Source organism: Muscardinus avellanarius (assembly GCF_963383645.1).
Source record: "Muscardinus avellanarius genome assembly, chromosome: 9".
NCBI lineage: Eukaryota > Metazoa > Chordata > Mammalia > Rodentia > Gliridae > Muscardinus > Muscardinus avellanarius.
Genome location: NC_137795.1, coordinates 1,421,546 through 1,565,724, shown reverse-complemented (window position 1 = coordinate 1,565,724; position 144,179 = coordinate 1,421,546). Strand labels below are relative to the sequence as shown.

The following is a 144,179-nucleotide window of genomic DNA, read 5'->3' as shown; positions in this document are numbered from 1 at the left end:
TTTTGTTTCTTTTTCTAGTAAAAATTGACCTGCTTTGTCTCTTTTGATAACTTAAGCTTGAAGTCTAATTTGTCTAATATCGTAGTTGCTACTCCTGCTTGTCTTTGAGTTCCATAGGCACAAATTAGCCTTCTCCAGCCCTTCACCTTTAGTTTGTTGAGTAACTTTACTTGTAAAGTGTGTTTCTTGCAGGTAGCATGTAGATGGATTATGTTTTCTAATCAATTTTGCCATCTTAGGTCTTTTTATTGGGGAGTTGAGGCCATTTATGCTCAGGGTGGTCATCAAGAAATGGTTTTTAATTTCTAACACTTTGAGTTTTAACTTCTGTTTATTTATTTCAGGCTTCCTCTAAATTCTTTTCAGAAATCCTGTATCATTTCTACTATTAAACTTCTGATTTTTCCTTTTGATGATCTCTGCAATTCTGTGTTACTAAGTTCTGTTATTGTGAGGCTGTGGGAGCTCATTGTTTCCTTGTTATTCCTCCTTGTCATGACTTCAGGTTTCTTAAGCTTGTATCTTAGTTGCTCTTAATAGCTTTCTTTCACTCTGTAGGTGTCAGCGGTACATACAAGGGCAAATTGTGTTGTATTCAATAGTGAAGGTTGAGTGGGGAGGATAGTGGTGAAGTAGGAAATGCAAGAATAGGGCAAAGTAGCAGATCGGATCAAATGGATGAGAGTTTGAGTTTGGTAAGGTAATGTACAGTAGATATTAGAGATAGTGGATATGTACGAGGAGTCTAGTAACCAATTTAGAGTATTTATAATAGTTATATGAAGTGGATTTAATATAAGTCAGTGAAAAGAAAAAAAGGGATGGATTAAAGAGAGTTAGATATGAAAGAGGGAAGAAGCTTGTAAAAGGGGTGGGGAAGAGAGCAAACACGTGCACATACAAAAAACAAAATTGCAACAATAAAAAATGTGCCGATATTGGGAAATGGCTGTGGTACTAATTTCTAAATGTATTGGAAATAGCTTTGGTATTAATTTCCAGAGCTTGGAAGTGGTGCAGCTGTTACCCTGCAGAATTCCCAGCACCAAAAGTGATTAGCAAGAACACAAAAGAGTTGTAGCCCAGGGCCTTCATATTTTAGAGACAAGTTTACATAGTAAATAACTTCTAACAGGCTAGAACTCGCCCAAAACATGGAGGATAGTACAGGCCTTCAAGAGGGCATACCATGAGGCCCCTGACTTTGATAACCAGGTAACACATTTTGCCCAGGTAACACCAGGGCAGGAACACATTTGCAGGAAGAAAGCTTTTGGCTAAGCAGGATGTAAGATAGTATAGTGAATCCTCATAATCACACCAAAAGGCTTGCCTTGCAGAATGGACGGATCTCAGGAAGACTAATGGTTAAAGAAAAGACGGGAGATAATCTTTATAAAAACTGGTTCGGTATTTAAAAACTTCAGTGTCTTATTTTCAAGTCACTCCACTATGTCACTCTCTGATATATATTGCTTTTTCATTTCTGTCCCTTCTTTCTGCCTTTGTAGTAATAAAAATTGCTTAAGTTTACAGCAAACAGTTCTGGCTATTCTTTTCTAAAAATAGCCAAGAACAAGAAGCTGCAGGTCCATCTTATACCATTACATAAAACAACACTAGAAACATATGAATACTGAGCAGACTTAGCCTCTGCAGTCCTTCGAGGTTTGCGTGGATTCCTTCACCAACTTAAGGTACACATTCTATAAGAGGTTCTTGATAGGTCGGGTCTCTCTCTTCCCCCATGGGACCATGCAGTGGGGAGAGGAGCCTGAACCCCAGAAACCAGAGTGGAGATGCCTCAAGTCTCCCAACATCATGGGGCAGACTCCAGAGGGCAGGGGCTGTAGCTCAGAGGTCAAATGTCCCTGGGTTCCATTCCCAGACCACACACACAAAAAAAGAATAAAAAATAGGGCTGAGGGTGTAGCTCAAAGGGAGAATGCCTCTGTGTTTGAAACCAGTACTGCAAAAAGAAAAAAAAAATTATATATATATATATATATATATATATATATATATATATATATATATTCTCCTTATCTGAGCATGGTGGCAAATGCCTGTAATTCCAGTACTTGGGAGACTGAGACAGGAGCATCTCAGGTTGCAGGCCAGGCTAAATGACTTAGTGAAACTCTCAACAACTTAGTGAGACCCTGTTTCGAAATAAAAAATTAAAAAAGTACTGTGTGGCTGTGTGGCTACGAGATAGAATGCCCATGGGTTCAACCCCTAGTAAAAAAATAAAAATAAAAAAGAATCCCTTTGGCTGGGTAAAGACTGCCCCTCCTGGGCTAGATAATTCTTTAAGAAAAAGCAAAGGGCCTAGCCAGGTGCATGACTTTGACATGCAGGCTAGCCAATCTAGGGCCAGTCACTTCATCTGTCCTCATCACCCCGGGACCAGGTGCCAAGCAACCATTAACCACCCTTATAATAAAGACTTTCAAAATTACTCAAACTAGCCAGGCCTGAACTCATCCCCTCCCTGCCTCGCCTTTCTCATGGAGGATGCCAGAAGAGCTTTGGCTTCAGCTTTCCCTGGACTCTGTCTACTGCTTCCTGACCACCCGATGTCTTTCCCATGTAACCCTGCATGGCATCCTGGCATCTCTAGGACCTGCGAGTGTTATAAGCTTTATTTTCCTGAGCTTCCCTTGTGCCCCCTCTTGTGTTCATACCTGACTGACTACATTGCCACCCAGGTCATCCTTAAAGGCAGTGATGTCAGAGCCCTCCGACACCCCCTCCAGGCTGGCAGCAATGTATTCATCAGTGCCAGTAGAGTTCAGCCTCACCACCAGTCACCAAGCCTCTGAACTGCAGGGTGGCAGCACCGCCTTGCTGCTGGGGTGCTCAGGAGTCTGCTTCTCTTTCCTGGCTCACACCCAGGAAAAAATGCAAAGAGCCAAGGACAGCAAGATCTCTTGGGATCCTGCGGATGAAAGGGGGGCATCTCACCAGGCCCAGGGAGCCCATGAGCCAGCAGCCAGCCAACTTCTGCTTGTGTCCCCTGCCAACCATGACTGTCAAATCAAAGGCCAAGAGATAGGAGACCTGAGTTGCCAGCAGGCTCTGTTCCCCCACTCTGTGAGCCCCATTCCCATCATAAAAGCAATTTCCAAACTGTTTCCCTGCAGAGCATTGGAGTAGCAGGCTGAGCCCTGGCAGTGCCATCCTGATTCTTCATCCGAAGCACATGCTCATTATAGACTTTCAAATAAATCATGTTGCCGTTTCCAGTGGAGAACATTTCTCTGGGCTCAAATGACAACCCAAGAGATGATAGCAGCACTGCCAGGGACGCTGCCAGGCATGTTGGCCTGCACCCGGGATCCCAGTACTTGGGGAGGCTGAAACAGGAGGATCAAATATTCAAACCCAGCCTCAGCAACTTAGGAAGAACCTGCTTCAAAAGAAAACAATGTAAAAGGACTGAAGGTATAGGTCAGAGGCAGAATGCCCCTGGCCTAGACCCAGGCAGGCTATATAAAGCAGTTGTCCCAGGCAGAGATGACACAGACCTACAATTCCAACATGCCTCTTACAGGTAAGTGTAGCATTCCAACCCAAGGCTACCTAAATTTATGTTGGCCAAAGTCTTCCTTTCTATAATTATCTATGTTGGGCAACGAAAACAGAATGGTCGTGGATTGATCAGAGGTCAGTGACATGGATCCTCGCCACATTTCCTCAACAGGCAGGGTTGCTGCATCCAGAGGTCAGCCCCAGGCACTCATTCATACATGCACTCTCTGCTCCCAGTGGTAAGCACAGCTGGGCTGAGACTCCTCACAGGGCAGGCTAGCCAGGGCTGCTTCTCCCACCTCCACTCTGCCTGTAACAGTGGACAGTTTTCTGGAAGGAGGAGCGAAGACTCTCGGATCTCCTATTTCTGCATTGGGTGTTAGTTACTGTATCTAACAGTCAGCGACAGAACACATTGATTTCCACTTAGCTCATGGATAAACCCCTTACCTGGTACCCACACTGGGAGGCAGGATTATTGAGCCTAGAGACTTTAATGGCTCCTACATCCCAGAAAATAATACCAACATGGTTATATAGCAGGCCTTGATCAGTTACTATAAATGAAGAGGAACAGAATCAGCTGCGTATCTTGAGCAATCCACATTTAATTCTGTTAAGGTCATATCATGGCATCCCAGTATTTATTAACATGACTTGAAAATCAGTCTCAATAAAAAAGTAAATTAATTGGATTTAGGATTGGATTGCAATTTAGGATTGGGCTGCAGCCAACACTTGCATGACTAGCACAGGCAATCTGTGAAAGGCAAAATAATAGCCCACAAAGAAGGCCACAGCCTAATCCTTAGGATCAATGAACATGTTAGGCTACATTGGAAAAGCAAATCTAGGTTGAAGATGAAATTTTCAGGTGACCTGAAAATAGAGAAATTACCCTACCATCTAAGTAGATTCAATGTAATCCTTGTAAATGAAAGAGAGTAGAAGGGCCAGAGGGCAGCTCTAGAAGGACTTATCTTGACTCAGCTGTGTATTTTTCGTGTGTGTGTGTGTGTGTGTGTGTGTGTGTGTGTTGCAGTTGCATTCTACCTCCAAGCTACACTCCCAGACTGATTTTTTATTATTTATTTGGAAACAGGGTCTCACTAAGCTGCTGATGGCCTAAGTTGCAGGGGTTGCTTTGAATCTATGATCCTCCTCTCTCGGCCTCTCAAATACTGAGATTACAGGTGTGCAACATCATGCCTGGCTTCAGTTGTCTTTGAAGATAAGGAGGGAAGCCACAAATTAAAAAACATTAGTGGCCTCTAAAAACTAGAGAGGGCTGGGGTATGGACTCTTCCCTCCAGCCTCTAGAATGAGCACAACCCTTCTGATACCATGAGGCCCAGTGAGTTCTAGAGCTCTGAGCTCTAGAACTGTGTGATAGAAAATGTGTGTTGACTTAAGCAGCTGTGTTCATGGAAGTGTGTGTGTGTGTGTGTGTGTGTGTGTGTGTGTGTGTGCGTGTGTGTGGTGGTACTGGGGTTCCTGGAAGCCCTTCTACCTCCAGCTACATTCCCAAACCCATTTTATACATTTTATTTGGAAACAGGGTCTCTTAAGCCAGCATGGCTGGCTTCGAACCTGCGCGATCCTCCTGTGTCTCCCTCCCAAGCGTGGGGATTACAAGCCTGCGCCACCACGCCCGGCTTGTTCATGGAAATTTGTTACAGCAGTAACAGAAAACTAATCCATTCTCTCAACCCAAGCCTCTCAAATTCAGCAATACTTACATCCTGGAAATGCTCTTCTGTGGCGCTGTCCCGTGCATTGTATGGTCTTTAGTAGAACCCCTCACCTCTGCCCACTAGAGGCCGGCAGGATTTTCTAATTCAAGTTGTGACAACAGAGGCATTGCCTGGGTGAGGAGAGGGAGGAAGGATGGAGGAAGCCCACCTTGTTCTCAGCCACTGCTCTAAATGTCCCGTGGTTGCCCAGTGACCTCACTCTGGTCACTGTCTTTTCTTTATTCAAATTTCATAAGATCTTTATTATAAAAGAAGTTAGTTTTAATTTAAAATACTTTTATTGCTGCATTATAATTGTGCATCGTAACAAGGTTTAGAGTTATAGAAACATACATGCACACAGCACTTGGTGTGTTTCCCTCCAGGCCCCACCCTGCTCCCCCGAAATCCCCATACATGCTATGGAGATTGGTATTGATAACTTCATAGATGTACTTTTATATATGACTGAAGCCTTTGATGCTGACTAAAAATCAAGTACCTACAGAGGTAATCCACACAGTTCTCATCAATCCTTGACATCTCAGAGTGAGCTTTCATCATTTCAACCGAACTGGTTTGAAGGGAGAAGATGAGATTAAGTTAAAAGCACAGAGGTGTGAGACCCGGGAGGATGTGAGGCACACTTTCACCATTCCATGCGGTACTCTTCAGACCATTGCCTTGTGTGCTAGTGCCAAGTGGGCTCTGGGCTGCAGTTTGCAAATGGGTAAAATACAATTTTAGTGCTGAAGGACCTCAGTGTCTCAAAGGGAGATTTGTGTATAATTCAAGGGAAAAATTTATAGGCTGAAAGGTGTATAAATAAACCGTGGTCATATATTCTAAATCAAGAATCCATAAGCAGACCACAGCTATGAGGAAGTATATAAATGGGGCCAAATACTTGAAATATAGACTGCTTCAGAAAACGCAGCCATGTTGCCTTAAAGAGGCATGTGAAAATTATTCCCAGAAGCTTCCCAAAGCAGGGACATGTGACCCAGGATGTGCTCAGGTGAGAAGGAGGGAACCATGATTCAGTAACTCATGCAAGAGAAACCTGGGCACAAGACACAAGACAGAAAGCTCCCTGCAACACAGTGTCATGAATTAATCACCGATTCCACATCAATGGGAACATTGAAGATCATTCCAAATATGCACACATAAATTTTTAAAAATATAAAACCAAAATGGCAATTATATTTATTTGAAAACTATAGTTATTGGTCAAGAGATGGTTCAAGAGTAGGTGTTTCCAAAGACTTAATCTAGAATTCGCTGTCCCTAACACCCACAACATGTAACCTTGTGCAAAGTACTTCTCTGTATCTGTTTCCACATCTGTAAAGTGGAATGATAATGTCTACCCTCAAACCCATGGAAGAAGTTGTGCATACATGTAAAGCCCTTGGCAGTTTGCCTAGAACATTGTAAGTGGTTTATAATTGTTGTTGTTGCTACTTTTGAAAGTATTATGAACAGTGCATAAATAATGGATGGACTGAAGCTAACTTGCAGTATCATTGCAGGGTAGATTATTGGATTTAATCCCACCAACACACCATTGCACACTGCTTGGAGAGAGACTCAAGAGGAGGGAGAGTCGTCATGGCCTGGGAGCATCCTGGGGGCAGGCATCTGGTGGGGCACCATGGAGGAAATTCAAGCCTCCTTGGCAAACAGGAAAGGATTACTGTGTGTTTACAGCCTCACCTGTGTATTTGGGGGTCTCCATCTGCGATGTCCCTGCACTCAACACACAGTGGTCCTTCTACAGCGTTGAAGAATTTCTCAATCTGTACCTGGGATGGACACTAGGAAGTGGTAAGGCTTGTGGTCAACTGGGGGTGCAAATGTCTTTGAAAAGAGTCATCTCTCATTCCGGCCACTTGCTGGCATGACAGAACATTAGCAGATGTTCTCATTTTTCAAGAGAGGATGAGGCTGGTCATGGTGGCACACACTTGTAATCTGAGCATTTGGGAGGCTGAGACAGGAGGATACAGGTTCATGGCCAGCCTCAGCTACTTGGTGAGGCCCTTTGCAACTCAGTGAAACCCTGTTTCAAAATAAAGAATAAAAAACATGGCTGGGGGAATAGCTCGAAGGTAGAATACCCCCTGGGTTCCATCCCCAGTACTGCAAAGAGAGAGAGGAGAGAGAGAAAGAGGGAGAGAGCGAGAATGGAAAGCAGAAATTTATGGGGAATTTCCAACTTTGAAAATGCAACATAAAGTATCTGGTTAGTCTACAAGCCAGATTCATTCTGCAGGTCCCAGCTGTGTGACCCCAGGTTGGAGACTTGCAAGATAATCCTCTTATTAGGCTCTCAGAGGGGAGAGCACCACTGGCAAGAAGCCCAGATACTTTTCTCATAAAACTTTTAGAGGGCCAGAAGAAGAAATAATGTCTGACTTCTACTCAGAAAAATCTACATATTGGTTGAAGAAATGTTAGCACCTTAACACACTCTCTGACACTCTTACTAAGTTAGTAGCTCACCAGTTCTCTCGGGGCCAGAAGCTTGGGAATCACTAGTGTTTACTCCTCTTGATCCTCACAGCCAATCTGCAACCAAACCCTAGAGATTGGATCACTTCAGAATCTCAGAGTTCTGTGGCTCCCCTGACCTTTAGGGCTACGGCATTCTCTCGCTAAAGCCCTGTTCATGCTTTCTAACTGGTCTTCACGTGTCTACCTGACCTCCCTCCAGCATATTCCACTCTGAAATCACCATCCAAGCATATGCTAGGGAATACAGTGTCACTGCCTTGCTGAAACCACTCAAAGATTCCCAATGATAGATCAAACTGAGTGCTTTGTGTGTCTATCTGGGAGAGTTAAGTGATTTGCTGTGCCCAGGCTACTGAAAGCATCAGAGGCTAGGAACATCAGACAGGATCATTGTTATCAAGAACCTTGATAAGGACTTGGGGCCATATTGTGTAGGCAATGGGGAGGTATGGAAGGTTTGGAACAGAGAAGAACCTTGTCTGGCCCAAACTTTGTAAATTTTAACCTTCTTCTTTCCTTCATAGCAGCTATGATGGTTTATAATTATTATTATTATTTTTTTTTTTGCGAGTATGGGGTTGGAACTCAGAGGCATTCAACCTCCAACCTACAAAGCCTGCTCTATTTTTTATTCTTTATTTTGAAACAGGGTTCAACTAAGTTGCAGATGGCCTCACTAAGTAGCTGAGACTGTCCGAGTACCGCCTCCCAAATGCTGGGATTACAAGCATGCGCCACCACGGCCGGCTATAATTATTTCATTGACTCTTTTCCCCCTATCTTCCATTGAAGTCCAAGCTACCAGAGGAAAGAAACATGTTTGTTCTATTTACATGTATTTCTCTACTACACTTGACGCGTCTGGAACATAGTAGAATTCATTAAAAAGACTGAGGAAGAAATGAATGATGAATTCAGAAATGAGTGACTAGAATCACCACACAATTAACCCTGGGTGCCCTCCACCCATGTCTCATCATTTCTCTTTGTATTGACGATCTTTCTGAAATATGTCATGATGGGATGCAAATTGCAGTGAAACTGAAGCAGCAGATCCAGCGGTAGTGACTGGACGTCAATCACGTGCGTTTCATTGAGCAAAGCACAACACAGGGCAGTAAGTAATTAGGGGAATAAGACCTTCAAAGTGCACACATGCCATAATTAATTGAAAAATGTGTTCCATGCTACTGGGAGCATAAATGCCCAGGTTTGATCATCAGCTTGGTCTCTCAGCATGAAAGATAACGAGAGTCTTTATTCAGGCCTAATTTTTTTAAGTCAAATCCATCAAGTTGTTTAGCAATTTGGGAAAACACTGAAACGTTATTGTGGTCTTCTTTGGGTACTGGGATTTTCTCAGTTATTCAAAGTTGTAATAAGTGTGCATTACTTTAAAAATTAGAAAACTTAGTAAAACTTAAAGAAATGATTCTTAAGAAGACAATCAATTTAATCTCCATCTAGGGCCCTATAATTAATATTTTAATATTTTTAAATCCTTTTAATACCACTTTAGTCCTTATAACCCTGAATTTTTTTTCTTAGAACCATGAGTTTTCAAAGTTGGTACATATCTCACAAGATCACCTGTTAGAAATCTCGTTTCATGGGTAAATCTTTGACCCCCCCCCCAGAACTCCTCTCCCACAACATGTGATTCTGTAGCACTACTAAACACGGAGATCATACAGCTAGGTGGGGTATGTGAGGACACAGAGAGGCTGAAGAACAAGGTCAAAACAAAACACTCACAGTAACTTAAATAATCTATTCTTCTGGTAATAGCAATTAATCCAGACGTGTTCACATAACTAATAGGAATAGTCGGATCCCTTCTGTTGGTGAGAGGATTGTTCTTTCTCTTCAACTTAGAGTTGTTAGAAGATGTGTATTTGGAACTGTCTTCCAAACCTTGAAGGTTGGATGTACCTGGCCCAAATCCTTAGACTTCTCCGGAGAGCATTACACCAGTAAATTACCCTTTTTGCTACCTATAATTAATGCCACCTGTTCACTTTCCTAAGGTCTTCAAACATGAGGACTACACAATATCCTAGAATCTAGCATTTCAAGGAATTTTGGTTTTTTAAATACATACAGTAAAATATATTTATCATGTTAAACTTTCTGCTATAATTTTAAGTTAAGGATTTCTGTTTCCACCTGAGAGAGAGAAACAGGAATTACTTACACATTCCTACTGAAATAGGCAAGAAAGACAGACACTAAATATTAGGCAACAAAGGGTAGTGAGAGGTAGTTAACTAATGAGGGGACCATATTACTGCCCCAGATGATCACCTTCAGAGAGGCTACAGGCTATGAGAGAGAGAGAGAGAGAGAGAGAGAGAGAGAGAGAGAGAGAGAGCCTGGAGAGAGCCCAATAAGCTCTCTGAAGTGAGGAAATGTGGCTAAGAGTCTGAGGAGATGAAAACAGACAGAGCTTGAAAGACAGAGAACTGCACAGGGTAATCTGCAGTTCCCTGTCAAGTGTTCAACAGAGCACTGATTGGTATATGTGCTTAGGGGACTTCCTGAGGTTGGGGAAAACATCCAGAAGGCTTAGAGAGCAGTGCCCAGTGCATACAGAGGTCTGACTAGTGCCCACTCCTACCCCTCAGACCAGCAAAGCTCATAATCCATGGCACATCGGCAGAGTACTATACTCAGGAAAGCCGTGCCTCAGTAGGAGAGAATAACTATCCCTACATTGAGCACTGCTCTGAACCCACCTAAATATCATAAAAGTAAGACCCAAAAGGATTAAACTGTTTCAAAGTAACTTAACTATATACCAGAATCAAGTTCAAGGATATTTATAGGAATATAAAAATATAAATGACACAAAATGGGGTGAAATTCACAGTGTCTGTCATCTAATCAAAGATTATCAAATGTACAAGACTGCAGGAAAATATGATCCATAATTAGAACAATAAATCAACAGAAACTGACACAGATGGTAAAAAGCACAGAAGGAAGTGGTACTTACTATGACTGTGCTCCAATATGTTTACAAAGGTAGGTAGAGACATAGAAAATGCAAAAAGACCCCAAGGGCCTCCAGAGGAGCAAAAGTATGCCTTTGAGAAGAAAAATACACTAGATGGCATCCATAGTGGAGTATACACTTCAGTGGGGAAGATCAGTAAACTTAAAGACATAGGAGTAGAAATATTCAAAACAAAACACAAAAGTAAAAGAATCCTCCCTTCCTCTCCCAAATGAATGAGGCATCAGGGAACTTCAGGGTAATTATAAGCAGCTAATATCTATGTGGTTGGAGTAACAAGACAATAAAGAGAGAGACATTGGCAGAAAATATACTTGAAGAAATAATGGCTGAAAATTTTCTAAATTTGATGAAAACTATGAATCCACTGATCAAAAAAACCTCAATGAAACTCAAGCACAGAAAACATGCAAAATACTTTACCAAAACACATCACAACTAAATAGCTTAAACCCAATTTTAAAAATATGGGGGGGGGGGAGGCAGGAGGCAATATTGTATCTGGAGGAACGAAGATGAGAATTACATCAGATTTATCTATGGACACAAGGAAAGCATGGAGACAGTGAAACATTTTTAAAATGCTAAAAAATAAAACTGTAAGATTAGGGTTCTTTACCCACTGAAAACATATGCCAAAACAAGAACAAAATAAGGCATTTTCAGTCATACGTAAGCTAAAATAATTTATCACCAGAAACATACAATACAATAAATGTTGGAAGTCCTTTAGTCAGAATGAAAATGATACCAGCATTTTGCCCAAGGTCACACAAAATGTTAAATGTCAGAGCAGAGACTAACACTAAATTTTCTGGAATAAATCCTGTGTTTTTCCTTAGCATTCACTGAAAAACCTTGGAATTCTTCTTAAGAATTTCCTAACCCTACATGCTAGTCAGTGTTTCTTTACCATAACATACCTGAGTTAAACCAACTCAAAAAGTGGAAAGGTTTATTTTGGTATATTCTTCAGCTTAGAGGAGGAAGATTTTTTGCATCATGGTTTCAGAGGTTCAGTCCATGGCTGGCCAGCTCCAAGGCAGAAGCATCATGGCAATAGGACAAGGTGGACGAGAGCTGTTCCTGTCACAACTTCCAGGAAGCAGAGAGAAAGTAGAAGGGGTGGAGACCAGGTCTCCAGAGCCTTATCTTTTCTGGACACACCCCCACCTGCTTACAGTTACCACCCATAAATCCATTCAAGCCATCAATCCATCAAATGGATTCATTCAGTGATGAGGTTAGAGCCCCAATTTAATTATTTACCCCTTTTTATTTACACGTGGCTGGCAGTTTCAGAGGCTCCAGTCCTTGGTCAATTAACCCTGTTGTTTGGGCCTGTGTCAAGGCAGCATATCATGGTGGAAGCATGTTGTGGATCAAAACTTCTGACATGACGGCAGCTGGGAAGCAAAGATGCGGTGAGAAGGGTCACAACCCCCTTCCCACAAGGTCCCACCCGTTAAAGATTTCTTCTACCTTTCAGTGGTGCGAAGCTGAGGACCAAGCCTTAACATGGGCTTTTGGGGGACATTTCAGATTCAGACTATAGTCCTTTTCAAATAAATGTCACAGGCCCACAAATTTGCTTTTTGCTCTGAAGTTTGGGCATTTTTCCCCCAACACAAACTCAACAACTCTGTGAATGAGCACCCGTGTGGGCATTTGGACAGCAATCCAATCTTCGGGTCCTAAGTTCCTGCAGGGAGAGCAAGCTCATTGTGGAAATACCATCTGAAAAGACAATGTCGAGCCTCCTGGAGGTGGCAATCCCACTTGCGATTGGCAGCCGTTTCCCTGTCATCACTTAGTCATTTCGCTGCTGGGCTCAGGAGGCGGCCCTGGCTCCTGGAGAATGACAGACGCTGTGCTGAAGCAGAGCCCCCAGCCCACCTCCCCCGCCAGGCCCACTTTCAGCAAAGGCTGAGTGAAAGGGGCAGATGTGGAGCCCAGACTATTTTGACAAATTTCATTTACTCTCCCTCTCTCTCCCCCACCCCAAGATTTCCATGTGTTTGGGTGAATTATTTCTATTCTCACTGAAAAGCGAAGAGGAACAACAGCAAGAAATGATTCTGGGTGGGTTGGCAAGGCACCTGGGAGGAAATGAACGAAAAGAAAACCTCGGAGGTTTTCAGTATTAAAAATGGTTGGTAATCAGACCTGCCCAGCCCGTTTGCTCATCCGTGCTAGGCGTTGCGATTAAGGAAGGAAGGGTAGGAAGATGTTATGTTTTAAAGCTGCCTGCTATTTAAGCTTGATGGTCAGAGAATTCATCTTAGAGAGTCCTGGATCCTCTGAATGGGGAAAAAACTAAATGAAACAAAACAAAAAACTAAAGGACACATTTGGTTAGGAACATGAAGTGCCCTGAACAGATAACCCAGATGAGGTTAGACAGAGAGGGAATAAAATGTTCTGCCTGAAGAAAGGGAATTTAGATTTTGACCAGAAGTAGCTCCCAGGTGGATGGAAACTGTCATACTATTGACAGGAGAAATGAGTTTGAGGGAGGGAGGAGGACAGAAGAGCAAAGACCAAGGAAGGACCTTGGTCGGTCAGAAATGTGCACAGTAGAGAAGACAGTGGCGGCACTGTGGCCCAGCCCCTTCTCCCACCACAAGCCTCGATGCAACCTGGGGCCTGCTGGGTCTCCACTCGGCAGTGCAGGAAGGCTTAAAGGCCAAGAGGCTGCCTCCTCGGTTCATGGGAGGAGGTAAGAACTGTCACAAGAGAGAAGATGGCAGGAAAGTCAAAAGCCAGCTGATGGCTCGGCAGCACACAGGTCCAGATCGCCGAGCTGCTTTCGGTTTTCTATTAAATGAAAGACTAAGCACTGAGAGCTGGAAGAACTTGACAAAAATATCTTATTAAACCTGACACCGAGGCCCGGGTGTGGTGGCGCACGCTTGTAATCCTTGTGAGGCTTGTGAGGCTGAGACAGGAGGATCATGCAGGTTCGAAGCCAGCCACGTTGGCTTAAGAGACCCTGTTTCCAAATAAAAATATAAAAAAATAAGTCTGGGAGTGGAGCCCGGAGGTAGAAAAGCCCCTGGGTTCCACCCCCAGTACCACACACAAAAAACAATTCTTTGCCGGGTGTGGTGGCGCACACTTGTAATCCCTGCGCTTGGGAGGCAGAGACAGGAGGATCGCGCAGGTTCAAAGCCAGCCACGTTGGCTTAAGAGACCCTGTTTCCAAATAAAAATATAAAAAAAATAAGTCTGGGAGTGGAGCCCGGAGGTAGAAGGACTTCCAGGAACCCCAGTACCACCAAAAAAAAAAAAACAAAAAAAAACCAGACCTGACACTGAGGTGCCACCGAATCATTATTCCTATGTTACAGACACTGTTTAGAAAGGTGATTGTATCACCAAAGACTTTTGCCAGAGTATGGCCAACCCGGCTTCATATGTTACCTGTAGAAAGTTGCTTTTGTGTGTATACCAGGACGGTGCTCCTTGGGTTGATGGTCACACAAGCAGAAGCTAATGCTAAGGGTGCCACTTCTTCTGTAGCCTGACATATGAAAGCCCTTTCAGTGGCAACTGGGGTGCCACCTCAAGTAGCACTTTCTTGGCAAAACGCAGTGTGGGGCAAAGGTGGTGTCTGTTCAGTTGTCACCACTCGACTTCTCCATGAACGTTTCTCGATTCAGCCTCCTATGCAGTCTCCAGGTATTTTCTTCGATCTCTCAGAAACCTATCCAACTGCCCTCTCACAGCTGGGCTGTGGACGTGCTACCCCTCTATCCCTGAACCTAATTCTGGGACTCCTTCCTCATAGAAAGTGTGGCTTATTTATTCTATATTTTTTGCCCAATGCCTGATATGCAGCTGGTATTTGATGTGGCTACATCAAGTTGGAACAAAGAAATGAGTAAAATTTTACAAGTCCTGTTTTTAAGGTAGTTCAAGAGCAAATTAATTTGCCAGGGATCACTTGTAAGAATGTGGCACGCTGTGAAATGACCCCTGACCGCCCCCCCCCCCCATGAGCCTACTATTCGACAGATTGAGCTAATCATCCAGGCAGCCAAGTCAACAGGTGGGCACAGCCCAGGCATCCCGAGTGCTAGGGAAGCACAGAGCAGGACACACAACTGAGTGTTTGGTGGACAGTAGAGGAAAGGACTAGTTTTGGGGAAGGTAACACCTGACAATTGACAGATGAGTGAGAGATGGCTAAGACCCAAGTCCAGTTAGAGCCAAGGCTAAAGCAGGGAAGCACTGGAGGTAGCAATGACTTCTTTCTCCAGATAATGCAGGTCAAGTCTTTGCTATTACAGGAGAGACAGAGAATAGAAGTCCTTCTCAAGTGATCCCATACCTCCCTGTCTGAGCCTGAGTCTGGGGAAATATCCACCCACACTCTACGTATCATACGCAATTCAAGAGACCCAAGCTCTTGCCAGTCCTGAGAAGCCAAACTCTGAGGGCTGCCTTGTTCAATGTGGTAGACACTACTCACATGTGAGTGTTTAAATTTGAATTGGTAATAAACAGAACTTAGCTGGGCATGGTGGTGCACGCTTGTAATCCCAGTACATGAGAGACTGAGACAGGCAGATCGCAGGTTTGCAGCCAGCCTCAGCTACTTAGTGAGGCCCTCCATAACTTAGTGAGACCCTGTTTCAAAATAAAATAGGGCTGGGGGTGTAGGTAAGAGATAGAATGCTCCTGGGTTCAATCCCCAGTATCTTAAAAGAAAAACAAAGAAGAAATAGAACTTACAATACACTTCCTCAACCACATTATTAGCCCCATTTCAAGTGCTTGATAACCACTGTGGCTAGTGGCTGCCTTCATGGACAGCACAGGAACAGAATGTTTTCATCACTGCACAGAGATCATCTGGTCTATGCTGCTCTAGGTCCAGGGCTCCTCTGCCTTCCCAGGATGCCCTGAACTCTGGCTGGGAAGCTCTTTGGCCAGTTCCATTCTGCTGTAGTTTTCAGACTCTTCTTGTTCCCAGTCTGGAGAGTTTGCAGTCCAGCTCAGAACTTTCTTTAGTGCTTTGATTACTTCTCAGCACTCACATCTGTGGGTGACTTCCAGCTCCCTGTTCCCACATGTCCCTGCACATAGCGGCTCAGCTTCTTCCCAGGCCAGGCAGTCTGCACAGCGGTGCTTCAACTGTGCTCACTTGCCCCAAGAGATGGAGGGCCCTCCAGAGGGTTTAAGATTTTCAGGAACTCTGAGCAAGTCTCTTAACCCCTCAGCCAGGAACAAAAGTACACAGGAGGAAATGCCAAAAGTCCCATAATGCTACAAGTGGGCTTTAGTCTATGTTCTTTGACTATTAGATGACAATCAAAAATCCTCCTAGCTTCCCCATTTTGTTTCTGTCCTCCAGGCTGGTCTCACCAACATGCCAGCGGCCGTGAAGGCATGCCATGTCCTTCTGAGGACCCTGCCTGCCGAATCTTTCCTTCTCTCCCTCTGCTTCACTTTTCATCTCCAGATGCCTCATGTCTGAGTCTCACCTCATGTACACTGCCTTAGCTTTTCTTTACTGTAACAAATACCTGGGACAACAACTTGTAAAGAGAAAAGGTTCAAAGGTTCGTTTTGGCTCACAGCTTTGGTGGTTTCAGTCCATGATTGGTTGGTTGCTTTTGGGCCTGTGACAAACATGTGTGACAGAGGAAAAACTGTTCCCCTCCTGGCCAGGAAGCGAGAAGAGAGAGAGAGAGAGAGAGAGAGAGAGAGAGAGAGAGAGAGAGAGAGAGAGAGAGAGAAGGAAACAGACAGAGGCTGGAGTCCAGCAATTTCCTTCAAAGCCACACATCCCAGTGGCCTAAAGACTTCCACTAGATTCCACCTCTTAAAGCTTCTACTACTACCAATATAGCCAAGCTGGGGACTAAGCCCTTAATAATGCATGGGGTTTGAGAGACATTCCATATACAAACTATAGCATATGCCCGTGGCTCTTCTGGGGACCCTCGTTCACCTGGTCTGACCTTACCTGGGAGTCATCTCTAGTGGGACCATGCTGCTGGCATGTGGGGGACCAGTGACACTTCTTGGCCAGAAAAGAGGCTGCCCATTGCCCCCTGCTTTCAGTTGTCTGTCTTCCTGGGCTCCATGATGCCTTTTTGGTACTTGAGAACACAGTATGCACACAACCCTTGGCATCACTCCCTAATGGCATATTTAGACCTGCATCAAAATAGATGTCTATTAAAAAGAATGCTGTGTGTCGGGTGTGGTGGCGCATGCCTGTTATCCCAGTACTTAGGAAGTTGATATAGGGAAGATAGCAGGTGTTTGAGGCCAAACTCAGTAACTTAGCAAGATCCTGCTTCAAATAAAATAAAATAAAATAAAATAAAATAAAAGGGTTGGGGATGTAGCTCAGAGATAGAATGTCCTGATGTTCATCCTCCAGTACCAAAAAAAAAAAAGACTTCTCACACTGATGCCAATAGCAATGGTGTTTATTCATGGAATTCCTGCAAGTTCTGGGCATTATATGGGGTGCCTTGGTGGGACTATCTCCTATACCAACTCTGCAAGGCATGTGGTATTGATTCCATATGTTCTGGTGAGGAAACTGGGGCTCCAGCCGGGAACCAGGCTTATGACTGACCTGTTGCCAGTGACTCAGAGAGGCGTACTCTTACACCTTTAGAGGAATTTACTTTTTTTCAGAAAGTTCTAGAGATGAGTCTTAACTCAGAGACTGTCTTTCTAATGGTGGTTTTGCTCTGCCCACAGTCTTGAGTGATGAAGACTCCTGTTTTTGAGAAATTGGTTCTGAAGAGAAATCTTTGTTTGGCTCAATTGTTTTGGTTCTCACCGAGATCTTTCGGTGATGAACAAAAGCTCTGTGTGTCGGGAGTAAACAGAATCACCATCCTTATTTGCACATATGCAAAGTGAATGTCTACTCGCTGATGATGACTGACGCGTCCTGGGGGTTAGGACCTAGGAATCAACTTTCTAAGTTCAGCCCCACTACTGATTACCAGTGTGAGCCGGGGTAAATCACTTCTCCCTAGACTTCAGTTTCTTTATCACGTCCATTGAGGCGTTTCCCTAACTGAGGGAGTTGGGAGGAAGGAAAAGGGAAACACCTCAATGGACATGATGTATACACACAAGCTTATCAAAGTCAACCGCTGTGCTGAGCATGGGAATAGGGGAGGAGGACATAAGCTGGGAACTGGAGGAGGCTCAGTGAGCGCTGTGTGCACGCACGCCCCTAACACCCCAAACTTCATCAAGATGGAGGATTACCATGCACCAATAAAATAAAATAAAAATATTGTCTGCAAATACTTTCTTCTAAGTCCGTGGTTTTATTACCCCAAGTGGCCACTGTTGGCCTCATAAATAAGATGACTGTTTCCTTCATTTTGTGTTTTCCTTCACACTGAATTGACAGTGCACCAAAGTGCCCAAAGAAATATTGTTTACAAGTTATTAGTGTTGGAGAAATTGAGGATTTCCTCTTAAATTCCTACCACACCTGTTGTGGATCCTTCTTTTCATCTATATTAGCATCTGAGAATGCCTACATTTTTAATAACAAATAGATGCTGAAGATTATTTATAAAAATGAGTAAGAAGCCAAGCATACAGTGCATGACTGTAATCCCAGGACTTTGGAGGCAGACAGAAAGATAGCAGGTTCAAGGTCAGCCTCAGAAACTTAGATCCTGTTTCAAAATAAAAAAAAAATAAAGAGGGGTGGGGGTATGGCTCAGAGATAGAACACCCCTGGACTTAACATATACATACATACATATTCATATATTCATGGCAAGGTAAAAATAAGTATAAGCAATCCTCAATTCACAATGGTTCACTTAGGAGTTTCCAACTTTACAATGGTGTTAAATGATTACACATCAGTAGAAATCGTACCGTGTCACTCTTCTCCTAGGTTGGTAGTTTGGGGTCCAACATGCCCTCGTGATGCTGGACAGAGCAGCAAGCTGCAGCTTCCAGTCAGCTATGTGACCACAAAGGAATCATCACTCATGAGGGAAACGGACTAACGTCACAGTCTCATGGATTCTCCTGCAAATTCTAAGTGTATATGTATTTCTTTACTTAACAGTATTTCCCTGAGTCAACCATGTTGTTGCCTATCACTGTTTTTGTTCATGAGAACTCCAGATGCATGTTCAACTGATTTCCTGGTTTTTTGTTTTTATGAATCATGTTTGAAGAGAATGGATTAATATTTTTACATCTTATTTTAAGTTTATCCCTGGGTTCTTGTTTGCATTTTTTTTTTTTTTTTTTTTTTTTTTTGGTGGTACTAGGGTTCCTGGAAACCCTACCTCTGGTTACACTCCCAGACCTATTTTTATATATCTTTTATTTGGAAACAGGATCTCTTAAGCCAGCGCGATCCTCCTGTCTCCGCCTCCCAAGCACAGGGATTACAAGCGTGCGCCACCACGCCTGGCATTGTTTGCATCTTTATCCATGAATGTATTAGGCCTATGATTTTCCTTTACTGCACTGACTCTACTGTTCTTGATATTAATGTGGCAGATACTTAAAACAACAAAAAAAATGAGATCTTAGTTCCTATTCACTGGATGTCTGTGTAAAATGACAGTAATCGGTATTTTCAAGAAAATTCTATAAAACTGTCTGGATTATTTTTTTTTAAAAAGGATTTTTAACAAATTATTTATTAAGCTTTTTTGCTGGAGATGACTGCTATTAATAACTTCTATTTCTTTTAGGGTTATGTTATATATTTACTTACTTTTTGCAAAGCTTACAAATGAGCTACATACCCAGCCCTTTTGGTTTTTATTTGAGATAGAGTCTCACTAAATTGCCTGAGCTGGCCTTAACTCATAATCCTTCTGTCTCGGCCTTCTGAGTACTGGGCTTATAAGCATATGCCACTAAGCCTGGCCTAATAAATCAGGTTGTCTTTTTCTAGAAATGTAGCCATTCAATCTATATCCAAATTTATTAACAAAGCTGCTCGTAATATCCTCCTGTTACGTTTACTCTCTGTAGCTTCTACAATTTACTAGTCTTTATACTGTCTTACTTTTTTCCTGATGATGGTTTTAAACAACCAACAGTTACTTTCTTCTATTTAATCAGTTATTGTTCCTAATTTCCTTAACTTTGGGGGGGAATTTATTATTTATATTTCTGACATAGATAATTGAGAGCATTAATTTGGGGCTTAATGTAAGCACTTTAAAATAAAAAGGGACAAAAGCTTTATCTCTAGACTTGCTTTAACTATAATCCATAAGCTATTTGTGGTATATAGTTCTATGTCTGCTCAGATTTTCATCCTGTTCCTTAGCTCATGAATTATCTAAAACTGTGCTCCTTCATTTTGTATTGATCTTCAACTCACAGATTTTCAATCCTTAACTTTGTTTTTGAGAATTGCTATTTGGCTCCACGTAGGATCAATTCTTTCATCCAACAAATCTTGGGCATCCGTGTACACAAGTACTGCCCTAGGTGTGCTTGGGTTATACTGGAGAGCAAGCCAGAAAAGCTTATGCTTTCCCAGTGTTCATGTTCTACTGTCAACTCTTGGAATATCCTCAAATTGAATAGGATATTCTCTATTTGTTGTGTGAAGCTGTTCTGTATCTGAACACATTGCTTTTCTTTCTTACATAAGTCATGTATTTCCTTACTGATCTTTTGGACTGATGATACCAATTTCTACAGGAGGCGTGCTAAAATTTTGCTGTTGTCATGGATTTCTCTATGCCTATTTCTAATTACTACCCTAGAAAGCATATCCTTTTGAAATATAAGAAAACTGAGGTTCAAATTAAGAAGCCTTACTTCAGAGTTTGTAAAGAATGGGTCCAGAATTCCAGTTCAGTTGCTCTATGATGGGGATATTAATTGTACAACTACTGTCACGTTTGCCCAACATCATCATCTAGTAACAACATTCCCGTCTCTTCCCATCCTTTGGCGAATACCTACTCTTCAACCAAATTGCCAGAGTTCCCTGCTCTCTGGTCAGCAGCAAATGTTCTCACAGCTGGCCACCAGAGCATCCGTGATCACACAAGCAAAACTAAAGTCAGCGAAGGTCTGGTTCACTGACCTGAAGGCAAATATGCGTTCACAGTGCTCAGACAGGGTATACTATAGGGGTAATTTTTGTCAAGAATATTTTCAGCCAGGCGTGGTGGCGCACGCTTGTTATCCCAGTACTTAGGAGGCTGAGACAGGAGGATCCGGGTTGATGGCCAGCCTCAGGTACTTAGTGAGACCCTTCACAACTTGGTGAGACCTTGTTTCAAAATAAAGAATAAAGCCGGGTGTTGTGGCACACACTTGTAATCCCAGCATTTGGGAGGCTAAGACAGGAAGGTCACGGTTTTCTGACAGCCTCAGCTACTTAGGCCATTTGCAACTCAGTGAGACCCTGTTTCAAAATAAAGAATAAAAAATAAGGCTGAGGATGTAGCTTGGAGGTAGAATGCCCTGGGGTTCAATCTCCAGCACCGCACACAAAAAAGAATATTTTCCTTCTATCAGTGATATTTATTTCATCTGAAGGTGCCCTGTGCTTATTTCTTTTCCACAGCTAGAATACATCAACTTCTATCTCTTCTAAACTTAAAAATAATTTTTAGTGAAATCTGGAATTTATCACATTGGAGTATAAAGTGTGCTTTAAAAAAATCATTAAGCAGTATCACTTGCCAGGAACTGTGACAGGCAGCTTTGTGGATTCAGAATAGAACGGGCTAACCGGGCGTGGTGGTGTACACTTATAATCTCAGCATTTGGGAGGCTGAGACAGGAAGATTACGCAGGTTTGAAGCCAGCCTCAGCTACTTACTGAGGCCCTTTGCAACTCGATGAGACTCTGTTTCAAAATAAAGAATATAAATTGGGCTGGAGGTGTCACTTGGAGGTTGAATGCCCCTGGGTTCCATCGCCAGTACCGGGTGGGGGGGGGTGGAACATGATATATGTCCCATCTATAAGGGTACACTATAGTAGAGGGGGAAACATGTTAAGAATTGTGCATGTGTGTAATGAAGGGGGTGGGTCATGGATGATGGGAGGCACCTCGTCAGCCAAGGGGCAGGCAGTCATGGAAGGCTTCACAGAGGAGGTAAGCTGCATCTTGAAGTAGATACTGATCAAGAAAAATATATTCTAGGAAAAACAAAAAGCATCTAAAAAAAAAAGAAGAAACTTAATGAAAAACATTAAATTATCAAGGTGATTTTTGAAGTCTTTTTTCTCTTTGCGGATATATTTGGATTTCTCATTGATACTTTAATTAGGGCGTCGATATTGTCACTCTTCCTCTTCTTCCTGCCATGTGCGGAGAGCTTTAAGGAAGCACAGAATTCTTAGTCAACCTACTCGACATTAGATTCCATGATTAGTAGAAATAATGTGCAAATTAACAACTGTGCATGAACTTGGACATGGTGGGTTCTAGGATGTTAATGCTGAGGCATCAGAATCACCTGGGGATTAAAAAAAATCCAAATCTTTGACCACACCTCTCTGGGGGTGGAAAACAGGTTTTGGTGTTTTCTAATTCTCCCCAAGTAATTCAAATGTGCAATCCTGAGAATGACTGCCAAAGGGGGTTTGTTAGAAAAAGTCAGATTTGTTGTCAGTGAAAGGGCTGGACAAGAATCTGAATGGCACGTCGTGAAAAGGGGACTTTTTTGGACAAGAGGGAGGGTCAGACTCTGAGGTCTGGTCAATAAGCAGATGCCAAGAGAGAAGACTTGAGGAGGGAGTCTGGCCAAAGAGCAGGACATCAGCCCCTTGAGAGACGAAGCCAGACACCAACCGGGGCTAAGAAAGCGGGGCCCAGGAGCAACCTACAGGTATCTTTATTGTTTGAATCAGTTCCCATGGTATGAGGTTTATTTACTCAGAAAGGGCCATTTCTTATGTTCACCTCTATGTTTTAAATAAATGAATACAGATTGCAGCTGTCAAAGCAATCAACATAATAAATTAGTTTATAATTTGCTAAATTCAATTTTCCCCCAAGTATTAAATATGCATACAACAGCTGGGCATCGTGGCGCACACTTGTAAGCCAGCGCTTCGGAGGCTGAGACAGGAGGATCGCACAGGTTCGAAGCCAGCCTCAGCTACTTAGTGAGGCTCTCGGCAACTTAGTGAGACCCTATTTCCAAGAAGAGTATAACATAGGTCTGGAAGTATAGCTCAGAGGTCGAAACCCCCCTGGGCCCCACCTCCAGTACCACACACACACACACACACACACACACACACACACGCAGACAACAAAAGGAAAAGAGCACCCAGGTACCTAACAATCAATAAAATGCTGCATTTTAAAAAGCATGCATTAATAAAAGGAATACCAGGTACTGCTACCATTTGTTTGAGAGCCACTGTGACAATACTGTATAAAGTCATTTGAGTATCTGGTTAGAGGTAATTGAGCATACAAAACATTTGCTCTGAAAATAGCTATTCCAAAATGTCTTTATAAAAAAGAAAAATCTTATCTCCTAATTACACTACTGACTCAAAATCTTAAGAAAAACCTTGAACTCTTAACATTCATTTGGAATTCTAAAATCTCCTCTTACAGGAGGAGATGTAAAAAATGTATTTGTCATGAATCTGTGTTATGAAATAAAGACCAACCCAAGTGTCATGAAGATTAAAGTAGCTACTCTTCCTGCACTGAAAGCAATTTACTGATTTAAATTAGGAACTTCTCTTTGGGAGCTGGAGGAAGGGGCAGCAGGTGACATGTGACCTCCTGCTGATTCTTAGGTATCCTTTAATAGAGGAATAGAAGTGAAGAATTCTGGAGCCAAAACACAAGCAATAAAGTGGAAAATGAAGTTTTTTAAATCTTCACACATCACTAAATTTATCTGTTTTCTTCCAGATGATGTAACACTACAAAAGAAAGTTTTATCATAGAACTAAAAAGAAACGAGGTCTTACAGCTCTGAAATATGTAAATGATCTATAAACACAAGTGTCTGGTTAAAAATTGCCTTATCTGTTCTTTGTTCTTTGCTCCTTTCAAGTCCCATTGAAACAATGTCTCTTAAGAGCCAAAAGAACTATAAAAAATTAGCTCTGGCTACAGGGACAGTATATGCCATCAGGAACGGAGCGCCCCCTACAGGCCACCCTTCCAGTGAGCCTGTTCCCATCCATCAGAGGGGCAGTTCTCTGTGTGGTCCCAGGCAAACTCAACCAGTGACACCTGAGAAAAGGCACGAAATTAAAATTTCGGCATATACCTCAGGCCAACCAAATCAGAAACCTCTGCGGGACGGCCAGGAGTACCCAGACTTTCCAGGTGATTCTGATACCCACTAATTTGGGGGAATTATTTTATTGGGAAATATGCCCAAGATTTGAGAATCAAGGTGCCACCGTGTTAGGAAATTAGTTATACAGAAAAGTACAGAGACGACCTGCCTTTCCTCCGGGCAAAACAATAATGCGAAAACAAGCAGAAATATGGAGCTACAATTTAGAAAATGTTATGACACCAAATGGTCTGTGGTTTAATGTGTGAAAAAAAAAGTTTTTAGCCACCTGTAATTATCCCTAATACAGATGTCCCTTGCTAAAAAAAGGATAAATATATGACTCTTGCCAGAAATGTAAGTCTGGATCATCCCGGCACCTATCACCACCAATGGAGACCAGGCGGACTTAGGGATGCCACTGCTAAAATTCTTCCTCTTTTTTTCTGGACTGCAATATGATCAAACCCAGTTCATGGTTATCTTACTACAAAATAAGGCCACACATGTTCACAGTCAAGGTGGAAATGAAAGTAGCACGCAAGAAAAACACTTTCCACATTTTTCTTGATCTTTTTTATTTAACATCTGTAGTACATGTAAACAAGTGGCATAAAATTCATACAAATACCATACTCCCACGCGGTTCCACTTTGTCCCAACGCACCCTTTCATTTCCTCCTTAATGCCATCGCCCTACTTTAACAGCACACTTTTTCTGCCAAACATTTTTAAAGGCTTGTCTTTTTATGGAAACACTGCCCCAAGCTTTGTTTTTAAAAATATCATAGCAATAGCTATTTCGATCACCTTCTTGCCCATTCTTACCTTCCTCACACTAAAGCAAAAACATTTTCAAATGCTAAAAATATGTAAAACACTGAGTTCTAACACTGCAGAACCTCCTGTGACTCCCATTACCGCTGAAGCACGTGTGTCCTGCAAATGCAGAGGCTGGAGGTGCTCCAGGCTGAGTGCGCAGTGGCTCGGTGGCCTCCGTTCAAAACGCCTTGCCTAGAATAACAGCAGAGCTTGCTGGTGGAGTCACATGAGAGACACTGTTACAGAAGGATTCTTCTGGGGGAAAAGGCTCGTTTAGGTTACTTTTAGTGCTTTCCAGCATACAGAACAGTTATAATAGCATTATAACTTTTGGCTATATAGAATCTCCAATCATTACATATGAATTTACTAAGCAAGGCATTGTTGGAGGGTGAGAAGAATAGAGAAAAACTTTAAAAGTATGAACGAAAAAAGCCGTAGCTGCTGGATATGCAAAATTAGCCGCCCTTGGGTGAGAAGAGACGCAATAATGCAGAGCGCAACGCCCTCTTCCCACCCGCTTTGAGACTCTTCCTCTGCAGCCCCAAGGGTCTCTCCCCATTTCTCCAGATTGCTGCATCATTTATTGCTCAACTCTTACTCCTAATCCCCAAATGTTTTTCTGTTTTCTGAAACTGGCAAAGTCTAAGAAATAAAATGGTGGTCAAGAAGCAACTGAGATGGAGCACTGACTCCCCCGGCTGCCTCCAAGGAAGGGGATGTCTGGAGATGCCACTCACCAGGGCAGCCCCTCGGCTGCAAAACTGACCAGTGCAGCCAGCGAGTGCTTCCTCCAGGCTCTGCTACAAAGGCAGAAAGAGGACGACTCTTCTGGTGCCATGAGTGGGCACCAGAAACCATCCCTGAGGACTCAGTTCTCAAGGACAACCCACCGTGAGGTTAATCTGCTTGTGGTTAATAAAGAGAATACTGTATAATTAAATGTGTAATTAGCCATAGTCACCTAAAACCTGCTTAGAACCTAAAACCTGAAAACCATTCCTCAAGATGATTATTCATCATTTTGGACTATATCATTTCATACAAATTAACATCTAAGAAACAAAAATTTACACAAGGAATTTAAAGCAGGTTTGAAAATTTTTAAATAAAAATAGTTGAATAAAAATAAAGAGGAAGACTTCATTTCTCATACTGAAATGAAAAAACTAAAATTATAACATAAGGCTTAAGGCTTTGTCTTATTATAGACAGGCGATCTTGAAAGTAAAACAGAAATACTCCATCATTATTCATTTACTTTTTTGACAGAAAAATTAGTCATGTTTCACTGTATCTTAATAGTAAAAATTACCATATACTATAGTCTATTTTAATTATGTCAGCTCAAATATACATTAGTTTCTAGATGCATTATATTTGGGGTTGTTCAAAATAGTTTTTCTTAAAACCATAACTAAACAAGAAACGTTTTAAAAGTGATTTAAAGGTATTAAAATATAAACATTTGAATAATACTAAAAATGAGAAAAATACACAGTTACCACTATTTTTAAACCAACAATAAGTACCTGATAATCAACTTAACGAGTAAATAACACTTAACAAAAGAATGGGGGGGGGGGCACAATAATGCCACATGGTTGGAAGTTAAAGGGTTTTTGGTCCTAACCAATAGGTCCGAGAGTCTGGATTAAAAATGGGCAGGAAAGGCTTCATTCATAAGAACAAACAAAGAATAAAAAAAAAACAAACCACAAGGAAGTGAGATGAACAGGTAATTTCACAGCAAATACTCACGTCTGCCCCACCTCCCACAGCTCCTGTGACGAGGGGCTGACATGCCAAGAGCCCACAGGAGTCACTGCACTGTCAGAGACAGGAGCACGGGGCGAAGGAAGAGGTGAGGGCACTGTCCAGGGACCTCGAAGGAGCCCCAGGAAGTTCAGAACCCATTACGTTTTCATATCTTTGTTGTTATGACCCATTATATATTTTTACACAGGTAGCTTTTCTCACTTTAGCACAAATATTTACGTCAGATACAAGCATATACTCATTTGCATAGCAAATTTAAAGGGTGCACTGAAACAGTAACCAATTAATAAGAGTACATGTCATTTTTACAATCAGAATAACATTCAAATTGCCCAAATAAAATGTTTTCTATTTGAAAACAGTTACGTGTATAAAAACAAAACAAAGCCTTGGGGATCTGAATGACGATTAGTGACAAACCATTAGAACCATGACTGATGTCACTCTTTGAAGGCAGCAGGACGTGTGGCAGTCATTCCTTTATAACTTCTAGGACCTTGTAAACACTGTTGTGAAATACGGTGGTGAAGTGAGGCTTGGACTCCTTCACTAAGAGGTTACATAAGGGAGTTTTCCCAGCATTGGCAGGATCTTCCACGTCCCAAATTTCTGGCATACTGCAACCAGGCCTAAAGAAATGAATATGCACATTTTAATCAATGCACATTACATAATCGCAGAAAAAGCACAGCACACTTTTTCTATCCTGATTCACTCCATTTTTCCAATTCTATAAAATTCTTCTAAGTCCTTTGATAGTTATGCATCTTTTTGTAAGCCGTCATAACTCCTATTTAGGACAAGGTCAACGAAGCAAAGGCGACTGATTATAAAGAAAGAAACAGACCTGCAGGGGACATGCACTCGGGCTAGAGTAAGAGAGCACACACGTACATCCCTCAGCGGCGCGTCAGGAGCACAGCACTGGGCAATGCCTTTCACACTCTCTTAGTTTTCATTTTTGTAAAATGGAGGGGAAAAACATGGCACAGATTTGTTGTGAGAAGTAAGAGATCAGGTATCTATTTATTTTTATATTTTTAATTTTTTTGGTGGTACTGGGGTTCCTGGAAACCCTTTTACTTCCAGGCTACACTCCCAGACCTATTTTATTTTTAATATTTTTATTTGGAAACAGGGTCTCTTAAGCCAGCGCTGCTGGCTTTGAACCTGTGCCATCCTCCCGTCTCCGCCTCCCAAGTGCGGGGATTACAAGCGTGCACCACCACGGTCAGCTGAGGGATCAGGTATCTAACACCATACCCAGTACATAAAAAATACACTGAGTTTGAAATTATAATCGGCAAATATGCTTAGTTTATGAGGAAACTGCATTAAATATATTTTATAATGAATCAACTGAAGAAAATCTGGTATTATTAAGCTTAGCTAAATGTAAAACTAAATCTTAAAAAAAAAAAGCTTTTTAAATAAAAAATGCAATGGAAATTGGTACCAGGATATTTGCCTAACTAAACCCTTCAAAAAATAACTATAACATTTTGTGTGTGTGTGTGTGTGTGTGTGTGTGTGTGTGTGTGTGTGTGTGTAATTTTTTTTTATGGGTCTGGGAATGGAACCCAGGGGGATTTGACCTCTGAGCTACACTCCCAGTCCTATTTTTTATTCTTTATTATTTTGAAACAGGGTCTCACTGAGTTGCAAGGGGCCTAAGTAGCTGAGGCTGTCCGTGAACCACAATCTTCTGGTCTCAACCTACCAAATGGTGGGCTTACAAGCGTGTGCCACCACACTCGGCTGTTACACTTATTTTAAATCAAGAACAGTTTTATAGGCATAACTGCTCTGTTCAATAAAGTTCAGACTTTCTTATTTTGTTTTTGAGAAATATATGAAAATTATTCAGAACTGACCATCGCTTTGTCACCATAGCCTCACTTATCTTTGTAATAAAGCAAAACGTTTCCAGCAAGTCCCTTTCATGCTTAGCAGCGGTCCCACCCTGCTTCCCACGGTGCATCAGGGCAATGTGCTCTCCCTTTTATTTAAATAGCAGCTTTAATTTTAGTGATCAGTCACTATAAGAGTATCAAAATAAAGACCTACACAAAGTAAAATAGTGAAAGTCTCTGTCATCTTCAGTATCAGTTTTCAGAAGTAACGTCTATAAACATCCAGCATATATCCTGCTAGTCCTTTTTGTCATCTGTGCACGTGCGTGTGCATACACACACACACACACACACACACACACACACACACACACACACACACACGGTTGTTTTTTATAAAAATGGGTTTATTTGGGAACTCAAAACAATAAAATGTGGTCATTTTCCACATCTTAGTACACAAAGACCTACTTTTTTCTTCTTAAAGGTTGTTTAATAGCCAAGTGTGGTGACACAGGGTTGTAATCCCAGTTCTCAAGAGGCTTAAGGCAGGAGGATTGAAGGTTCGAGGCCAAGCTCAGCAACTTAGGGAGGCCCTTGGCAACTTAGTGAGACCCTATTTCAAAATGGAAAAAAAAAAAAAAAAAGCTAACGTAAGGCTGAGGGTGTAGCTCAAAGGCAGAATGCCCCTGGGTTCAATCCTCAGTACCAACCAACCAACTTGTTAAACTGTATTATTTAACCTCTCCTTTATGAGTAGATATTTTCATTGTTTTCCATTTTTAGCTATAAAAATGCTGTTATCAACATCTTTTGTGCGTATCTCCCTTCTACAAATCAAACATGTAGAAGCAACATTATCATTCTGTCAAAGGACAACACAATGTCTCACTCTGCTTCCCGCAGATGAACTCCCAGAGGTTTCACTAACGTGGTTCCCAGAAGAGAAATTCAGTGCAAACTGCTTTCCGTGTCTGCACTGACCCTGGGCCCCACTGACCTTACACACCTACAATAATGTGGCTGGGCCTGGGTTTCCATCTTTCAATTTTCTCTAGCATGTAAAACCAAACTCTTACAACACGGAGTGGTCAGAGGTGGCAGACAGTGAGATACACAGGAAGTACAACACTGCCCTGAGTTTTCCAGAAAAGGTAAACAGCCACCTTTGGGAGCTCTGTAAATAGAGAATGTATGCAAATGCTCTTGAGTCCTTATCAATACTGTACCCTCCAGTGCTCATCTGAGGTTGCTAAGGTCTCCACAGACTGGCCAGCCATACTTTTAATATCATTAGTGATGCTGGACAAAGTGGTGCACTCCTCTGTCCCAGCTATCCCCTGGAGGTTGAGGCAGGAGGCCTGCTTAAGCCTAGGCATTTGTGGCCAGCCAGGGCCACAAAAGCAATATGAAAATGACAAAAAGTATTAGTGAGAATCTGAATGACTATCTTCTGAACACCTGCATTGAAATTTCATGTCAACTGTATTACTGGAATTGAGGCAGTATCAAAGAGATACACTAGGTAGACAGCAGACAAAAAGGGAAGCGTGACTTTAATATAAAAGCCTTGTGTGGAAGTTCCTATATCTTCTCCTCATAACTCTAGAGTCAGGCCTATCATCCCCAAATTTCTGGGAAATGAACAAGTTTTCCCTCATTTACTTGCAGAAATTGCCTTGAGCACTATCAGTTATCTCTCCAACGAGTAGTTTCAGCAGGACAGATATCTACTGATCGGAAAACAGAGAGCACAGCAAGGATCCAGAGTGTGACCAGATCACCAGACTGGAAATCCACTCACTTGTGGTAATCATTACCCTAATGAACTGTTAACTATCTTATCAGTGAATAAGAGTTTAAGCAAAGGAGCTATCTGCTCATCGGAAAATGAAGATCATGTCAGAATCTAGAAGATGACCACACCACCATAAAATAATCTTGGGGCCTCCCTCTTAGGAGCCCTGCCATGCATCCCTTTATCAAGCATCTCTGGTAGGGGATGCTATGTTTCCCTCATGTGTAGAAATGGGGACCAGCCAGGCCTGGTTCAGTTCTTCTGAGCCCCCTATTCTGCTCAGACTGCAGGCAAGTGGGTCGGTTTCTATTCTGTAGAGTGGGGTGCAAGGGTGGTGGGAGGATTGGCCTTTGGCTTTTGCAGGAGAGCTTCCCTTCTCTCACTGAGCCACAAATAGCAAGAGCCCACGAATCTCTCTAGCAAGCACAGGAAGAGAGGAGAGATAAGGGGAAAGAAACAGAAAAGAACATGTGCATATATGAATATATCAGTATGAATCTCACTACCATGTACTATTACAATGCACCATTAAAAAACTATTATGAAGGAAATATAAACCCCCAAAGCATATCTCTTGCTCTGGAGGTGGCCCGTGTTCTCCCTTGAATGTGTACTCTGGCTTCCCAAACGCAGCTCCGCATCTCTGACTGGCATGTGCTGAAGCTGCTCTCCACAGCCAGAGAGCCCACTGGCCCTGACTTGAGTTCCCCTCCCTCTCACTGGGAGCTCACTTCGTGGATCATCTCTTCTCTCATGACAGAATTAATGGAAAAGGCAGAGAACTGAGAATGAAAGAGCAGCAAATTAAAAATCCATCTACTGTCTGCATTTGAGTATATCTTAGTACTTGTATCTGAATCCAGAGTGTGATGTATTTAAGGATGTACCAAGCCACTCAACTAGGCCACCAGCAAGTAGACACCGAGTGCTCACATACTAAGCACAAGAGAAACATTAGTCCCTCTTGCCTTTCCTCTCCTGAGCTCCCCATTTACTCCCCCTGTTCGGATATATTTTATGTTCCAGTTACTTATAGGTGTGTTGGGCTGGCAGAACTAATGGAGAGCAAAGGCCTTAACAATAAAGAAATTCTCAAATCTGGTAGAAAGCTGTCCTTCCTACTGTGTTACCAACTGAGAAAAATACCTATCCCTCTTCCTTTTCCTCTCCTCTCTGAGTGTCCCATTTGCTTCCTAGTCAGAACAGAAAGCATAGTTTCTGTAATGTTTCAGGTGGAAGCAGAGGGGACCTACCCAGGATTTTCTGAAAGCATGTAGAGTCCGGCTGAAATCTCGTAGTACTTGGACAGTGTTAGTGGGTGGGGAAGTAAGTGAGAAAGTCCTCTGGACGCCCACTGGAAGCCCTGCAACTAGACACTGCGATAGCAAGTCCAGGTTCAGAAAAGAACACCCAGCGTAATCCCCTCCCCAGACAGCATTCCCAGTGCTCATAAGTGGTCTCAAGTTAGTTCAATGGCTGTTGGTTTTGCTTACTGTACAACATTTACTTCCATAGCTCCTAAATTGTCCTTTATATCCCTTCTTGTGTACATAAAAGTGCTTTCCTATCAAAATATGAAATTGGAGGAAGATGGCGGTGACAGGGATGCAGCACATCTCAGTAGCTGTAACAAATGAAAATCTCAAAAATCAACTACAGAGAAGGCAGCTCCCTGACAAGAAAAAAAAGCAGCGAAGATATTTATGAATGAAAACACAAAAAAGGGAAACACAGCAGAAGAATATCCATTACTCAGATCGTGAGAGCCACAACAGAAAGCCCAAGCACGCGACTGACCTGGTGTGGCAGCTAGCACCATCTTGGGCCGCTGGTCCAAACTGTGAGTTCTGGCTCTGCTTCTCCAAGAAATTCTGGCAAGTAAGCCAAGAACTTGAAGTGCAAAAAGTGGCAGCAGAGCTCCAACATCTTAAGTGACCGGCACCAGGCTGCAGGAATGAAGATGCAAGAGCCTGTGCTCACCAGAGGCTGACACCGCAGTGGCGCACCGTGCCCTCCAGGGATCTGGGCCTGCATGACTAAGTTAACCGCATTCCGCAGCAGAAGACCGCGCAGAGCAGCTGCAGGGACCGTGGTGGGCTAAGATCACCTACAGACACAGGAGAGGCCCATAGGGCCCACGGCGCGGTACTGGCACAGGGCCACAGGGGTTGCTCTGAGATTACACTGGACACCCTCCGCCGGTGCAGGTAGGGAGGTGCAGGCCCAGGGATAGAAGGCACAGTGCCAAGGGCCTGAAAGCACAGAACCCAGAGCCAGAAGGCACAGAGCCGAGGACCTGAAAGCACAAGGCACATGCCCAGAAAGCTGAGAGCTGAAGCCGTGAAAGCATAGATCACAGGACCAGAGATCTCAGAGCACAGGGCGGAGAGCTTGGAGCCGAGGGCCAGACAGCGCAGAGCCCAGGGTTGGAGAGCATGGAACCCAGGGCCAGAGAGTGCAGAGCCCAGGGCTGGAAAGTGCAGAGCCTAGGGTCAGAAAATGCAGAACTCTAAGCCTACACAGAACTCATTTACAGAGACACCCACTGTCCTGACACCTGAACACAAGGCGGTCAGAGGCGAGAGAGAGCCACAAACACTTATAAAATGGGTCCAAAAGCTGACAATAGGTTACAGAGAAAATGAGAGATATTTGAACATACTTCAGAACCTACTACAGTGAACAGACATTATTTGGGCCCTGTATATGTAAATTAACAGTACTGACTTTTTTGTTTATTTTTTATCTTTAATTTATTCTTATAATTGTTAGTTTTTTTTTTGCTTGTATTGTTACTATATAATTTTTGTTCGTTCCATCCCCCATTCCTTTTACACGCTTTCTCCCTCTATTCTATCTACTCTCCTCTCAAAACCTTTCCCCCCCTTATTGTACTTCAACTACAAGACTCTTACTATGTCACCATCTCTACCTTCTTATACTTAAATTCTTACTCAACCTAAACATTTCTCTACCTTACTCCTGTAACCATCGCCCCAGCTCTTCCCTCCTCCCCTAAAACTCACCATTGAAAACACACGACTTACCCGTGCATGAACCTGCTGACATCTCCAAATCCCTACTGCTAAGATTGGATCAGACGGATTATACAGACACTCACATAAAAAGAAAGAATATGCTAATACAACAGAAACACAAATCCTAGAATTCTGAAAATATGAGAACAAGGAAAGTGAGGAAATAGGGAAATTATGAATTCTGTCCTACGAGCAATGAAAGAAGAATTCCTAATCCTGATCTTCAGTATGAAAAAAGGCCTCACAGTAAGTATAGAAAAAATGAAAGAGAAAATTGAGACATTAAAAAAGAATCAAAAAGAGGTCTGGAATGAAAAAGTCAATATATGAAGTGAAGACAGCAATAGAAAAAAAATACTAGATTAGATGAAATAGAAAACAGAATATCACTGTTAGAAGACAGTTCATTCAAAACCGAAAGGACTGTCAACAGTATAGAGAAGACATTATATCAGAAGAACCTAAACATCCAATACCTATGGTACAATATGAAATGTCCTAACTTACAGATAAAAGGCATTAAAGAAGGGACAGAGGCACAGACCAAGGATATCTGTCATCTCTTCAGAGAAATAATTTCAGAAAATTTTCCAAACATGCAAAGAGACTTGGACATACACATTCAAGAGACATAAAGAACATAATTAAGATCAAACAAGGACCTTCCCATGCCATGCAATATTCAAAATGACAAACACAGAGTAAGGAAAGAATCATAAAAGCAGTGAGAACTAAAGAATAAGTAACATTCAGGGAAAAAACGATAAAAGTCACTCCAGACTTTACAACCCAAGTCATGAATGCCAGGAGAGACTGGTATGCAATTCAGACCTTGGAAGAAAATAATTTCCAACCAAAACTGCATATCCAACAAAGTTATTCAAAACTGATGGAGAAATAAAGTGTTTCAAGATAAGCAGAATCTCAAAAAAATCATAAATACTAAGCCAGAGAAAATACTTAAAGAAATAAACCATAAAGAAGAAAAAAGAGCCGGGCGTGGTGGCGCACGCTTGTAATCCCTGTTCTTGTGAGGCAGAGACAGAAGGATTGTGCAGGTTCGAAGCCAGCCACGTTGGCTTAAGAGACCCTGTTTCCAAATAAAAAAATATAAAATAGGTCTGGGAGTGTAGCCTGGAGGTAGAAGGGCTTCCAGGAACCCCAGTACCACTAAAATAAAAAAAAAAAGAGGAAAAAAACAAATTTCAAAATCAGAGAAGAAGAGATGAATTTGATCAGTGGGGCAACTAAGCAAAGAAGAAATAACATTATATGAAACAGAACATACAAGACAAAATGACCAGAAACAAAAATCATATCTAAATAATAACAATGAACATCAAAGGATTTAACACACCAATTAAAACACAGACTGGGGCCGGGCGTGGTGGCGCACGCTTGTCATCCCCGCACTTGGGAGGCAGAGACAGGAGGATCGCGCAGGTTCGAAGCTAGCCCCGCGCGCTGGCTTAGGAGACCCTGTTTCCAAATAAAAATGCAAAAATAGGTCTGGGAGTGTAGCCCGGAGGTAGAAGGGCTTCCAGGAACCCCAGTACCACAAAAAAAAAAAAAAAAAAACACAGACTGGGGCCGGGCGTGGGGGCACACGTTTGTAATCCCCACGCTTGCGAGGCAGAGACTGGAGGATTGTGTAGGTTTGAAGCTAGCCTCACTGGTTTAAAAGACCCTGTTTCCAAATAAAAAAGAAAATTGGGAATGGATATGATCTGGCTATATCATCCTGGGTATCTTTCCAAAGGAGTTGAAATCAGAGAACTACAGTAACATATGCATGCCCATGTTCATAGCAGCACAATTTGCAATAGCCTAAATATGGAACCAACCTAGGTCTTCGCCAACAGATGAATGGACTGCAAAATTATGGGAAATACACACAATGGAATTTTACTCAGCAATAAAGAAGAACAAAATCATGTCATTCTCAAGAATGATGGAAAGACCTGGAGAACATAATGTTACGTGAGATTAGCCAAGCACAGAAAGAGAAGTGACATATATTTTCTCTAATATGCACAAGAACTCCATATAATGGAGGGGAACCTTATCAAAGCCAGAAAGGAGGGGTAGGGGAGGAAGAAGGCTCAGGTTAATCAATGAAAAAGATACATTCAAATACGTGTACACATGTGACTATAACATCGCTAACCTGGACACTCAGTATTGGGAGGGACGGATAAGGGGAAGCGGGGTGGGGGGCACTAAGTACTATGTGAAGATATGCCAATGTCAATATGATCTACATGATGTGAGACTATAGTGCACCAACAAAAAAAAAGAATATAACATCACTAAGTTATATAAATACAAGGAACTCTACCAATACTCTAGAATGCAAAGCTTCTGCAATCTGCATATATTCACACACAAGGCTAATGAAAGGGTCTAATGAAAACCTTAAATCGAGGTTCACTGCTAGCTTAAACAAAATAAGGATATGAAAATGACTTTTATGTTCTAGTAACCTACAGGTTCTCAGGAGAGTGAAGCCAAAGAAATGAAGAAGATTCTAATTCTGTACAAAGTTCTGTCAAGAAACTAAGTTCTTCCTATTGTAAATGTCAACCCACCACTGATTTATTATAATGTCCTCATAACCATGGTATGAGAAATCCTTATACCTTTTCTCCCCCTAAATTTATAGAACAAAGTTAATTAAATATGAGTATTTCAACTCCATATGTATTGATATCTTAAGTACTTAAAGCATTTTCTAAATTATAAGGACAATAACATTTTCTGTAAATCCTAATTAAATTCAAGTTACCTAGCACATATTCATAAAAAGCAGTTAGCAATTCTTTTACTTCCCCTTTCGCACAGCTACGCAGATAATATTTTACAGAAGTAACTGCACACCATTTTGTCTCAATGTCCTTGTGCATCACTGAAATATATGTTGGACAAGTATAATTAGCCACAGATAATATTGAGAATCTTTAAAATAATAGTGTTCCACTATATATTATCTATGTAGCTTTGCCAAAAGGGAAATAAAAGAAATTTCCAGTGAAGCTGCTCATGTACTGGACTCCTCAAGAGTAGAGACTTTGGTTCTTGGTAGCAGTGAATGTCCTCTGCTGTCTAGTCCTGAAGGTGCAGAATCTCTACATGATCACCTTCAGAATTCACATTTGCTTTTAGGACCTCACCGATGCTTACAGCTATACTCTGCTTAGAGAACTTCTTTGTGGAAATGAAAATTTTTTGAATCATAAACCCATGAGAATGTGGGTTACAGTTAATATGTCCCCACTAAATGTGATATGAAACGGCAGGAAAAGAAGGTACATTATTGGCCAGAGCCACTGTACAGAGCAGAGATACGGTGTAGGCTCAGAAGCCCTGGTTCTGCTGCTTGAACCACTTGAATACAATAAGATACATTTACTACAAAAACTACATGATTTGGTTTCAGACTCTGGAAGTCTTTTGGAGGAAAATACATCCACCTTTAAGCAAAAGTTTCTTTAAATGTCAAAAGTAAAATTAAACACTTGGGGAGATTATCAGTAAGTGTCAATATAATCATTTTAAGACATAGTATACACACACATTATTATAAAGACACAGATACTTTTTTATTTGTTTGCAGTACTAGGGATTAAACTCAGGGGCATTCTACCTCCAAGCTACACCTCCAGCTCTATTATTTTATGTATTTTTTTATTTTAAAAAGGGGTTCACTAAATTGCTGAAGGTCTCACTAAATATATGAGGCGGACCTTGATCCTGTGATCCTCCTATTTCAGCCTCCCAAGTACTGGTATTACAAGTGTGTGCCTACCATGCTCAGCTAGATACAGATATTTATAATGGCTAGGAAATAAAAAAAAGAAAACTTCAAATCATTATCTAAAAAGCTTTTCCACTTATACTTTGCAAAAAATTTTATATAATTATTTTATTTTACTCATACCATCAGCAAATTGCTTGCCACAAGCCTAAATTAAACTCCCATGTTTTAGGGTCACAAAGTACTAACTGTGCTGACTACTCACCTGGATCTTCTTACACACCATGACTCTTCTAGAATGTAGTAATTCACTTTTAACTTTATCAATTCTCGCTTCACTTCTTCAGCTGCTTTCCGACTATACATTGAGTATACTATTTTTGTTCTGGCTCTTTAAAGAAAAACAAAGGGGCAGAGATTATTCAGGATTAAAAGGTTAAAAACTGACATTATTTGGCAAGAAAGCATGGTCAGACTAGGAATTCCGACCAAGGCGCAATGGCGACGGCAAAAGCACAAGAGCCTCAGAGAAGAGGTACAGCTTCCGCTCGTGACAACGTTTCCAGACACACCAGCTCTTTCTGTTTGTCCACTTGTTTGTTCCTCACCACGTACGGTCTGTAAGAGTAAGGGACCCTGTGTGTGGATTAGGAATGACCAACAACAAACACAATCTCAGAACTGGGATTCTGAAGCGACCAAAGTCCCAAACTTTGATATCAACAATACTCTCAGCATTATTGGTCTTCCATTTGACTTCTAGATTTAAGAAAAAATAAACTTATTGACAAAATTGCTCTGAAAATGAGCTTATTGAAATTGATTTTTGATAAAATTATTTTTATTTGTAAAATATACATTCTGCTGTTATGCAAAATAATATACTAATAGGATTTACCTCATCGTTTAGGAAATAGTTTACCTACCCTAGAAATTGCATCAAAATTAAATCTACTAACTCTTCTAAAGGAACACAATGCTATAATTTATGAAAAAAACATAGGTTTCAAAAAACAAAGACGGACACTCAATTTCATTCTAGAAGGCTATATTGGTTAAAAGTCCTTTCAGTGGGAATGTATTTCAACTGACCCTTCAGAGTTCAAGAAAAAGAGTCTAGAAGAGAAAATCCTTAATAAACCTGGGAACTAACGAATCTTTGGGGAAACTGCAGGTGATGATGACTAATGACCGAACATTGTGAAGTCCTGTTATGCTGCGGATGGTTGGTCTGGCATCACTTAACCCCAGAGCCTAACGGTCTTGTTTCTGGCTCATCAGTCTCTTATTAGCACCCCACTCTGGAAATCCCAGTTCACCGTATCCTTGAAACACACTTCATCTTTCTGGTTTCCTTATTTACTATTTGTATAAAAAAACCCGTTTTTCGCAACAGGAGACTGCACACTGACCTCAGGCCTGCATCTTCGTAGTGTGGATGATTCACAACAGGCCGAAGCGCAGAGAGCTTCACACTAGCCATGGTGGGCATGGCACCCGCGAACACTGCGTCTGGGAATGAGCAGAGGGCCTTCGGATGAGTGTAAGAAGGGCCTCCTCCTAGTTCAAGTCATTTACTTCATAGGTGACAGAGCTGAGGCCCTTCACTCAGGGAGGTTTGTGACTTAAAGGTGAAATGGAGCTGGGCGTGGTGGCGCACACTTGTAATCCCCGCACTTGGGAGGCGGAGACAGGAGGACTGCGCAGGTTCGAAGCCAACTGCACTGGCTTAAGAGACCAAATTTTAAAAAGTATAAATTTTAAAAAGTATAAAAATAGGTCTGAGAGTGTAGCACGGAGGTAGAAGGGTTTCCAGGAACACCAGTGCCACCAAAAAAAAAAAAAAAGAAAGAAACAAACAAACAAAGGTAAAATGGTAGAAGCAAAATGATAGAGAAGGGGCTGGCAACCAGATTTGCCTTAGAAAATACAGGTTCAAGCCGGGCGTGGTGGCGCACGCTTGTAATCCCCGCGCTTGGGAGGCAGAGACAGGAGGATCGCGCAGGTTCGAAGCCAGTCGCGCACGCTGGCATAAGAGACCCTGTTTCCAAATAAAAATGTAAAAATAGGTCTGGGAGTGTAGCCCAGAGGTAGAAGGGCTTCCAGGAACCCCAGTACCATCAAAAAAAAAGAAAAAAAAGAAAAAAAAAAAAAAAAAAGAAAATACAGGTTCACCATCCCACCATTGAGGATTTCTGGTTCTAAGAAAGAAGCATGAAATTGACTAGGAAAGTTTTGTAACATCAAGGAATCCCCGAAGATGATTTAATATTTTAATATTCAATCATTTGATATATGGATGACAACAGTCTTTTTTTTTTTTTTTCCAGTACTGGGAATGGAACCCGAGGACATTCTACCTCTGAGCTACACTTCCAGCCCTTTTTTATTCTTTATTTTGAAACAGTCTTACTAAGTTGTGGAGTGCCTCACTAAGTAGCTGAGGCTGGCTGCAAACCTGGATCCTCCTATTTCATCCTCCCAAGTACTGGTATTACAAGTGTGTGCCACCATGCCCAGCTCGACAACAGTCTTTATTAAATAACTAACATTAAAAATAAATTATAAAAATCAGCATACTGAAATTGTTTTAAAATGTAGCATTTACAGCTTTGGATAAATTCTGAAACATTCAAATTCATGAAAAACAGCAAAATTTCTAAGAAAATGTGTATAACATTAACATTTTCCCTATAAACCTTTTTTTTTTTTTTGGTGGTACTGGGGGTAGAAACCAGGGGCTTTCCTACCTCTGGGCTATATTCCCAGACTTATTTTTTATTTTATTTGGAAACAGGGTCTCACTAATTTGCCGAGAGCCTCACTGAGTAGCTGGGGCTGGCTTCGAACCTGTGCGACCCACCTGTCTCAGCCCCCCAAGCGCTGGATTACAAGCGTGCGCCACCTCACCCGGCTCCTATAAACCATTTAAACAGGACTAATTACCTATCTATCTATCTATCTATCTATCTATCTATCTATCTATGTTTGTGTGAAAAGCCCCTACGTAATATGGTTTTTACCTGGTTTGGTACTGTATTTGATCCATTCTAGAAGTTCTTCTTGTGGCAAATTGCTGAACTCCCCTACGATATCCCACTGGGTTTGTAAATTTGCTGAACCTTGAATAGACATTGCTGCTAAAACAGCAAAAACAACAGCACCAGGATGTACTTTGCAAAAGAGCCACCCAAATAGCTGAAATCAAATTAAAAATGCATTGACAACTGTTAGTACAAAGTAACACGTATCCAATAAGGAAAAGAGCCTTCCAGAAGAAAAAACTTGGTCTCTGATAAGAGTTCCAAATAAGGATTGCTATCCTAAGAAAAGGTTTCAGAAGCAGTGATTCTCAGGATCAAAAGAATTCTACTATCAGCCTTCTATAAGTGGGCATGACTTAAGCTCTTCTGTCATCCTGCTCTCTGGACTCCAAATGCAGAAACTCCAGCACTACCTATACAACTTAAAAGGCCCAGAGAAAATGAAAATGTGAGGCTCTTGTTCAAAGCCATTCAACAGCAAGAAGCAGCATCAGCCTAAGGGCACGGGCCCCTGAGCCAGGGCCCAGTGCGGAGGTGAGGGCAGGGGCCACACGCAGCCCTGGGGGAGGCTCTCGGTCATCGGTCATGCTGCAAAATGGGACCAAAGATGAAAGTTCTCCAACCAGTCCCCTTTCCAGTCCTGAACACTCAGAACAGGAGAGCCTTGCCTCTCACACAGTTCAACATTCTACTGGCAAATCTTGAGGCTGTCAGTGTTTTCTGTATTCAAACGGTCCCCACCGCCGGGCGTGGTGGCGCACGCTTGTCATCCCCGCGCTTGGGAGGCAGAGACAGGAGGATCACACAGGGTCGAAGCCAGCCTCAGCTACTGAGTGAGGCTCTCAGCAACTTAGTGAGACCCTGTTTCCAAAAATAGGTCTGGGAGTATAGCCCAGAGGTAGAAAGCCTCTGGGTTCCACCCCTAGTACCACACACAAAAAAAAAAAAGTTAAAAAAAAATGGTCCCCACCATTCTCCACCTTAATATTATTTTTCTACATGTCTGGAGAACCGCATTTCAAGCTTCTTAACGGCATATATACACTTTGGCTTCTTGGTTTTCCCATCTGTCATTATATGATTCCATCCCTAAGTCCGTGTAGGTCTTTAGTATTTGCCACATTTAAGAAAGGTGCTGTGTCTGTGCCTTGGCTGTTGACCAATGAGAAGTAAAAATCTCTGAATGTGGAACAAGGAGACAGTAACCAAGACAACCAGGCAGTAAATATCCAAGGAGGGATTAAACCAAGTTTTAAGAAGTGAAAACTAGGGGTGAACATACAAACACAAATCAACAAATCAGAATACATGTCAAGCTTGGTACCAAGTACATGTCAAGCTTGGTACCCAGTAAGAACAGACAACTTGAAAGTACTTACAAGTTGAAATCAATTGTTAGAATTTTGTGATACGAATGCCAAAAAGTATATATTTTTACAATTTAGTCCTTCTTTCTACCAGCATCTGGGGTTATCCCTCATCAACTCGGTCTGCACTGATTAATGTTTGTTAAATAGCTCCATGGACTACTTTAGAAGTTACAAAGATAGAAAATGATCAGTGTTGGCCCTTATACTTTAGGAAAGGTATGTACAAATCCATAAAGAACCTTAACTATGATGACTGCAGGACCATGGGCAATTCAACAGTATTTTAGAGCCCCTTAATAATTAAGGCTGGAGTAAGGTTATCACAGCAATTAAAACCCCCCATAACCACCATGTTACCTGTCTAGAGCAGATCAAGGAAGCCATAACACACATGTGAGGTGTCAAAAAGAGTTTTAGTCTCATAATCAAAATGCCAAGAGCTGTATATGCCAACAACTGCAATGCATGATAAACCAGCTGAAAGAAAGAAAAAAGAGTACTTATTCCTACTATTTGTCAAGTTTGAGAATATACTGTTAAATTTTTTCTTAGTAACAAAAATTAGTACTACTTTCATTTCTGAGATGTCTACAGCAATCTCTCAAATTCACTTGCAAACGGCACCACTTTAGTGGAAGGCTACGTATCCAAAGTTTTTACGGCAAGTGTTTATGGAATTCCAGAGTCAAGTCTACAGTTCAGAAAGCTTACTTTTCTCCATGGACCTTGGTGCTACGTCAGACCAAGGCAGGAAAGAAGTAAAGGAAACAATTGCTGCCTCAGAGCCCAGAGCTGCCCCTTGGATGTGCGGGAAAGCCAGGCTGGCCCTGGAGGAGATGGAACAGCAGCCACGCACACTCGGAAGCTGCTGCACAAGGGAGGGAAGCATTCCCACGCAGCAGAGACAGTCCTCAGATGTGTCTCACTGAGCTCCAGAAACCAACGGCTGCTACTCTAAGTATTATCCAAGCAGGACAAACGAGTTTCCTATTTGTTTTAAGGGACAAGTGCCCATTAAATCTGTATGGTAGCACTCTCAAAAAACATACTCGGCTAGTCTGAAGATGATTCAATGACATTTGTCAATAAACCCAGCAAGTGAATTAAAGAGGAAAGCCCAAATATACAGGAACATTAAGATGAGTGTTAGTGATGCGAAGTCATGCGAAGTCTTTACCTCTCCATGGTCAAACTGCTCTTTTCTGAAATGAAAAAAAGTTCTATTCAATCACCACACACTTATTTCAATATTTGCATTTTTATCTTATGTGTTTCACAATTTCTATGGTATTTCCTAGGAGATTCATATATATATAAACAAAAAGATATATATGAAAGCTGGTGATATACCCATTTAAGAGAGTTTATTCTTTAAATGACAATGTTGCATTAACCCCTGAATATTTGGCCATTTGGGTATTTATTATGACTGCAATTGCAGGCTACAGCATACCAGGTTCCTCACTGATAATATCCTAGCAAAAGAGGGACTGAGAAAGAACTCAGAGGCTTCCTGGTCCATACTCCAGCTGTCAAGAAGGTGGCCATTAGCCACAAAGTGGCCCCTTACCTCCCCCATATCCTACAGTTGCAGTAGAGATGACTGAGGATTGGGAAAATCACATACTAGATTTTTCTTAGTACCAGCTTTGGAATACACAAATGGCCACAGCATTCCTTTAGCCTTGGCAATTAATGTGAACTCTCAGGTCTCACCTTGCTGCACATACCTGGTCTTCCTACGCCGGCCCAGTCTCGCCTTGACGCCTGCTACCTCCCGTGCCCCCTTTTGATGATGGTGCTCTTTTCACAGACTAATGTGACCCTTACAGCACTGTAGGGGCTTTGGGTTCACCTACAGCCTGGCTCCTACCTCTATCAACCGTACACTTCTGCCCTGCTTTATCTTCTCACAGAAAACAAAGTTCTCATTTGTAGTTTGCTTGATTCTCCCTTTCTCCCTACTAAAGAAAACCCTTCAGGAGTCCAGGGTACAAATCCCCCCATCTATATTCTCAATTCCATTGAGCTAGACTAAATGTCCCACAGACAGAGGAGTAACAAAACTGAAAAAATCATTTATCCTCACAGAGCTCCCATGTAAGTCAAAGGAAACAAATGAAAAGGAAACGTGTGTGTGTTGCACAGTGACAAATGCTCTGTAAATAAGGTGAACAACGCAGGGGCATGAGGTGCCTGGAAAGGCACGTGTTAATCAGCCTGGCCACGGGTCAGAGATGGCAGGGCAAGGCCTGAAGGAGCCGAGGCGAACCCTGAAGGCACTGCACTGAAGAGAAGAGAGTGCAAATGCTCCATGGCAGGGAGGGTCTAAGGGTTAATCACAAAGGAAGTATGGTCTAAGTGATGGGAGGGGGAGCAGAGTGGATGGGCCCTGGAGACTCTCAGAATGATTCTGGAAGCTGCTTGAAGACAGCAGCGACTCGACTGGACTTCTGTCTCCTGCCCTGTAGAAAAAGCCTGGGCATCAAAGGCAGAGGCAGGGAGTTGGCGAGGAGGTCGTGAGGCACTAACCCAGAGAAGCGGTGCTGACATGAACCGGGATGGAGGTAGTCAGTGTATGTGTATAATTCTGAAGGCGACAATGGCAGGATCTGCAGAAGGACTGGATGTGGAAGTGAGATAAGAGCAAGATCAAGAATCCAGCCAGGATTTTTGAGCCGACCCATGAGAAGAATGGAGGTGTCCTATGAGATGGGAAAGGTCTGCAAGCACGCTGGCTGGAAGAGTCAGAGGTCAATGTTGTACCCACATAACTTGAAATTCTCACTAGATACCCAAGGACACACGATAAGGAGATATAAATCTTGAGTTCAAGAAAGAACTCTGGGCCAGAGACAGAAAAGTATGACTTGACAACACACACCTTCTCTGTCTTAAATACTGATATGGTTCCAAGACCTAAACAATGACTGGAACACAGAGCTCAACTTTATTTTTTTCTTACTGAATGAACATATGTATCAGTCAACCCCTAACTTGAGGCTTGCATAATCTAGCACATAATCGGATTTGAGAATTTAACCTCAAAATTACTGATATATTAGCAAACTTGATAAATACACAGAGCAAGAAAATGAGGTGAAAGTCCCAAAAGTATGTGATGAAATTATTTCCATAAAGACGGCCCAACTTTATGACTGGATCATAATTAAGTCAACTCCTTACTAATATGTATTTTGTTGTTTTAATTTTTTCACATGACACACAATACCATCTCTAAGTTCACCCCATTCTCTTTCTTTTCTGTGAATATTTCTGGAGGACACCTTTGCACTGATGGAGCGACTAAGCTAAACAATAGGCTGACTGCACTGTGTGCTATGCATTGCCAAACTGCCTTCCTGACTATTCTATTCTTGAAGTTATTAGATATTGTCACTTTTTCATTTTATTCTTTACTTTCTAAAATTTACTCTTAACTTTTTTTATTGGTGCATTGTAGTCATACATCTTAATGGAGTACAAGACGATAGAGACTGACATGTTCACGTCACTCATTTAACCCTTCCCCAATTCCGACTCCATTCTCTCCCCTTCTCCTTCTCATGTTTGGCTTCGTGACTGACTTTGAGATGTTTGTGCATGTACATCATGTACATTAGAAATTCCCCTCTTTCCCCCCTCCAATCCCCTTCAGGTTACTTTTTTGCTCGTTTATGTTTTTTCCTTCTTTGTCTAAAGTTCCTCCTATAACTCATTTTCTCCCTAGCTTCAACATATCAGGGAGAACATCCAATTTTTCCTTTTTTTCCCCCTTTTTTTGATGGTACTGGGGGTGGAACCTAGAAGCTTTCTACCACTGGGCTATACTCCCAGACCTGTTTTATATTTTATTTGGAAACATAATAAATCTAAGTTGCTGAGAGCCTCACTAAGTAGTTGAGGCTGGCTTCGAACCTGTGCTATCCTCCTGTCTCAGCCTCCCAAGTGCGAGGATTACAAGCGTGTGTTACCATGCCTGACTCCATATTTTTTACTTTTTATGACTAATATCACTTAGCATAATGTTCTCCAGTCTCATCAATTTCCCAGCAAAAGACATAATGATGTACTTCTTTATGGCTGAGTAAAATTCCATTGTGTACATATCCCATAGTTTTGTAATCCATTCATCTGTTGATGAACATCTTGGCTGATTTCATATTTTGTCAACTGTAAACTGCGTGCATTAGTTTGGCAGTTTAGTTTCCATTCTTTTGGGTAGATAACCAGAAGTGATCCATGCTGGATCATAGTGTAGGTTCATTCCCATTCTTCTGGGGATCTTCCATATGTTTTCCAAAGTATTTGCACTAATTTGCAATTTCTCCAACAATGATATTGTTATATTTTATAAATCTAATAATGCCAGTAGTGACATACAGGGGACACAATTATTGGCACAGGGATCAACTTCCGCATAGCTTCAGAGACAAAAGCTTGCCATTGTTGAGGGATAGAAAGGATGTTCACAGGACATGGATGCAGTGAGAAAAAAAAACAGATTTATATTTCTCTGAATTATTTTTGTGTATGTGTCTTTCACTCATTTCCTAAGGTGTTTTTAGCATCTTCTTATTTTCAGAAGCTATGATTTTCACTGGTCCTATGTCATATATTACAAATATCTTCCTGAATTGGTCCTTTTTTTTATTGTTGTGTGTGTGTGTGTGTGTGTGTGTGTTACTAGGGATGGAACCCAGGGGCATTCTACCTCCAAGCTATACCCCCAGCCCCACTTTTTTTTTTTATTCTTTACTTTTAAACAGGGTCTCACTAAGTTGCAAAGGGCCTCACTAAGTGGCTGAGACTGGCCTCAAACTGTGATCCTCCTGTCTAGCCTCCCAGGTACTGGGATTACAAGCGTGAGCCACCACACCTGGCTGGTCCTTTTTCTTGAAACAATGCTCGTAGCATCTTTTTCCAAATCAATGGACTTATCTGGTAAAATGTCAGCCTTTCCTTCTAGCACAGAGGCTTTGTCATACTTAAGAAGGCCTATTTCTAATATTACAACATATTATCTTGGCTAAGTTCTGGGTTCCATTTTTATTACACTGTAATCTTTTTTCCATGTGGAATATATTTTGTATTTTAAATAGTGAGATATGGATCCAGTTTTGTATTTCCCTGTTCATTTCTCAAAAAAAGGCAGCCCACTGGTCCAAGAGAACAATTTATTTTCCCTTATGAATCGACAAAGCTGCATCCTTTAAGTATAGAGGATGTGTAGGGCTACTGTTAGACGGCTGGATGAGATGTACGGATGAGTAAGTGATATGCTCTGCTCCCATGAGTAGGAAATAAAAAAGCTGTGAAGGGGAACGGCAACGATGGACAACAGCGATGATCAAATGTTGACTGTACAACACCGACGTGTGAAATCAATGCATTGAAATCTACTCAATAAAGAGAGGAAGTAATGCAATCCTTAATGGCATATTTACCTTATATGTGTCTGTTGTTTAGTTAAGACATCCCACATACCACTGAAAATCTGTGAATAGATTTTTGAACACTTTAGAATAAATGCTTTTTGAGAAAAAAATTTCACTACAGTATCTTCTAAACTTCAAAACTCTTAATTAAAAATATGAGAAGTACAGTGATAAAGGAACATGTTAAAAATAACCTGCAACAACATAATCTTATATTTGTACCATATTTAGCCATACCTAATTCTCAACACTCCTGTTAAGTAGATTATCCTCATTTTGTACGTGAGCGACAGGCTCAGAAGAATAAAGTGACTTCCCTACAGAAGGACAACTACAAAGAAGCGTTGCTGGGCCTTGAAATCAGATCTCCTGGCTTCATATGCACACTCAGTGCTGCTTCCACTATGCCAAGGTGTTGGCAACCGCCTCTCTTTAATTATACAGTGCAGAACTGGAGAGCTGGCTCACAGACACTACCGCAGCAGGAGCAAGCGTGGTGCTTTGTATTTAGTGGTGACCGGAAAGCCGTCTCGTCTGAAACCCTCTCGCCACTGAATGTTCCACAGCCTTGCTAACTGGTGCGTCCAGACCATTTCAGGCCAAAAGTCCTACCCCTTATAGTTTGGTCATAGTTCTAAGTAGCCAGAATGAATGTGATCTTATTTTCAAATGATAAGCTTTTAAATATTTGGAAATATTTATCCTTTGTTTATTATTTTGAAATTTTTCTTCTTTAAACCAAACGGCCAACTTCCTTACTCCGATCTAATTGTTCCCAGCACCTCTTGCCCTCCGGGCTGCTGGCTTCGGAACACATTCCGGATGGTCAGTGCCCACTCGTTTTTGTGTACCAACCAGGGACAAACCCCATAAAGTACATAAAAGTGCTAGGCAGGCATCAAGCCTGGCACACAGTAGGAACTGGCCACTAACTAACTGGAGCTGAAAGGTGCATGTGAAGGTGTTCTGAGAGGGTATAAAGCACAGTTCAAATATATAATACGAACAGTAACTATATCACAGAATTCTCTACAAATATATGACTTGTTCAAAGTCACAAATCAGAGAAATGTTAGGGTTTATCATCTCTTTTTTGTCATAAATGAATCTCAATTCATTCTCTTAAAACACTTGTAATTATAAAGTTCACAAACTATTTTATTTTTCCCGGGTTAGTAAGTTTTTTTGGGAGTAGCACTGCAATGACAATACTGCTGCCACAGTAAACTCCTTGTGAACTGAAGGATGTTTAGACAAGGGGAAGCTTTTAAAGGCAAAATGAGAAAGGTTATGTAAATTGTTTCGCAACAATAATCCTTAACATCAAGGACCAATGACAATCTTGGTGTCAGTCCAAGACTAAATGCACAGATGTCCACGCAGATGCATCTATTTTGAATGACTGTGGAGGCCTTTGCACAGGTGGTATTTCTGGCCGTCTTTTGTGATAGTTCTTGTGAGCAGGCATTCATGTGTGACAGCCCTTCCTTTACACCGTCCTGGATTTATTTGTTATTATTTTCTTTGTTAGGGTTTGACATAAGTGATAGTTTGATTCTGACAACTTTCACAGTTCATAATATTAAAACCTTTCTTCCATCATATTTATACAGTAACCCTCACCTTCTCTTCTTCACAGATGACTGGAACTTCTCTGGCCTGATTTATATATGGGCTTAGAATTATATTATTAAAGCCAACTTGGGTACCTAAAAATATTATGTAGCTTATCAGTACATTATTAATTCTCATTTTTTCTTGATGATTCATAAACACAATTCAGGAGTTACTGAGCACAAAAATTATTTAGAAAGTCTTAATTAGATATCTTAAGGAAATACTACATAGAAGTTAAAAGCAAGTCAGTAATTATTTACATAGGCAAAATCAAATTGTATCTGGGTCAATTTGGTCTGATCATGTCTTTTAAAAACATATGACTATCAAACTTAAGCCCTCCTATTCCTGTGTCTATTTTATGGTAACAGAATAACTTTAAGACATAATAATTCATCAAGGTTATCTGTACAAAAATACAAAATGTTTCAATAAATCACTATAAAACATACCACAGTATTAAACAGCCAAATATAATCAACTATTATGTAAAAATAGGAAGAGGTTGTAAGAAAGAGATCGTCAGTGACAAACATACCTTTCTAACAATGGCGATGAACACGACAAGAACGATGGGGAGTAACAACGTCTTTGTGTATCTCAGCGGAGTCTGAAATTCAGAGAGATGTTTTGTTAGAGGGAAATGTTATTTTTACCAAAGAAAATTTCATTTCAAATGATAAAACGGGTGAATTTCTAAAAGTAGAGAAATGCGAACATTCATTCATCAACGGTGCAATCTACCCACTGACTCGCAACTTAAAAATGAAGGTATATTTTCATAGAAATAATTTCACCAAAGTATTGAGTTGGAAACACTAAAAATCAGTTCCCAAACACTTGTAAGTATGAAATATGGCTAGAGACATTGTTCCTCACTTCTGTATGCCATTCGTCTAACTAGAGGGCCCGATGTACTACTGACTTGAGCTAAGTAGAGCTCCTTTACATGGAATAAGCTAACCTCAGCAAAGCTAGAAAGGAAGGGGAGGGGAGGAAGAATGCTGAGGTTGATTAATGGAGGAGCTACTTTCAAATATGTGTATAAGTGTGAATGCAGCATGGTTAACCTGGACACTCACTGTCGAGAGGGGGAAGGGGAAACACAGGGGTAGGGATAGGGCACCAAGTACTGTGTGAATGTATGCCTCTGTCAATATGATACACATTATGATGTGAAACTATAGTGTATCAAAAAAAAATAAAAAAGAAAAATAAATAAATAAATGCAATAAGCTTCCCTGTGTATTTTTTTGGGGGATAAGGTTTTTACCTAGGATCCACACACAAACCCCTTCTCCCTCTTTTCTGCTTCCCCATATACATAAACTCAAGTATATACAAAATAATGACTAATGTTTATGAAGAAAACAGAAACTCATTTTCACATTTCTTTAGTAACAGATAAACTATGTTAATGCTATTAATAACACAGCCCCTATACAATGCAATCCTGTAAATATCTTGAGTATCTCCCCACCCCAAACCACTGTTGGAAACTGGCACTTATACTTGCTGTGTGCTATTTACAGGTAAATAAGATTATGCCATTTGGTTCACTCTACTACACATTTTAAATGTCTTTCCCTGTTATTATGTTATCATGTTAGGGAATAACATCCTGCATTTGTCCCTTCTCCTCACTATATACATGTATTACAAAATGGACGCACTCCCTAACCTTGTACCTACTGAGCCGTCTCAACAACACAGTCTCCAACTACACATAGCCCTGGGGAATGGCAGCCTGGAAAGACCTTTGCTGTTGCTTCAAGATGACTGACATTGTGCGATGCCTCAACCAACAATTCCTTTCATCAGAGAACTGGCAATTTTCCCTCTCTGGCTCTAGTGGCATTTATGATGCCCTCGCTAATGATTAGTTACTTCCACCTCATCCTAATTCTCCACAGATACTTATGCTCTATTTCCTTCTCCACTTCCTTGAAGGGGCCTTAATCCCTTGTGAATATACATTTTAATGCTTTACAAGATATTTTTTCTTTGAAGAGCATCCTTCTTTTAGCAATTTTAACACTATCATTCATATGCCTTTAATTAGCCACTATGTGTCAAAACTGTACACACAATAAATAAAGACTCGCAGGCCACTGGAGTAAGCAGGACATAGGACATACAACTCAGAATGTCTGGTGCTTAAGAGTTGGCACTGCAGCTCACTGGGCTGGAACTCAGGACACTGGGATACACAGTAGGATTTAAGGGGAAAAGAACATCTACTTTAAGTGTTTTGGGCCAGTTTAATACATGTAAACATTTAGCTTTGAAGGAAAATGTGTCACAGATAATAATATGCAATAAATCACTGCTACATTGATGGTATTTGAAAGGCAAATACAAACCAAACCAGCTATTTAAGTATTACAAAATAATGCTTTGCTTCAAATATCAAAGTACTTTCCTATACTATCTCATTTTGTCTTCAAAATATGTTTGTAGCATAGTATTAGAAATGAGTTAACTATATATAACACAATGAATGGCAGTTACTTGTTCAAGGCCATTAAGTAATATTGTAGACTTCTGTCTTACAATCCATCAACCTACACTCTAAACATATAAATAAAGTTTTAGAAAGAGAAATGTTGAAATAAAAAATTGTGCTCAACAATATTTAAAAGCAATGAAATCATTCGAACAACTACAAAATAAATTGAAATGTAAGAGCTCAAGAGCTTTGACTGAATTAATGCATCTCTGAAAAGAGGTGACTTGCAAATGCCTGTGTTTACTCATCCAAAAGACTGTGGCTAGTCTGAATGCATATTTTCAAATTATCAAAATGAAGAGAGACCATATATTTCAAGGAACTGTACGAATGTAAATATGAACATCTTTCTTTAAGCAGCCAGATTTTCCTTTTTCTTTAAACTGGGATAACAGCACACACAGAATCTGAAATAAGAAGGCACACTGCATGAAAGTGAATGGGACAAAACTCAAGAAAAGAAAACCAGAAATCACATCGTACCTCTTTTTCCATAAAGTCGAACTCTGCTGCACAGGTGTACAATAAAGTATCAAAATCCTTGTAACTGAAGAATTTTGATGTTAATAAGTTGCCAATATGAGCCTAGAAAGAAGGAAAGTGAGGAACCATCACATTCAGCCAAAGAGTGTAACATGTATTTTAACTAAATAATATCTAAGAATAGTTCTCACTAAATTCTAGAGCCTCCAACCTCACAGCTACCTTGACTGAAAAGTGATAGCGTCCAGCCTTCCACGCTGTTTAATCCAAAGGCGCTCCCCCTGGATTTTCCTGTTCACTCTGCTAAGTTTGGTGAAATAGGCTACACAGCTCTCCTATGCTGGAATATCCTGAGTGTGGACTCAGCAACTGATACAGACTTCTGTCAGTCACCCAGGGATCAGGGCTACAGAGTAAAGAAGAGGGAACATTAACTCTGAATTCTGGGAGGGGGATTTAAAAGACTACTTGAATAAAGTGAAGCTGGGTAGGTGGTGCAGTAAAAGGCACCTCGCTGGAAAGCAACGCTCCTGTTATCCTTTGCATGTTACCAAGGGCTCTCACGAACATCAGGACAAGAAAGGGAGAATTATGTTCACTTAATAAATGATAAAAACAGGGGTTAGACATAAAACATTTGCCAAACATTTGAATTCATTATTATCTAAAAAAGCAACAACTACAGAAAGAAGAAAAAATTAACTAAAATATACCATAACTAAAATTTCACATGGTCTGTATGTCCAGTAGAAGGAACTAGGTGCTAGTAGAAACGAAAGGGTGGTGGGGATGCGATGATGCACTACAAAACACTTTGCTTTGTTGGGGGAAGAAATGTATGCTGGTAAGTTTGAGAAACCAATAGAGGGAATAGCAGAAGAAACATCCCAAACATAATAGAGCTTAAATTTACCAATTAATGGGCAGATGCCCAAATTGGGCTTAAGGAAACAAATCTAGTAGCATGTTTTCTCTAAAAGATTATATATAATATATATATGTTTTGCGGGTCTGGGGATGGAACCCAGGAGCATTCGACCTCCAAGCTACACCCCCTGCCCTACTTTGTATTTTTTATTTTGAAACAGGGTCTCACTAAGTTGCAGAGGACCTCACTAAGTAGCTGAGGCTGTCCGCAAACCGCAATCCTCCAGTCTCAGCCTCCCCAATGCTGGGATTACAAGCGTGCGCCACCACGCCCAGCAAAAGATATACTTTAAAGTAGTTGTTAAAAATAGAAGAAAAAGCCAGAGAAATTTGAAACAAAGAAATCTAGCTCAGCAATTGTCTCAAAATAATTCAAGCAAAAAATAAGTTTAAAGAGAACAAATGTCATTATTTTTTGATAAAAATGAACAAATGAGCAAAATAAGGTCACCACAGCACAGGTATGTGTGCAAACAGCCTTCAAGTCAAAGTACAGATAAAACGCTGACAACGCTGTCTGAAGAAACAGACACGTTGACAGTGGTTTTGGAAATGTTAAGCATTATTCCCTGGAATAGGAAAAGCAGATTAAAATTTATATAAAATGTGAATAACATAACTAATAAGCTCACAAATGCTATAAAACATAAACCTCATAAAGAGAACATATATTTTCCTTGAATATAGTGAACATTTTTAAATGTTCATGTACCATTTATGTTCATGTACCATTTAAAGTAATTTCGAAAAATTGATGTTTTTATCATAAATGCAATAATACTAGAAACTATAACTAGAATAGATTTTAAAAACCTTTAAGTTAAAAACCAGATACCACAAAACATAGTAACTTTAAATTAAAAAGAAAATCATGAAATAGTTAATTTGTAAAAACACACAAAAAGTCCTATGTAGAGGGGTTTTATATGTTCTTACCTGAAAATGTTAACTATGTGAAATAATATGTTAACTTGGTTTAGCCATTCTTTTATATATACATTTCAGAACATCACATCAAACACAATAAATATACACAATGTTGTCTGTCATTAGAAAAATAATTTTTTCATTTAAAAATAATACAACAAAAAGTGTCCAATATATGCTCATGTATTTATGCAAAAATTTCAGTAAGAAATTTTAGCTAAGAAAATGGCAACTGCAGAACTCAGCACAGCTCAGTAGCTGAAACAAATAAAGTTCAACTAACAAAGAGGCAGCGTCTTGACAAACAAAATAAATAAAGCTCATGAACCAAAACAGAAACAGGAACCACAGAGGAAGGAATCCAGTACTCTGAACCGCCCGATCCATTGCAAAAAGCCACAGCACACAACTGACCTGGTGCGGCTAAGGCCGGGCTGGCGGTGCCATCTTGGCACCAGCCCAAAACAAAAGTCGGCTCTGGCTGGCACCAGTGCTGCAGCCCCAAGAAATTGAGAAAAATAATCCAAGAATCTGAAGTACAGAAAGAGGCCACAAAACATCTTAAGTGACTGGCACCAAACTTCAGGGATGCAGAAAAAGATCCAAAGCCTGTTTCCTCACTAGAAGCAGCCGCCGCAGTGGCACAGTGTGCCCTCCAGAAACCCATGAGCAAGACAGCCAGGTTACTGCTTATTTTTCTCGGTACTCGGAGAACGACTGCCCAGAGTAGCCTTGGGACCCCAGCAGGCTAAGTCCAGGCAGCCAATTCTGGAGGCTGTCCAGTTAAAATCTCCAGAGGCACAGGAAAGGTGCGAGGAACAGAACCTGCAAAGGGTAACAGGGAGTCGCTCCAAGATTACACAGGACACCCTCTGCTAGTGCGACACCGTGACACCTAAACACAGAGCTGTCAAAGGTGTGAGAGGGGTGCAAACACTCAGAGTGGGTTCAAAAGCTGACAAGAGGTTACTGAACAAATGAGAGACATTGGAATATACTCCAGAATCTACCACAGTGAACAGACATACAGATATTATACAGGCCCTGACCTATATATGTAAATTAGTAGGAATGCTGTTTTGTTTTCTTCTTTTTTTTTTCTTTTCTCTCACACTGTCGCTAGTTATTTTTTGTCCTTTATTTTTTCTTTTCTTATTCCTTTTTCATTTGTTTTTTGTTTTTTATTTATAATAGCTTTTGTAATTTGTTTTGTTACTTTGTGCTTTTTTGCCCCCCCCTTGGTTTCTTTTACAAACTTCTTCATTCTAACCTATCTACTCTCTTCTCTCAAAACTTTCCTTTTTTCATTAATGTACTCCTTGTAGGACTCTTGTAGTTAGTATCTAACCTTCTCTCACATTCTCAACCAGATACTACCTTATTATACTTAAATTCTTACTCAACCTAATAATATGCTCTACTTTACCCAACTCCTGTACCCATCACCTCAGCTCCTCCCTCCTTAACCAACCCTCACCATTGAAAAACAGGACAGCTTACCTGCTAACACCTCTAAATTCCTACTACTAAGATTGGATCTGACAGAATAACCACAAAAGAGAAGATGCCAATACATCAGAAAAACAAGTTTGAGAACCCTAAAAATAAGAGAACTATTAAAAGTGAAGAAATAAGGAAATTCATAGTACTGACCTACAAGAAATGCAAGGAGAATTCCAAATCCTGATCTTCAATATGATGAAAGGCTCAAGGGAAGAGTACAAGAAATGAAAGAGGAAATGAAGACACTAAGAAAGAATCAGAAAGAGGTCTGAAATGAAATCAAAGAGTCAATAAATGAAATGAAGACAGCAGTAGGAAGAAATTCTAGAATATTATATGGAATGGAAAATAGAATATCACTGTTAGAAGAAAGTTCATTCAAAAAGGAGAGCACAATCAACAGCATACAGAAGTCATTAAGCAACAAAACCTAAAAATCCAACAACTATGGACAACATGAAACATCCTAACTTACATATAAAAGGCATTGAAGAAACAAGAGAGGTACTGACCAAGGGTATTCACAATCTCCTCAAAAAAATAATTTCAGGGAATTTGTCAAACATGGAAAGTGACTTGGACATAAACATTAAGGAGACATACAGAACACCATTAAGAGATCAAAGTGGACCTCCCCCACGCCATGTAAAAATCAAGATGACCAATATTGAGGCCAAGGAACAAATCTTAAAAACAGTGAGAACAAAAGAACATGTGTCATATAGAAGCAAAACAATAGAAATCACCCCAGATTTTAAAACCAAGTCATGAATGCCAGAAGAGACTGGCATGATGCAATTCAGAACCTGGAAGAAAACAACTTAAATCCAAACTGCTATTTCCAGTGAGATTATTATTTAGAATTGATGGAGAAACGGAAGGGTTTCAAGATGCGTAGAATCTCAAAAAAATCATGAATATAAAGCCAACACCAGAGAAAATACTTAAGGAAGTAAACCATAAAGAAGAAAAAGAAGCAAATTTCAGAACCAGAGAAGAGACGAAATTCATCAGCAGGGCAACTAAGTACAGAAAAAATAACAAAATGACAGGAAACAAATATTTCAAAAATGACCCTGAACATCAAAGGACTCAATTCACCAATTAAAAGACACAGACTGGCAATGTGGATTAAAAAATATAATCCAGCCGGGCGTGGTGGCGCATGCTTGTAATCCCCACGCTTGGGAGGCAGAGACAGGAGGATCGCGCAGGTTCAAAGCCAGCCTCACTGGCTTAAGAGACCCTGTTTCCAAATAAAAATATAAAAAATAGATGTCTCGGAGTGTAGCCCAAAGGTAGAAGGGTTTCCAGGAACCCCAGTACCACCAAATATATATATTCATTTTATATATATGTTTGTATATATATACACACACATCCAAATATATACTACTTGAAAGAAACTCACCTTATAGCCAAAGACATTAGTAGAGTAAAAGTAAAAGGATGGGAAAAGATATGCTAATGGAGACCAAAAACGAGCAGGGGTAACAATGCTGATATCAAACCAAACAGACATTAAGCTAAAACACAGCAGAAGAGACAAAGCAGGGCACTTTCTTTTATTAAAAGAAACAAAACACTAAGAAGATATAATGATAGTAAATGTATATGCCCTGCTAGTAATAGTAAATATACAAACCCTTCAGGACATCAGATCTCAAATAGATCCAAATGCATTAATACTGGAAGACTGCTACATACCTCTTATGCTATAGATCGATCTTCAAGGCAAAAGATGAGTAAAGACTTTCAGAACTAAAGAACACTATTAACCAAATGGACCTAATAATAGACATATACAGACTATTTCAACCAGGAACAGCAGAATACACATTCTTCTCAGCAGCCCATGGAACCTTCTCCAAAAGATATCATATCCTGGGCCACAAAGCAAACACCAGCAATTTCAAAAGATATAATTCCCTCCATCTTTTCAGACCACACTGGAAAAAAAGTAGAAAACAACAGAGAGACCAAAAGAAAGTATTTAAATAAATGGAGATTCAATGATACACTATTGAAAGATGAGTGGGTAAGATCAGAAATAAGGGGAGAAATAAATTCCTGGAATTAAATGACAGTAGAGACACAACTTACCAAAATTTAAGGGAAACTTTGAAGGTAGTGTTAAGAGGAAAGTTTGTAGCATTGAGTGCCCATATAAGAACAGAGAGTTGCCAAGTAAAGAACCTAATGACACATCTCAAGGACCTAATAAAATTGCAACAGTCTAATTCTAAAACCAGTAGAAGGCAGGAAATTATTAGAATCAGAGCAGAAATAAATGAAATAGAAAATAAAAAATAATTCAAAGAATCAACAAAACAAAAAGCAGGTTATTTGAAATGATTAATAAGATTGACAACCCCCTGGCCAACCTAACCAAAAGAGAGTATCAATTCAAATTATTAAAATCAGAAATGAAAAAAGAGACATTACCACAGACTGTGGGAAAATTCAAAGGATTATCAGAAACTATTATGAAAATTTATATTCCAATAGACTGGAAAACATGGAAGAAATCAATAATTTCTAAGCAAATATAACTACCTAAATTGAACCAAGAAGACATAGCAAGCCTAAACCAACCAATAGCAAGCAAAGAAACTGAAACAGCAGTAAAACTTCTGCCTAAATGGATTTCTAGCTAAATTCTACAAAACCTTCAGTAAAGAACTAATCCCAACTTTACAACTTGTTCTGGGAAACTGAGAGATAGAATTCTCCCAAATTCCTTCTATGAGGCCAGTATCACATTAATCCCCAAACCAAGTAAAGATACCTCAAGAAAAGAAAATTACAGACCAATATCCTTGGTGAACACAGATGCAAAACTTCTAAACCAAATACTAGCTATACGTATTCAAAACCATATCAAGAGAATTGTGCACCATGGCCAAGTTAGTTTCATCCAAGAAAAGCAAGGCTGGTTCAACATACGCAAATCAATATATGCTATTCACCACATAAATAGAACTGAGAACAAAAACCACATCATCATATCAATAGATGCTGAAAAATCTGATAAAATACAACACCCATTCATGTTAAAAACACTGCAGAAAATTGGAATAGAAGGAATATATTTGAATATCAATAAGGCAATATATAATAATCCCAAAGCCAACATCAAATTGAATGGGGGAAAAATGCAAGAATTTCCTCTAAAATCAGGAACAAGACAAGGATGCCCACTATCACAACTCCTTTCCAATATAATCCTCTAGACTTGACACAGCAATAAGAGAAGGATATCAAGGGAATTCAAATAGGAAGAGAGGAACTAAAATTAGCCTTGCAAACGACATGATCCTATATCTAAAAGACCCAAAAACTCAACCAAAAGACTACTGATTAGCCATGTCAGCAAAGTTGCAGGATACAAAATATATCTAAAAAAAAAAATCAGTAGTTTTTCTATATGTCAACAATGAATCTATGAAGAAAGAAAGAAAATAATTCTAACCGCAATAAGCTCAAAACCAACAAAATATCTAGGTTCAATTCTAATACCACACAAACACACACACACACACACACACACACACACACACAATCATGAGCCACTTGATGACATACATGAAATGAGAAAAGTTCATCTAAAGATATAAACTGCTAAAGGTCACTCTACATGAATTAGGTAATTTCCTTAAATTAACTAAATCTGCAGTTAAAAACTTACTCACAGCCAGGCACGGTGGTGCACACTTGTAATCCTCGTGCTTGGGAGGCGGAGACAGGAGGATTGCGCAGGTTCGAAGCCAGCGCTGGCTTAAGAGACCCTGTTTCCAAATTTTAAAAAAGTATAAAATAGGTGTCTGGGAGTGTAGCCCGGAGGTAGAAGGGTTTCCAGGAACCCCAGTACCACCAAACAAACAAACACTCACAAAAAAAATTCCAGGCCCTGAGAGCCATGATGTTGAATTTTGCTTAACATTTAAGGAATACCACATTTACATACACAAATTCTCTCTGAAAACAGGAGTCTGAACACTTCCTAACAACTTTAGGAAGTCTGCATTACTCTGAACCTAAACCAGAAAAATTCAGTACTATAAAACTGTGAATGATATTCCCCATGTACATAAGTAGAAATCCTTAAAAATGGGATTCAAGCAAATCCAACAATATATAGAAATAATCCATTATAAGTGCAGCTGGTATCCCAGGAATACAGTAATATAATTGGCTGAATATTAAGTAACACAGACATTGGAGTGACATTTAGAAAGTCAGGCTGAAAACCTAAAATAAGAATTAAAAACCAAACCCCCCAAAAAAATCTTGAACAAAGGAATTAGCAGCCATACAACAAAACTTACAGGAAAAAAGTCAGAATCCCAAGTTGCTACAGTATGTTTTCTGAAATATTCAGTTCTTAAAAACTTAGTGAGACATGAAAATAAGCTGAAAAGTCAGACATATATTCAGGAAAAAAATCATCAATATAACTGGATGCTGAAGGGGCTCAGATGATGTACTTAGCAGACAAAAACTTCAGAGAAGCAATTACAAATATGTAGAATGAAAGAAAATCCAGTTTAAAAAAATAAAAATATAATTGCCAATAAATCAGCAAATAACCAATTTCATTAAGGAAACAAACTTAAAAAATAAAAATTGTAGAGTTAAAACATATAACAGAAATAAACATTTCACTATATAGGTTCCTTGGTAAGTGTCCAAAGGCAGAAGAATTAATAAACATGAAGAGAGATTAATAGAAATTATCTAATCTGAAAAGTAAAGAGGAAAAAAGATTAAAGAATACTGAAGAAAGCCTCAAAAACCTTTGCAACAATATTAAGCACACAGACATATTGATGGGAGACATAAAAGACAGGAAAGAATAAAGTATTTGAAGACATAATGGTCCAAAACTTCCCAAGTTAGATGAAAAATGGCAACCTACACAAGTTCAATAACCATCTGAAAGGATGAACTCAAAAGATCCTTATCTAGATACAGCACACAATTTTATCTATGAAGGCAAAGAGCAAGCCTTAAAAGCTACAGCAAAAAACAACTCGTCATAGACGGGGAAAACATACCGACTTACTAGTATGAATAAATACAAAAGGCACTATAAACATAAGACTGCCACAATACAATAATCAAAACTCTATGCTGTTGGCACTTGTATATGAAGGGACATACATAACAACCAAATGAAAGAGGGTAGAGGAAAGGAAGAGATACTGGAGCAAAGTCACTATATTTGTTTACCTTAATTAAAGCAGTATTACTCTAAAGTAAATAGTTTTAAATTACGATGCATGTTATGGTCCCTAGAACAACCATACAAAATAACTAATGAAGAAATACATGCAACCACATGTTCACTGCATCACTATCTGTAGTAGGATATATAGTAGTATTTATAGTACAGAAACAGCCCAAGTATCTACTGAGTCCCATGCTACACTCCGCAAGTACTTTTGACCTTGGTAAATTGTCTTACATCTCTCCAGTAAAGCATGGAAATTAGGACTTGAACCTAGGCTTATCTGACACCAGAGCTCAGAAGTTATGCTTTGTTGAAATAACAATTGGTTTTCAAAGTGGAAGTTTTTGTTTTTAGTTGGTGCACTGTAGTCTTACATCTTAATGGAGTATAAGATGGTAGAGACATACATGCACACATCACTCAATTAGCCCTTACCCAATTCCCACCCCATGCCCCCCCCATGTTTGGCTTGGTGACTGATATGTTTTGTGAATGTATATCAAGTATATTAGAAAAACGCCCTCTTCCGCCCTCCTACCCCTTCGGTTAGGTCACCTTATTTGCTCATCTATGGTTTCTCATTCTTCATCTAGACGGCCTCCTATAAACCCTTTTCTCCCTAGCTTCTGCATATAAGGGAGAGCATCCAAATTTTTACTTTTTGTGATTGACAAATCTCACTTAGCATGCTATCCAGTTCCATCCATTTCCCTGTAAATGACATAATTTTGTTCTTTTATGGGTAAGTAAAATTCCATTGTGTACATATCCCATAGTTTTATAATCCAATCATCTGCTGATAGTGATCTTGGCTGGTTCCATAGTTTGGCAATTGTGCAGCTATGAACACAGATATGCATGCATTAGTTTGGTAGCTTGCTTTCCATTTCTGGGGGTAGATACTCAACAGTGGTACTGCTGGATCATATGGTAGGTTCATTTTCATTCATCTGAGGATCCTCCATACTGTTTTCCAAAGTGGTTGCACTAATTTGCAATCCTACCCAACAACTTATTTTAATTCCCACTTCTTCACATCCTCTCCAGCATTTATTTTAGTAATTGATGCTTATAACCATACATCTTGATGAGCTCAGGGTGGTAGACACTTACATGCACACAACACTCATTTAGCCCTCCACAGTGTCCATGCTATTCCCTCCCTCTTCCCTCCTTCCCTTGTTCAGCACAGTGACTGACTTAGATGTTTATGTATGTACATCATGTGCCTTGAGGTGCTTCCCTCTCCCCCCCACTTCCCTTAGGCAGGGCACCTTCTTCACTCATTTAAGGTTTCCCCTCCTTTGTCTAGAGTCCCTTCCATGTCCCATTTTCTCCCTAGCCTCCACATATTAGGGAGAACATCTAACTTTTGACATCTTACTTATCAGAATCTTCTCCAGTTCCATACATTTCCCTGTAAATGACATAATTTTGTTCTTCTTTATGGCTGAGTAAAATTCCATTGTGTACATATCCCATGGTTTTGTAATCCATATATCTGTTGATGGGTATTTTGTTGTGCTTTGAATGATAGCCATTATAATTGGGGTTAGGTGAAATCTCAGGGTAGTTTTGATTTCTATCTCTTTGATTGCTAATAATGAACATTTTTTCATACAATTATCATTTATTGGTCATTTGTATTTCTTCTTTTGTGAAGTGTCTATTTAGTTTACTTGCCCATTTTTTTAATGGGAGTGGTAAAAGTTATTTTTTATTATTATTATTTTTTGGTGGTGAGTTTCTTGAGTTCTCTGTGTATTCTAGATATTAGTTAGTTCTCTATCAGAGGAGTAGCTGGCAAAAACCTTCCATTCTGTTAGCTCTTGATAGTTTCCTTTGCTGCACAAAAGCTCTTTGGTTTAATACAATGCCATATATTGATCTTCATTTTAATTTCTTGTGTCTTTGGGTCTTGTTGAGGAAGTTTTTCACCCATGCACTTCTCAGTCTATTCCATGAAACAGAAAGAAATGGGGCTCTCCCAAATATATTCTAGAAAGCCAACATCACATTAGTACTAAAACTGAATAAAGACAGCTAAAGAAAAGAAAACTACAGACCAATATTGTTGATTAACTTAGCCGCAAAACTGCTCAACAAAATACTAGCAAAGTATATGCAAAACTACAACAAGAAAATTATATACCATGACCAAGTTGGGTTCATCTCACAGACAAAAGGCTGGTTCAACATTTGAAAAACAATCCATGTAACGCACCACACAAACAAAACTAAGGACAAAAATCACATGATCATTTTAATAGATGTTGAAAATGTATCTGACAAAAATCCAACACCCATTCATGCTAAAAATACTGCAGGGAATCAGTATGGAAGGAACATACCTCAACCTCATAAAAGGAATATAAAAAAGCCCACAGCCAACATCACATTAAAGAGGAACAAGAGTTCCTCTTAAAACAGGAACAAGACAAGGATATCCACTATCACCTCTACTTTTCAATACAGTACTTGAGACTCTAGTAGGCAGAATAAATATCATTAAAATGATACTGATTTTAAAATTATTCTAAAAGTCATCCATAGATTCAATCCAAGACCCATGAAAATGCCACGGGATAGAAAGACCAGTTCTTAAGTACGTTTGGGACAACAAAGCCCTCAGAAGAGCCAAGGTAGTTTTCAGCAACGAGAGGCAGGCAGAGGCTTCCCAACACCTGACCTCTATACTACAGAGTCACAGTAATTAAAAACAGCATGGAACTGGCACAAAAGTGGAAGTTTTTTAAAGCCTCCAGAGGAAGTTGGAGCTATGTAAAATCTGCAAAGTGAAATACTAGTTCCATAACTTCCAACTCATGAAACTTCTGTCAAGGAGAGTACTGATGGAACAAGCTGGGAAATCAGGGACGAATCAAGAAATAGCTGACTTGGTTCTCAAATGGACAAGCACATGAGTCAGATTCTCTTATTAGAAAACTCTACACGTGTTTTAAACTTTTAAATTTTTAAATTTATTGATAGAGAAGGACCAATAAAATGATATCGAGATATTAAAAAGATAAAATAGGTTAGAATCCATACTAGAATTTTGTTTAAACAGTAGTACTTTAATAGTCAAATAATTCATCCTCAGCCTGTGCGGTTCATTTCAGTCTTTCAAGTTTAAGCAAAATGCACTTACATCATCTGCAATGCCAAAGATTCTAGATGTCAAAGACTTGAGTATAACAGTTCCAAATAACCAAAGACATCCTTGTATAACCTACAAAATAAAATAATAAATCTACCTTTTATGCTTTAAATACCATAGCCAAGAAAGAAGATAAAAAAGCTTTAACCATATATGCAATAAATATCCTTATTTTTTTTACCTTTAAAAAATTGCTAAAATAAATGGATATTAATTTAAAATAAATCATGTTGATCTAAATCAAGGGCTATAACTAAAAGTTAAAAGACACGCATACAATATTATTAGCAAAATTATTAGTATTTTATCAGCACTATATAGGAATTATAATTAAATTCTCCTTCCACTGATGGCTTCTTATACATGTGCCAGTCTTTAAATGAAACGTGGGCCTGGATTCCTTAGCACCCACAGCTCAGGGTTATGCAATCCAGCCAAAAAAAAAAAAAAAGAAAGAAAAGAAACATGTGGGCAATCAATAATAAACAAAATGAATTTATTATCTCAGATTAATCTTAACTTGCTTTATGAAAGGAACAATTTGATACATTAAAATTAAACCCTCCAGTACTGGGAGGATAAAACAGATGGATCCACATGTTGGTGGCCAGCCTCAGCTACTTGTGAGACCCTCTGCAACTCAGTGAGACCTTGTTTCAAATAAAAGAATAAAAAATGGGGCAGGAGTGTAGATCAGAGATAGGATGCCCCTAAGTTCAATCCCCAGCACCACAAAAAAAAGTTAAACCCTAATATGTTACAACATTTTTAGATTCTCTGCATTACATATACCATTTCCTTAAAAGTAAAACATAAAACCAATGATATGTTTCAGAGAAGAAAAACATGCATTAAAATAGATTGATTCTTACCCATAAACTAAGTTCAGATACATTTATTTTCAGAAAATGTGGTTTCATTGCCAGCAAGCCCTGAGTAGAGAAAATAACAGTTAATACTTATGGATATAAATTCAAGGAATAATCATTCTAAATAATTACTCTCAAAAATCTAAAATTTAGCACACCGTTGATTTTCCACACAGTATCACCACATGCTTATTTCTGTAGCTCATGATTTCAAAAAATAGCCTTATTTTATCCAAAGCAGATTAGATCAGTTAGTAACCGAAAAATTTAAAAGAAAATCACCATATGTAAATTTCTAGAATTGATTTTTACATGTCTGAGTTACCAAGGAACCAAAAAGCATGTAATAATAATAATTTCAAAATTTCGATAGCAGTCATATGCACAGAAGATTTTCCTTATGCTAAGAATTACTGATTCTTGGGATAATCTACAGATGGTATTTTAATGGATCAACTAAATACTTCTCTGTCAAATCTGAAGTCTTTTCAAGTACATATTATCCCAGACTATATTACTTTTAGGAAGCTAAATCTACTTCAAACTTGGCAAAAATATAGAGATCAAAGCAAAAATACTTGAATCCAAATTAAGTATTTTCGTAAGTTGTCTTTAACATCTGAGAATACAAAGTGCAATATAATTCAGGTTTCAAAATGATTAAATGCAATAAATATATTAGCAAATGTGCACAGACCTGTTAGCATCACATGTTGTGACACATGAGAACATGAAGTATACATAAATATGCTTAATTTACACCTAAGACATAACTCCATTTCAGGTAGCTAGCAGGGTACCTGATGCACCGTAGGTACACAACTGAGTGAAAGAGAAATTCCCTGCAATATGTACTTAGATGAGATCGTATTCATATACAATCTTCAGTTCAATGGCTTCCCTGTACACGTCTGTATGTGATTTCAGGAACTAAACTTACTAATGTAAAACGCAGAAGCTCCGTCAGTGCCTTGTTTGAAAGCACAGTGTCACCACATGCTAACTCCTCATTTCCGTGGCTCAATACACTCAAGTCACGACACCTATAAGGGGTGGTGGCTCAGATTTGGAAAAATCATATTTTGGGGAAATGGGTTTCTAAATAACCATTTATTTGTAAAATAGGAAAAGGCAGAGGAGGTTCTAAATTGGGACTAGAGGCTCCAATTGTTTATAGATTCTAGAAGTCAAGAAAGCCAAAATTATCTGAGTTACTTGAATGACTACTCAAAAAGTAGAATGCATTCCAAGTAAAACAGGGAAATGCTTTTGTCTCCAAGAAACTGGCCTATATTAAAGTGTGTGTACTTAGGATGTAGAGAATAACTTAAGGTTTGAAAACACTTTAATAGTGGAAGCCCTGGAGAGGAAGATACAGTCATTTGTAAAGCGATGACTTACATTTTTACTGAAACTGAAAAAAAAAAAGAGGAAAAACATAAAAAAATCATTATGAAACAAACACTAAGACTAAAACTTAGTTTAGTCTAAGTAAGTCTGGTAAGTGAAAAGGAAGATAGGGTAAACTGGGGTTAAAAGGCAAGATGCTATGCTTTCCACTGTTAACTTTCACTGTGATTTTCCTCCCTACGTTGGAAGTAAGTACTTAAATATTCATCACATATAGATTCCTGTAGAAATTGCCCATGACTCCCAAGTCAGTGATAAAGAAACGTATACCATCATATTCAAAACCAGCCGTGTACTTAAGAAATACTTACCCAAATAATTACCAAGGAGGAAGCATAATAAGATGTTAATAACATTGAATTCCCAAACATCAAAACAAAACAAAGTGCCAGAGAAATCTGAAAAGATCCAAGAAAAATAAGATTAATGCACATAAAACAAAAAGTAAATCATTAATTTTCATTGTGAAAATGGCAAATGTTCGTGATAAACAAAATTTAAACCATTCAGAAGGGTATATATAAGCCAGGTGTGGTGGCACACACCTCTAATACCAGTACTGGGAAGGCTGAGCCAGAGAGGACCGCAGGTTCAAGGACAGCCTCAGCAGAGAGAGACAGACTCTCATCAACCTAGTGAGACTCTGTTTTGAAATAAAAATAACAGGGCTGGGGGTGTAGCTTGGAGGTAGAGTTTGGAGATAGGATGCCCCTGGGTTCAATCCCCAGTACCACACACACACACACACACACACACACACACACACACACACAGCCCCCTCTCCACCCTCGACTTCATACCCCAGGAGATGGCCACCATGGACAGTTTTCCATGAATACTTCCAATCATCAACATGAATAAATTCTAGCTCATATCTGGTTGAAACTACAAACTGGACCCTACCCGATAAACTATACTGTTGCTTTTACTCTTAACATGTTTTAGCGTTCTGTTTCAATCCAACCAACCTAATTCATTGTGTTTAAGAACTGAGAAAAATATTTCACTCTATAGACGTGCCATATTTATTTAACTTGTCCTTTGTGTACTGCTCAACACTTAAGTGCTTTTAAGGGATAATTTGTTTTTCCTATTACAAACACCATTATGATAAACATCCTATGTGTATATCTTATTTACATATCAATACACTTATGAATAAAGTATCAGAATTGGAACTGATGGGTCAAAGATATACAAATTTTAAAATTTGAGAAAAACGTTGACGAATTTCTCTATGAGATACACTCTGGCTCCCACTCTGTGTTATTACTTCAAAACTTTCCATCAGGGAAAATGTTATGTCATATTTCACTTCTACACTCTTCTAAGAATAGATGAAACACAATATATTTTATTTGCCATTTATACTGTTGTATGTATGTGTATGAACTGTTTATTTCTACTGCAATTTTGGCAAAAGTTAAGAAAATACTATAACATTGACTAAGTGTTTTCTTGATTAAGAACCAAACAAAACAATGCCAAGGGTATTAAAAAGAAAGTATAAGATAGTAAGAAAAGAAGTTCAAACTGTCTCAAGAAATATCTGGAGTTAAAGTTAATATAATACATACTAACTGCCTTTTAAAAATCCTGAAATTGCTGAGAATGATCTTATTGGCGATGAGAATTGGTATATGGCTTTTATCAAAGGAAGCAAGAAAAATAAGACAAATTTCTCAAAGTCAATAAATGTGGAAAAAACCACAACTCTGGCTTTGTTTACAAAGTACTACTTTAAAAAGTTAAATTACATTATTTCTATTAGATCTAGTAAGACTCTAAATGCAAAGTACCAAGTACTGCAGGAGCTGGCCTAGAGAGTAAGTTCTAGGAGAAGGTGAAGAAAGAGAGGTAGGTAGCCTAGAGAAGAAGGAAAATAACAGGCAAAAAAGCTTAGAAATAAAACTCAGCTTTAACAATATTGTGAAAATGTTGGAGTAAGATACTTGAACACCATATATCTGATTAGGTATTACTATCCAGAATACATACAGAACTCCTAAAACTCATACACACACACACACACACACACACACACACACACACACACACACACACACACACCCCTGATTAAAAAATGAGCAAAAAGCCAGGCGTGGTGGCACACGCTTGTAATCCCAACATTAGCAAGGCTGAGACAGGAGGATCATGGTTCAAAGACAGACTCAGCTATGTAATGAGATCGTTTGCAACTTGGTGAGATCCTGTTTCAAAATAAAGGAAAAAAAAATAGGGTTGGGGGTAGAATGCCCCTGGGTTCTATCCCCAGTACGGATAAATTTAAAAAATGGGGAAAGAACTTGAAAAGACATTTCTCCATAAAAGATACATAAATTAACAAGAAGAACATGAAAAGATGCTCAGCATAGCTAGTTAATAGGGAATTTTAAATGAAAATCAGAGTGAAGGTCCCGCACATAAGGAGCTCAGAGCCATCACTAGGTTCTAATAACAAGTAAAATGCTGAACAAACAGGCAACAACTCTGTCGAGATATGATAGAGAAGGGAGGTCACCGAGCATACTGCTGCCCACAAATGGGGGACAGACAGATAGATACACAGAATCATAAATTACGAGAGCAGGACCGCTATGAGAGCCAAATCCAGTGTAGGGTGGGAAAATCCAAAGTGTAGTCAATGATTGCTGGAGGCTCAGTGTGAACAGCTCTTAGTTAAAACTTCAGTCAAAGGAGGTGCCTGCTCTTTTAGTTTTACCTCAAAGAGCTCTACCAGGTCTCTGCAGTGCGTATCAGAGGAATTCCCTTTGTGATTCTGGCAGTGCAGGGAAGGTGCCATTTTGAAATTTGTCAGAGTATTATCTTCTTAGGAAGAAATTACTCCAATTGTCTCTAATTGCTTCCTGAAGATGAAAGCAGAGGTTCTAATTCACCTCTGAGGCCAATGTTACCCTAATACCAAATACCTAATACCAAATACCTAATACCTAATACCTAATACCATTTTGAAATTTGTCAGAGTATTATCTTCTTAGGAAGAAATTACTCCAATTGTCTCTAATTGCTTCCTGAAGATGAAAGCAGAGGTTCTAATTCACCTCTGAGGCCAATGTTACCCTAATACCAAATTAGATAGGCCAGTAATCTCTCAGGAACATAAATATATATATATCAAAACTTCACTAAGACATTATCAAATCAAATCAAACATAAAAAGAATCATACACACACCACAACCTTTAACATTTACCCTAGATATGCAAGACTGCTTCAGCATTTGAAAACCAATTAAGTACTACATTGCATCAACTAGATAAAGAAAAAGTTTACATGATCCTGTCAATACATGCAAAAAGACTACCTGACTAACTTACTGTGAATCCATGCTAAACACTCTCAGCAAACTAAGAATAAAAAAATTTCCTCAGTGTGATAAAGCATATTTGTAAAAGTCTTATACTTAAAAATGTTACAGGACACAAGTTATTATATCAAAGTCAACTGCTTTTCCATATGTCAGCCATAAATAAAAGAAAATTTGAAATTAATAGTGTATTACCATTTACCATTACTGCCAAAAAGGTAATATATATATATATATATATATATATATATATATATATATATATATATGCAAGACCTATATAAGAAAAGCTATAAAACACTGATGGAAAATATCAAGAGCTAAGTAGAAAAGGAATATTCCATATTTATAGACAAGAAGATATAGTACTGTCAAGATGTCAATTCTTTCCAATTAATCTATATGTTCAACAAAACCCCAGTCATTATCCTTGCAAGTTATTTTGCAAATATCAGCAAAATGATTTTAAAGTTTATATGAATATGTAAAAAATCAAGAAAAGGCAACTTACTATTGAAGTAGAACAAATTTAGAACACTGACACTATTGACTTCAAGACTTACTATGTAAAGCCAGATAGTATGACACTGACAACAGAACTAGAATACAAACATATCAATGGAATAGACAAGAGAACAAATAGACACACAGACACCAATAGAACAAAGGACAGAGTTCAGAAATAGACTCATGTATAGTCAACTGATCTCTGACAAAGGAACAAAGATAATACAATGGAGCCAAACACTATTTTCATGTGTTTGAACAGGTCGACATCCACATACTCTCCAAATCCATCTATACACACACCAGAACCCTTCATAAAAAGTACCTCAGAGTGGATCACAGGCCTCAAGTACATCACAAAACCAGGTAACTCCTAGACACAGGAAAACCTAGATGGCCTTAGATATGGTTGGACTTTTTAGATACAACACCAAAAACATAACCCATGAAAAAAACAACTAATAAGCTGGACCGTTGTAAAATTAAAAGAGTCTACTCTAAGAAAGATGTCAATAGAATGAGAAAACACACCACAAGCTAGGAGAAAATATTTGCAAAAGTTGTATCTGATAAAACAAGCACCCAAAATATACAAAGAATTCTTAAGACTCCACGGTAAGAAAATGAACAACTCAATGAAAAAACTGGCAAAGACTTTAACAGACACCACACCAAATAAAACACACAGAGAGCAAACGGGATATAAAAAGATATTCAACCAAACAAATGAGAGAGTATCACATACTTATGAGAACGGTCAACATCCAAACACTAACACCACCAAATGCTGACAAGGATGTAGAGCAGCGTGTGCACTCGTCGCTGGTGCAGACGCAAAACGGCAGTCACTTTGGACAACAGCTCGGCAACTCCCTAAAAATTCAACAGTCACTTCCTTTGGTATTTATCCAAATGAGCTTAAAGTTTATCTCTACATAAAAACCTGCAGGTAAATGTTTACGGCAGCTTTCTTTCATAACTGCCAAAACCTGGAAATAACCAAAATGCCCTTTGGTAGGTAAATGTGATCCATCCACATAATCAAAATGTTATTGAGCACCAAAAGTAAATGACCTGTCAAGCCATAAGCCATAAAAAGACTGAAGGAAACTTAATTGCATTTTACTAAATCAAAGCAGCCAATCTAACAACATTGCAGACTGTATGATTCCAAAGATATGAAATTCTGCAAAAGGCAAAACTAAGGAGACAGTAAAATGAGCACTGATCACAGTTACTGGGAGTAAGCGTGAAATGAACAGGCAAGGCACAGTGGACTTTCTAGGGCTGTGAAATTTATCCATATACTATACTAGTGAATACGTGTGTGTGTGTGTGTGTGTGTGTGTGTGTGTGTGTGTGTGTGTGTGAAAGAGAGAGAGAGACAGAGAAACACCTAGAATGCTTAATAGCACAAGTGGACCTTGATGCAAACTTTGGAGATTATGGGGTACCGATGTAGGTGTATCAGTCTTAACAAATGTACCTCTCTGGTGCAGGTGAAGTATTTGGTGAGGCTGTGCATAATTGGGGAAGGGGTGTATGGAACTCTGTATTTTCTGCTTAATTTTGTTGTAAACCTAAAAGTGTTCTACAAAACTAATTCTTTAATTAGAAACAAATAAAAACCATGATGTATATTCTGGATCAATGAAAAACAAAAACCACATCCTACCATTAAGCTGGCCCAAAAAATAAAAAATCATATAATAAATGGTGATAACATGGAAACACCCTTCAATACAGCTGGTAAGAATATAATATGGTACAGCTGCAATGAAAAACAGTATCTCAATTCCCTAAAAAGAGAAAAGAGGTTTACCATGTGATCAGAAATGTAAGGTATCTGAGCCAGATGTAGTGGCACACACCTGTGATCCCAGAACTTGGGAGGCTGAGACAAGAGGATTACTGGTTTGCCGCCAGACTCTTCTATTTAGTGAGGCACTCTGCAACTTAGTGAGATTCTTTTTCAAAATAAGAATAAAAAATAGGGTTGGGAGAGTAGCTCAGAGGTAGAATCCCTCTGGGTTCAATCCCCAGTACCGCAAAAAAAAACAAAAAAAAACAAAAAAAAAACAAGTCTGCCATGCATGTTCACAGAAGCATCATTCACTGTACATTCACTTGGGAGCAACCCACATGATGGGCAGATGAATGAATAAGCAAATGTGGCATATGAAATAACGGAACATTATGTAGCATTAAAGAGTAAGGGAATTCCAACATGCCAGAACAATTAGGTTAAATGAAATAAGCCAGTTAAAAGCCAATACATGGGATTGCATTACAAACTATGGAACCAGCCAAGATGTCCATCAAAAGATGATGGATTACAATACTGGGGACATGTGCACAATGGAGTTGTACTCAGCCAAAAGCCCACAATTGCGGCATTTACACAGAATGGATGGAGCTGGAGGACGTTACGCTGAGCGAGATTAGTCAGCTGCAAAAAGTAAGAAATCGGATGCTCTCCCTAATATGTGAAAGCTAAGGTGAAATGGGTCATAGGAGGAACGCCAAGTGAAAAAGGAGGTCCTATAGAGGAGCAATGAAGACACCTAACTGTGGGATGGGAGGGGGAAGAAGGAGACTCTCTAAAGCACAGGATGTACTTATTCATATCTTAGTCAAACACTAAGCCCAGCATGGGAGGGAGGGATGGAGAGGGATTGGGGTGGGTACTGGGTAGGGGCTAGATGGGTATGTGTGCATTTATGTCTAAACAGGTTTTTTACCCCATTATGATGTATAAATACAATGCACCAATAAAAATTTTAAAAAAAACTGAAGAACTTTTGCACAGCAAAGAGAAACTATCAAGAACCTCAACAGACATCCAACAGAATGGGAGAAGATTTTTTGCCAACTATTCCTCTGATAGAGGACTAATATCTAGAATATAGAGAACTCAAGAAACTCAAAAATGAAAAAACAAATAAGCCAATCAAAAATGGTCAAGTGAACTAAATAGACACTTCACAAAAGAAGAAATTCAAATGGCCAATAAATGTATTAAAAAATGCTCAACATCATTCGCAATCAGAGAGATGCAAATCAAAACTACTCTGAGATTTCACCTACCTCCATCTAAAATGGCAATCATTCAAAACACAAACAACAACAAATGCCGGCGAAGATGTGAAGAAGGGGGAACTCTAAGACATTGTTGGGATTGCATATAATCCAGCAATACCACTTCTGGGTATCTACCCAAAAGAATGGAAACCAAACTACCAAACTAATACATGGATATCTATATTCACCATAGCCAAACTATGGAACCAGCTAAGATGGCCATCAACAGATGAATATATTATAAAACTATGGGATATGTACACAATGGAATTTTACTCAGCCATAAAGAAGACTACAATTTACAGGGAAATGGATGGAACTGGAGAGCATTAAGCTAAGTGAGTTTAGTCACATAAAACAAGAAACTGGATGCTCTCCCTAATCGGCGGAAGCTAGGGAGAAAATGGGTCATAGGAGAAACTCTAGACAAAGAAGGAGAGACTACCGATGAGCAAATAAGGTGACCGGAGGGAGATGGAAGGGGGTGAGAGGGAAATTCCCTAATGTACACGATGTACATTCACAAACATATCAAAGCCAATCACTAAGCCAAACAGGAGGAGGTTGAGGTGAAGGGTGGGATGGGCATTGGGTAAGGGTTAACTGAGTGATGTGTGCATGTATGCCCATACCATCTTATACCCCATTAAGATGTATGACTATAATGCACCAATAAAAACTTTTTAAAAAGGCAAGCACTACATAATTCACTCACATGACATACATAGGTAGTAAAAATCATAGAGACATAAGTAGCATCGTGGTTTTCAGGGGCAGGGAGATGGGAGAATGAGGAGTCACTGTTTATGGTTTCAGTTTTGCAAGATGAAGACTTCTAATGTATGCTTACAAACAATATGAATGTATTTACCACTGAACTGTACACCTAAAACTTAAGAAAAATGTTGTTACATGTAATTTACAATAAAAATACAAAAATGATTCTTAGAGACAATTCTTTATTTCTTATGTAGCTATGAGAATTTAGGAAATTACAAAGCAATAATGGAGGAAGAAAGAGGATAGTTAGCAAATCAAATATCATCTGCCCAAACCTGTATCTACCACAAGTTAAATATGTTAAAGTAGGTTCAATTAAAATTAAATCCTACTTTGTGTGTGTGTGTGTGTGTGTGTGTGTGTGTGTGTGTGTGTACTGGAGATTAAACTCAGGGATGCTATGCCATTGAGCTATACCCCCAACTTTTTTTTTTTTTTTATTTCAAGACAGCGCTCACAGTTGCCCAGGCTAGCCTGGATCTTGCAATCCTCTTGTCTTAGCCTGTCAAGTACTGTGATTACATTCTGTACTTTGATAACTATAACTATGAGTCAAAACCCTCAGCCATAGCTGCCTATGTAATTATGTGACTGCTCGATTTCAAATGCTTTATATTTATTGTGATTTGTACTAAAAAGTAAAACTGTATTAGGCAGTCTGAAAAATAAGCCAAGTATATAAAAAAATTTATAAAGAGATGTAAAAATCTTATAGAAAGAGTAAATCAAATCCAACAATATATAAAATATGTTTATCCTAGAAAAACAAGGTTTTTTAATGTCACAAAATCAATGGTAATTCACTAAAGAAACAGATTAAGGAGGGAAAATATATACAGGTTCTTCTAAGCAGATGTGGGAAAAAATTCATGAAACAGTATTTATTAATTTGTTTTTTGAAAGTGATCAAAACATGATAAGGAAATTAGAAGGAGAAGCTCGACTGAACAGCAGGACAAATCTAGAACAGTCTGAGCATCAACACAAATAAAATGATGGACTATACCACTTCATAAAGTAGATGACATTCTCTCTTGGATAGAAGAGAAAAACTAGTAAAAGGTCTGAATAGGAATATCACAAAAATGGAAACACAAAAATCCATAAACATACCAAAAGATGGTCAGCTTTATAGGGAATCAGGAAAAACGTAAAGTAAGGTTACAAGATATCATTCTATACCAACCAGATGGGCAAAATTTTAAGAGAATGTAGAAAACATCAGCTTTTAATATTGCTGCTTAAAGTAGTCCAATCATTTCAGAAAAACAATTTGGTATTTATGAAGTTGAACATGTACATAATTTACCACCCAGCAAGTCTACTACAGGTGCCCCCAAAGAAACTCAACATATATACTTCAGGAAATATGGGTAACAATGTACAGTATTATTCACAATTGAAAAAAGAGCCAGGGGTGAAGAAGAAACATCTAAATGTCCCTCGACAAGGAATGGATAAATGTGCTTTGTTCATAGAACACATGAAGCAGTGACAGTAATGGGAACTCCAACATAAATCTCAGAAGCCTGAGTAAAAACATATTTTATAGCCGGGCGTGGTGGCGCACGCTTGTAATCCCCGCGCTTGGGAGGCAGAGACAGGAGGATCGCGCAGGTTCGAAGCCAGCCGCGCGCGCTGGCTTAGGAGACCCTGTTTCCAAATTTAAAAAATATAAAAATAGGTCTGGGAGTGTAGCCCGGAGGTAGAAGGGCTTCCAGGAACCCCAGTACCACCAAAAAAAAAAAAAAAAGAAGAAGAAGAAGAAGAAGAAGAAAACATATTTGACCAACCTAAAAACGATGCTAACATTTAATGATGAAAACAGATACTCTATGGAATGTACATGGAGTGAAATTATGAAGGAAAGCAAATTGCTGACAATGTAGTCAGGTCACCTTCAGGAGAGGCAAGAAGGTGAGCTTAGGCACACAGGGCAAGGTTCTGGTTTTCCTGGAGGAGAGGCTCATGCTTGCCGATTGTGTAGCTGCGTTCACAACTTCCCTATACTTATATGTCCTTTTGTATGTATCAACTATTAGAGAATAAAAAGTAATAATGATACACTATAATAACTCTAAAATTATCAGAAAAAAGAAACATCTTATGTATAAAAAATAATGACAAATAAAAGAAAGGTTTTTAAAAGATAAAAAAAAACCACCGGGCGTGGTGGCACACGCTTGTAATCCCCGCGCTTGGGAGGTGGAGACACGAGGATCACGCAGGTTCAATGCCAGCTGTGCTGGCTTAAGAGATCCTGTTTATATTATTATATACTATATAATAATATAATATTATATACTATATAATATATATGATAGGTCTGTGAGTGTAGCCTGGAGGTAGAAGGGTTCCATCCTCAGTACCACAAAAAAAAAAAGAAAGACAAAAAACAGTCATCAGCTTCAACCAGTCTAGGGACCTTTGCTTCAGCTGTCCCACCAAACTAGAATGTTCTTCTCTGTGATATCTATTAGCTTCCTATCCTCGCTCTGATCTTTGTTCAGTTCCCTCTTTCTCAACAAGCTCCAGATAGACCACCTTATTTGATACCTCTCCTCCAATACGAGCATTCCTGATCTGCCCTACGATGATTTTTTCTTTAATGCTGTACAACTTACCCTTTCACAACACTCATTATTTAACCCATACTCCTCCTTCCCCTACTAGAAGAAAAGGGACATGAATGCTGCGGTCTCCAGTCATAGTCAGGGGTATGCCCCATGTGTTTGGATAGTAAATGAACCCTAGATTTTATTTTAACAGATGGAATCACAGATAATAAAGTGATTCACATTTCTCTTCATGAATTTCTTTCTTTTGTTGTTTTTTGTTTGTTTTTGCAGTACTGAAGATGGAACCCAGACATTCTACCTCTGAGCTACACCCTCTGCCCTATTTTTTATTCTTTATTTTGTAACCGGGTCTCATTGAGTTGCAAAGGGCCTCACTAAGCAGCTGAGGCTGTTTGCAAATCTCAATCCTCCAGTCTCAGCCTCCCAAATGCTGTGGTTACAAGCATGCACCACCATGCCCGGCTCATGAATTTCATTTACTGATCATATGTCAGCTAGACAGGACCTCAGCCAGATAACATGACTCAAATTAAAATTCTCTGAATAGACTAAAACAGGTCTGTCAACTATATCACAGTGTTTGAATGACACTTGTCTTACTTATAGAATGATGTTACAACTAGTTTCAACAATGAACAAATCAAATAATAATCAGGAGTTTATCTTAAGAGCAAACTAGGTGGAAAACAAAAAAGAACATTACCATGTGTATGTAAATGATCTTCCGTAATTTACATATGTCAATGTACCCCACAACATACACTGCGAACAGTGATGCGATCTGAAATTTAAGAAGAAATTAGGTTAAAATTAAATAAATAGCCATAAGAAAAAAATTTGTTTATTGTTGTTTTTAAATACCGAAATATAAATTTCAGTTTTCCTTTTATCTGCCAATTTATTATTGAATATGGTCGATATATTAACAGGGCAAATCTGGACTGATTTTTCCTTCGTACACATAGGTCTTAGTTAGCCACGGGAATTATCTACTTTATGGATAACCCAACAATATTCATTTTCGTATCAGACTTATTCTGCTATCAACATGTATAATTAAAGAGGACGATGTCTCATAAAAAATATGAAAAAAATACATGACTAGTAATAAAAACTGGAAAAGGTAGATTAGAGTTTCAAATAATTAGGGAATGCATGTTTGAATAAAATTATATTAATTTGTTTGCTATTCACTCTTTACAAGTATCGCCATTAGTATCCAATTTCATTAATATAAATATTCAAATATTAATTACACCAAATTTATCAAACTACAAATTAGAAGTATTTTCACTGCAAAAGTAGTTTTAAATTTGTTTTGAAGTAAAACAAAAGATTCTAACTACTGTAACTATTTAGATGGATTAATCTGGATTAATCGATTAAATAATGAGACTGTATCTCTTATAAGGAGATATTATGTCAGACAATGACTCTTCTCCACCCTTCTTCACGGAGAAAGTCATGTGAATTAAATTTCATGCCTCTCCTGTTACACAAACAACACAGACACGCAGAAAACAGCTAAATATTTAAGCAGAAAACTTAAGTTCCACCCATTGTTTTTTATCTCCAAGTAATCTACAACTATCACCATCAGTAAGAGAAGCCAACAAAGGATCCCTTAATCTAGTTACCAGAGGGAAACTGCATCACTCAAGGGTGACTGACATGACATAGTAAACCCAAGCCTTGGGAGACACAACCCCCAACACACACACCCTCCAGCAGTGACCACACAGAGCCCGCCAGCTCCACTGACTGGAAGCAGTGGGAGAAAGCCCTTTCATCCCAGGGGCTAAGAAGCACACAGCACACTCCCCCAGAAGTGGCAAGTTCTCAGGGCAACTTAATTCAGAAACAGATGTAACATCCCATCAAACTAAAGAAGACAAAAGAGTTTAGAGGAAAAGATCAAAAAAAGAAGAAAGTACAAATTGGGTCTCTTTTTTAAAAATAATTTAAAAAGGCAGTTATACCTGACATGTTGCTAAGTAATGGGTGCTTTATTAAAGAGTCTTATATACATGATCTCTTCTGATCCTAACTACAACACAGTAAAGCAGGTTCTATTCTTTTTCTATTTCAGAAATGAGAAAATTGGAACTAAGAAATTTTTTGTGCAAGAAATGAATGAATAGTTAGGACTTAAGTCCAAGTCTGACTTCATTCCTGAAGCAAGATATTCCAAAGATATTAAAAAGCAACTCATCAACTATGACATACAAATATGGTGTAGCATAATACTAATACAAAATAGCAGGGAAGGAAGAAATGAACACACAACATACTCCCTCCCCTCACCTCGCTTTATATACCTCTATTTGAAGGGAGGTAAGAGACCCTGGAAAAGTAGCCGATAAGCTGCACATGGGTTGAGGAGTCACACAAAATATGAACTATGCAGCTACTTACCTTCTTCTCCCATGTATATTTATTCTACATGTTAAGAATGTAAGGCTATTCACAAAAGAAACACTTATTATAGCCTAGTTCTCCTTTAAGCACACAACAAATACTGAGTAAGAGACATTCTTACAAATTTGAGTTCAATAAATGCATTCTTCTAAGTAATGTATTACTAAGTAAATAAGTAAGACTTATTAATAAATAAGTCTTACATATTTCTCTGCCCCGAGCTTTCTTCCAATGCATTAACTTTTGCAGCTCAGTTATAACTTTATACAAATGAGTTCACATAATCAACTCAAAAATGCAATCGCCTACCTGGGTAAGAAGCACAAACTGAGCAAACTGCCACGGAAGCATGAAGAACACGTTGGAGGTGCAGAGCGCGATCAGGCTTCCTCTGTGAAGCTTGGGAGCCCTTGAAAAGATGAGTATCGGTTAGTGTGGCCACACAGCGGTCCAGCATGGCTCCAACCTCTGTAAACCTCCAACATGGTGTGGTTATGACATAGACTGAAAGTAAAACTAAAGAAATTAAACCTTCTGACATTTAATTACAACAATTTGCTATGAAAGGTAAACAAATACCCAGTATTACTATAAAAACGTGACGCCCTGTCACAGAGTAGGAAGGTGGCCAGATCAGTGTAGTCTCTGCACTTTTTTTCCAAATTATATTTTGGTTAATTCACAATCAGACATTTTAAAATACTGATTCAACAGATTTACTAGTTGGAGAGATGGAGGATATTTATGAAAACTGACAGTGCTAAGTAACACACAGCCGAGTATTACAAGAATTCAGAGTAAGGGCTGAGCAGCTGGGGAGATTCCCTGAGGATGCGGGATAAGAGCAGGCCTTGCACAGATGTATGGTGCAACAGTGAAAGGGAAGCAACGGCAGGCAGCAGCTCTGGAACCATCCTCAGAAGCTATATGTTACACCAATGAGTAATTTGGAGAGTTTAAGAAAGTGACGTGATTTTTTTTTTTTCCTAAATCTGTCTCAGTGCAAAGCTCCTAAACACGCCCAACATGCTCACGGCAGCAGCGTGTGCTGCGTGCAAGTTAAAGTGCACAGGCAGCAAGGTGAGCAGCTCCAGAGAGTACAGAATTCTCCTGTGGGTACACCCACCCTGGGCTCTGATTCCCACAACGAGATGCCTTTCTTTACTTCCTCAATACCCCTTCCTTAAGGGACAAGGCTCTCTGCAAAGCTTTATTTAAGCTTAATGCATTTGATTCTGCTAATCCAACCCACGAATTTTTAAATTTCAGGTAACTTATAATGAATTACACATCAAATAACTGGAAAAGAAACAGAATAGCTATGACTGCATCCTAACAGAAAACTTGGAAAGCCTCTGTCTACAATAAAGCTTTATTGGTCTTTTTAATTTTTTTCCCCCTTGCAGTGTAAGGACACAACTCAGGGCCCTGTATCTGCTAGGCAAGAGCTCTACCACTGAGGACTTCCCTATCCCTTCCTAAATTTTAAATACTAAATAAGATTTTCATTTTAAGGGTAACAAGGGACATTAAACATGTCAGAGTAGAATTTAATACTAATCTGGCAATTGGTGCGGAATTCACCAGAGGAACAAATAGAAACCAAAGTCTCCAACTGATGCTGCTGAAATCGACATAGAGCTAACCCAACAAGACAGAGACAGAAATATAAATATAAATATTTTCAAGAATCACTTTTAAAAAGCTAAGACTTTCTGGTAATTAGCTGATTTATATAAAACCAAGTCTCTAAAATACTTAAAATTCAAAACTAAATAAACCAATGTATTAAAAATAGAGTACTCATTGCTAACCTTATTAATACATGATTCCTAGCATGAAGGACCGTTCTTATCCAGTTGTGCCCTCGCACTGCAGCATACATCGGCATAGCTCAGCTGCTTCTTGGCTCACCCAAGCCACTCACCCACAGTCTCCCTCACACAGATTCCCAAGTCTGCAGTGTTGCTGAGGGAGGGAGCTGAGTGGTTTTTTTTTTTTTTTGGGGGGGGGGGTTGTTGTTTTTTTTTGTTTGTTTGTTTGTTTTGCTGAAAAGGATAAGCCAGTAAATTTTGGAATCGATGTGTCTAATATCATGAGGTTTTTTTTTAAATTACAAATAGAAACCAGAAACTAGAGGAAACAACTGCCGTTCCAAAGGAGGCACTATTGAATAATACTGAATATTATTATTCAATAAGATAAAATATCAGGAGATGTAGCTGACCAGAAGGGAAAGGCAACAAGTCTACCACAACTCCAGGAAAGCTGTGGCTTCCCAGCTATAAAGACTATAGACTTAAAAATGCACTTGTCCCCTCTGGAAAATTAAAGCAGCCACGACACTTCCAGCAGCCAGTCACACTAGCACAGTAACAGCCACACCAGGCAAAAAAGGGAGCCCTGCCAACCACGGGACAAAACCGGGAAAGCCTCCCCACTGGAAGAGCCACGGGGCCAGGGACGGCACTGAACCTGAACCAGGCTGCCAAAGCAACGCGGCCAAGTATGCCAGAAGACGGCACTCTGCATGCAAACACAGTAACGAGGACTCCAAAGGGTAAAAGGCCCTAATATTTCCAGAACAAATAAAAGATACGAATGGGGTGGTGGTCAAAGATAAAAATGGCAATAATCTGGGGGGAGGCTAAGTAAAACAAAGAAAAGTAGTTGTCGCAGAAGCCCCTAGAGAACAAATCAAAGATCCCAACAAAGGCAGCTCTGAAGGCAGGAAGTAAAACTGAAACAAGCTCATTACGACAGGCAGAACGGTGGGCTCCAGAAATGTCCCCAGGCTCATCCCTGCAACCTGGACATAGGCCACAGGGCATGGCAAAGGGAACTAGGATGCAGATGAAATTAAGATTACCAATCACCTGATCTAACGAGTGAGAAATTATCCTGGAGGGCCCAGTTTTTTGTTTTTTTTCTTTATTTTTTCAGTACTGGCCACATGCTAGGCAAGCATTCTATCGCTGAGACACACCCCCAGTCCTTTTAATTTTTTGAGAAAGGAACACATTAAGTTGCTCAGGTTGACCTCAAATTATGATCCTCCTGCTTCAACCTCACAAGCAGGTGGGACTGCAAGCATGCATGTACCACCATGCCTGGCAATCACAGGGGTCTTAAAAACACAAGGGCGGCAGAAAAGAGTGGCATGACATGACTGGAAAAGGACTCGATCGTTCATTGTTGGCTCTGAAGTGGGAAGGGATCCTGAACCAAAAACCTAGGCTTTGGAAAAGCAAGAAAATTGGTTCTCCCCTCCAAAATCTCCAGGAGGATTGCAGCCCTGACAGCACCTTAAGTGTAGAACTGTGGCATACAGAACTGTAGGTCATAAAGTTTGTGGAGATTCATTATCACAGCAATAAGAAACTATTGCAACCTTCCAGACAGAGGTGAAGTAAAGAAAACAGCGAATTAAAGGAGGTGCACCTGAGTGGCACCATCCACAGCTCTGCAGGTGAGATCAGATTAGTGAAGAATAATTAGAAGGAGAATCAAAGGTGTGTCTTCACTGGAGTTAAGACAGGAGCAGAGGCAAAAGAAGAGGAGTGAGACAGAAGGGCAGCCCAGTGCCTGCACCGCAGTGGAGGACGAGGCCAAGATGAGGAAAAACAGCCCTGCAGTGGTGAACAGAATCTCTCTGCGTACAACACTCCTTCCAGAATGTCTAAAAGAAACGACTCTCTCAACAAGCCTTAAAAGCAATAGAACAGAGCTACAGGTTGTAAGTTCATAGAGGTCCTCCTTACTGAAAATAAGACAGAGGCTTTAAGTTCTATAATAAAAGAGGATTTGGGGAAGAGCAGTAAGGCTGGCACTGCACAGACTTAAAAAGCTCATAATGCAAAAGCTGCCATCCACCCTGCCTCTGAAAAGTCTATATGAAAATACTACACAGGGAGCTGGAAGCCTGCTGGGGTTATTACAGAGAAAAACGATCACACAAAGTGTTCATAACAGACTTCAACAAAGTTCTGAACCACTAAATGATCTTCCTAATCCAGGACAGTTTTATATTTTTATCATATTTTGTTTTTTTCTTCATGGGCCCTGTTTTATGTTCACCTGTGGAAGCAAAGCAGTTTATGTTAAGACTCTATCTGTCAATAGAAAGGAGAACTGTTCTTACTCCTCTTAATGACATTTGAACATGTTAGGTTTCTAACTGAAGGCCTAATTCAATACCAAATTTCTAGCAGGAATTTTCCTGGAATATCTTGAGTCCACTGAGGTGGTATCTTCCTATTACTAATACCTGATAAGTGCCAAGGTCCCTCATTATGGTAACTGGTGATCTATGCCTTTTGCTCCCAAGGACCATATCTCACAGGATAACGTCCAGTAGTTCAGCCCTGACCCCTTCTGTCTGCTCATTTTTGAGATGCTCTGTCGATAATAGAAAAGGAGTTGGGAAAATGGAGATGTAGAAGTAAAAGTGAATTTTCTCTCCTTGAGCAACCATTATGAGAAAAAGGAAGAGGACTAGAAAGAAGAGGGAGGAAATATCTTCAGTATTAAGTATTTTTAAGTTTAAAATGTCTACTAATTCAACCTAAAAAAGTGTTCTTAATTCATTGTATAGAATTTTTATTGTAAAAACTTAGGAAGCACTAGTTTAAATTACTTAAGAAGAAGAAGAAAACACCCAAGGATAAATGAAAGTTACCTGAGGATATGAGTCACAAGCAGCATCTGAAGTACAAGAAATGGATATGAGAAGCTTTCACGAAGAGGTGGCGTCCACATCACACGGGTGCACTGAGAAAAGAACAGCCAGGGTGAACGATACAGTCACTAAGTTTGCTAAGACTAAGTGAAAGATTTCATTTATAAATGCAAAGAAAAAAAGATTTTCACATAGACTTTTAGTGGCGTATCATAGAACAAGCTACTAGACTTCCTACAAACAGCAAAACTGAGATGTGAAAAGTATTACTGAGAAACACTCAAGGTTTAGTACCTACACCACACTTTCCTTGCCATCCATACGTTGACAGATGCCTTGGCTACTGTGAACACTGCTGCCACGCACTTGGGCGTACGTTAGCTTTGAGATGATTTCAATCCCTCTGGTTAGAATACCAGGAGTGGACTTGCCAAAAGTAGGGCTACTATTGAGTTACCAATAATCCATGACTTAATCCAAAACAACTAGATGAGCACACAATCCTCAGTATACAAACATGGCTGATATTTGAGGGTACAGAAGTGTTTACTGCCCAGACTGTGGTCTCTATATCATTTTCCATTAATAGGATTCAAGTTTCCTTGGAAAATAGCTTATTCTATACCTGGGGATAAGAAAGTACAAGGCAGTCCAGGGAAAGAAAGGAAGTGTTCAAAGACTGAAAGAAGATACCAAAACAACTAAGGCTAATGCAAAAAATATAAAAATATAAAACTCCTATAGAGAAATACACCTACGTTTATGAATTCAGTATATGTGGAATGTTAATTCTCCATATACTGATCTAGAGACTCAGAGAAATCACAATTAAAATCTCAGCAGGATGTATATGTGTTGGGGAAGAAGCACTGATTCTATAATTTATATGGAAATAGAAAGAAACTGAAAAGATATAATAATATGGAAGAACAAGGCTGGAGATTTTCACCATCAGACATAAAACCTATCAGCTACAAGACAGAGCCAATTTGATACTATCTTAAACAGAAAATGGAACAGAATCGAGTCTAAATCAAACTCAGAGATAAAGTCACCTTATTTATGACAACAGCACCACTACAATTCATTGGAGAAAGAAATGTCTTTTCAACATATAGTTCTAGGCTAATTGTAAACTAAATTAAATTTTTAAAAGGGCTGGGTATGTAGCTCAGTGTAGAGCATTTGCCTAGAATATGCAAATCCCTGGGTTCAATCCCCAGTATAAACAAACAAACAAATGACACAATCGGGAAATTACCACTTACGATGGTCAATGCGATAACTAATTCAATGGATGCCATAATCATTTGGTAAAATGTTATAAGAGAACAGGATATTCAGTATCTCAAGTATCAAGCCATGAATCACTTTTAATATAAAAGGAAAAAGAGCATCTTTATAATAGATAAATCAGACAGCAGCCACATGAACCATGTGACCAAATTTAGTAAATTCACTAACGGGACAAACTGGTCTTCCATGCCTGCAGATGCACTACAGTAAGGACGCAACATCATCCATTTATTTTCTTCACACAAAAAAATATCTAATCTGAATCTATTCATGAGAAAACAATCAGACAAATCTAAATCATGGAGCCTCTACAAAATAGTGGGCCTGCAGTCCTCAACAATGTTAATGTCATGGAAAAGAAAAGAGAGAACTGCTTTAGAAAGCTTTCTAGATAAACAACAAGTAAACGCACTGTATCGTCTTCAATCAAATTCCAGATCCCAAACAAAAGCATAAAGTAATTTATTGAGAGAACTTTGAAAATTTCAGTACGGTCTATGTTACGTATCAAGTGTTAAATTTCTTGAGTATGATAAAAATATGTTGTGACCATGTAGGACGAGAGCCTTAATTTTAGACAATACATACTGAGGTATTTTAGGAGTGAGGTGTCATCACAGCTGCAACTTATGTTCAAGTGCATCTGAAAAATGTCTGTGTACCTACAGGCGTGTATGAGAGAGAAGGAAAACTGCGGCAAAATATGAAAATTGGTATCAAACTCACTGAGACAAAAAGTAAAATGCAAGTTATCAGAGGCTGAGGGAAGAGGGGAAGTGATAAGAAAGAATACTAACCAAGGAGACAAAGTCGCAGTGAGACTGGAAGGATGAGTTTAGTGATGCCACATGGTGACCACAGTTGGTAGTAATGTATTAGATACATAAGATTGATAAAAATAAAATCTTAACAATATTATTATAAAAAAGGAATTGGCAAGCCGAGGGATACATTTTAGTTTGACTACATTTTTCTACAATTATAAAGAGATTATACTGCACTCCATATACATTATTTGTCCATTAAAATAAATAAAAGTTAAAAACAAATTAAAACTCAAATTCTTGCCTAGTAGCCTTGAGCTAATTAATCACTTAATCTTCCATTTTTATGTATACTGAGATATCATATACTATTTATGTACTGTAAAAGAATATTTTAAGGCTTAACAAGATTGTTTTCAGAATTCTTTTCTAAACCTTGCATAAGTGATATATTATTTATGTCAGTATGTGATTAGGGATTGTACATTTATATTTTAACCTCAGTTAAAAAGCTAATATGGAGCCGGGCGTGGTGGCGCAGGCTTGTAATCCCAGCATTCGGGAGGCTGAGACCAGAGGATCGCGGTTCGTGGACAGCCTCGGCTACTTAGTGAGGCCCTCTGCAACTCAGTGAGACCCTGTTTGAAAATAAAGTATAAAAAGATAGAGCAGGGGATGTAGCTCGGAGGTCAAATGCCCCTGGGTTCCATCCCCAGACCCACAAAAAAAAAAAAAAAAAAAAAAAAGCTAATATGGATTAAAAATTTGTTGTGGTTGACAAAAAAGAATAATTATGTATGACCCCTCAAAGGCAATACTTTCATTGACTTTGAATTACTTTTTTTTAGAAAGTAAATTTTAAAAAATTAAAAACTATCTGGGTGTGGTGGCACACACTTGTAATCCCTGCGCTTGGGAGGCTGAAACAGGAGGATCGCACAGGTTCAAAGCCAGCCTCAGCTACTTAGTGAGGCTCTCGGCAACTTAGTGAGACCCTGTTTCCAAATAAAATATAAAAAATAGGTCTGGGAGTATAGCTCGGAGGTAGATAGCCTCTGTGTTCCACCCTCAGTATCACCACTAATAATAATAATAATAATAATAATAATAATAATAAAAAACTAAAGGATTTCTTCTTTACATATGCGTATCCTCACATACAGTGAACGAGTTTTATGTATAACACAATCATGCTTATTAGCATTTTTAACACCTCTGTGAAAAAGCTAACCCCTATTTCACAGAAAGGAATTTCTTAATACCAAAAGTTGAGTAATATTGTATTTAGTTTCCCTTTGTATTCATCTAAGTGAATACAAAGAACATGCTAAAAAATGCAGCATCAGTTTATGCCCCGTACATCTTATCTTACAAAAAGGAAACATTTTACAAGCAGAGCAAAATCTTCAATATTCTTCTTACCAATACTTCTCAATATTGACAGAATGAACACTTTGTCAAGAAGCTTGATAAGTGTAAACATCTGCATGATTTTTATTATAGAACATATAACTCAATATTATTGATAATTATTTTGAGAAACTTAGAGGCCCTCTAATTGCATTATTACATGTTTCAGATTTAAAGGTTTTTGTTTCAAATAATTTAATTAACACGTTGGTGCTACACATTTTGTAATTACTTTGTTAAAATTTTTTTCCTTGTAAAACTATCTGAGGGAAAAGAAAATTTTAAAATCATATCATATATTATCTTTGATGAAGTTCAGGGAAAACTAAATAATGGAAACAGAACTTAAAAGCAAATTCCGTTTCACAACTGTATTGGGCACATAGAGAATTTACTCAAGTGATTAAAGCACTTCTTTGAAAAAAAGTAAATGTATTAATTACTAACCAACAGTAATTTCAATGAACAAAGTTCTATAAAAGTTCACTAGATGTTTAAATGGGTATTACCAGGATAGATGCTTCTGCTCATATAAAAACCATATACTTCAGGCAGCATTTTTAAAAATTTTAAGTCAGAAAAAAAGTCTGAAAATGTCATAATCTAAAAGCCCAAAATACATATAAAATTATAAAAGTTTTCAATTACTTGAGGTCTCATCAACACTTTATCCAAAACTAAAGTATGCTGTCACTTTAAAATATGATATTACCACCGGACATGATAGCACATGACTATAATCCTCGTACTTGGGAGGCTGAGACAAGATGATCACATAGGTTCAAAGCCAGCTTCTCAGCTGTTTAGTGAGGCTCTCAGCAACTGAGACCAAATAAAATATAAAATAGGTCTGGGAGTGTAGCCCAGAGGTAGAATGCCCCCGATTTCCATCCCCAGTACCACAAAAAATAAAATAAAATATACTATAAAAAAGTCATCTTTTTACACTAAAGCTACAGTGACATTTAAATATTTGGCTATTTCAATAAAACTAAAATTCTAACTTTAATATTTAGTTTATATTTTCCTAAGAAAGTAATGCCTAAGCATGTTTAAATAAACCAAGTAGTTGAAATGTATCAAAAAGAAAATCCATCAGTTTGAAAAATCAACTGAATAATTTGAATTCCACTGTTGAAAACAAGTGATTTTGTAAGAAATGATGTACATGAAACATGAGCAACAAAGTTATAAGAAAAATATAAGATCTGGAATTAACGCATAGCTGCATGGAGGTAACCTCACGGACCTTTGTCCCTAGCAAACAGCAGTCTTTCTACCTGCATCTTGGATCCCTTTTCATCCAACATTTTATTACCAGTGTACAGCACTTCATTCTTTCATTAAACTGTTATTTCCCACTTATTAAGTCATTCTCACAGAATCTGGACTTCAGATTGCTCCACAGTCCACACTATTACCATATACACTGTCTGGAGTCAGGAAAAGCCAAGCCTTTCTCTTTATTTTGATTCAAAGTTCACAGTGTACTAATTAACTGCTACATTACAATCGTGTCAAATATTCTGACCTACATGGCCACTCCAGCTTAGATTTCTGTAACTCTACACACTGTGTGTTAGTTGAATATTTAACTCAGAAGTATTTCATCCTTAACTCCACATTAATTTGGGTATGATCACTCACTCTTAGCGTTATAACATTCACGTATGCAGACACCGCGGATACTCAGTGTATAAACCAAGAAGAGATGAAGTCATGTTCCACAAGCAAGCTTTTTTTTCCCCTCACACAAACTTACCATGAAAGAATTCTGGACAGAAATGTATTCGAAATCCATTTACATCTATGGTTATTTAGAGGGAGAAATTCATTGGAACTAAACCAGTAGTAGTAGTAGTAGTAACAACAATAATTCAAGTACACAAATACATAGTACTCATCATGTTCCAAATATTGTTTTAGGCACTGTACACAGGTGAATTCATTTAATTTCTGTAATAATCTTATAAAATGTATAATCATTATACCTATTTAACAAAAAGGAAACCTAGGCACAAAGAGATGAAATCACTTGCTTAGGCAGTGCAGCCACCAAATGGCAGAGCCAGGATTTGAACCCCTGTAGCCTGGATCCAGAGTCTGTATCTTACATTTTTATTTAGAAAGCCCATGGACACTTACAAAATGTAGATAGAGTAAAATATTATTCAAATGCCACTTAAAAGTATAATATTCCTAAAACATTACTTTTCATAATTTTAAAACTATGTAAAGAACTGTTACAGATCCACTACTTCCTCAAGTCAATAAAATTACGTATCACGTAAGAGGAATTAAGAGTCATGAAATCATCATGAAAAGTTAACTTAAAATGGATGCTAGCACTTAAATAAAATCAATCATTTAAAAATTCTGTTATAGATTAAATTTAAAGGAACTGAATCTAAAGAAGAAAGCTGTACAGGAGTGTACAGGAGTGATTCTGAATATATTTTCTGACTACTTACCTCTCCATGGTTAAAAAAAAAGCATAACACTGTAACCAGGCCTCCTAATTGGCTGCCACTGAAAAAGACGGTAAGAAAATGTGACACAAATATCAGAAACCCAAGTCAATCTTAATAAAACCTTAAAGTAATATAACAATACTACAAACTGTTTTGGCCACACTACAACTCTTCTATGCTTATTTATAAAATAGTCTGTTTCCTCCAAAGTATCTAGTCAAAATGTTTCATTTTTACTATACTTTTATTGGCCTGTGGTCTATACATCTTAGTGAGGTTCGAGGTGATATGAATATGCATGCATGCGGTATACAGTAGTGATATACTCATATATGAACACAGCATTATTTGAACCGCTTCCTTCATTGCCCCCCCCCCCGTACTCCCCTCGTACTCCCCCAATCCCATTCCGCTATTCTACTGGACTCTCTTCATTAAGTCTCTTGTTTCCTATTTTCCCCCTGGCTTCCACATATGAGAAAATAATATACCATCCTTGACTTTCTGAGATGGCTGATTTTGCTTAGCATAATATTTTCTAGTTCCATCCCTTTTCCTGTAAATTACATAGTTATGCTCTTTATGGCTGAGTAAAAGTCCATTGTGAATATCTACCATATTTTCTTTATCCTTCATCGTTGAGAGGTTGTTTCCAGAATTTGGCTACTATGAACTATGCTGCTATAAACACAAATATGCACGTATCACTGCAGTATTCTGACTTGAATCTACGAAAAGATACCGAGGGGTGATACAGCTGGGTCACATGATGGTTCTATTCCTAATCTTTTGGGGAAACCTCTGTACTGATCTCCATAGTGGCTATATTAATTTGTAACCCACCAACAGTGTATAAGAGCTCCTAGTTTCCTCCCAGAGGCTTTGACCTCAGAGCTACACCCCCTGCCCATTTTTTTTTCTTTATTTTGAAACAGGGTCTCACTGAGTTGCAGAGGGCCTCACTAAGTAGCTGAGGCTGTCCACGAACCACGATCCTCTGGTCTCAACCTCCCGAATGCTGGGATTACAAGCCTGCACCACCACGCCCAGCCTATTTTCCTACATCTTCACCAGCATTTACTTTTTTGTATTCTTGAATAAATATATGCTAAAGGAAAAAAATTGGTAAAGAAAAGATAGCCTTTTCAACAAATTGTGCTAGGAAGACTGTATATCCATATGGAGAAGAATGAAATTAGTCCCTAATTTCTCACCCTGCCCAAGAGTCATCTCAAGATGGATCAAAAACCTAAAAATCAGGCCAGAAACTGCAATTACTGGAAGAAAACCTAGGACCAACTCTCTAACATGCAGGCAGTAGTAGAGACCTTCAATAAGACCACCGCCTCTCAGGAAATAAAACTGATAATAAATAAATGGGAAAGCCTCGCGCTGAAAAGCCTCTGCACAGCAAAGGAAACAATCAAAGGTCTGAAGGAAGAACCTACAGGATGGAAAAGTATTTTCCCTGGGATACATAATTTAAATTAGGGGAAAGATGGGGGTAGAGTACAGAAAAAGGGGCCCGAAAGAGTGATGAAATTGGAAAGTGCCACGCTGCTTTCCTTCTCTTAGATATTCACAAAGTGCATGAGCACATTAAAGACTTAATCTACTACTTCCCAAACTCATCTCCAATTAGCTTTCTCTCTCTCTCGCTTTTTTTTTTTTTTTTCGGGTGTGGGGATGGAACCCAAGCTACATCCCCTGCCCCATTATATACCTAGGCTAGGCGTGGCGGCGCACGCTTGTAATCCCAGCGCTTGGGAGACTGAGACAGGAGGATCGCACAGGTTTGAAGCCAGCATCAGCTACTTAGTGAGGCTCTTGGCAATTTAGTGAGACCCTGTTTCCAAACAAAGTATAAAATACGTCTGGGAGTGTAGCCCAGAGGTAGAAAAGCCCCTGGGTGCTAACCCCAGAGCCCCAGAAAATAAATACATACATACATACATACATACATACATACATACATACACACACACACACACACATACACACACCTAGGAATCACTGCTCTACAATTTTTTATCTTTTGTTTGTTTTCTAAGAACTGAAATAAAACACAAATATCAAAATATGACAATCAGACTTATATAGCTGTTGCTAGGAAACCACAATGGTTAAGTTTGTGGGTTCTATAACTAAACCTTATTTGCTCAAATAAGAATAAAATACTTCTACTTTTCTACAAGTCTGGGGAGGGGAACCAAGGTTGTTTTCTGATTTGTTCCATCATTTCTTTCGTCTCTACTCTTGAGGTTTTCTGACTTGATTTACCTCATGTTGCTTTCTCATCATTCTACACAAATAACCTTCCTTTTTTCCATGCATCTACAAGTATGTGTATAAAACAGAGAGGTTCAAAGAGGTAATGGAGAACTTGAGGGTGTTAGGTATTGTAGACCACTGAATTTACTCTTGGGGCATAGAAATGAGCAAAAGTGGAAGACATCGCCACTGGAAGGCTGGGTCCCAGCACTCGTGTCCCACTAGGGTCACTGCACACTAGTGGCAGGGAGTTTGGGGAACTTCCTTTTTCCCTTACAAAGCAGAAGAGCAGCCATTTACAGCTGGAGGGCAGAGGTAGCAGCATCAAAGGTTTGAAGGCAGGGGGATCTGAAGTAGCACTTGCCTTCAAGGACAGAGATAACTAGAGGAAACAAAAAGGTTGCAGCACCATCTTCAAAGGAGCAACTGAGGCTATCGACTACAAATTTTCAAGGACCCTAGTTGCAGGGTGGTGTAATTTTTACCAATTATCAGCCTAGGCTGGCACAAGTAAAATATAAAGAAGCAAAGACACTGAGGATGCTGAATAGAAAGTAGATAAGGAATAATGCCAGAAATAAGAGGGACAGATCAAAGACGCAGGAAGCAGAACAGGTGGGAACACCGCTCAGGGTTCTCTCCCCGGAGTCCCGCTAAATCATCTTCAACAGAAAAGCACACAGGCTAACCCTAGGCCTCATCCCAAAGGAGTAGACATTCGAACAGATAAGACAGAGTTAAGAGTTTTAAGAAATAAGTAATAGTGCACTGAACTTTTTCTAACAAGACAAAATGTACTAAATTTTCTTTTAAAAAGCTAAAGGGGTTTCCTCCTCATCTCTCTCCCAAGGATGTTCACTGAACATGCCAATGATGTGTCTGCTTGTGCTTGTCCTTCCACGTCTTTCCTTACACCTATAGGAAACATATACTTTAGTGTGGCCATACTACTGATATTCCTCTTGTTCTTTTTAAGTTAACTATGAAGATTATTCTTAATCAATACATGTAACCTAAGAAGTTCTTTTTATGGAAGTCAAACTTTCCACAATACCAATATGCTATAATCTGTTCAGTCCTTTATTATTAGACTTCTAAGTATTTTTCAACATAGTATTTAAAAAAACGTTAAAATTAACATCCATAGCCGGGCATGGTGGCGCACGCTTATAATTCCCTCGCTTGGGAGGAAGAGACAGGAGGATCGCACAGGTTTGAAGCCAGCCTCGCTGGTTTAAGAGACCCTGTTTCCAAATAAAAATATTTTAAAAAAAAATAGGTGTCTGGGAGTCTAACCCGGAAGTAGAAGGGTTTCCAGGAACCCCAGTACCACAAAAAATAAATAAATAAAAATAACATCCATGTACATTGAAACACTTGGTGCTTTTATTTCCCTAGGACAGGCCTAACTATGAGAGACACAAGTCAAAGAACCTGAACTATGCAGGAAAGCAATGACCCAGTCTCACTCCCCCACAACGCAGGATGGAGTCCCTTGCTATAGTGCCCACAGGGCATCTGATGCACTTAGATTCTTAAACTCTGCCTTTTGAACTGGTTTAAAAAAAAAAAAAAATTGTGTGTGTGGCACTAGGAATTGAACGCAAGGTCATACTACCTCCCAGTTACACCCCAACCCTATTTTTTATTCTTTTTTTGAAATGAGGTCTCACTAACTTGCGGAGGACTTCACTAAGTAGCTGAGTCTGGCTGCAAACCCAGATCCTCCTTTCTCAGCCTCCCCAAGTACTGGGATGAAAAGCGTGCACCACCACACCCAGCTAGGTAAAATCTTTTTTGTTAAGGTGCAATGTTGCAGTGTGTGTGAGGGGAGAAATACTTCCTCCAACACAACCACACAAACAAAAAAACAGAAAAATACTGCGGGTTCTTGTCCTGAGCTAAGAATAAGTACACATAGCTGGGACACTTGCTGAATATTTAAAGAAGTTTATTCAAAAGATAGAAATACAGAAGATAGTTACAGCCCCATGGGGGGGAGGGTGGTCCGAGCCAGTTCACCATCCTCAAAGATACAGCACGTGGACCGGACTTTTTATACCCATGATCTCCATTTTGTTTACATAATTCTGAAGTAGTGAACATCCCTGTAAGGAACCTCACCTTACCCTGTAAGGTACCTCCCCAGCAAGGTGTGGCAAGGTGTCTCCTTTCAGGAAGGTCAACCCCTCCTCCCATCCTAGCTAGATTATGTAGATCTGTCTTTAGAAAGAGGAAGGCCTAGCTCCCCTCTCCTGTGGACTTGCTCATTACTTTTAGCTAAGTCAATCTAAGTTTCAGTAGCTGTTTGCTTCCTGACCAAAGCCAAGCCTCTCTCTCTCCAGGTCTGCCATTCTGACACAATTATTTCTAAAATATATCTATTAATAATCAGAGCTTTCTCAAATCTTCCTAAGCCATTCCCAATACTGTTACATTTTTTATCACTGTTATTTTGACTTTGACTTCCCTGCTATTTGTTATTTTGATATTTTGACTTATTTACTTTTACTTCCCTGTTTGTATTAAGTATCATTTTAGTGGAGTTTGCTTTTTGTTAGTTAGTTTTGTGGTACTTGGGATTGAGCCCAAGCCACATCCCCCAGCCTTATTTTATTTATTATGTTGAAAAGGGTTTCACAGCCTAGCATGGTAGCTCACACTGATAATTCCAGTACTAGGGAGACTGAGGCAGGATGATTACAGTTTCATGGCCAGCCTCAGCTAAGCAGCTTCCACAACTTAGTGAGACCCTGTTTGAAAATAAAGAATAAACAAATAGGGCTAGGGGTATATTTCAGAGGTAGAATGTTCTTAAGTTCAGTCCCCAGTGTACCAGTATTGGGAATGGCCTAGGAAGATTTGCGAAAGCTCTGATTATTAATATATTTCAAAAATTATTGTGTCAAAATGGCGGCAGACCTGGACAGAGAAAGGCTTGGCTTTGGTCTGGAAGCAAACAGCTATTGAAACTTAGATTGACTTGGCTAAAAGTAATTAGCAAGTCAGTAGGGGAGGAGAACTAGGCCTTTCTCTATCCAAAGACAGATCTACATGATTAGATAAGCTAGCTAGGACTGGAGGAGGGGTGACCTTCATGAAAGGAGACACCTTGTCACACCTTGCTAGGGGAGGTACCTTACAGGGTTAAGGGGAGGTACCTTACAGGGACTTTCACTACATCAGAATTATGTAAACAAGATGGAGGTCATGGGTATAAAAGTCTGGTCCACATGTGATCCCTTTGGTGTATTCATTTCGAGTCACCCCTCCATGCCAGTCTGGTATGGAGTTGTATTTCTATTTTCTGTATTTCTATCTTTCTAATAAACTTCTTTAAATCTTCAGCAACTGTCCAAGCTATGCATATTTATTCTTAACTTAGAACAAGAACCCACGTTTTATTTCTGTTTTGGGTCCTTTTGGGTTTTTGTTATGGGTTGGGGGAAAGTGTGTCCAGGACCCTAGCAGGATTCCCGGGGAACAGTTTCCCAAACCATATTCTCCCAATCTGTAACACAGCCAGTACCACAAAAAACACAAAAAAGAAAGAAAGAAAGAAAGAAAGAGAGAGAGAGAGAGAGAGAGAGAGAGAGAGAGAGAGAGAGAGAGAGAGAAAAGAGGGTCTCACTTGTAATCCCAATATTTGGGAGACTGAGACAGAAGGATCACAGGTTCAAGACCAGCCTCAGCAATTTAGGGGCTGGATTTCATTTTGTTTTAATGATATGAATATCTCTTCTGTGAAATGCATGTTCACAACTGGGTCTATTTTTTCTTTCAGTAGACTGCCTGCCTCTCTATTTAAATATTAGGGTTACCAAATATTTGGATTACATCATATAATAAAGTATTTTGGTATAACTTATAATGTATACTGCCAAAAAGAGTTTTAGAAATGTTATATAGTTATGTAGGTTTGTACCAGTATTGGGAATGGCCTAGGAAGATTTGAGAAAGCTATGATTATTAATATATTTCAAAAATTGGGTAAGGGGCAAATCTGTGCAAGGACTTGGTTTCTGCCTAAAAGCAGGCAACTAGTTCAATGTAAATTAACATAGCTAAAAGTAATTAACAAGTCAATAGGAGAACTAGGCCTTTCTCCATCTAAAGCCAGATCTACATGATTAGATAAGCTAGGTAAGATGGTAGGAGGGGTCGACCTTCATGAAAGGAGACACCTCACCACACCTTGCTGGGGGAGGTGCCTTACCGGTTAAGGGGAGGTACCTTACAGGGACGTTCACTATGTCAGAATTACGCAAACAAGATGGAGGTCATGGGTAAAAAATGTCTGGTCCACGTGTGATCCCTTTGGTGTATTCATTCGAGTCACCCCTCCATGCCAGTCTGGTATGGGGCTGTACCTATCCTCTGTATTTCTATCTTTTAATAAACTTCTTGAAATCTTCAGCAACTGTCCAAGCTATGCATATTTATTCTTAGCTCAGGACAAGAACCAGCGATAATTTTCTGGATTTGGTCGTTTTGGGCTTTGTTGTGGTTTCAGGGAAATTGTGTTTGGGACCCTAACAGGGGTCCCTGGGAACAGTTTCCCCACAACCATATTCTCTCAATCCGTAACAGGTTAATATTTTACTTTATTTCTTCTCCACTTCCTACCTTGTCAATGAAGGTCTTCCCAATCTCAAAATTATATAGCTTCCTAAAATGTCTTCAATCACTGCACTTTCTGCTTAGTTTGAACTGTTAAACTGTTGACCTGTTGAATTAGATTTAAAAACCCTAATTTTTCTCTCTTTGGAATAGCCTATTATATGCTTATGCCATTTATTGAATAAACATTCCCTTCCATCAGAGAAATGAAATTCAGCCTTTAAAATATATATATATATATATATCTTAAAATGCTAGATAAAAATCTGTTCCAGTCAACTGACTTAAGTTTGTATTTTCTTGTTTTCTTGTATCACACAGAAAATATCTTTATTACTATCACATTATAGTCCTTTTAATATATGATAAGGAAAGCTCCCTACCCAGCTATATTTATTTTTTTTAATTCTCATCAAATTATTTTTACATTAATATCATCTTAATCAGTAACCTCTTTCAAAAACAAAAGAAAACAACCAAAGTTATTGGATTTCTGATTAAAATGACACTAAATGTACATATAATTTGTTCAGGATTTTTCATTTATAATGATAGTAATTCTGCCCGTTCAGTTGTACAGTTTGTCTCTACACATTGATTAAATTCTAATTGTATTTCTTTAAATAGAAAATTTAAAGAAAATTAAAGTTACTTGCATTATAGCAGTCAAGTAACTAAAGTTAGAGTACATAGAAAATACAAAAAGGATATGATAAAATCTGATCACAGACAGGTGTGGTGGCGCACGATTATAATCTCAGGGCTTGGGAGGCAGAGACAGGAGAATCGCACTGGTTCAGAGTCAGCCTTGCTGGCTTAAGAGACCCTGTTTCCAAATAAAAAAATATATAAAATAGGTCTGGGAGTGTAGCCTGGACATAGAAGAGCTTCCAGGAACCCCAGTACCACCAAAAAAAAAAAAAAAATTAAATTAGAAAACCCAACAAACTCAACCAAAAGGCTTATAGAACTGATCAACAAATTCAGCAAAGTATCTGGATACAAAATCAATCTTAAAAAAATCAGAAGCTTTCCTGTACACCAACCAAAAATCCACTGGAAAAGAAATTCAGAAAATGCTTCCACTCAGGATCTCCCACAAAAAAATAAAATACTTAGGAATAAACTTGACCAAGGAGGTAAAAGATATCTACAAAGAAAATTATAAAACACTGAAAAAAGAAATCAAAGATTTTAGAAGATGGAAGGACCTTCCCTGTTCATGGATTGGCAGAATAAATATCATTAAAATGGCCATCCTCCCAAAAGTGATCTACAGATTTAACGCAATGCCCATTAAACTACCAAGATCATTCCTCACAGATATAGAAAAATCAGTCCTTAAATTTATCTAGAATAACAAAAAGCTCAGAATAGCCAAGGTAGTTCTCAGCAACAAAAACCATGCAGGAGGAATCACAATACCTGACTTTAAACTATACTACAAAGCCATTGTAATAAAAACAGCATGGTACTGGCACAAAAACAGATACATAGACCAATGGAGCAGAATAGAAGACCCAGAAACAAGTCCACACACTTTCAGCCAATTGATTTTTGACAAAGGGGCCAAAAACATACACTGGAAAAAAGATAGCCAGTTCAACAAATGGTGTTGGTAAAACTGGTTAACCATATGCAGAAAACTGGAAATTAATCCCACTTTCTCACCCTGTACAAAAGTCAACTCAAGATGGATCAAAGACTTGGAAATCAAACCAGAGACCTTGAAGCTCCTTGAAGAGGGCATAGGTCCAACACTACAACACATAGGTACAGACAAACATTTCCTCAACAAGACCCCAAAGGCACAACAAATTAAAAGGAGAATCAATACATGGGATTGCATGAAACTGAAGAGCTTCTGTTCAGCAAAGGAAACTATCAAGAACCTCAATCGAGAGCCAACAGAATGGGAAAAGATTTTTGCCACCTACACCACTGATAGAGGACTAATATCTAGACTATACAGAGAACTCAAGAAACTCAACACTAAGAAAACAAAGCATCCAATAACAAAATGGGCAAGCAAACTAAATAGACACTTCACAAAAGAAGAAATTCAAATGGCCAATATATGCATGAAAAAATGCTAAACATCACTGGCAATCAGAGAGATGCAAATCAAAACTACCCTGAGATTTCACCTAACTCCAACTAGAATGGCCATCATTCAAAACACAAACAACAACAGATGCTGGCGAGGATGTGGAGAAGTGGGAACTCTAAGACATTGTTGGTGGGATTGCAAATTAGTGCAACCACTTTGGAAAACAGTATGGAGAATCCTCAGAAGAATGGGAACAAATCTACCATTTGATCCAGCAATACCACTTCTGGGTATCTACCCAAAAGAAAAGAAACCAAACTACCAAACTATTGCATGTGTATCTATGTTCATAGCTGAACAATTCACCATAGCCAAACTATGGAACCAGCCAAGATGTCCATCAACAGATGAATGGATTACAAAACTGTGGGATATGTACACAATGGAATTTTACTCAGCCATCAAAAAAAAACTCAATTACATCATTTTCAGGGAAATGGATAGAACTGGAGGACATTATGCTAAGTGAGATTAGTCAGTCACAAAAAATAAGAAATCAAATGCTTTCCCTGATATGTGAGAGTTAGGGAGAATTGGGTCATAGGAGGAACTCTAGATGAAAAAGAAAATCCTATGGAGGAGCAAACAAGACAACCTAAAGGAGGAGAAAGGAGGGGGGAAGAGGAGAATCTCTAAAACAAACAATGTACTTAAACATATCAAAGTCAACCACTAAGCCGAGCAAGGGAGGGAGGGAATGGGGTGGGAATTGGGTAGGGGTTAAATCAGTGATGTGTGCATGTCTCTACACACAAGATTTTTATCCCAATATGATATATGAATATAATGCACCAATAAAATAAATAAATAAATAAATTTTAAAAATCTGATCACAGTAGAGTATTTAACATTTTCAGAATGTAGCGGGTATTGTAAGCTAAAGCTTTGAAGGAGATTATTGATAAGCTCAATTCTGTGAAAATATGTTGTATTTTGACTACATTGAGAATGTGTGAATTTTTTATGTCTCTGAAAGTACACAGGTACAAAAGATACCTCATTTTTTCACTTTAGTCTAAAACAATAAAAACAAAGAAAAAGCATTGGGAAGCAATATAAAATCGCTTTTAAAATTTCTTGGTACAAGAAATCAAAACTGAAATTTTATAACTTTCATTTTTTAAAAAACAGGTAAATGTAAAGAGAGTTTAAAAAAAGCAATGGACCCAATCACCTGATCAAATCTCAGAATAAAGCTTGCCTAATTCAAATCTCAGAATGAAGTCCTGTACCCTCATTCAACTGATACACACAGCCTGCTGGGTCCAGAGGCTGGACATTTTCCTGGGGAAAACCCAGTAGAACAACATTCCCTTCTGCCAAATTACCAATATGCAGGTCTAGCTCTGCACAGTCCTTGAGGAAGTCCTCAAGGAAGAAGGTTTCACCTCAATGCCCCACAAAGCTGAGAGGGGGAAAAGCAACTGCTTATCTCCAAAGAATATTCGGAGTCACAATCACTATGAAATGAATGACTTAAAATAAATGAGGATGAGCATCCCCAACTCAGCGCCCACCCACTGTGATGATGAACTACCACACAAGTCACTTTATTCTGCTAATCAAAAAGCATGAATTAATCAGAATACTTTAAAAGTATTTCAATTTTTTTCTTTTCTTCATTTTCTTTTTTTTTTTTTTTTTTTTTTTTTGCCGTATCGGGGATTGAACCCAGGGGCCTTCTAACTCCGAGCTACACCCATAACCGTTTTTTTTTTTGTTTTTGTTTTTGTTTTTTATTCTTAGGAATAAACTTAACCAAGGAGGTAAAAGACCTCTACAAAGAAAATTATAAAACATTGAAAAAAGCCAGGTGTGGTGGTGGCACACGCTTGTAATCCCCGTGCTTGAGAGGCAAAGACAGGAGAATCAGGCAGGTTCAAAGCCAGCCTTGCTGGCTTAAGAGACCCTGTTTCCAAATATAATATAAAATAGGTCTGGGAGTGTAGCCCAGAGATAGAAGGGATCCATCCCCAGTACCACCAAAAAAAAAAAAAAAAAAAAAAAAAACATTGTAAAAAGAAATTGAAGCCGGGCACAGTGGCACACGCTTGTAATCACAACATTCAGTAGGCTGAGGCCGGAGGATCGTGGTTTGTGAACAGCCTCAGCTACTTAGCGAGGCCCTCTGCAACTCAGTGAGACTGGGTTTCAAAATAAAGAATAAAAATCGGGCAGGGGCTGTAGCTCGGAGGTCAAATGCCCCAGGGTTCCATCCCCAGACCTGCGAAAGTAAGTAAGTAAGTAAGTAAGTAAGAAAAAAAGAAAAGAAAGAAAGAAAGAAAGAAAGAAAGAAAGAAAGAAAGAAAGAAAGAAAGAAAGAAAAGAAAGAAAGAAGAATTTGAAGAAAACCTTAGAAGATGGAAAGATCTTCCATGTTGATGGAGAGGCAGAATAAATATTCATCAAAATGGCCACACCTCCAAAAGTGACCTACAGATTCAACACAATACCCATTAAATTACCAAGATCATTCCTCACAGACATAGGAAAATCAGTCCTTAAATTCATTTGGAACAACAAAAAACTCAGAATAGCCAAAGTACTTCTCTGCAACAAAAACCATGTAGAAAGAATCACAATACCTGACTTTAAACTATACTACAAAGCCATAATAATAAAAAACAGCACGGTACTGGCACAAAAACAGATATACAGACCAATAGAGAATAGAAAACTCAGAAACAAATCCACATACAGCCAATTGATTTTTGACAAAGGGGCTAAAAACATGCACTGGAAAAAAGCCTGTTTAGCAAATGATTTTATTTTTGGAGCAGAGTCTCACTAAGTTACAGAGGGCTTCACTAAGTAGATGAGGCTGGCCGTGAACTTGTGATCTTCCTGTCTCAACCTCTCAAACACTGGGTTTACAAGCATGTGCCACCACTCCCGGCTTAATTTTTTTTTTTCTATTACAGTTGATCATTTGATATTTCAGCATTCCCTAGTAGTTTAAAAAAAAAAAAACCCTTTTGCAATATTACCACCACCAATTGTCAGAAAAAAAAATGCAAGCTGCTACTGTGTAAATTTTCAAAGACATCTAATCCAGGGGTGGTGGCACATCCTTCTAATCCCAATACTCGGGAGGCTGAGCAAGGAGAATCGCAGGTCCTCAGCCAGCCTCGGCTACTCAGTGAGGCCCTCCACAATTTAGACCCTACTTCAAAATAAAAATAGGGCCAAGGGTGTAGCTCGAATGCGGAATGCTCCTCAGTTCAACCCCCACTACCTCAAAAAAAAAAAGAAAGAAAGAAAGAAAAGCTAGCTAATCTTGCTAATGATTTACCATATTTATTTCATATGTCTCATTAATCTTTTGAGTCCCAGGTTTCTTAGGTATATGTAATGAGTATTAAAAATGCTTTAATTTCTTAATCAGTTTAAATATTTTAATTGTTTCTTTGGTTTAAGATTTTTCCAGTTTTGAAACTTACCTCACTGATTTGTAAAGATTTAACTTAATTATCAAATTTTGATAGGCTTCATTAATAACTGAGATTTTTTTGATGTTTAGAAAATTATTTTGAAACCTACAAGATCCAATATTTGAAGAGAAGAATTATAGTTAATTATAAGCTATATTAAATAACTCAGAGTATGTGTTCTTGTTGTGTAAATGTGCAAGAAAACAAACAGCCGGGTGTGGTGGCGCACACTTGTCATCTCAGTATGGGAGGCTGAGACAGGAGAATCCTAGTTCATGGCCAGTGTCAGCTACTTAGTGAGGCCCCTTTGCAACTCAGTGAGACCCTGTTTCAAAATAAAGAATATAAAATAGGGCTAGGGGTATAGCTCGAGGGTAGAATGCCCCTGGGTTTCAATCCTAATACCACACACACACACACAAAGAAAAATGAAAAATAATATGAAAATAACTCACAAATTATTTAAATAACTGAACTCCCAACCTCGGAAGGCTTTGACAACTTGCTACTCTAATGAAGGGTGCCAGGCAGGCCTAGCTCAGAGCAGAGCCCTTCTCTCATGCCTAGCCTGGAGGTTCACTGAGGCACTAAGAAGAGATGGCACATAAAGAAGAAAGTGAGAATCAAGAAACATGAAAAAAGTTCTCTACTCATCCTCTCCAGTCTATCACAAGCAACTAATTAATGTCCATAACTCTGTCTGCACTAAGAAAAAGATCTATATCTGATTGTGAATGTCCTCGTGGATCATCATGGTAGCTGCCAGTGCTTAGACCTCAGCCTTGCTCACAGCAGATTCAAGCAGTATCTGAGGGTGAACACATACATAAATACCACTCAGTCAAAACACTGATGGCACTTATTATTTTGGAAACTTGCTATCAAACACTCCACACCTCACATCACGCTGCCCTTGGCCACTGGTACAGATGTAGGTAGGCATCTGGTTGTACAAGCACTCCGTGCTCAGTTTACTCAGGGCCCGCCTCGGTGCCCTCCAGAGCCTTCATTCCATGGTGAACCACCACCTACTGGACATCCTCAGCCTCCTCCAGAGTCTTCCTCCTCCTGCTGGAAAATCACTGTGATCTGAGACGATGCTCCCCTGGACTCTCCCCAACCCGTCACCTCCCTCCGCCCCACTCCCACACACCAGCTAGCCTGCCCTCAGACTCCACCTGGATGTACTAAGCGCCTCCCACTCAGCCTTCCTACTTCCAGGCCTGCTCCCTCTACAGTGCATTTCTACAGTCTTTAAAAGTAAATTAACGCAATCATTTCACTGCCGTCCATACAACCCTTCGCTGCTATCCCATTTCTCTCAGGGCAAATTCAAACACAAAAACATGTACAAAATGCTTCACGGAATCTGGCCCTGCTAACCGTCCAGACTCCTTTCACTAGCCTTCCTCTTACCGAGCTCTGTGTTCCAGGGGCACAGTCTTCATCATAGTAACTCAAGTGAAAGACCTCATGAACCGCAATGTGAAAAACAGCATGAGGAGGGGCAAGGCTGGTGGGGCCCGAGGCAATCCTAGTGACAGGACGCAGTGGTGTCTCCGAATGACAGCGACACAAAGAGAGAAGTGGAAAGGCTCTAGTGGTATTCTGAAGAAAGGAAAAGGATGTTGTGACTACCTGGATAGCCACAGATATCTCCCAGGGGTCAGACTTGTGCATTAGTGCAAACAAAAGCATCATTTTGCTAGGATAGTGCAGCGTAATAAGAGGCAGGTTTTTGAAAAAAGATGCCAATATTTTCAACCAATAGCTTTCATCTATTTATGTATACTAAAGAGAAATACTAATCTTTTAAATATTCATCTACAACTGTCAGACCAACTGGGTTTTGTTAAAGATGCAATAGCAGGCCAAGTTAATAGAACATTAAAAAAAAAAACAGTAGCTGGAAAAGTTTGAGATGGTAAAATTCACAGGCTACCTAAAATATGTTTTTAGAAAAAAAATCCAGCCTGTATAGAGTAACTGATTGTTTTTTTTTTTAAGTAAGGCAAAAACAAAAAAGAAAATAGATAAAACAATGGAACTATAACAGGCATAAAAGACATGCAATTTTTCCTTAAGACAGGTGGGAGATAGGCGAGAGAATTAAAGAATTTATATAAAAAATTTTTTTCTGTCACAAAGACTAAAAAGAGTACTGACTACTTCACAGGTGACTGGGTTAGATCATAAGAGAACAGGAAAATTAGTTATAATGACCATTCATGTTAGATGTAAACAAGGACATTAAGCAAAATTAAAAGGAAGCTTTGACATTACAGGCTTGTCTTCAGGCCCTTTGTATTTCTGCAACATATATAGAAAAAAAGTACTTTAAAAAATTCTCTCTGGTATAGAGGAGCCGAGAATCTCCAATAACCAAAGAGGATAACAGAGATCAACAGAAAATTAAAAGATTAATGCTAGGTCTACATGTGAGGGAAAAGCATTTTCTGTTGACCAGTTAAAAAAAGAATGGCCAGAGCCAGGCATAGTGGTAATTACCTGTAACCCCAGTACTTGGGAGGCTGAGATTGGAGGATCGTAAGTTGGATGCCAGCCTAAGCAACTTAGCAAGACTATGTCTCAAAATAAAAATTTCCCTTACTTTTTTGGTACCACCAACAAAAAATAATAATAAATAAATAAGAGGAAGAGAGAAAGAGAATGGTGAGACTTTTCTCAGAAAAACTGAGAAGTAATGGACCACTGAGTAGAGAGAGAGGAGGGCAAATACTCAAATGAGAAAGAAAAGATTAAAGGAAGACCAGAATGGCCACAGGGACATTGGGCAGCAGACAAGTTCATGCAAAGGATCATTAGAAGGTGGTGAAATTGATTAACAATCATAATCCATCTATATGCTGTCTGCAAGATACACACCTTACAAGATACAAACTAAAGGTGAAGGGCTGGAACAAGGTAATCTATGCTAATGGAACTTGAAGACAAGAAGGGGAAGCTACTCTATTAGACAAAATAGACCTCAAACCTATCTTATGAGAAAAGACAAAGCAGGTCATTTTTTACTATTAAGAGAACCAATCCAACAAGAGGATGTAACGAGAGTGAGCATTTAAGCCCCAAATTTAGGTGCAACCACATTTATAAAACAAATTCTTCATGACATTAAACATACATAGATCCCAATACAATAATACTTGAAGACTTCAACACTCCTTTCACACCAACAGATTGATATTCTAAACAAAAGGTCAGTAAAGATATCTCAGATATAATAAACACCATAAACCAAATAGACCTACTACACACATACAGAATATTCCATCCAACTACAGCTGAATTCAGATTCTTTTCAGCTGCTCATATAGTCATTTTTCTTAACCTGGAAGTCCTTTACTTGTGGAAAGAATTTTGCTTTCTATACTAAAGAAAAGCCATCAGTGTGTTAAGGTATCTTGTAAAAAAAAAAAAAAAAAAAAAAAAAAAAAAAAAAAAGAGAGAGAGAGAAAGAGAACAGTAAGCTGGGCGTGGTGACACACCTCTGTAATCCCAGCATCTGAGAGGCTGAGACATGAGGATCAGAGGTTGTGGCTAGCCTCAACAACTTAGTGAGGCCCTCCACAGGACCTGGATATGCCCTAGAAGGGGATACTGGGACCCTGGCTCACTCTTTCTGTTCTTTTCTTTCCTTCTCTTTTTCTTTCTTCTCTCTCTTACTCCTTTTGCACACGCATGCACTCGCTCACTTGTTCTCTTTCTGCCACAATGAGGTAAGCTTTGTTCTACCACACTCCCCACCCTGCTGTTCAGCCTCACTATATGCCCAAAGCAACAGAGCCAGCTGACCATGAACTGAGACCTTTCAAACTATGAGCCAAGATAAACATTTCCTCTTTATTTTTATTTTATTTATTTATTTATTTATTGGTGGTACTGGGGTTTCTGGAAGCCCTTCTACCTCCAGGCTACACTCCCAGACCTATTTTTTATACTTTTTTATTTGGAAACAGGGTCTCGTAAGCCAGTGCGTGAGGCTGGCTTCGAACCTGCGTGATCCCCCTGTCTCAGCCTCCCAAGCGCAGGGATTACAAGTGTGCGCCACCACGCCCGGCACATTTCCTCTTTATAACTGTTCATCTCAGGTATTGTGGCACATGGATAAAAATCTGACTACTAAAATGGGAAGGAAAATGCCAAGAGGACAATGTTTACAAACCACAGGAGACAGTTCAGAATCAAGTGAAGACAATGTCTACATGGTCCTGGACCAGATCCTCATCTTTATCTTACCTTGTTCCCACAAGCCATTTCACTAACAGAGGTTGTTCTTCATTGATATGCTCCTCAGAGCCAGGATACACAGTGGTGAATTCAACACTCTTTCCCTGATGATATTTCTGCTGAATATTTTGTACCTGGCCTATATGACATTTCTCTCAGATGCTCCGCTGAATGAATCCTCTATTTCCCAGGACTGGCTAATGATCTTGCCCAATGACATCCTAAGGAGTTGAGCTCCTATGTAATTTCTCAGGCCTGACCATAGGCAAATCTGGAGACACCTGGCCTCCCCAGACCAAACTTGAGCACAGCCAGTGCCTACCAGTCCCTGATGGAGTTACAGTCCAGGACTAGAGCCATCTACCTAGTCATCAAGCTCTTTGTTCTTCACCTATTCACATCCCTACTTGGCACTTTCATTTGTAGGTCTTTCGATCTGAAGCCTGGGACAGAAATCCTCTTTAGATATCTCCTGAGGATGGGCAGGGAGCCTTCAAGACATTTTTCTTCTCTCTGACTCACTCGGTACCCAGTACTCCTACTCCTAGTCCTTCCCCGGTGCCCCTGCCCCTACTTCAAGATCCAACGAACTTTCAGTCTTTGGAGGTCCCTTAACAATGAGATGACCCCCTAGTCTGAACGGTCCCCCTACACCTCCACTGAGGGGAAGATAAAGAAGAAAGAGTTAGCAATTTCTCTGAACTCCTGGCAGACCAGCTCCCTTTCTGAGCTCAGGAGAGCTTCTGTATCCCAGAAGGTTCTCTCAGGAAACTTGAGTACCCTGAACCAGAGACCAGGTTTAACTACTTTCTTTTGGGAACTTTCCCCTAATAATGGCATAAATATTCTTACACAACTACATTTGTGTTTGACATGCTATTTTCAGAACTAGGCTATAAACCACATTTAAAGATACAGATGTAGGTGGCAAAATTATTTTAAAAAGCAGAAAAGCTGGGCATGGTGGCACACACTTGTAATCCCAGCATTTGAGAGGTTGAGACAGGAGGATCACAGTTCACAGACAGCCTCAGCTGCTTAGTGAGGCCTTCTGCAACTTAGTGAGACCTTGTTTCAAATTAAAATTTAAAAAAAAAATAGGGCTGGAGATCTATCTCAAAGGTAGAATGACCTTGGGTTCCATCCCAAGTACCGCAAAAGAAAATAAAAAAATTAAAAGCAGAGAAAAAATTAGCACAAAAGTTGGGATGACACTGCCCATGAAGGAACAAATCATTATGCACTAAGAAAGAATTTTAAGGATATAAAAGCTTTTGATAATTCATTATTATTTACTTATCTGAGTGAGTTATACAGGTATTCCTTTTACTAATCTTTAAAAGCATTTCTACAATACTTTTATATAATTCCATAGGTATGACATAGTTACAAAACATTTTACACATTAAAAGTTTTTTATAAAGATGAATACTGAGAGATGACGGACTCAAATTATAAAGATGCACAAGTCATAAGGGAAGAAATTCCAAATAGCTGTTCCTTATCAGACCTTTAATGTAAGTTTAAGGAGAGAGCATGGGGGTGTACGCCTGTAATCCCAGCACTTGGAAGGCCGAGACAGAAGGATCTCAGGTTCATGGCCAGCCTCAGGAATTTAGTGAGGCTATCCACAATTTAGTGAGGCCCTGTTTCTAACTAAAAACAAAAACAGGACTGGGAGTGTAGTTCAGAGGCTCTATGTGTTCAATGCCCACTACCACAAAAAATATATATACATCTATGTATACATATACACGCTGAGGAACCAATTTAAAAGTAAAGTTCAGTAAAAGTGTCCTGTAGGTATAACAAACACAAGTCCAAGAAGGAAGCTCTGGAAAGGCACTGGTCATTGCAGACAGACATTGCTCATCAACCCCACATACTACCCAGTCTTTCTTCCACAAGACCTGCCCAAATGCGTCTTGATTTATAATGGAATTCAAGGTTGAAGAGCCTAAAAATCCAAAATGGGTATTTTGTAGTCATTCTCAAATAGAGCGCCGAGAGGAAAAGCACTCAAAAATCTGAAAATTACTCTGAAACTTAAGTGCTTTGATGATTCTATTCTTTCTGTTGTCACGAGAAATGTAGGAAAGGGATTTCTGTCCATACTTCAACTGCAGATTTTGTTGTTGCTGCTGCTGTTGTTGTTGTTGTTGTTGTTGGTGGTGGTGGTGGTGGTGGTGGTGTGGTGTGTTTACTGGGAATTGAACCTAGGGCCATTCTACCTCTGAGCTATGCTCCTAGCCCCATTTTATTATTTTAATTCTGAAGAGGGCCTTGCTAAATTGCTGAGGCTGGTGTTGAGGTCCTCACTAAATTGCTACAGGCAATCCTCCTATCTCAGCCTCTCAAGTACTGGGATTACAGGCATGTGCCACCACACTTGGCAGTTTTAACAAGTTGTATAAGAACCCTGACAGTAGAAGCAGCCATAATCACTGGGAGAACTCTAAAGAAAATGAAGCAGAAAAACACACAGCCATCTTGGGTCAGCCACAGCGCATACCCGGTGGTTGTATGCATTTATTTCCCATCTTAAAATTAAAAACCAATTGGATGGCTGCCAGGTGATCATTACCCAAGGAGAAATGTGGGCAAGGAAAATGGAACCAGGTGCTACTTGAAGATGAACACATTTCCAGGTAAAGGAAGGAACCAAAATAGAGTGAAGGACACCAACAATTAAAATAATAGGCAACCAGTGGGGATAAACTCTAACACCAATAGGCTGTGTTCGCAAAACCAAACTCACTTCACCTCCTCAAGTCAGAGAAGTCAGAGCTTGGCAGCCTGGCCCAGTCATCACCTGGCTGTTTTCCATTTTCATTTCTAGTGAAATGGCTGCTTGGCTTCTGAAAATTTGTATCTATACTATTTTAAAACAAATATACTTCCGGGATAAAAAAAAAAAATATGTTCAGTCCGCTCTGCAAATTTCTAATCTGTTAGACAACCTCAACCTTCATTTCCCAATATATAATGCAATCTACATTAAAATTTTAACACTGTTTTAGAAACCCTCCTCTTTATCTTCAGCTCATGTTTTAAAAAGCCTTCCACTCAACTTTATTCCACTCATAAAATTAGTAAGTTGACTAAATTAGCCATCAAGGAAGAAAAATTAAGAACTAGCTAATAATTTTAAACCCCTTGCCGGGCATGGTGGCGCACACTTGTAATCCCCGCGCTTGGGAGGCGGAGACAGGAGCATCGCACAGGTTCGAAGCCAGCCGCACGCTCTGGCTTAGGAGACCCTGTTTCCAAATAAAAATAATATAAAAGAGGTCTGGGAGTGTAGCCCAGAGGTAGAAGGGCTTCCAGGAACCCCAGTACCACAAAAAAAAAAAACCCTAGAAATATTTCATGTCAAAAATACTTTAAAACATTTCAAAATTTTCTTCAACAAAATACACACCGAGATCTGTATTCCAGTGCCATTTACATCTCTGCCCTTGAGGAGTGAAGGGGCAGTGCCAGCTTTCTGTTAATATAAGGGGCTCCACTATGCACAAGAGCTGCAAGCTCAATTGGAGACGGGAACAGCTGGGAAGATTTTTCAGGTTAGGACGCTGTGATACCTTGAAATCCTTGGAATCTCCAAAGTGACAATATTTTTTATATTCTAAGAAGCTAACTGGTGGCCAGAGACCCATAGGTAGCTTTAGGATGGGGACTAGTCAGAGGAAAAACCAAGGCAGGATTAAAAGTTGGGGCTTTTAGTCCCTATCCCCAAACTTCAAGGAGAGAAGAGGACCTAGGGTTCACGACCAAAGGCCGAGGTTCAGAAAACTTCCAGAGAGCTGAACACTGGGAGGTTTCTCAAGGGTGGAGCACCAGAGAGGTCATAAAAGTTCCACACCCCTTCCCACAGGCCTTACTCTATTCATCTCTTCATTCGTTTTCTTTCTGATATACTTTATAATAAACTGGTGAATATAATTAGGTTTTTCCCTGAGTTCTGTGAGCCACTCTAGCAAAATAACTAAACCAGGCTGGGGTCGCAGGAACTCCGATTCCCCTGAGGCAGGTCCTCAAGAACACACGACCCAGTAAGACTAGTCTCTTATCTGCTTTCTGCATCACAGGGTTCCCACAGTGGCCTCTCTGCTCATAGTTTATTCCTATCTCCCCAAATACAGCTGATTTTCCAAGTTCGAGCTAAAGTGGTCCCTCCACACAGAAATTTCTCCTGCCTCCAAAATTCTACAACTTTCTCTTTTTTTACTGTCTGTCTTCCATTCACAAATACCCTGCTGCCATCCCCATTTTCTACCCTGCCGACTCCCGTGCTGTCAAGAGCCCAAACACAGAATTAAAAATACAGAGCCCAAGCCGGGCATGGTGGGCACGCTTGTCATCCCAGCATTCAGGAGGTGAAGACTGGAGGATCGCGGTTCACGGGCAGCCTCAGCTACTTAGTGAGGCCCTTTGCAACTTAGTGAAACCCTGTTTCAAAAATAAAGAATAAAATATTGGGGCTGGGGGTATCACTCGGAGGGGGAATGCCCTTGGGTTCTATCCCCAGTACTGCAAACAATAATAATAATAACAATAATAAAGAGTAAAAAATAGGTCTGGAGTGTAGTTTGGATACAACGGCCCTAGATTCTGTCTTCATTACCACACACACACAAAAAAAATTCCAAATGCAATCTTCCTGCTTGGTATGTATTTTACGTGTTGATTAAATAAAGGGATATGCATCATCTATGTAGAGAGAAAAGAGCCTACCAGGAACGGTTGAGGTTGAAAGACTAAGAAAATTCAAGTCAAGGCCCAAGCCATCAAGAGCCCCTCAATCCAACCTTATATTCACTTTAGCAGATACTTAATATATTCAGCCTTTGAAATAATGATTATAACAACCATCACAAGAAAGCAATATAAATGTTTACTTTGATAACTGTTTAGAAATTCTTTCAAATACAACGTTAGCACAAGTTTGACATCTCTTACTTGAAATCTAATCTCCCAAATGTAATGAAGCGATCTGTAAAACACATGGGCAATACCAAGCAAATGAACATATCCCAAAAAGTGTCCCTCTGTGGCTCATTTCGCTCTGGCACACTGGCCTGCTGTCCCCCAAGCCAGCCTTCTCTCCTGACTACCACATTCTCTCTGGTTATTTCTTTGTGTCTAGTTTCAAAAGCAAAATGATTGGTATCATCTTTCAACCGTGCATTTTTTTCACTTTCCCAATTAAATAATTAAAAGAACTAAGTTTTGTAGAACTAAGTCAGAAATACTAGCACCAAAGTGTCTTAAATCTATATGTAGCTATATTTTAAATTGATCTAATAACCTCCCCATTTGATAAATATTTAGAAATACTGTTATAAAATTAAATAACTTAATAGCTATTAATCATTTATTATATACCTTATATATTAAAATATTCTTACCTTAAATATGTGCCATATATGAAGAATAATGCCATCATTAGTCCATTCAGAATGAAAATTACAGCGACATAAAAACAAGCAGGATCTCCTAATCCTTTAAAAATAAACAAAACATACATCCTAATCACAAATTACTTTGTGTCCAAAAAAATTATATTAAATGGCACTTATTCTGAAAATGGCTGCCAGATAAATTGAATGGCTCCCCTCGGCTGCCACGTGAAAACAGGACACTGATGGAGAGCAAAGATAAGAAGATGCGGCAGCAATGGTGGCTCTACCCGAGGACTGCGAGTCTGCTGTTGGGCCTCCAGTCAGAGTATGGACGCTGCAGGCCATTCTCAGGCTGTTGTTTAGTTTTGCAGTGCTGGGAATTAAACCCAGGAGTGCTTTACCACTGAGTTACATCCAAGCCCTTTTAATTTTTTACTTTGAGACAGGGTCTCACCAACTTGCCCCATTAGCCTCCAACTTGCCCTGCCTCAGCCTCCCAAGTAGCCAATCTTTTTTTTTTTTTTTTTTTTTTTTGCGGTTCTGGGGATGGAACCCAGAGGCATTCGACCTCTGAGCTACACCCCCTGCACAATTTTGTATTCTTTATTTTGAAACAGGGTCTCACTAAGTTGCGGAGGGCCTCACTTAGTAGCTGAGGCTGTCTGCAAACCACGATCCTCCGGTCTCAGCCTCCCAAATGCTGGGATTACAAGCATGCACCACCACGCCCGGCTGCCAATCTTTTTTTTTTTATATTGTTTTTATTTATTTATTTATTTATTTATTGGTGGTACTGGGAATGGAACCCTTCTGCCTCCTTGCTACACTCCCAGACCAATTTTATATTTTATTTGGAAACGGGGTCTCTTAAGCCAGTGAGGCTGGCTTCAAACCTGCACGATACTCCTGTCTCCACCTCCCTGGCTTTTTTATATTTTAATAAATTTTTCTAGCCAGGCATGGTGGCGCATGCTTGTAATCCCTGCGCTTGGGAGGCGGAGACAGGAGGACTGCACAGGTTCAAAGCCAGCCATACTGGCGTAAGAGACCCTGTTTCCAAATAAAAATATAAAATAGGTCTGGGAGTGTAGCCCAGAGGTAGAAGGGCTTCCAGGAACCCCAGTACCAACAACAACAACAAAAATTCTTGGTGCAATGTAGTCATACTTCTTAATGGGATTAAAAAAAATCTTGGGGAAATACACATGCACACATCGCCCAATCAGCCTTACCCAATCCCTAACCTTTTCCCTCCCCCTCCTTCCTTCCCATGCTTGGTTTCCTGATTGACTTTGATATGTTTAAGTACATCATGTGCTTTAAAGAGTTTCCCCTCTTCCCCCTCCCATCCCCTCAGATAGGTCGCCTTAATTGCTCCTCTACAGGGTCCCTTCTTCATCTAGAGTTCCACCTGTTACCCATTTCTCTCTAGTTTTCGCACATTAAGAAAAGCATCTGATTTCTTGGTTTTTGTGACATTTCAGTGTAAATGCCATAATTTTGTTCTCCCTTATGGCTGAGCAAAATTCCACTGTGTACACATGCCATAGTTCTGTAATCCACTCATCCCTTGAAGGACATCGTGGCGGGTTCCGGGGTCTGGCATGGTGAACTGTGCCGCTATGAACATGGTTGCTCATGCATCAGTTTGGTATTTTGGTTTTCATTCATTTTGGTAGATACCCAGCGGTAGTACTGATGGATCACATGGTTAAGTTTTCCTTCTTCTGAGGATCTTCCATAGTTTTCCAAAGTAGTTGCACCAACTTGCAATCCCACCAACAACGTATTAGAGCATCTATTTCTCCAGATCCAATCAATTACAGTTTCTTTCTTCCTTGGAAGTCCTTCTTTTTAACTTCCACACTTATCCCACTTACTGAAATCATGAAAGCCAGAAGGTGAGTAACTCTGACAAGATGATCCACTCACAACCAATTTTTTTAATAGAGGTCACTTGGATCTGGGAATCTGCTGGGAGATGAGGTGAGGCGGCAGCAGCTTCTAGCACTTCCTGGCCACACGGTTGCAGGGACCTGCTGGCCCTTTGCTATGGAGCAGGCCCCGGTCCCAGCCCTGCCGCATGTGGCAGGCTCTGGGCCCATGCTTGCTGGCTCCAGACCCAGACTCACAAGTGGCAGGCTCCAGACCGGGCGGCAGGCTGCGGGTTCAGCCTCTCAGGCTCTAGACCCGGCCTCACCAGCTCCAGGCCCAGCCTCACCGCGCAGCAGGCTCCAGGCCCGCCCTTTCTGGCTCCAGACCCAGCTTCGCCACAGGGCAGCCCAGGCCAGGCTTCGTTGGCTCTAGACCCGGCCTCGCCGCGTAGCAGGGATACCTTTCACCGTGGGCAGGATGTCTACAGAGATTCCCATTTTTCCTTCCATATTTATTTTTAGTAGGAGAAAACAGCACGTGTCATTTGCAGAAGCTGGGAGCCAGATCCCCTAGCAGCAATAGGTTTTATCTCCCCACCAAAAGCAGAGGCCCAAAGCCTCACCTGGGAAAGTGGGATCCAGTGCTCCAAGCACATCTCCGCCCCCAATGCAGCAGAGAGGAGCACAGCGGCCCTGAGCACCGAGGTCTCCCGGGACGTCCAGTGCAGCGAGCTGGCCCGGCTATATGGGTGGGGCTCCCTCCATCTTGCCCCGAACATTTTTCTTACATAGTATGTTGTCCAGAATTCTTGAGCCTGTGCAGCAGAAGCAGTCTACTTCAGGGAGATTATTTTCAAAAATTCAAGATGGATTGGATTGGATCTGTCTGCCTCTCCCAAATAGCAGACACCACCCCCGCCGCCATCTTGGTCCCTCTCTGTGAACCTTTTTCTTACATAGTATGTGTCCAGAGTTCCTGAGCCACGTGTGGGCAGGAGCAGTCTACTTTTGGGAAGATTTCTTCAAAAATTCAAGGTAGATTGGATTGGATCTGTCTGCCTCTACTGAATAACTGGTTGCCGCCACCACCGCCTTCTTGGTCTCTCCTATCGTATGCTGTTGTTAAGAATTCCTGTGCATGTGCAGCAGGAGCAGTCTGCTTTCTGATCTCTTCTAGGATGTCCCTCCAAAAATCACTTTTCTTGCAGTGCTGGGTGCCACGGTGCCATCTTGCCTCTAATTCTGCCATATTCCACTCTGTCTCCTATATTTCAGACAGGAAGTCATGACTGGAAATGTCTCCGTATGTTGTCTCAATCAGCTATTAAATCAAAATCTGTTGTCCGGGATTTCTCAGAGGGATGTGTGTCCTATTCAGCCGCTGCCAACCGCTGCGACCGCAGTTGCTGCTGTGGCTGTGGGAGCCACCATCTTCCTCCCTCTTCAATATTTATTTAATAAAAGAAAACAGTACATGTCCCTTAGAGACGCTGGGGGCCTCAGCACCTAGCAGCAATAGGCCCTATCTTCCCCCCAAGAACAGACGCCCACAGCTTCACCACAGACAGGTTCTGCTACTTCGAGTGCACCCCGGACCCAGCGCTACGCAAAGGACCGCAGCAGCCAGGAGCGCCCGCATGTCTCCCGGGACACAGAGCATGCCAGCCAACCCAGCTGTGCAGGGCTCCCTCTGATGCGCCCCGAACCTTGTTCTTGCATAGTATGTTGTCCAGAGTTCCTGAACCTGTGGGGCAGGTGCAGTCTACTTTCGGGGAGATTTCTTCAAAAGTTCAGGGTGGATTAATCTGTCTGCCTCTCCCGAACACTGGCCACCACCGCCACCGCCACCACCATCTTGGTTCTCCTCCCGAGTATTTTTCTTACATAGTATTTTGTTCAGAATTCCTGAGCATGTGGGGCAGGAGCGGTCTATTTTGGGGGAGATTTCTCCAACAGTTTAAGGCAGATTGGATTGGATCTGTTTGACTCTCCCGAATACTGGCCGCCACTGCCGCCATCCGTCTCTTCTCTCTTATATTTCAGATAGGAAGTCATGGCTGGAAATGTCTCTGTATGTTGTTCCTACCAGATATTAAATCAAAATCTGTCGTCCGAGGTTTCACAGAGGAATACATATCCTATTCGACTGCTGCCAGCTGTCGCCGCCGCGGCCGCAGTTGCCACCATCCCCGAGTAGCTGATCTTAACCAGCACGCAGCAGCCTATTTTTGAGTCTATTCAGGGTGTAATAGAGTAAGGCAGAAGCAACACCAAGTGCCAGGTTTGAGGCCAGGGCACAAGGGTTCATGCAGTGTCCAGCTCCGAAGCCCTGAGCTACCACAGAAAAGCCTGAGTGCTCTGAAGTACCTCGCTATAAAGAAAATGAAGTCCAAAGCACATGGAGAGCCCACACATAGGCAAGTGTCCTGGCTGAATGCAACCTCATAGTCACTCTAGCCCTCAAGTCAAAACATGAGCAAAGAAGCCTCCGGCTAAGCATCTTTCTACCCATTGGAATATTACTAGCAGAAGCCATATGTGTAATGGCTGCTCTTCATGCCGTTAAGTTTGGGCTAAGTTTATTATATTACAACTGATAACGAGGGAATATTACAGAATCTTACCTTCACAGCTTTCAATAGGACTAAGTCCTTCTCCTCTGGTAACTGTCCAACATATCTTGGTTTGAATACCAATCAAGTCCATTATTTTGGTATAAATCCGGTACCAGCTGGCCAAGATTACCTATTTTTACAGAAACAGGCACATTATAAGAAATGACACTTTTCTAAACCAGACTCAGTGGAACACACCTGTACTCAGGTAGATGGCAAGTTCAAGGGCAGTTTATGCTACTCAGTAAGAACCTGTCTCAAAACAAAATAGAAAGGGCTGGAGATGGAACTCAGTGGTGCTTGCCTAATGGGGCAGGAATTTGAGTTTGACTCTATTACACATATATCAAAATAATAATAATAATAATAACAACAACAATAATAATAATAAACCATGTGATACCATGTGACCTTGTTTCTGAAAAATCTCCTTTGTGTATGGTCACAGAAAGCACTCAAAAGTAGCACTTTAATGAGAAAATACTGGAACTTGGAGTTATGTATCTGTATCCTTATCTCCTCATTAATCTATCAACTCATTGAGCTGAGCTGAAGGCTGCTGCTGAGAGGCCCAAGCAGACATGGCCTTGCCTTCAGGGTACCATCCAGCAGACAGCAGGCTAAGAAGGGGAACAATCAAGTGTGCTTCTCAGCCCTCTCAAATAAAGGAGGAAATGACGTCTCAGCTGGGTTCCAGAGAAGGCTTAGGGACATGTCAAATGAAGACAGGGAGGGAACAGGGAGGCCCAGAGAAGTTACTGATACCACTGCCTTCCTCCCTCGCCTCCTAGGTGGGCCACCCTCACCTCTTTCCCAGGAGAGTACACTCAATTAAATGAGGAGCCCCAGAGTGCAAAGAAACATTATTTGACAAATGGCACATAAACGTAATGGTGCTTACTTGCAATAATCCTTACAAACACATAAGACTTAGATAGCCTTCACATTTCTACACAATGTTATCACAATAATGGTTCCTGCAGAATAAGTGAAGGCTCTCCCAAATCCCTCTTTTCCATATTCCTGCCCAAGATACATAGTGTCTTATAAGAAAGGGGAGAAAGAGAGAAAGAAAAAGAAAAATCACAACAAGAAAAAGTAACTTACCTCAGGGTAAAGATTGAACCTTTTTAATGTGTTAATGACAAGGGGGTATTCAGTCAGTTTATCATTCATAATCAACCATACTCCATTCAAGAATGAGGGTGCCTCCACAATAGTCTTGAAGTAAGAATAATATAACCCCTGAAATAAGGATATGCTCTAGTTATAATAAAAAGTACATAATTATTATGCCTCTTTTTACCTTAAAAATACTTTAAATGCACTGCTTTTGAAAAACAGTGCACTCAAGCAAATAATAGCTACAATTAATTTCACAGGTTTCTGATCACTGATAAATTCTTAGGCTGCAAAAAATACATATTTATAATAACCTTGTTCTAATTAAAATAACTAAATATAAAATATCTTTAAAAGTAATTTCAATACTTAGAATATGCATATATATATATATATTCAGCATATTTCCTCTAAGAAAATCCTATAATCCATACTAATACAAGTATTAAAAAAAATCTAGCTTATAACAGAATGACTGGTTTATTATAAAACTAAAATTTGCCATGAACCAAAAAATCTTTCCAAGCCCAAACTGCTTCCTCCTAACTGCTTATTTAAATCCCCAAAATGACATCAGTCATCTTTCCTCCAGATTTACATGCAAAAATGCAAATGTATTGAGAAGGCTGCATAATATATTGCATATAAATTTTATTCAGATGTCAAATAATTTTATAGATCATTTCCCTCCTATCGACTCATCATAAGGTGAAAACCCTATAGAACTGGGGGTGGAGATGAATCAGGTTTTGAGGAAAAAATGTAATAGTTTAGTTTGATTTGCTATTTGGAAGGGTAACACAGGTAGACCCATAATACATGAGTCAAAAAACATGAAAGTACTGGAGACTTAAGAGGATCTAAGTGGCAGTGTGAGAGCAGACAAATAAGCACAGACCACAAGCACCTTCTTCTGCACAATTTTACCTAATGCCCTGGAGTCAAGAGCATCAGCTACCAAACCCTAAACTCGGTTTAAGGTTCAGAAATATGAAGGTGATTTACTTTCCTAGACTTTATTAAAAAAGAAAAAGTCAATACTATGATGCTTTACTCTTGACTTTTAAAAAATTGTATTTCCTACTGTACTCAGTTGAATAGTATCTCCCTAAATTTCATGTCCATCAGAACCTGTGAATATGACCTTATTTAAGAACAGAGCCCTTGCAGATGTCATCAAACTTGGTTGAGATACTAGATTAAGGTGGATTCTAAATCTATATGACCTGTATGTTTATAAAATGAGGAACTCTGCACACAGAAAGAGACAGACAGGAAAGAGGCCATAAGAGGACGGAGCCAGCAAGCAAGACTTCAAAAAGCCAAGAAGTACCAGACCTGCCAGCAAGATCAGACACTGCAAGACAAGACGGGCTCCCTGGTGCCTTCAGAGATGGCCCTGCTCTTCCCAACTACAGCCTCCCGAACTGTGGGAAATTAACTTCTGCCACTTTAGGCCACCTGATTTGATGTACCCTATTATGGCTGCCCTAAGAAACTACCATACCTACCTTGTTTTGTAGGTCTGATTTTGGAAACATGCAAGTGCTTTATTTAGTGATAAAGCAATTTTTTAAATCATTAAATATCAAAATAAATTTAACTACCAAAAAAAATCTCAAGTAACTTAAAGATGCAGTAACTTTACTACATATCCCTAGTGACATAAATATACTAAGGTCAAAAGAAATTATAAGAAAATCTTGTTTTTCATTAATTGTATTTTTAATAATATCTTTGATATTTTTATTTTGAAAATAAGATTCTCAGACTAAGGAAAAAGATACAATTTTAATATCAGGTTATTAAAAAATATCTAATCCCAAATTTAAAAATAAGAACATAGCTTGGCCCAGTGGCCCATACCTGTAATCTCAGGAACTGGGGAGGCTGAGACAGTAGGTCTAAAATGTTTGAGGTAAGTCTATGTCAAGATAAAAAGGGCTAGGGGTATTAACGCAGTGGAAGACTGACTCTGTACTTTGTATGTGAGTGTGAGTGTATGTGTGCATAAAATGTATCTGTATACACATACACACACCCTCAAAACTGTGCACATATACATGTATATAGATATGGAGTACATATATATACTCCATATGGAGTATATATGTGTGTGCGTCTAAATGGAGATTTATGATTTGTTCTCTTATATCTTTGTTCACTAGAAAGACCTAGATATAATGGCCAACTTTGTATCAGCTGTGGCATCAAAATTGTGGTTTCTGGGACTTCCGGGAAGATGGCGACCGAGAAAAGCAGCGTTTACGAGTCCTGCTAAAACGTGATCTCTATTGCCACAAAATCAGCACTTTCCATAGCCAGAAAACACCATCATCAGAGAAATAAAAAACGTAAACACAAGGGACAGAGAAAAAAAAGACTAGAAGAACAACCAGAGACCAGAAATCAAGCCTGCAATGTGGCGGCGGAGCCATGCTGGCACCATCTTCCCTCACAGCACCAAGCTCCAGAGAGGAAAGGTAAACAGGAGCTGAAGTGAGCAGCCGTGGATCATTCGGGTGTAATTCAGCAGTTCTTTCAGCGCAAACAACATCAAAACTCCCAGTGGCCAAGCTCATCACGCCTTCCAGGGACTCAGAACAGAGCTCAAAACCAGAAAAGGAATACGCCAGTCTCACGGCCGAGAGCGTGACAGCGGCGCCATATTGCCAGCAGCGACAGTGAGTTCACCAAGCCCCACGACAGCTCCTGATCAGCGTGCACAATAACCGTGAGTGAAACTGCAGCCCCTAAAGGAGAAATCCCTGTACTGCACTCCCAGGGACTTGCGCAGCTTTGATAAGCTCCTTGGGTCTGAGATTTTGCAGTCCAACCCAGTGAAGTGGTAGCGCTGGCAGAGATATCACACCTCAGTCACAGCTCCCTGTGGGAAAACGCCCAACCGACACCCCCATGCCTTGATTAACTTCCTGGGTCTGAGACTTTGCGATACAACCCAGTAAAGGAATAGAGGCATCTGAGATTACCAGACTTGAGATACAGAGCACCCTAAGTGAAGTCGTAGTGACCCAGGGAAGGCACAAACTTCTGAAATCATGGGAAAGAGGAACAACAATAGAGCAATGAATGCCCACAACCCCCTATTATTAGAACCTGATAACATAGAAATTCAGAGATCTCCAGAAGATGAAATCAGGAATGTAACTGTAGAAATAATACAGGAATTTAGAAAAAAATTTAGAGAGAGTCAAAAAAAGATAAAAGATGCAATCACTGAAATAAAAGCCTCAATTCAAAGTATAAACAACCGATTAGACCACATGGAGAATAGAATCTCGCTCCTAGAAGATGATCACTCCAAAAATGAACACATAATTTATAACTTAAAAAAAAAATCCGACAGCAGGAATCTGACATTGAAGAAATATGGGCCCATTTTAAGAGAGCTAACCTAAGAATAATTGGAATAGAGGAAGGAAAATAAGGTGAAACCAAAGGGATCAATAATATCTTCAAAGAAATAATAGCAGAAAATTTTCCAAACATAGAGCAAGTGGTTGATACACAGATCCAGGAAACTTATAGAACTCCCTTTAGACAGGATCAGAGAAGAGGTTCCCCACGCCACATAATTGTCAAAATGACCAATGTGGAAGCCAAGCAGAGAAACTTAAAGGCAACAAAAACAAAAGGCCAAGTGACATTCGGAGGCAAACCAATTAGAATCACTCCAGACTTCCCAAACCAAGTCATGAAAGCCAGAAGGGCTTGGAGTAACATATTCCAAACTCTGAAAGAAAACAACTTCCAGCCAAAACTTTCCTACCCAGCAAAACTTTCTATCAAATTAGATGGGGAAATAAGAAGCTTCCATGACAAAAAGAAACTGAAGGAATTTATGTCTTCAAACCCAGCACTAGAGGAAATACTCAAAGAGATTAACTACAAGAAGAAATAAGTAATACACACCAGAACCAGAGAAACAAGATTTTCCATCCAGCAGACAACAAGGCAAAGAATATATTCATGTGTTTATAGGTTAAAATCTTTGAAGATTCATTATTTGTTTTAGTCTTTTACCTATTTCTAAATTGTATTTCTAAACTGTATTGTTTGCTTTTATTGTTAATTTTTAGGATCTCTATTTTGAATATTAATATACCTTCAGATATAGCATTTGTAAATATTTTATCCCATTCTATCAGTAACTTTTAACTCTGTTTACATTGTCTTTGGATGTACAATTTTTTTTATTTTTTAGGAAGTTTGTTTATTCTTTTGTTGCCTGTGCCTTTGAAATCATATCCAAGAAATCACCGCCAATTTTAATGTTGTGAAGTGTTATGACCTAGGTTTTCTTCTAAAAGTTTATAGTCTTAAGATTTACATTTAGGTCTTTTATCTAGTTTGAGTTAATATTTGTATGTGGTGTTAGGTCAGGGTCCAATTTTATTCTTTTTCATGTAGTTATTATTTTTCAACAATATTTAGTGAAACGAGTATTATCTCCTTCACCAAATGTTCTTGGAAACCTTGTCAAAAATAACTTGACCATATACGGAAGAATTTATTTCTAGGCTTTTTATTTTACTCCACTGGTTTATATATCTGCCTTTATAGCAGTACTACACTGTTTCAATTATTGTAGGTTTGAAATTAAAAAATGTACATCTTCTAGCTTTGTTCTTTTTCAAGACTGTTTTGGGTACTCAGAGTTCATATTTCATGTTAGGATAGATTTTTTTTCTGAAAAAAAAAAAATACATAAATGTATGATAGTTTCACCTTAAAAAATATCCTCTGGTAGAAAAAAAGCAAAAAGAAATATTGAAATGTTATCTCTAAGTGATCAAAAGTTTGATATCAGACAAATGAATCTGTTATGTGAGATTATTATTGTTAATTTTGGATAAATTGCTATAATATTAGATGTCAACCACTAAGCCAAGCATGGGAAGGAGGGATGGGAAGGGAATGGGGTGGGGGTTGGGTGTGGGCTAACTGGGCAATGTGTGCATGTATGTCTACAAAAGTTTTTTTATCCCAGTATGATATATGAATACAGTACACCAATAAAAAAAAAATTTTTAAATAAAAAAATAAATTGTGGTTTCTGCCGGGCGTGGTGGTGCATGCTTTTAATCCCTGCACTTGAGAGGCAGAGACAGGAGGATCACGCAGATTCAGAGCCAGCCTCACTGTTAGCTTAAGAGACCCTGTTTCCAAATAAAAATATAAAAAATAGGTGTCTGGGAATGTAGCCTGGGGTAGAAGGGTTTCCAGTAACCCCAGTACCAAGAAAAAAAGAAAGAAAGAATTGTGGTTTCTATATACCACTGGAAAACTCACTGTTACCTAGTCTTGGGAGAAAATGCCCTTTAGTACTCAAAGGTAAAACAGCTATGAGACACTTACTAGTGAGGTCACATAAAGAGTGTGCAGAATCAACTGTAAATACACAGCAAAGTTTACCCGATATGCTAAAATCCATCGGATCATAACGAAATTCCAAAGGATGGAACTCTACTGATCAAGACTAGAAGATACAATAGAACCAACTCATTTTCCTGAAAACTAGTAAATAAAAAGAAAGAAACAAGCATTGCCCTATCTTTTCACTGTGAAGTGTACCTAAGAGAGAAATCAAATAAGTAATGGCAAGAAAGTCCTTCTTTAATAGAAATACAGTCAAAAGGGCAGGAAAAAACAATAGCATGGATCATCACTGTTTGGCAGTTCTAATGAGAAAACTGACCTGGCTGATTGCTGGGCTCTGAGGAGAGAGCAGCAAGACAATTCTACTGGTCAAACTCAGCATCTCAGACAGGAGGATAACCAGGAATGGTGTACACAGGGAATAATGCAAATAAAATAAGAGTGCTCAGCACCACCTAGAAAGCATCCCTGCTAGAAAAGAACTCAAATCTTTAGCCAAAAATTTTCAGAAGGCACATAGGATCACAGTAAACCATATGAATTACTATGAATAGTCATGTAAGACAAATGACTTGGGTTCCTCAACAAATAAATGGCAGAAATCAAAATGAGAAAAAATAGGAAGAGGAAATATATAGATTAAAAGTTTTAAGAGATGTATTGACAAAATGTAATGTATAGATATTATTTGGTTCTCGATTTAAGCACAACCAACTACTTTTGAAAAGTGCCAATCAGGTAATTTAAAGAATGGTTTATATTTGGTGATATTAAAAATTATTCATTGTTTTAAAGTGAGACAATAATACCATGGTTAACAAAAAAATAAGTCTTGTCTTTTGAGATACTTATGAAAGTATATGAAACATGGGTTGTCTACTCTTTCTACTTTGGAATATCTTTTTAAGTTTTCCATGACAAAAAGCTTAATTTTTCTTAAATTCCAAAAGTGCTACAATAAAATAACACATGGAAACTAACCATCTCAGTGCGAAAGGCCATCTCCCTTTCCAGTGTTGAGAGGTGAGAAAAATGACGATCATTTTCAAAGAGGTGAGTTATATGACTCCTGGAAAAAAAAAAAAAAGTAACAGTGCTGAAATTTACCCTCAACTCTACTCACAAGTGATCCCAAACGCAAAAGTGTCTATAAACTTGTAGATATTTTGTAATAAAACTGAATGCAATTATATTTGTTTTCCACTAAGTATATATTTTACTAAGATGTCTCTCCATAAGAAAGTACATTCAAATTAGATTTTAAAGTTAAAATGAACAATGATATTTTAAATGAAACATAATATAAACAAAAACTCTGTCATTAGGTTGCCATTTCAGAAATGTCTGATTAATGAAATTCATGTCTCTCTATTCAGAATATTAAAAAAATTAATCTTCCTCTCACCATGAACACTATTAACGTTAAGCAAAGTTGCCTCAAATATAGCCTATTTAATAATGGATCTCTTTTTTATTAAAAACTATATTATTTTGACCATGATTTATCAATTACTACTTTTTTCAGATTATTGTGCTGCATACAATATATATTTATCCATATTAGAATAAAATTTTCCCATTAAATATATGGGAAATAGCATTGGTAAGTTACAAACATTTGCATAACATATACCATGGAAGAAAAAACAATCTTACCAGTGTAGCACGGCTGCAAAGGCAGCTGGAAGAAAAAAGAAGTTTAAATTACTATTTTAACATAAAGAAATATTTTCACTTTACAGAAATGCCCTTCAGAAGGGAATGGGGTGGGAATTGAGGAAGGGCTACATGAGTGATATGTGCATGTTTGCCTCTATCATCCTGTACCTCATCAAGATACATGATTATAATGCACCAACAAACTTAAAATATATACATACACACTTGCAGAAGGAAGTAATTACCAACTTCTATCTAAAATGATGTCACATAGTCTATAATCATTTAGTAGATCCCTAGATTATAACTAAAAATTGTGGGAATTGAATAAATTAAAATTCTTTGCAATAAATATCTAGCTGGTCTATATGCGTCTAGCTTTTTCTTGGTTTATATATATTTTTAGACAATTATTGAAAGTTTTCATCATGCAATAAATGTAATTGCATACCATCTTCCTGAACAAATGTTAAATACTAGGAAAACTGTGCATTATTGTAAGTGCAAAAATAAATAAGAAATATGTTATTAAAACAAATTTTAAAATGTATTTATATTGAATGTAGAAAAAATGCACTTCAAAAATAAGCTTGCCAAAGTTTGAGATGTGGAAATACTAGACCAATCTTAGAGATTGGGGAAAGAATATTAACTCTTTGAAAGAAACACTACATTAGGTAAGTGTAAAATACCAACAGACTAAATCATAAGGGAATCAGGTATATATTTTCAATTTGCATTCACTCTTTCATTCAGCAAAATATATGCAGGATTATTATTTGCCAAACCTTATACAGGAGTAATTATGGAAACTACTATGAATAGAACTGAGAGAAAAACAACCAATAGGGAAGGGTAGCACAGAACAAGGAAATAATGATGGCTGGAAAGACAAGACTGAAAATGAAAATAAATAATATACTACTGCAATGTCTGAATACTTACAATAAATTTTATTCTTGTTTTTCAAAAAATAAAGAGTAGAATTAGTTAAGGAGGAAGAAATGGAAAGAAAAATGGAAGAAAATATATGAGAAAAATGCTAACAATAACATCAAACTCAAATAAAAATCAATAGTTTGCTTTCTATACAAACACAGAAAAACCTATTAAAAGAGCCCAGAAGCCGGGTGTGGTAGCACACACTTTTAATCCCAGCATTCGGGAGGCTGAAACAGCTCATGGTTTGTGGCCAGCCTCAGCTATTTAGTGATGCCCTTTGCAACTCAGTGAAACCCTATTTCAAAATTAAAAATAGGGCTGGGGGTATAGCTCAGAGGTTTCATTTCTACTACTGCAAAAAAAAAAAAAAATGAGCCCAGAAAATATCATTCAATTTTCATATACAAAAAGATACATCTGATTGCAGGCTTCTAATTAACAACTACTAAGAAATCAAACTATGAAAATACTCAGAAATGAAAGTCAAATAGCTCAGATCTTATCACTTTATTTTTAAAATAGTATTTATGTTTTTAAGTCACTTTGCCTTTTAGATTAATGATCATTAATGATCTCTTTAGATCATTGAAGTTACTAATGTAATCATATTGAAGATTTAAAAAGACAGTTATTTGACTTATTTTTACAAGTTATAGAGTATTTGGGATCTTTAATTTTTTTTTTTTTTTTTTTTGTGGTACTGGGGATGGAACCCAGGGGCCTTCTACCTCTGAGCTATACTCCCAGACCTATTTTATATTTTATTTGGAAACATGGTCTCTTAAGCCAGCACGACTGGCTTCGAACCTGCGCAATCCTCCTGTCTCAGCCTCCCAAGTGCGGGGATTACAAGCGTGCGCCACCACGCCTGGCAAAATTTTTAATTTTCTAAAAACAGAAACTTATTGACAAATCTACTTCTCTTCCCTTTTGGAGTCTATCTTTAGAGATATTTATTTACGATAATAAAACTTGGCTTTATTTTTTCAGATTCGAATACTTTTTGAATAATTAATTCCTCTTTAACTGAATATAAATGATACTTTTACCATACTCAGGACTTGTCACACAGACCTCTGAGATAATTAGTTTAATTTATGAATTAATTCAGGAAGAATCTACATGTAATAAAAGTTTTCATGTCCATAAACATGGTATATACCTTTAATTATTCATCTGCTTTTTACTTGCCCTTCAGAAAAATCCTATTAGAATAGTTAAGGTTATCATAATATGTCTTATCAGCAATGCCTGGAATCAGAATTGTTTCACATTTTTATTTCGATCAGATTTTAGAATATTTCCATATACATGAAGAAATACTTGGGAATGGGAACAAAATCTAATCATGAAACCCCCGTAGGGTACACACACACACTGATGGTAGTTTTACACGGCGTCTTTAGTTTACCTATGTTTTGAATGGGACCTGTCTAATGAGGTCAGGTGTGGAATTTTCAGCCCTTAAAATGTTCCAAATATTAGAGCATTTTGGATGTCAGACAAGGGATGCTCAACCTACACATATTTTAAAAAGTGCTCCATTGTAGTATTTCTTTCTGCTAATGTCCAGGACATCTTTTTTCTTCTTCTTTGTAATAGTGGCACTGGAGATTGAATCTAGTAGCACCCAACCACTGATACACACACACACACACACAAACACACACACACACACACACACACTCCATACATGTTAATGTGTTTAAAGAGTATTTATTTTATAATGCATTATGTTTGGCTCATCTTGTAAACTATTAATTCATATCCTTTTTAGCTTATCATCTTTAGTTCTCCATTTTAAGCAACATTGTTATTAATGATAATTTTACTTATGATTTATGATTTTACTATTAGCTTCTTCTTCCCACTGACAATAACAATGATAAACTTCTAGAATAATACTAAATAATTCTGGTAAAAGACGACATTCTTGACTTCTGCTGACCTTAACAGCAATGTACTCCACATCATGCCCTTAAATTGGCCTTTGACTTTCACATTTCTGGACTGATAATTCGGACTCAAGTCATCATCCCTCTGTGCCCTCAAAATACCACAATCTCTCTGGAGGACAGAAGACCCCAGATGCCTTTGCTGCTCTGATTCACTTGTCCCCTCCAGCAGTGTTGTACAGACAACAAACAAACCTTAAGTTCCTGGCAAGTGAATGGCACTTTTCACAGTCTCCTATGGTCAAATTTAAAATCCTGTCTTTTCTTTCAATTTGGTAATAGTAACAATAACATCTGAATACTGACTATATACCTAGCCCTGTATAAGTGTTTTACCTGCAATAGCTCAATAAATCCTCACATTATCTTACATAATAGGTACATATATTTCCCTCGTAACGCAGAGGGGAAACTAAGACATACAATAGTTGAGTGACTTGCCCAAGAACACATCAGGTAAACTGAGGAAAGGCTAGATTTCAAAATTCTGACCTAAGAGCCATGCACTGCAGAACCGCTGGAGAAGGGGGTGACCAGATGAGACTCAGGCCTAGGCCTCCTTACTCAGTTATCCCTACACACTCTCCTCTTTTATTTTAGAGGTAAAAGAAAAAAAACTACAAGTCATCCATGAGTATAGGCAATCTATGTTACAGAAGCTATTAGTTCTTATACAAAAATTTGGAGATACATTGCATTGGGAGTGCACTGCATTTACATATGCTGTCTGAAAATCACAGTCCCGGTAAAATAAACACTGTTCTGTGAACATGCAATTTAAGAAAAAAGACAAAAAAAAAAAAAAAAAACCCTGAAAGCATTCCTTGAGCTTTCCTTGCCTTCAGAAAAAAAAATATTCTAAATTACTTTCTGTAAATTTATTCCAGTAATTATCAACTCTTTATATTTTGGGGAAATGTAATAAAATCAACAATCCATTTTTCCACTTTAACACCTATGCCATTTTTTGGCATTCTAAGCAACTGAAGTAACTATAGCATATTTTCTTTAAAAATCAGAACATTAGCCGGGCATGGTGGTGCACACGTGTAATCTCAGCATTTGGGAGGCTGAGACTGGAGGATCCCGGTTTGAGGCCAGCCTCAGCTACTTAGTGAGGCGCTCCACAACTCAGTGAGACCCTGTTTCAAAATAAAGACTAATAGGGCTGGGAGTATAGCTCAGAAGTAGAATGCCCCTGGGATGCATCCCCAGTACCGAAAAAATAAAATAAAAATCAGAACATTAACAAAACTAAATTTCAAAAAAAAATCCAAACCTATAAGAAACAGGAGTTCAAGGAGAGAAGGCTTGCTTTGTAAGTTAAAGGACCACATTCCTTATGGCTAGTAATTACGAAAGGCTCTTGCTGGAAGCATATAAATCGCCTCCATTCTAAAACTAAATTGCACACTCTGGGATGTTGCATTACGGCCTTCTGACTAAAGAAACTTTGTTCCCTGTTATATGTCACATGATATCAACTCTCAGTGTTACAGATTAAAACGGCTCCTCCTTGAAAAGGATTTTTCTATTATTAGAATCTTGTTTAAACAAAGTAGACTGCAAATCCCTGATGAAGAAACAATGCTTTACTGAACTTTATTTACTGCAGATCTTATTAGGAAAATTTAGCTGGGACTCATGTATTTACCAAAGTAATACTTGCAGCTTGATATACTGGGGAGGAGAATGAAATAATCCCAAATCATGTCAACATAATAAACCTAAATTGAATATACTTTGATAAGACACATACGCGTATGCATTTGGTTTGTGTTGCTTCACATAGAGTCCCAATTCACTGCCTGCAAATCAGACCCCTCCTCAACAGGCAGCCAGTCCCTATGCCTCTGGATTTCTCCTCCCAGTAGGCACTTTCCCCAGCAACCTGCTCAGCTCAGCTTGTGGGCTGCAGCTGGCTGGATCCACGCTGCAGAAGAAAGTGGGACTGGTACCTCAGCCAGCGACCTACTGGTGCCTCCTCTGACCACCCCTCACTCCAGCCACAGCTTCTAGGGCCAGTGGCGAATATAGTTTTTTCCATGGGGACACACCCACAGCAATAAATCCAGTATCCTGGACAAGCAGGGAGGGGATATCTCCTGGCCCCACCCCCAAACAGGGCTCACAGTAAAAAAGGAAAGTAAACTAGACAAAAGATTCTTCCCTCTTGGATGTCTGCTCAATCCTCAAAGCCCCCAAAATTCATTGCCTAGCAGCACTGCACCCACACCTCCTCTCCCCAAATCACTGGCCTCAGCATATGGCTGTGACTCGGCCCTTCCTGGATCCCTCCCCTAAGCATGGCTAAAGAACAGAGCATTTTTAAGATTCTCCATCTGATTCTAACTCATGCTGAAATCTGAGATTGGTATCTGTCTGTCTCTGTCTGTCTCCCCCCACCCCCAGAGTGTGAGAGCAAGAGCTATGAAGGCAGTGCAGTTCTCAGGATGCCTTTCTGCAGTAACCTGAAGGCACCTCAGCCACAAATGAAAAGGCATTCTTTAGAACCCAGTTTGAGAAAAAGTCACATATCCCACAAACTCAACACCTCCTCATCTTCTAGTGCCAAAGTTTTTGTGTGTTATGAATGCTTCAAAGTCAGCACGTATCTAAATGCCTACTAGATACACAGCATTTCCCTAGAAACCAAAAAGAACATTCAAGAAATAGTAACCAATATCTTTGCCCTTAAGAGTAAAATCTTTGAGAGAGAAGACTTAAGCACATAAAATAATGATAGAACACATTAAACACTCAAGCAGATGGCACAAAACCTATGAACTGTAAGAAATCTAAGAAAGCAAGTCAGTAACCATCTCCTGAGAACAGTTTATTAAAGTAGTATCCTGGAGAGGAGGTAGGTGGGATTTGTAGTAGATACTCAGAAGACAAAGATAAAAAGGCTGGATGCCGGGCGTGGTGGGCACGCTTGTAATCCCCGCGCTTGGGAGGCGGAGACGGGAGGATCGCGCAGGTTCGAAGCCAGCCGCGCTGGCTAAAGAGACCCTGTTTCAAAAATATAAAATAGGTCTGGGAGTGTAGCCCAGAGGTGCAAGGGCTTCCAGGAACCCCAGTACCACCAAAAAAGGGAAAAAAAAAGAAGAAGAAGGCTGGATATGGGCATGGATCCACACTGACAGATGAATTCCCATCACGAGTACAAATGGTATGGACTACAACACTGACAGTGGCGTACTAGCACTTACTGAGGGCCCACTTCTTAGACACACACTAGGAGAGGCTCTCAACACTCCATGAAAAACAGGCCAGGACTTTAATCAGAGCTTCCCAATCACTGGCCCCTGAAGTGCCAAGAATACTGGCTAAAGTAAGTTTACAACCTCCCGTCTCTAATGAGAACATCCATTTTCCCCACGGTGCCACAGAAGTATCCTCATTTTCTGTATGTGACATATGTGTGAAGGGCTGAGAAGCACTGCACTAGTTAACAGAAAACCAAGTAAGTTTCAGACAGAACATCACACAGCAGCAACACAGAACCACAGAAGTCCAAACCTGGCATTGCATGAAGGTCTCTAGCAGCACTAAATAAACTCAAGACACTTAGTATTGAGTAAGGGTTTTTTAACTCACAAGTGAGTCTGGTGTATAATTAAGGTTGGTTATCACTGGTATAGAGAATGACGAGGACAGAGCCAGGTGGTTGTTTACAAACTGGCTCCCTGCTACTCCAAATATCCTGGAGTCCAAAACAACTGTATCATCTGGGACTGCTGAGAAATGTAGACTCTCAGGTCCTAGCCCATTCCTCCTGACTTCTAACCTACATATGAAGAATCCCAGGTCCTAGTCCATTCCTCCTAACTTCTAACCTACATATGTACAATCTCAGGTCCTAGCCCATTGCTCCTGACTTCTAACCTACATATGTACAATCTCAGGTCCTAGCCCATTGCTCCTGACTTCTAACCTACATTTGTAGAATCCCAGGTCCTAGCCCATTCCTCCTGACTTCTAACCTCCATTTTAACACAGCCCCGTAGTGATTCATAGCCACTCTTAAGGGTGACGTCTCAACACTGACGGCACTCCTGAATCCCCTGGTAGCTTTCCACATCATAAAGTCTGGCTGATCACTGTGTCACTAGGAGAACACCGCTCTGGGAGGGGCGTGCTAAGCTGGTATTCCTGGGCCTCAGAGACCCGGATTCTATATAATCAATCACTGCACGGGTTTGGAAAGCTACATTTTAAACAAACTCTAAAGTGGTATAGCTAAGGCAGGCAGTCCAATGAGAAGAATATGGGAGCGATTCAGGTATATACGGATGAGGCCAGCACAGCAGCGGCACTCAGAAAAGGCAAAATATGAATTCAGAAGCCAACTGAAAGCAGCTGGCAACATTTGCTAGTCGAGAAAAAGGATTAAGAAAGAGAAAGAATTCAAAGTCAAGTTCTTTTTTACTTCTGTCTGCTGCTAGAAAAGTCATTCCTAAGGAAAAGAGCAGTCTTTAGATAGTATATGACTTATAACTTATTTAGCCTCATGGAGTCATTTGCAGGGAGTAAAATGAGAAGTTTTTGCTTGTTTATCTCGAATCCTAACACTCAGTGACCCTGGAGAACTACCTACCTACAGTTACACTAACACTTTGGACTTCACATATTCCAGAAGGGATGCACAGCCATTTTCCGTTTTCTATTTTCATTTTGATCTTCCTGGTCCCAAAACTACAAAGTCCTGGTAGGCTTGGCCCTTCTAATTGGTTTTCTCTCTTGAATCGAGAGAGAAAAAAAATCCAATTTTGAATACGAAAAGAAGGAATGAATTCAATTTGCTAATAGAGATATTGAGTTTCAAACTGGGAAGCAGAAATGCTTTTAAAATTCAATCATGATTTAAAGGAACTAGGCTCCTAGCAGGATGGGAATGCACAATGATCTATGTGCATGGTGATGGTTTCTCAGGACAACTTTACTGAATCAGAATCACTACCATATACCTGGGTCTAAGCAAAACAGTGGTTTATAACCGTTAAGGAAAATTAGAAACTTAACTATAATGGCAATATCTAACATCTGTCTATCAGGTGCAGTACAAAGCACTTTTACATACTAAGCTAAAAGGATGCAGGAGTCCTTCTGAAGCAGACGTGGCTTTTATTTCCCCATGAGGCCCAAGGTCACATGACTGGGTGCAGCGAGGCCTCCAGGAGAGCCTGGGTTTCTCTGACTCCAAGCTCAGGCATGAAAATTTTAAGCAAATTTAAGCAAAAGGGTACACTAGCACAAGGATGCCCTAGAATCACAAAACATCAAGGACAAATGGTTTATTTAAATATATGAAAATAGCAGAGAATGGAAAGCATATATCATTAACCCAAGCAGAATATAAAAAGAGGAATATACAATTTTTCATATATTTAAAATATTTATATACAGCTATTAAATGAAATGATAATTACCCAGCATGTGTATTTTAAGTGCATTAAATTTAATTTCCTTTATAAGTCTTACCCTTGCATAATGTGAAAACAAAGATTTCTAAATCAAACAGTAATCCAATTAATAATTTTTATAAAGTAACTTCCTCTTTAGGGGAAAAAGAATGTATTTCAGTGTTTCAAGAACAAATAGCCAAATAAAATATACAACCAAAATAATAGGATAGCTTCCTAAATGTTTCTGGGCACACGAGGGAAGCTGTCAAACCTCAGCAGATCCACCTGGGAAAGTAGAGAAGCTGGGTCTGTTCACTAGAGGACGGAGACCGACACTCACATCCAGGCCAGTTCTATTCAGCAAGAGATTTTACGCCAGGCGTGGTGCACAATGCCTGCAATACCAGTCCCTGGAGGCTGAGACAGGAGGTTCACAGATTTGAGGCCTGCCTCAGCAACTTAGGGAGACTGCCAGCAACCTAAAAAAAAGTTTTTCTTTTAAGGGTTTGGTAAGCCTGGTGTGGTGGTGCACGCTTGTAATCCCCGCAGTTGAGAGGCGGAGACAGGAGGATCGCACAGGTTCGAAGCCAGCTGTGCTGGCTTAAGAGACCCTGTTTCCAAATAAAATAGTATAAATATAGGTCTGGGAGTGCAGCACGGAAGTAGAAGGGTTTCCGGGAACCCCGGTTCTACAAAAAAAAAAAAAAAAAAAAAAAGAAAGAAAGAAAGAAAAGGGTTTGGTATGTAGATTAGAAGTAAAATGCCCCTAGGTTCAATCCCCAGTATCAGAGAAAGAGAAAAAGAAATAGAGATTTTTAACATGATCATTGCATAACAACCGTTCCAATCTTAAAGTATGAAATCCATCCAAACTGCAAACTGCCCTTAGATATAACAATATCTTGTTTATCATTTAATTTCAATGATGAAGAAAATAGTGGTACTATTTTTACTCTTTTCCTGTTTTTATTGCATTGTCAAGACAACACAGGTTTTAAAAACAAAAAATGTACTAGTTTTTGAAAGCTAATTATGCAAATACTGAATGAAAAAGTTATACTAAATGAAATACTAAATACTAAATGAAAAAGTTGATCAAAAAGGAATAAAACTCAGAGTGATGCCCAAATGAGAATAGCCGGTAGAGCACTGTTCTTTCTGGTCTGGGGACATATGAAGTCATCCTTCCATTCATTTGCCTTTGACGATGGGCTAAGGTATACATCCAAACACTATCATTTGATAAATTTAATTAACAAAGCCAAGAAACCTTCATCTCAGATCTCACCCAGTACTCAGTAATGAGACTGGGCCATGGACCTGGCCCTACTTTAGTTTCCTGTGCATAAATTCTAGACAGTAACCTTTAAGTTGTAGAATTTTATGAAATTTCTAGACATGAAGGATGAAAAAAGAGTGAGAAACAAGAAATCTAGCAAGATGGCACCTGCCTGTAATCCCAGACACTCAGGAGGCTGCGGCAGGAAGATGACAAGTTGGAGGCCAGACAGAGCAATTTATTAAGGCCCTATTTCAAAATATAACAAGGAGTATAGCTCAGTTGTACAGTGCCCCTGACTCAACCCCCAGTTCCAGGGTGGTGGGGGGGGGGGATAAGGTCTTAAAAGAAATTTTAAACATAAAAAACAGTAGTACTATGCCAATTATTTAAGTACCTTATGCCTAATATTAAAACCCAGGGAACATTATTCTGCCATTTGACTGAAAGGCTGTATGTATTACAAAAAGCAGCGATTGCTTTTAGGAACTAAGGAAATGCAGACACGTAGCATTTGGAGCAGATTTGAGTTAGTAAAAAAATATGACCCTTCCCCCTCATACACCCCCAGGGTGAATACAACTCCTACTTTCTCGATTAGGGCAGTATAGAACCTAGAGATTATTCATAAATCCTCCCCTTCTTTTCAGCCAGAAAGTCCTATCATTTCTACATCCAAAATGCCCCTCAAATCCCCCACTCCTCTCCATCTCCAAAAATACGTCCTTTGTCTGGGCCAGTAACTCTTGTGAGCCCCTGGAAGAGCCTCCTCTCTGCTCTCTGCTACATGAGAGTAGACATTGTCTCTAACCATTTTCCAAGTACATATTTCTCAAAATAAAAAAAATGTAATTATGTTACTGTCTTGTTCAACATTCCTTAATGGCTTCCTATTGCAGTAAAAATAAAACCAAAGCTCCTTCTGAAGATCTGGTCCACACACCACCCATCTCTCTTCTTTCAACATGCTATGGCCTGTCCTTCCCTAGCACCTGCTGCCTGCTGCATCAGAAGGCCCTTTCTCTCACCCTCTGTACAGCCAAGTGCTCTTCTCCCAGAGGTCTCAGCTATCTAAGACTGCTTTCCCATAAGCCTTTATGGATTTTTTTTTTTTTTTTTTTTAGGAATGGAACCCAAGAGCATTCTACCTCCAAGCTATACCCCCAGCCCTATATTTTATTCTTTATTTTGAAACAGGGTCTCACTAAGCTGCAGAGGGCCTCACTAAGTAGCTGAGGCTGGCTATTTCAGCCTCCCAAGTACTGGGATTATAAGTGTGTACCACCATGCCCAGCTCAACCTACTGGTTTATAAACATTTTCTTTTAAAAAGGATAGTATAGAAAATAGAGTACACTGCACATTAGTAGTCAATACTGTAACGAGGAACTTGTTTGCAATATGTGCTGGTGAGTCTCCATTCTCCTCCCTCTCTGCCTTGTTCCTAACCCCAGAGACTGAGCCTAGGGCTCAGTTGGTTCTGCCAGTGAAGGGCACAAGCGACCAGAGCTTGGAAGGAGTGTTTGGGTAGCTCTCTGCGGGCGTCCTTGGTCCCACAGCACATCCCCTACTGGGTGAGCTCCTGAGAAAGCCCCATGTGTCCTCAGGCCCAGAGGTGGCAGCACCTTTCCATCGCTCAGTCCCCAACGCTTATGTTTTGTCTGTTTCTTAAACCTGCTCATACTTCTGAAAATAGTTCATTTATTGTTTCCTGCAGAAACACTGACATGTTTCTGGCATACATAAATAGATTGAGAGACACATGCCTCTATATACTGGGTTCCATCTTCATAGGTGGGAACAGGTTTAATGTTGTTTACTGGTGTGGTCAAAAAAGTTGGAGAACTGTTGTCAAGAGACTACATTCACTGCCTCCTCTCGGACAATAGGAAAAAACTGGGCTGAAACTTCTAAGAATAAACATTTCAAAAATCCCTCTTTATACCATTAAATAAGTGGAATGTGATGTCCAAACATAAATGAAAAAGAAAGAAAGAAAGAGAGAGAGAGAGAAAGAAAGAAAGGCCTTGACCTTGCCATCCTCTTATCTCAGCCTTCCAAGTACTGGCATTACAGGTAATGTGCCACCATGCCTGGCATTTATAGTCTATTTTATGTTGACTACTAAAAAGTAAAAAAAAAAAAAAAAAACAGGGCCCCTTTGGTAGGTGACTTACCAGTGCCTACGGCACATGATGCTATAATCTGGCTGCAGAACCTCCCTGGACCTCATGCTTGAAGGCAGGTCCAGGTCCGTGGGTGGCACACATGTGTGTATGCGTGTGTGTCCCTGCCCTACCCACCTGCAGAATGGAGCTCTCACCCTCTACCTCTTTCAGACCTTCAGCTCTCCTTCTGCTCCCCATCATCACGTCCTAAGGACCTCCTAGCTCCTGCTTGGTAGTCAACAATAAGAGGATGGCAAGGTCAAGGCCAGACTCAGAAACTCAGTGAGCTCTTATTTCAAATTAAATGGAACTGGGTTTGTAACTCAGAAGTAGAGCGCCCCTAGGCTCAATTTCCAATACAAAAAAAAAAAAAAAAAATGTGGGTGTGGTTGTGGATGTGGGTGTGGGTGAGAGAGAGAGAGAAGGAGAGAAAATATCAAAATCTCCAGATCCAGCAGGGCATGGTGGCACATGGCACATGTTTGTAATCCCCGTGCTTGGGAGGCTGAGACAGGAGGATTGCACAGGTTTGAAGCCAGCCTCAGCTACTTAGTGAGGCTCTCAGCAACTTAATTTGACCGTTTCCAAATATAAAAAAATATAGAATAGGTCTGGGAGTGTAGCCCGAAGGTAGAAAGCCTCCGGGTTACACCCCCAGTACCACACACACACACACACACACACACACACACACACATATACACACATACACACTCTCCAGATCCATGAGCAAATAAAGCCTTTTTTCCTCTATGTGTGCATATCGGGTGTCTGGGCATCAATGCTGAGAATGTTGACTGAAACACACAGAGAAAAGCCCTAACCAGCTTCTAACTCTTAAAAATCCACACTATTATGGAGCTGCCAGACATAAGTTTCTTCCTAAATAAAACAAAGCCATTTCTGTCACAGTTTAATATTTATTGTTGTACTGAATCAGATACAAAGTAGTGTGTGTGTGTGTGTGTGTGTGTGTGTGTGTGTTACTGGGAAATGAACCAAGAACCCAGGGTTATTCTACCTGTGAGCTACACTGCAGGGCCTATTTTTATTCTTTTTATTTTGAAACAATCACTAATTGCAGGAAGAAGGCTCACTAAGTTGTGAGGCTAGCAGTGATCCTGCGATCCTCCTGTTTCAGCTTCCCAAGAACTGGGATTACAAGCATACACCACCATGCCAGGCACAAATTAACTTCTGAAGAACAAAAGAGCATTGTTCTTCAATATAGAAGATCAAAAGAGCTGTTTTACAGTCCCACGCTCAGGTAGTACGGTGTCAGCTCAAAGCTCATTCACTCTCGGAGCAGGAAGAGGTGAGACAATTTCCAAAAATGTCCATCTCAATCCTCCTCGCCAGAGGATCTAAGTGGCTTCTGATGCTTTGGCAGACCATGATGAGGTGAGGTAACAGTCTATGAGGGTACAGGACCAGGGATTGAACCAAGAAAGCCAGGTCTGATCATTCAGCAGAAACACCCCTCAGGAGGCTCTGCAGCCTCACTGTGGATGGCCAGGAGAGACAGAGTCTCACACAATAATCTGTTCATACAACCTCCATACATCCGATGGCCACTGACCAGGGCACACCCAAGAACATGGCCTCCCGCGTCCACTGTTCCTCTCCCAGAGCCCAAGGGGCAAGGCAAGCAAAGTTCCACTGTTACATCGATAAAAGATTGCATTCAGTATGGGCATTACTAAATCCAATATACCATTCAATATAAGATTAAAACACAAGGAAGGGAAACATGCAAAAAACTAGTAATAGATATTACATCACCATTCTAGGATTTGTTACAGTCCTTCCCTGAGGAACCAATGCCATTCCATATTTGCACTCTAAGTAGTGGCTGTTATACTAGCCATTTGAGAAAATGCAAATTTATTCTGTCATGAGAGCTCAAATCAGTATTACAGACTTACTTTTACAATAGGAATTAAAATTTGTTAAATTGTTTAGGTACAAATAAACCAGCCCTCTTGGTTTTGCTCCTCAGGACATCCCTGTGGAGTAAACAGGGCATATAATAATTTCATATAACGAAAAGGGAAAGGCTTGCAAAGGAAATAACTCGAGAGAAGCCGAACTGAACCAAGGTTTTCATCAGCTGTACCATGCTGCCTCCCCAAGGTGAACCTAACCTGCGCACTGGCCAGGTTTTTAAGTTCCTTACTGGAAGGGCTGAAACACTCAGTTTTTCTAGCGTTAAATATACAAAAGAAAGAAAGCAGGCAGGTAATGTGGCTGCGGTGACTCGTGCCTGTAAAACCAATACTTGGGAGACTGAGCCAGGAAGATCATCACACGTTCAAGGCCAAACTGGGCAACGAATCAAGACCCTAACTCAAAATGAAAATGAAAACGGGCAGGAAGTGAGTGGGTGGTGGAGTGCCAGTGAACTTAATCCCAGTACCACGCACAGCAGTCAACGTGCCTGAGCCCACTAAAACACACACAGCCGTGGCTTCCTTCTAGTGGCGCTGAGACCTCCCTGGAAGCTGGTTTGGCTGTTGGCTGTGTTCTTCTCAGACTTCGGTGAACCCCAAACTCTTGACTAAGGGGACTTTGGGTCACAGAGGGAATTCGAGAGGACAATAAGGAATAAGTTGCCAGTAATTACAGAAGTCAACAAAGACCATTATGGCAATACAGGGGAAAGGCAGTGTTCGAGCAATTTGGGGGGTTGACTTAAATAAAAATCGGCTTACTGCCCACACCGCTATACCCTGCCTTCCTGGAATGCCAATCACGGAACAAAAGAAAGCTGAAGTCGGTCCACAGCGTGGAAAGCTTCAACTTTCTTTTCGGCACCTGCTCCCGCGCCGGGCTTCGGGGCGCGGCGAGGGAGGGGCGCGCCTGGCCGAGCCTCCCCGAGGGTGCACGGCGCCCGAAACCGCGCGGCGTGGGGAGCGCGAGAGCCAGAGCGAGCGCGAGAGCGACGGCATCCAAGTTCGGCAACTTTGTAGCGCCGGGAGGGCGCCTGCCGCCGGGGAGGCCGGGGGCTCGGCATCGGGGCGGGAGCTCCGGGTGCGGGCGGGGGGCTCGGCATCGGGGCTCCGGGTCCGGGGGCTCCGGGTCCGGGCGGGGGCTCGGGCATCGGGGGTCCGGGTCCGGGGGGTCCGGGGGCTCCGGGTGCGGGCGGGGGGCTCAGCATCGGGGCTCCGGGTCCGGGGTCCCCGGGTCCGGGCGGGGGGCTCGGCATCGGGGCTCCGGGTCCGGGGTCCCCGGGTCCGGGCGGGGGGCTCGGCATCGGGGCTCCGGGTCCGGGGGCTCCGGGTGCGGGCGGGGGGCTCAGCATCGGGGCTCCGGGTCCGGGGTCCCCGGGTCCGGGCGGGGGCTCGGGCATCGGGGGTCCGGGTCCGGGGGGTCCGGGGGCTCCGGGTGCGGGCGGGCCCGCGCAGCTGTGGCTCCCCGGCCGTCCTCCGAGGCCCCGGGCCCCGCCCGCCCGGAGGCGCGAGCGGAGCCGGCCCGGGCGGTCCCGGGAAAAGTCGGAGGCGGCGGCAAAGTGGCGGCCGCGCGGCTCACCTAGCAGGAGCGTGGTCCAGGTCCGGCCGCGCCCCGCGCGCCGCAGGCCCAGCGCCCCGCGCAGCCCGGCCGCCAGGCGCCCCCCCAGGGCCCCCGCGGGCGGCGCGGCGGGCTCGGCGCGGGGCCCCCTCCGGCCGGCCGCGGCCCGGCGCCCCGGGGACGGCGGCGCGCGCGCGGGCCCGGGCTCCCCGGCGGCGGGCGCCCCCCTCGGCGCGGCGCGGGCCGGCGGCGGCTTGGGGGCCGCCTCGCGGTGCTTGCTCCGCGCCTGCAGGACCATCTTGGCATCGCCGCCCGCTCGCGGCGCGCGCCCGGACGGCGGCGGCTCGGCGGGCGGGCGGGGCGGGCGGAGGGCGGGCCGGGGAGCGGGGGGCGGGAGCGAGGCGGGCCGACTGGCGCCCGCGCGCCGCGCCGCTCCGTTGTCACGGCGACCGCGGAACGCCGGGGGCGGAGCCACGCGCGGAGGCCCGCCCCGCCCCCCGGCCCGCCGGCCCAGTGCGCACGCGCGGGCTCCGCGGGCCGCGGCCCGACCCGGCGCCCTCCCTGGGCCGCGGGCGGACGGACGGACGGACGGACGGACGGCGGCTTCCGGGGCGGGCGGGCGGGGCGGAAGTGCGCTCGGCCGCCGCCCTGCCGCCTCGGCTCCGGTGCGACCGCGGCGTCCCCGGAGCCCACCGGGGTCCAGGCTCGAGTAAACCGGAGAGCAGGGCGGGAGCCCACGCCAAGCCGCCAAATGGAACCACGGCCCCCCTGAAGAGTGTTGGCACTTCCCCCGCTATCATCTGGTCTTTCTTAGTTGAAAGAAAGCAGGAAGATTAGATACAGATAAAATGAGACTTTAACTCCGACAGTTTTGATTTTGCTTTAATTTGTGTTTTGTTTTGGTTTGGTTTGTTCGCGATACTGGAGATTGTACCCCGGAACCCTTTACCACTGAACTACATCCCCAGCACTTTTTATTTTGACACAGGATCTGTCTAAATTGCTAGGCTGGCCTCAAATTTAGAATCCTTTCTGCTTCAGCCTCCCTCCTGCCGCAGCTTCGGATCCCAGGTAACCCACCTCCCCTCCATCCCAGCATTATTTGCACAAAGGCCCAGAGTTTCCGATTGCAGGGAACAGTTCTTTTCCTTGCTGTGCCCTGAGAACTTGTTCCAGAAAGTTGTCTTAGAGTCTCAAGTATGCAAATCAAGGCCCTTAGTTCTGCTTATCTCCATTTTTATGCCAGGGACTTCACATGGCCTTAGGTTCTATCTGTGCCTACTGGTTTCTTTATTAATACTAGCATTCATTCACTGTTACACTTTTTAAACCGAAAGTGGATTCTTTTAACGGAAATATTATGCTAGTTAATAATTCCTCACGCTTTATATGTTTTGTGAATTTCGGTGTGTAGTTATTTTGGAGCAGGGAGCAACTATTTTTAGATAACTGATTTTTTTTAATTTATTTTTATTGGTGCATTGTAATCATACATCACATTGGAATATAAGACTTGAGAGGATATACAAGCACACATCATCCAATTAGCCCTCATCCAGCCCCCATCCCATTCCCTCCACCTCCCTCAATCCCATGCTTGTTTGGTGTTTAACTTTGATACATTTGTTTATGTACCTCCTGCGTTTTAAAGAGGCTCCATCCTCCCCTATCCCATACCCTCTGATTGGTCACCTTAATTGCTTCACTATAGGGCCCTTTCTATAGCTCGACCTCTTCCTGTTGCCCCTTTCCTCCTAGTTTTTGCTGCTTAGGGGAAGCATCTGATTTTTATTTTCTGCGATATTTCTCTGTGCATGCCGCGTTGCAAATACCGATCCCACTCTTGACGGCCCCAGTTGTGGCCTGGCTACCCGGTGGACTGATCAGACCTCGCTGGCTCAAGCAGCAGCCTTGCCTCATGGGAGGCCCCGGTTCTGGCCTCGCTGGCTTAACCCCTCGGGAGGCTCTAATCCCGGCCTCAGAGGCCTCAATAGTGGCCTTGCCTCACAGAAGGCTCCGAGGCTCCGATGCCGGCCACTGGCCCCGGCACCAGCCTAACCCCTCAGCAGGCTCTGATCCCGGCCTCGGAGGCCCCAGCATCGGCCTTGCCTTGCGGCAGGCTCCGATCCCAGCCTCGCTGGCCCCAGCACCGGCCTAACTCCTCGGCAGGCTCCTATCCCAGCCTCAGAGGCCTGAATAACGGCCTTGCCTCACGGAAGGCTCCGATGCCAGCCGTTGGCCCCAGCACCGGCCTAACCCCTCGGCAGGCTCCGATCCCGGCCTTGGAGGCCCCAGCACCATCCTTTCCTCACGGCAGACTCCAAACCTGGTCACACTGACCCCGGCACCGGCCTGACCCCTCGACAGGCTCAGATCACGGCCTCGGAGGCCCCAGCACTGGCCTTGCCTCACAGCAGGCTCCGATCCCGGCCTCACTAGCCCCAGCACTGGCCTAACCCCTCGGCAGACTCTGATAACCAGCCTCGGAGGCCTCAATAATGGCCTTGCTTCGCGGAAGGCTCCGATGCCGGCCGTTGGCCCCGGCACTGGCCTAACACCTCGGCAGGCTCCTATCCCGGTCTCGGAGGCCCCAGCACCGGCCTTGCCTCACGGCAGGCTCCGATCCCATCTTTGCTGTGTCCATCGCCGGCCTCACCTCTCGGCAGGCTCTAATCCGAGCACCCTCTTCGCCCAACTATTTGTCACATGTTCTCGAGGGTGCATGGTGGTAGCATTCTGCCTCTGGGGTCATTACTTCAAAAGTTCCAGGTGTAATGTATCAGATCTCTGCCTCCCCTGAGTACTGGCCACTGCCATTGCCACTGCCTCCACCATTTCAAATATTTCCCAAGCTCTCTTTTCACTCTGAATCTTGTCCAATCTTCCTAAGCATGTGCGATGGTAGCATTCAACCTTTGGTGTAATTTCTCCAAAATAAATAAATAAGGTTGGTAGGCTCCGATTTCTGCTTCTCCTGAATACAATTCTCCACCGCCAATGCGGAGACCGCTTTCAGCACCGCTTTTCTCCTTGGTCTCCGCTAAAGTCTCTCTCCTTACAGGTGATGTCCAAGATTCTTAACAATGTAGAGAAGAAGCAGTCCTCCTTAGCGGGGAATTTTTCCAATAATTCCAGTTCATTTGGATGAGTTTTGTCTGCATCTCCAGTATCCTGGCATCCGCCACCTCCTTGACCCCTCTCCGATATGTTCCTTTTTTCTTTTTCTTTTCCTTTTTTACAGGGTACTTCCGGGTGGAGAGGGGGGTCACGTAGGGGCGCCCCGTCAGCACCTGCCCACCCGCCCAGGGTCGGGGGCCCGGGGTGAGATAACTGATTTTTTTTTTTAAATAAAATTGAAAGCAACATGCAGAGGCTTGGATTTTGCAACATTGTGTCAGATGAGTCCAGTATTACTTCTGGGATTATTGCGAGATTTACTTCCCACTGGGTTAAAAAAAATTCAAAGTTTTAGCGGGGCGTGGTACCCCACACTTGTACTCCCCACGCTTGGGAGGTTCGAAGCCAGCCGAGCTGGCTTAAAAGACCCTGTTTCCAAATTTAAAAAAGAAAAAGCCCGGAGGTAGAAGGGTTTCCAGGAACCCCAGTACCACCAAAAAAAAAAAAAAAAATCAATGTTTTCAAGATAATAACGATGCATTTTTTAATTATTGGAAAGACTCATAAAAAGAGATTTAACATTTGAACTATGAGGGCATTGGATTTTCTCCTATATATGGTGGGCATAGGGACTGCTTCCCCCTTAACTGGCACCATTTTGCTAGAGAAACTTTTTTTAATTAGTGAATGAATGCAAGAAGCATTCATGTAATATTGTGTCTTGCAGTAAGCTTGAAAGTCACAGTTAGGCATGGTGGCACACACTTGTAATCTTAGTACTTGGGAGGCTGAGACGGGAGGATCTTAGTTTTGAGACCAGCCTCAGCAGCCTAGGAAGACCTTGTTCAAAACAAAAATTAAAAAAAGGGCTGGGGATGTAGCCTGGAGGTAGAATGCCTCTGGGTTCAATCCCCAGCACCCCTTCCCCAGCTCTCTTCTCCCTGGTCTTGAATTCTAGATGATACAGAGTTTTTCCTCTTCATCTTCAATGCCCCTCAAACTTACTGAATCTCAGTTTCTTTATCCCTAAAATGGGGGATCTACCTCACAAGTCTGTAAAAGTTAAGTAAGACAGTGTATGTATTTAACAATTACATCCATTAGAGTTATTGCTCCAAGAATGTTCAAAGTAATTGTCTGCATGGAAGTAATTGCTCCCTGAGTATTCAAAGCAGATCATCTGCAAGGAGAATAGCAAGCTCTCTCTTCCTAGAGCCTGACACCGACCATGCAGATGAGCTGTGAGCCAGGGAGTGAGGAGAACTGGCAGGTGTGGAGGACAGCCCTGTGACCTGGAATCCAGGCCTGCGCTCCCTGGACTTGACGCTTCTCGCTGTTTGAGCCACTGATCCCCTCTGAATGGTGCTCTACCCCCACAGGTGCTTTCCAGTAGATAGCCCATTTCATGAAACATTAGGCCTAGACAAAATAGTAGACAACTTCTCACCCCCTCCCACCCAGGAAGGAGGATGCTCCATGCGGGAAGGGTAGAGAGTAAGAAAGTCATGGCACGTGATGTATCCAACTTCATTTTTATGCAATCCAAAGAGCAGGAAATGCAGTTTGTTCATATCTGTATCAGTAGACCAGTGCCTGCCACTTACACACACACACACACACACACACACACACACACACAACTTTGAAAGCTGAGTAAAAACATATAAAACAAAACAATTTTAAATGACTCTAAAATAAGCATTATAATTACCATCTTTAACTTGCTTCTCTTTCCACAATTCCAAATATGCAGGAGAGGTAATTCCTAATGTATCCAGCTGAGCCAGAGATACTGAGCTGAGCCAGACAGATCCCAAAGACGGGAGCCAAAAGAACAACTGTCAAGGAAGAACCTTTGGTTGGATCCCTGGGGCACAAACTCAGTCCTTTTCTCACTAATATAACAGTAAGCTCAACTTTGAGCATTGAAATAAAAACTTGGAATTGTTTTTAAAGAATTGTTTTAACTTTGGGGATGGAAGTGGAGACAATTAGTAGATAAACAAAGTGAAGATGAAAAGCATAAAATCTTAAGGAAGACAACCAAATGCAGAAAAACAAAGCTCAGCAATATTAGAACCGTGAAAACATCACACGGGCAACGAAGAGGTAAGAGCATGCTAGGCAGCCGCAGCCTGCCTGCC

The 144,179-nt window shown here is 40.2% G+C and overlaps 1 protein-coding gene across 1 annotated transcript; it reads right to left on the bottom strand.

Annotated features, from left to right (window-relative positions):
- Window positions 1-27,132: 27,132 nt before the first annotated feature.
- Window positions 27,133-139,216, bottom strand: DPY19L1 (dpy-19 like C-mannosyltransferase 1; the record flags this gene model as incomplete). The annotated part of the gene is made up of 22 exons (XM_080701001.1): window positions 27,133-27,289; window positions 37,369-37,488; window positions 38,510-38,615; window positions 40,127-40,301; window positions 41,875-41,994; window positions 42,695-42,719; window positions 46,965-47,014; window positions 49,111-49,182; window positions 51,565-51,666; window positions 63,306-63,386; window positions 64,187-64,246; window positions 65,905-65,991; window positions 76,572-76,649; window positions 78,596-78,695; window positions 82,965-83,056; window positions 88,906-88,963; window positions 110,997-111,090; window positions 115,489-115,609; window positions 116,587-116,724; window positions 122,983-123,070; window positions 123,658-123,682; window positions 138,940-139,216. The coding sequence occupies 22 exons, from the start codon at window positions 139,214-139,216 to the stop codon at window positions 27,133-27,135; spliced, it is 2,226 nt and encodes a 741-aa protein (XP_080557127.1).
- Between the last annotated feature and the right edge of the window lie 4,963 nt (window positions 139,217-144,179).